Below are 141,996 nucleotides of genomic sequence, written 5' to 3'. Positions count from 1 at the left end.
TCTTCCTTTATGGCTTGGTATCAGCAGATTTTTTTAAAGATCCACATAAATCCTAATTTAATCCAGAGACAATTTAAGGAACAGAGGAGACTGAATAAAATGGACATCATGCCGTGCATCCCTTTGTTACTGCTGCATTGCTCAGGCTATGCCAGAAGAGGGCTAAACATGGTACATTTAGTGCCACTTCCACCCTCCACTTCATACAATGAATCCATGAAATGCTCTATCCCGGTGTAAGTGCCCAGACGCCAAGGCAAACCTCAAAAAGCGAGAATTTTATTTTGCACAGAGGCCGATGGGCAATGCAGGCAGCAAAAAGGCTGAGAGAACCCGTGTGGAAGCCTGGAGCCCACTGTGCAACCTCAGAAGGAGAAGAGGAGGACTGGGAGCTGGGACAGAAAATGAACATCCAAGAAGTGGTCTATGGAAGGAGGATGCACAGTTTCACGTGGAGCTTTTGCCAGCCACTGACCCCAAAGGTCTCTGCCGTGATGTAACTGAGCCTACTTGGCTGGTGTGAAAGGGAAGAGGCTTATGGGGATTGTTCAGGGTTTTAAGTCAGCGTTTTGCACAGTCCTTGCAGCCTGTGGCATTTCCATCCCCGCTCAGACCCAGGTACAGCCCCAAACACGGACCTCTGGGGCTCCCAAAGTTTAACCGTATTAAGAGTCTGCCCTTTTGTGCCCTCAGCTGTGGGAGGTTTGCAGAATTAGCAGCAGATGGTCCCAAAAGAAATACCAGTATCCCTGTCTGACTGCAGGAGAAGGCAGGTATGAAGAGGGGCAGCCATTCCCCTCCCGCTCCCCATCGGGTGGCCGTAAGGGATGTCACGTTGCAGGGCTGGCCAGCAAGGTCACCACTGATGCTCTCTTTTCCTACTGTGCCCGTCTTGTCATCATGAGAGCCTGCAATCGCTGTGAAGGTGGCAAAAAAGGGACAGAAAGCAAAGAGGCCAGAGGACTCTGACAGCTCATGCAGAAGGGAAACCTTTCAGGGCGACAACAACAAGGGCTTGGCAGCTGTGGAAGTGACTTCTGGGGAGAAGGTCTGGCACCTCCTCTTCTGATGGAGATGCTGGCAGGCAAGTCACAGCTGTCATTTGACCTGGGGAACAATGTGGTTTGATTGTCTTTTTAAAAATAAATTAGAAAATGGCTAATGCCAATTTTTAAGAAGTGTCAGAACAACAGAAGCTTCCTAGCACTTTCCAAAGTGCTGCCAGAAGGTTGTTCTCAAAGGAATTAATTTTGACTAATTAAATATCTCCACAGAGCTCTCCGAGTATCAAACCAAAACATCAACATGCAGCACTTTGCAGACTAATGGGAATCAAACAAGAGCTTGGCATCGTGTGCTGAAGTGTTAACAGATGGAGTGGATGGTCAGGATGGAGGAGTGGGAAGACAAACCTCCGTTTCCACCTCTGCCCCAAATGGTGCACTCCATCCTCTATCTCAGCTTACCTATGTGTTAAATGCGCGGAAAATGCCTCCTATAGCATGGATTTACCCAGAGGGCAAGCTAGCTGTGGTCACGGAGCGGTGCTGCCGAGGCTTTGAGGATGCTGAGAGCTTTGGGTTTTTGGATGAAGTTCAGATGAGCGAGGCTAGAAGCCCTGGTAGGATCTGGAGGATTACATCTCACTCTGCACTACAGCAACAAGACTCTCATTGCTGGAAAAGTGAGCATTCAGGCCTGCCAGAGGCTGACTCCCAGATCCCTCCGTTTAGTTGCAGCAGAGACGGACCGGAGGGTTCAGCTGCATCCTGGAGGCAGAAGGCTGCTGCCGAGTCCCACGCTGGAGGACCTTCTTCTTGGATTGCCAATTCACACAAAAAATCAGCTATTTTTGCTTTCAGCCTGATTCAGTTACAGTCACTGGCTCCTTTTTAAGTCCCTATGATGTGGAAACCTTGTGTTACAGCCAGCTCTGTTGCTGCCCTGAAGTTGTTCTCAACTCTTCTTTATCAAAGAGGAGCATGTTTACATCCACAGCCGTGTTTTGAGAAGCTGGAGAGATTTTTGACACTTGGAAAATAGAGCTTTTTAAAATATTTCTTACCTCAATATCTTCCGTTTTATAAAAAACTGGACTATTCACTACAAATCAGGTTAAACGGAAAGAAGTGGTAAACAGCAAAATCCTCAAAAAAGTGTAAATAACCAGTTGAAATTGCCGCTGCAGGTTGGTACATGGTATAACACAGCCATTCAGTGCAGGCTCAATTATTTCTCAAACTGTTCTGAAAAGCCCACTTGCTTTGCTACCTGTTATGAGCATTTACCATATTTATAGGAGACATTCCTACATAGAGCATACTCTGGATGAGATTCTTTGTGGTGGCCACCTGATGCTCCTGGAAAGTCCTCCCTGAGTCAGCTGCTGCAGTTCACAATGTGAATGTGGTGCCTTAGCACAGCACGGGATCATCTGCCTCCCAGCCAGCAGCATCTCACCCTCTTAAAAACTGTCAGATTATTGATGCCTTGCAGCAGACAATAAATATCCCAGGGAAGGGTGGGGGTTTTTTGGCTTTTTTAGAGGAGTGACAGACACTCAGATGGGTTGTTTGCATACTGGATGATTTCCATTGGCAGGGAAAATCTTGCTGCAGTAGGGAAAAAAAAAAAGAAAAAAAAATGACCTTTTGTTTTGTAAAACCACTGCAAATAATAAAGGAGATGAACATAAATTTTCAGTTCTGTGTATCTATATCCATTTAAACTTTCCTATTTATAGCACCTCACGTTGCCGTTGGCCTGATCCTTAGAAATCCTGGGTAAGAGCATCAAGTCTCCCAAGGTGGACAGGGGCTAAAGATGATTTTCAACAGGAGGGGGAGCTCTGTCTGCACCGACCGCTGGGGAACCACTGCTTGCTTCAGGCGGGAAAAAATGTCAGGGAAAAGCTATGCTCATCGTTTTGCTCCTTAGGTGTTTGCAAGAATTTCACAGGCTATTTAACTGCAGTGATTTGGTTTTATATCTATAGCAATGCTCAATAAATCCAATAGGAAAACAAGCTTCCATGCAAAGTGTGGTTTTGTTTGGTCCAAGAAGAAAAAAAAACATACCTGCTTAAATGCAACAGCTTAGGGTTTGGGAGAAGGGAGACTACTCTTGTCACATCCCGGAGAGGTCTGTAGGTGAGAACCCTTCCCTCATAATTTCAAGAAGTTTACAGAATGCTAAAAGTTGTGCAAGACACAGCCACACTTGATATCTGAATTTTGTATAAAAAAAAAAATAAAAGTTCCGATCAGATAAAAGTATTGCTGCCTTTTTGACCTAAATAATTATTTTTTTTTTAAAAAAAAAAAAAGGACTTACAATTTATTTGGAGAGAGAGAAGAGAGAAGAGAAGAGGAGAGAAGAGAAGAGAAGAGAAGAGAAGAGAAGAGAAGAGAAGAGAAGAGAAGAGAAGAGAAGAGAAGAGAAGAGAAGAGAAGAGAAGAGAAAAAAGAAAAGGGAAAAGAGAAGCTGAACGATTCATTTCTTTGACTCACTTTCGTGCATTTACAAATATATAAAATCCTTCTTTCCTGAACAGGAGGACTCAAAACAACTGGGGGCATTTTCCTTGTTCAGGAGCTCCTGGCTCAGATCTTGCTCAGCTTTTTCACTATCACACACCATTTTATCTTCAGGGTGTTCTGGAAACCCTGTTTTTTCTCATTTTCATAATATTACTTCTTACTTTTCAGTTTTTCTCACTCTTTTGTATGTCCTTTAACTGTCTGAAGCCAAAGCTAGACCTTACGGGTGCAGGTTTCAACCCAGTTCCACCCCACCAGCAGTGCTACATTGAGCTCAATTCCACATGCTCCAGAAAAGAAAAGTGCTTTTTCCTTTTTCTTTTTCTTTTTCTTTTTCTTTTCTTTTTCTTTTTCTTTTTCTTTTTCTTTTTCTTTTTCTTTTTCTTTTTCTTTTTTCTTTTTCTTTCTTTTCTTTCTATGTTATTTTTATTTTTTCCTTTTTCTTTTTCTTTTATTTTCCTTTTTCTTTTTCTTTTCTTTTTCTTTTTCTTTTTCTTTTTTTCTTTTTCTTTCTTTTTCTTTCTATGTTTATTTTTATTTTTTCCTTTTTCTTTTTCTTTTTATTTTTCCTTTTCTTTTTCTTTTTCTTTTTCTTTTTCTTTTTCTTTTTCTTTTTCTTTTTCTTTTTCTTTTTCTTTTCTTTTTTTCTTTTTTTTTTCTCTTTTTCTTTTTCTTTTTCTTTTTCTCTTTCTCTTTTTTTTTCTTCCCCTCTAGGAGTTCTCCCTGCATTTCTAGGCTGGGGATTTTTTTTCCAGCTTCACTGACCACCCCACCTCATCCCTGCAGCAGGACCCCCACGGTCGCGGGCCGCCGTGGGGGGGCACCGCGAGGCTCCCACGCCACGAGGTGGCAGCAGCCGGTTTCCAGCGGCTCCCGCTGCCCCGGCGCTCCCCGCCCGGCCATGGCAGCGGTTCCCCTGCCCTGGACAAAGATGATTTTTCATTTCTCCCCCGCAGAATCCACCATGAGGGTCCTTCGCTGCGAGTTAGAGCGGTGGGAATGGGCACGGGGTGGGGGATTCAGCTCCAGCGGCGCTGATAAGGACGATGTTCTATTAACATTATAATATAATAAATTATATTATGAATATATAAACAGAGGGGGTTAGGGTTTGTCTTAGCGGGCTCGGGGTTTAAGGACTCCTTGCTGCTCCTGCTGAGTGGTAAAATAGGTCTCTTCTTCCTCTGTCGTCTGGGATCCCTAAGCGGATCTGTGGGACTCTGAGTTGTATTTTCTCTCATATTTTGCACTTCATTTCATCCTGTCCATTTGAATATCAGATGTAGTTGAATTCTCCTGGCTGTTAATACACTGGGCAAGCATGCCAGATTAGCAACCCTTTCATTAGGCTTCCTAATTAATACCTTTTTTGTTTTCCTTCTTTGCAATAGGAATGTTTTAGCTCATAAGTGAGGATTAATTCCCAATGTACTGCTATGGACAAGGCACTACGTGGCAAAGATGTGTTTCCTTTTTGCACACCGTGCCAGTTTTGGCTGGATTTCAAGTGTGACCTCTCCCATCGTCAGACAAGCAGAGGTTCTTTTTTTTTTCTCTTTGCGAGGGCTTTATCTTCAGCTCGGAGCAGGAGGGATTTAAGTCTGCTGGTATCAATTTAATTAAGAACAGAGAACATTTTTCATTATTTCTTTTTTTTGCTTGTTTCTTCTCTGTTAGGATATTCTCAAGCAATAGGAAATTACGCAATCAAAATGACTGCTTAACTCATAACTGCAACAACTCATAATTGCAACAGCCTTTGGAGTCAGCTTATGCCTGACTGCTGAAATAGTTTTATTCACTGATAGAATATTTCTGTGTTTAAAGAAGAAAGCCTGTGGTACATACCCTTAAAGCCATGACTTACGCTTCAGTTGTATAAACAGATGGGGAAAACCATAGGGTTTGTTTTGTTTCTTAGCCTAGGAGAGCCATGTTCACCTCTCAGCTTTGGTCACAAAATTCCTGGCGGAGTTATGGCATTTCAGGACTGACTTAATCTCTCTGTATTTCATAGTTACTTCCATGAGGCACTCAGGGAATGTCAGCATTTCAAAGTGACAACAGGACTAAGATGTGGAACCTGCCTGTGCGAATGTCCCTCAGCCAGCAGCAGAAAAGAGTCTTGGGGTCAGAGCAGTCCCAGACTCACCTATAAGAAGGAAATGGGGCCAGTACACCACGTATTAATGGCTTCCTGGCAAATCTCTCTCAAGAGGGGTCCACTAGTTTCCAAAGGTGCATGCACAAGACCTCAATTTATGGACACAAGTGAGATAGTAAGGAGACACCATGCATCTTCTCATCGTACGCCAGGCTCCAAATGTGTGTCAGGCAGCACCATGCTGAGTGACAGCCTCTCTCTGTAATGGTGGCTTTAACAGAAGCTGGAACAGCAGGGATGAAAATTGATGCAACTCTCCCAGCAGGTCAGTGGACTCATTAGGTACATATTTAACAGGAATAAATTCCAGCGCTGAGCCAAACCACAGCATTAGAGGTGAAGTCAGAATCCCTTCCAAACCCAGTGGCCTCTGAGCTCTGCTTTAATCTCTCACCTACTTTTGGTGTTTGCGTTCATTTGTTCTTTGCAGGTTTTTTGTTTACCCAGGGTAACGTGTCATCCTTCCCAGGGGAGCTGAAATTGTAGCCAGGTGCAAGTCACAGCAGTGCTTTGCCAAATGACCCGCTGGACTTGATGACACACAGAGAACTGCAGTTCCTTGGTGGATGAGGAGAAGCCCTGGGGCCACCACTGCTGCCATTTACAGGCACAGCCACCCTACCAGCAGGACGCAGGGATACGACTGGGATGCCAATGTTTGACCCAGTCCATTGAGGGACCTCCTCATCTTCCAACGCTCTTGCGATGGAGGGCATCAACCAAAATACCAGTTACGCCTTACAAGTGCTATCAGGGGTGCTAGATTGATATTATGTGTGTCCTGCAAAGGAATATGCATCCTTTAGCATATTCTTCCACTATAAAGCAGACAATTGAGACATGATTCATCATGAGCAGGAAGTAAAGCCTCGTTTCTTGCAAATTTGAGTCTTGCACTACCAGTGCAAAAAAAAAAAATCCCCTCCCCTTGTCTCCCATCACACCCACACCAAGCAGAGGGCATGTGCTGTAATGATATGCTCACTAATTAGCAGGCTAAAACACACGTGCAGCTGCTGTGGAGCGGGATGGCAGATGGCCACGCTCGCAGCCTTCCCACCCCGAGCTCGAGCGTTTGGAGGTCAGGTGGGGGAAGGGGTTTTCGGGAAACACACAGAAACTTCTACTCGGTTCTTCTATGCGTCTTTCAAGCACGGTTGGATTCGGCAACAGAGCTCAAAGCGTTGTAGGAGGCACTGCCAGATCGTGCAGCGCGGTGTTTCCACAGGAAAGCAGGATAACAGGGCTGGGTTGAGCTGTGCTGGCGGCCGTCTCATGCGATCCCACAAAATCTCTCGCTTCTGCATCTCCTAAACACCCTCAGCGAGTCTGGAGTTGCAGATGTCATGACACCAGAACCAGCTCCTGTTGCCTGCAGTCTGGAGCAGTTTCCAAACTTTGCCTTTTCTGGGGTAACACAGAAATACATGCTGGGGTTAGAAAATGTATAAATATTGAAACCACAAGCAGGGGAATTTCTTTGTAAGAGTGAAAGAGTTGGTACGATCCCTCCTATAGTTCCTCTTCCTATAGTTCCTCTATACCTACCTGCCCCCTTAGACGGTCATTTACTCCAGCGTTAAGGCAATGCAGAGTAAGCTATAGGCTCTTTCTCCTCCCCTGCTGATTTTGCTCTGTGCTGGCTCAGGAGAGAGGAACCAGCCAAGCCGAGAGCTGTGGCACTACGGGGGTATTTGGGGATCAACGTGCACCAACCCAAGTCCCCGGTGTTGGAGGCATCTTGCACTTCTCTGTCCCAGTCCTCTATTCCAACTCCCCTCTGTGTGCTGGTACTTGTGCTCAGGGAACTGATCCGGCTGAAAAGTAGGTAAAAAAGGAAAAAGACTGAGTTTGAGTCTGGATTAATTCAACAGCCTGGCTGACAGCATGACCGCTGGATAGCAAGGATCTCCTCAAGAGTGGGGGATGCTTTCTCTTCGAGCAGTAGCCGGATATTAAAAAACCAGCCCGAAGCTGTAGCCAAACACCTTCCATAGGCACAAGCACCGGTGCCAAGAGCAGTCCTGCTTTCCCCCAGCCCAGCCGCTGTTTCCCAACCCCGCAGTGCCCCCACCTCAGGCTGACGGGTGGTTTCAAGCCAGATCTGAGCTGGCTGGAAGCTCCTGGTTAGTTGTCAGCTAAATTAGTTCCCTGACCCAGCACCCTGGGTGGCCGTGTGTGGCCGAGGGTGGTGAGGACACCCACCTCTCCCATTCCATGCTGCCATGGATTTGTGCCCAATTAAAATGACTATTAACTGTGGCCTTCGTTAGTAGGATTGACAATGGCAACTTTTAATCAAGCGTTTGGCTTGCGGCAGAGGCAGAGGAGGGAAGGGATCACTTCTCCGTTTACCACGGGTATATTTAAAAAAAAATAAACAACCTACAAAAAATCCCCTGTGAGTAATTTGAGTGTGATACAGCTGGATTTTAAAATTCAGGATTTAGGCGTGGAAGGGATAAAATATATTTCAAATCCCCACTTTCTCACCCTAGCTAGATGAATTTTAGCAAGGATCAGGTTAAGGTGGTGACTGTTTTCCGTGTTGGCTCTCGAACGCTTCTGCCAGAACTGGAGTTTTACGTCCCATTTATAACAGGGCTGGAGCAGGGGAAAGTTGCTGTAATGGAAGCGCTGACACCACTTCATCACAGGGCAGCCCTGCTAACGATGCCTGCGGAGCTGGAGGAGCTGACTCTGACTTGGCGGCTTATACGGGACCAAGCCTGACAGAAAGGCTCTTTGAAAATAACTTACTGCTCTAAAAATAAACACAGAAAGATTAAACTTCTCTGCACTGAATGGGTGGCAAAATTGCTCTTGGCTTTTATCAGAATCCCAGGACACCGTCCAGGGCTTCCCCAGCCAGCGCTGCCACAGGACGGGGTTAATCGCTTGAGGTGTGGTGGGAATTGTTGGGTGTGATTTATTAACACCCTTTATCTGATAGAAGACAGAGCTGAAGGAGAGAGGAAAAACGAGCTAAGCTGGAATAGCCCTGGCCTTGCTGCGGGTAGAGGTGAAGTAAGACTAAAGGTGGCTTATCTACACGTCTTTCTGTCCCTGTGGGACTGCAGGAGGAGAGCCACTGGCCTCCAAGTGTCCTCCCAGCCCCACAACCCAGCCCTCCGGGACTGTGCTGGGCTGATGTGGTCCCACTCTGTGCTTTCTCATCTGTTTTTTCATTACTGTGATCCCTTTTGCTCGTGTGGAGTGGAAACCTGCTCCCAGGGCAGAGGAACCAAAGCTGGGTGCTTTAAGCCACCATGCTGTGGTTTTCAGGGAGTTTCTGATTATGTTTGGGTGCTCTAAGCCACCATGCTGTGGTCTTCAGGGAGTTTCTGATGACATTCTCGGAGGAGCCACCTTTCTCTTTTGTCCCATTGAAACACACGTTGTGCCACAAACCACAGGGAGAACAGTTGGCAGAACAAACCAACGGCAGGTGTAGGCAGCAACCGCTCCGCTGGGCACAGGGTGCCCGGGGCACGCAGACCCAGGAGAAGCTGTACTGCAGCGAAGGAGCTGCCGTTTAACATCATGTGAAAGAGCTTCAGCTGGGGACACCACCACTAATCTCAATTTTTCAAGAAACCAAGTCCAAAGCTGAGTTTTGAGCAGAGCTGAACTCAGTTGTTTGCGGCGAGGAGAACTGTGCAAAAATGAGGAAGTTCTGAGACTCGCTGAAGCAGAAACGCTTGTTCAAACCGCAAAATCTAAAGGGAAATTTAAGGGAGCCTGCAGCTTTTTGCAAGAAATTGTTCTTTTGACATAATGAGAGCTTCTCTTAGCAGCGCATCAGTGTTTAAGCCGGGAGGTGACACCTAGCCAGCAGGACTCAGAGCACAGAAAACACAAGGGATGCTCAGGAGATGGGAGAGCAATGGGGGCACCACAAGAGCTGGGAAAATTAATTCAAAATAAGTATTTCAAATGGCCTTCTACAGTTTGGAAAAGCATAAGAGTCCCTTGAAAAGCAGGCTCCAAACAGATGTTTTAAATTCAAAACACGTTAAGGTGAAAAGCCCCAATGCAGCTGTGCTCAGTGAGGCCCCAGCATGGTGAGGCACATCCCTTACTGCAGTGTGCTGCTTCGCTTCAGAAAATGTATTTATTTAGTGGTGGCCAGTGGCTGTGTGTGCCCATTCCCCTGTGATGACAGTGTCCACTGTGTGGAAACCCAGTTGCTTTGAGGGGTTGGAACTAGATGATCTTTAAGGTCCCTTCCAACCCAAACCGTTCTATGATATTACTCTACGATATCATTCTATTAGTAAAGCTAGCAAGCTAACGAAGCTGGGGCATCTTTGCCTTCGCTCCCTTCTGTGTTTACTGAGCTCAAACCCTTTGACTCAGACCACAGCCTTGGAAATGCAATAGAAAATTCCAGCAATTCCCTCCAGCCGAGCAGAGGCTGCCACGTGGGCAGGTCCACGCATGGCCACAGGTCCTCTCCAGCATTTGACAGCTTGGTGTAACTCAGACCGAGATTAGCTTTCATCTGGAACGCGTTCTCCCAGGGAGCCTTTGTAGGAAGCCTTGTGTGCTGTTGAAGGGTTTAATTTCATTTCTCCGTACAGCTTGTAAAAGGTTTCTTGGAAACCAGATCTTTGCATTTTACTTGAGTTCGCTTATCTGCCAAAAGCTGTTTCAAGTTACTCTTTCCAAGCCATGTTAAATGAATCCTTAGGTAAGGAGGAGGTAGCAACAACCAGCACTGTATATCTTTGTTGAGAAGTCCCTGCTTCTAATTACGTTCCCTCCTCATAAGCTTTAATATCAAGGACTACAAAATGAGGTCAACCTCTATTAAATGTAATCACTTTCCCTGTGGAGCTTGCAATGAAAGCAGCTTCACAACAAAGGTTTCTATTTAAGGGAGGGGAGAGCTTCTGTTACAAAGAAGTCCCCTAACTCGGTGCGAGGGCTTCGCTTTCATTTGTTAGCTACCACACATTGAAAAAAAATTGGGTTGAGACTTTAACCAGTGCTTATCTGAGAAGAAACAGATGGGAGAAGATGAATTAAAACATGAAGATGGAGAAGAGCAAAAGCCATGTTGTTGCAGGAGCTGACTTAGAACTGGTCTGGCAAGCAACACCTTAAATTGCAGGCAGCTGCAGAGAGAGCAGAAAGCAGCTGCTTCCTTTAACCAAACCAGGGCCACCACGAGCCACAGCTGCATGCACTGAGCAAAAGAGGGTATAACAAGCGGAGCAGGTTTGCTCTTTTCTTTTTGCTGTAAGCTAGGGACATGGTTGGTTCCTTGTAGGTGCCCCAAGGAACAGGCAGTGTGGTTTGCTCCTTGAGGAGGTGAAATGAAAGTTGTGATGGATAAAGGAACTAATTCTGAACCCTACAAAGAGCACTGTTGGTGCAGTGGTGCTATGACCTCCTTGCTGGGCAGCTCTTATGGCTTTGTGCCTGTCAAGTGGGTGTTGCCCTGCCCAACCGGTAAGTCTGCAAATCTTTGATTTTCACAAGGCAAAAGTGTAGTAGCTTGAACGGGCTGTTTGGTGTTGCTGTAGCTATTTGTGAGGCTCTTCAGCTTGATCTTTTAAGCTAGACAGGCACAATGCTGTCCTTTTCTTTTACGCTAGGAACCGGAGGTAAACATGGCCATAATTTAAAAAAATTGTTGTTGCCCTGATAATAGTCTAACAACTGGCAAAGTAAGTTTGCTCTTTTTTTAAAGGCATTTTTTTCTACCTGCAGCCTTGCAGGCAGAGATTTGCCAGGCAGTTGTTAAAACCTCGCGCCTGCCAAGTGCAAGAGTATTATTTTGGCATCAGCTCTCGGCTAATGTTAACTGCGCCGCGCTAAGGTCGCCATGTTTGAGGCTGTGTTGAAAGCCGTTTTAGAAAGGCAGCTGCCAGCTCCTTCACCTCCTGCTTCTGGCTGCTCAGCTCTTCCCCCGCCCCCCAACTGCTGCTTAGCTCTCTGCTTTAATTTTTTTTTTAATCACTGCAGTCAGTTGAAATATCATGCAAATAGTATCTGCCTTTATTAATGCCCCAGCGTGCTAGTGACGCACTGCAGCCTTTCTCGCAGGAAACAAAAATTACCCTGGGGCGTGCTGGGAAGCGAGTTGCCGACCAACCTTTTCCGCCAATAGAGGTTCTCGCCCTTTAAGAAAAAGCCTGCAGTAATTTTCCATTACCCTGCACGGTCTTGCCTACGTGGCAAGAATTGTTTGTGGAGGCTGGAGCATCACGGGTGAGGCGCAAGCCCCGATCTGGCTGCCGTTGCTTGGCTACGCGCTCGGCATGCCGGCAGCACGCCAGGCTCCCGGGAAGCACCTTTGTTCCCAAGAAGGGATTTGAGTTGTGTTTTTATGCTGAAGGCAGGGGACAAACGCTGCCTTTCTCAAGCAGCCTGGCAGAACTGGGGGTTTCCAAATAGCGTGAGCCAGCCAAAATACTCAATAGCCGCGATGTGCTCGGGCTCCTGTCATGGTTTCTCTGCCTTTGCACGAGGAAATATCTTATAAGGAGCTCATGGTGTTTGTTTGCCGTTGCACTGATCATAATAGTCACTTAATCAAGGCAGCGTGTCGAATCGGGGAGAAATAATGTCAGCAAAATCTCCTGCTTTTGTTGTTTCCAGCTAATAAACTAGATGGATAGTTGTTGTTCTGCAACTTGATAAACAGGTTTGTGGGGTTTTTAGCGTAAACTCTGGACTCCCAATGGGTGAGTCGCTGCTTTAGTCTGTGGAGGCTTGTCTGAAATGCCTGAAATATTTCAAATGCCACCAGCAAGATCTGCAGCAGTGTGGAGGATCGGGTTTGCGTGCTTTCCCTGCTCGCTGGGGCTAGGCTGCTAGTACGGCAGCAGCGTTAGTGCAACAGGCGTTTTCATGACATTTTGGGCATGGCTTCAGCTCTGGGATGGCTTATTTTATTTGTGTGAGGCTTGATATTTCCATTAATAACACAGCTTTGCGTTCCTCTGCTAGCAGCCTGTGCTGGCGAGGACTCTCCCTCCACCAGCAGCCAAACCTACGCGGACGACTGTTAAGCAAACAAGTCCTCCCTGTTGGGTAACTCAGCTGTTTGCTCTCTGCAGCAGCTCCAGGTGCCCTTGGGAGCTGGCCCCCAGGAAGAATGAATGAATGTGTCATTTTGGGGTGTCCAGCTACCACTGGAAACCTGAGAATTCAAAAGCTTGCTACAGGGTGGAACACATTCAGCATCAGCCTTAATTTTTGCTTCATGGAGAATGAAGCCAGAGACGAATTTTATGCTCGTAATCTGGCATCCTTCATTGCACAGATGAATGAACCTCACTCAGCAGAGACTTGGCACAGCTACAGGGGGACCCACCTACCCATCCTGCTCCTTGGGGGGGCTCCAGATGAATCGTGGCTTTCTGAGACATCTCTCCCAGGGCACTGGTATAGCCCTCCCTGTAGCCCCATCACCCAGCAATGTTTGCCTCCTAACCACGATCTTGCTGAAGTTTATAAGTTTAAAATGTGGCTTCCTGGAGCTTCTCTAGAAAATTAGCAATGTTCTCTGCTTTCTGTGCTCCTTTCCTTTTTGGTTCTGTTTCCTCGCATCCAGCCTCTCTACCACCTCCTCCTCATCCCTGCTGCCGACAGCTCCGTTGCTGCCACCCTGCAGCCTCTGCCATCTGAGGACCTGCACAGCTCTCCCCACGTCCTGCAGAGCCACACAGGAAGGGTGGAGCTGGGCATGTTCAGCAGCTTGTGTGCTGTCTCTCACCTGGAATATGCTTGTCCTTCATCAGTGAAGTCTGTTTTGTGTATTGGGAAGGACTGAGCAGTTGTTTAGGATGGCGAGTTTCCATATCTCTAGGTCAAATTTTCCCATATGGATAATTCGATGGTTAGAAACAGCACCTTAACCACTGCACACACTGGCTGGCTCTCTGTTCAGTGAACTTTTTGACTTGCCTTATCTGTCCTTGGATTGTTTTTTTTTTTAAAAAAAGTCAACTGCTGCGTCTTAGTAATTTTAAAAACCCTTGGAATCTAAGAAAATGTGAGTTTGGCTCTCAAAAAGCAATTGTTAGCAGTAGCCCTTTTTCTTTTCATTGTGTTTTCAGATGTGAAAAGCAGAACTTCTGAATGCTTGAATTTTTTCAAGAAGGTGAACTAACACAGAGGCTTGCAAAGGCGAGTCCCTTGCACGTTTGGCCCCCTGCTTTCTGCTACTGTGTGCCACCACCACGGCTTGCCTTTGCTTGAGATTCGCTCAGCACAATAAAAGGCAGAGGATCCAGTCTGCCAGGAGGAGAGTTTGCCTCCCTTGTTTGAGCAGTTAGGAATGTGGGTGAGTCACTGCCTTGTTTGAGGAATGAAACCTTCGATCCAAGTTTCCTATGCTGGCTTTTAGAACAGCAGCGTTGTTAAAGGTAACTCGAATGTCTGTGGCTCAGTCTTAACATCTGGTTTCACATTTTGTATTTCCTTCTTAAAAGCACAGAGATGAGACTGCATCTTTCTACGTGTGCTCAGAAATCCGTAGGATCCAGCAGACCTTACAAGATCAGAGCAGGCAAAACCATTTCTGTCCCTGGTGAACAAGGCTCATTTTCAGTACAACCGGTGCAGCAGGGTGTAGTTCTACAGCAATGTTGCTAATTAAAATAGTGGCAATTTCCAAATACAAAATCAGAACAGTCTTTGAAGACAATTTGTTCTAAGAAGAAAAGCAGAGAAGGAGAGAATGTGAAGGAAACACACAAAAACCAGTGCAATTTTCTAACTTTTCTAGCTTTCAACTATTTGATTAAGCTTAGGGTTTGATTACTACCTTTGAAAATAAGGTGTTTACTTTATGTGGGTGCTTAAGTGTGAGTTTAGGTTCTTTCACGTTTTGCAGATTGAAAAAAAGGAGATACTAAAAGACTCTTCATACATACATTGTGCCGTTTTTCCTTTACTGCAATTTGACATCTAAAACTGATCTTTTTTCCTTATATAATAGCTTTCATTCTTGGTTGTTGTTTTTTTTGCATTTTGATTTAGGTCTGCCTGTTATTCCCAAAAGCTCAGTACTTATTCCGCAGCAAGCATGTGACTCGTGCGACTGCATAATTATATCAAAACGAATTTAGGTTCCTTTTGTTGCAAAATGTTCTAGGGCTACAGATATTATTTGAATGCACGATAAGCTCTGAGTATTGAGATTACAAGAAAAACTATCTATAAAATCCTATGGATTAAGGTCATGCATGAGATATTTAATTCTCCCTCCTGTGAGGTTTGATTGCAAGATACAGTCTGCTCCCACTGACTTCTTAAAATGAGAAAGCTTGCTTGAAAAATTGACCAGATTCTGTCAAATTTACTTTGCTGTTAGAGGAGTTGAAGGTGTTGAAGAAATAGGGAACTGTGAGAAAAGGAAGAAGCAGGGACCAGGAGGGTCAAAATCCAGTCCTCTGGCTGGCTCACGACTTAAAAGTGAGGAAAGCCACCCAGAAGAGGACTCTTTTTCTGCCAGAATTTGATCAACGACAAAATTAACTATATCAGAAGGGGAAGCTCTTCCTCTTCTTTGTAGCTGTGATTGCAGCAGTGTTTCAAGGCTGCAGTTGGGACCAGGGCTCCATTGTGCTGGACCAAAGAATCTGTGTCCTTTCAAGTGAGAGATGTGAGCTGAGGATAGGAGAAATGTGGAGAGCAGAATGGAGGTGATGGGGGAAGCACCTTGGCCCTACGGAAATTTAGTCCTAGGGTTTTTTCTGCAGAGAGACATCTGTGATCAGACAATATGCTGCAGAGCCTTGACTTGATGGAAGGTAAAATTGGGATTGCACTCTGTTGGCCAGCCAGTCTCTGAGGCGCTGAAGACCACTTCTTGCCTCTAAATCTGCCAGGAGCTGAAATTTTTTTTAATAGAAATGACTGTTCTTCTGCTTGAATTTGCTCTGAGATCACCAGTTCTTTTTTTCCACAAGCTATTGAAAATCATCCGATGTCTAGAACTGCAATAACTGATTCTGCTGTACGAATGGGGTGTATCCTTATGGAGAACAAACCACTCTGTTCTTCATAGTTAAATATCCATCAGCTGCATGCATTCCCTCTCAAAATAACCTGTGGACGTAACAATTTCACCCTGTTGCAGGCGTTATTAATCTCTTCTGTCCTTCGTGATGCCTGTAACTAGGGCATCGCTGCTGCCTGACTGCATCTCCCAAGGGAGCCCCGTGGTGTTTGTGCAAACCTGATTGGGCTGGGAATGGGGTGGAGAAATGCAGTTCTCTGCCCGAGATATATTTAGTGAATGCAGCTGTGGGAGGCAACAGGAACAAGAGAGCTCTTGTATTGCCAGAGCTCTGACAGCTCACATGCCTAAGTAATCTGCTGTTCTCTTAGCAATACATTTTTTCCCCCCCCCTCTCTACAGTGTTTTTAATTTGAATGTAAAGTTATACTTTAATGTAGACAGAATTCTTCCTGGAGCTTAAAAGTGAGGTGTGTTATGGTCCCAGCCCTTCAAGGGGAGCAACAGGCACCATCCACATGCAGTGGACCTTCTCCATGGCAAGGAGAGAGATTTGACTTAATTTTCCTCTATTAGAGAGGCTAGTGGTGTAGGAATATGCCTTTCATGTGCACTGCAGCGCTTGCTTGGACTGGGAGCAGCCCTGCAGCACTAGTACAGCCCCTCCCAAACAAATAAATTCTGCTTCTTGCTAGGGCTGACAGGGCGGAGAGGCTGCTTTTGGTATGCCAGGGCACTTCATTGTGCTGTGCAAACTCTGTTGGTCTTCCTGGCATTTCAGAGTCTGATCCAATATGCTCTGGTATGTCATGGAATGAAAAAAAAAAAGCACGAAAATAGGTTTACAGACCCACTGGGTCAAGTGGGAGCATGCTACTGTTACTCTGCATTAGGACTGATTTGTCTGTACTCCCTGGCCATGTTCAGACTTGCCCTTGGAGAAAAAGCAAGGATGGGCATTCCCTTTGCATCTTCTTCCCTGGCTTGTTCAGCAGCACACAAGCCACCAGCTAGTCTGCCTCAGGCATTAAAAGTTTATGACAAATTAAACTGCAGAATATAAAAAGAAATATTTTTTTGTCTTGTTCTAGTGCAGTTAAGGGGTTAGAAAAACAAGGCTGGTGCAGGGAGGTCCAAATTATGTCTTTGTGTCTGGGCACAGCCCAGGGATGATGGAGACATATAGCTGAGTGTCCTCTGCCAGGGCAGGACCCTGACCCTTCCCACCCCATGGTGAGTTTGCTGTTCCCATGGCTGGGACTTTGTAACCACCTGAAATCTGTATTGGAAATGCAGCTCCAATGGGTGGCATTCATGGTTCCACCGCATGTTATAGGTTGATTTCAATAGTTTGGCGAGAAAATGATTCTCAATAGCCAATAACTGTAGAATCAATAGTTAAAATTTATTTAGGGCAAGCAAGCAAACAGCGCCGGGAGTCTCGGCTCCACCAAGACGCACACCTGCCGTAGCAGTTTTTCTTGTATTTATACAAACATACTCATAGCCCCCCCAAATGTCAGTCTCTCTCAGGAAATCATTTCCATAATCTCCACCTCAGGCTCCTCCTTGAAATGTCTTCTGGTGGTCGTGGGTCGGGGTCTTCAGGATGAAGGCCGGAGGTCTTCCTCACTGTGCACTTTTCCCTAAAATTCCTGATTTTGCTGAGCTTGCAGAGCCAAACTGGTTCCAGACTGGTCTGTCCTTGAGTGGACTATCTGGTCGCCTTACCTGTCACTATCTGAAGACAAATGTTAGTTTTTTATTAGTCCTTATCTTTCCTACATGGGCTAGTTTTTGTGTATCCCTTCCTCCCTACAGATGTGTGAGACGTGAGTCACAGCCTTGCCAGCGTCCGTCTTATCTGTCTTATCTTTTCTCACCAGCCTCCTCCTGGGCAGCTAGTGTTTTACAGCAGGGACTAGCACTTTACAACTTCTAACATTTTACAGCAGTAATCCATACAACGGTTAATGTAACAGTTAGTATTTAAACGATAATTGGTTAGTACTTAATATTTAAACAATAACTAATATATATATACCCTCCTAAACATGTGCCAAACCCATATGTACAGCAGTGTTAGTACCAATATTAAAGTAGCTGTAGCTATTAACAGTATTATAGCGGGATATTTTAAATGACTGAAACATAGACCACTTTTTGAACAAATCCACTTTCTTCCTGGCGCCGGTATTGCCCATTTGTTTCCTGCTCGATCTATACTGCCTTCTTCACTATCACATAGTTCTTTCTTTGATTTGGGTATTTTACCTATACAGCGTCCTTTCCCTTTTACATATTGCATAGTAATCCCTTGTTTCCCTTCTTTCCATTTACATTGGGAAGGGTTGGATTGTTTGCTTAAACTATAATTGGCTGTCACACCTATGGCCTCATAATAGGGTGGTTTAATATCATAGCATAACCAACAGGCTTCAGTAACGTTGGGGTTTGACTCATTTAGCGTCTGATAAGTGGCTTGAATCACGTCCTATAACGGGCCTAATTGCTTTTCTTTTGGATAAGCCAGTTCAGTGAATTTCTCGGTTTCTTTGGGGGCCCTTGAGTTATTAATCTGTATCTCTTTGGGTCTCTTCATAATTATTGTTCGGGCCCACTGCCTGAGGAGTCACAATAGCTTCCTCTTTCTTTATCAGGATTAACCCTCCCCTGTCAGTCCCCGGTTCCCAGTATCTTAATCCCCATGTTCGTCCCATTGACCACCCAGTGTTCTCTGGTTGGAGAACTTCCAAAACTATGTGACTACAATTACTCCAGCCCAACGCCCCTCCAGACGAATCATGTCTGGGCGGTTGACATCCTTTAGGACCCCATTCTGTTTTGAGGAATCTGTCTTTGTTAGAGGGAGTCCATGAGGATGCAATGGTCTCACAACCCCAGTATGGACAATAGTAGTGATTGGGGTAATTACAGTAACTCCTCCCGGGGTTTGAGCTGGGACATAGATAATAACCTTTTTGATTAAGACACGGTGTTATTGGTACCAAGGAGCAGAGGGCTGCAGCAAACGTGGGAGCTCCTGCAGTAACGTTAGTCCCTATCACAGTGGAGTCCTCCCACCTGGCTAGAGTCCACTTAAATGGTTGGTGTAGATTCCCATCAGTTCTTTTTATCAGGCAGAACATTAACATTAGGAAGAGAGGTGGCTTTCCCTGAGTTCCCCAGATATTTTTCTTCTCATGATTATTATACTTTCTAACCCCAAGGTATCCTTTGTTATTCCCAATATCTTCAAAAGGGGATCTCGCATGAGGGGGAAGTACCACGATAGGGTTTTTGCATTGGCACCTGCTTCGAGGGCTCACAGGGTTACCCAGAGCTGTTTTCGCTTTCATTCTCCATTGTTGTACATCTTTGCCTCCTCTGTCTACTCGGTTGCTTTGAGCAACGGAGTGTATCATCTTCTCGACAGCAGGCGTACTCTTCAGGGGAAGCTCTAGTTCCTCCGGTCTGTCTTGTTTTATAGGCATTCCAATTTTTATCTTTTATTTTCCCCACATGGCAACTTATCCCCTTTATGGTCTTTCTACATTTTATTTTTGCTATTTCTGCAACTACTGAGCAAGGTTCATTCGAATGGTAGCAATACCTTTCTGGGTTTATTCCTTCAGCAAATATTTTCCACCGTTCACTTGAACCCTCCTTCAATTTTCCTGTTAAAACCCCTATTCTTAAGGCCTGATTGGTCAATTCCCTCTCCCGATTACAATACTCTCTGCACACTCCCAAAGGAGGATATCCGTACCAACAGTGGGTCCACCACGCCTCTTCACACACTCTACATTTATAACATACAAAGGGTAGCAATTACAGTCAGGGCTATTGCATTCAATAGCAACCTGTTTACTCATTAATTTTCTTCTTCAAGGTGATTTTCAGATCCTCAGGACTACTTCCCAGTGAGAGGTGCGAATTGGTCCTTTAACTCGACTAGCATGTGTCCATCCTCTTTCCGCAGTCCGGATTGCCGTATCTGTAGTGAGTAAAACAAGAAAAGGTCTTTCCCAACGGGGAGTCAGAGTGGTTTCTTTCCAAGTTTTAATTAGCACTTTGTGCCCTGGTTGCATCTTATGTATTGCCAAGTCTAAAGGAGGTCGTTGCATGACCATTCCTTTTTTCCTTAACTCCCTCCTCCGTTTCATCAACTCAATTACATACTCTTGTAAGAACTTTTCCTCTACTTTAGGATGTTCGCTTGGAAGTCCAAAGTCATACGGCATTCCATACAACATTTCAAAAGGAGAGATTCCTGTATCCACACGGGGTTGAGTTCGAATGTTCAATAAGGTTAGCGGCAAACGTTTTACCCAATTCATTTTAGTTTCTATCATTAATTTAGTCAAGTGCTTTTTAATCTCTCCATTCATCCTTTCCACTTTACCAGAACTCTGGAGATGCCAAGGGGTGTGATATTCCCATTTGGTCCCGAATGGGTCTAAAGCTTCTTTGATTGCCTTTGATGTGAAGTGAGGGTCCCTGTCTGAGTCAATCACCGCAATACTTCCATATCTGGGTATGATCTCTTCCAGTAAAACACGGACCACAGTTTTGGCAGTGGCCCTGGCTACTGGAAAAGCTTCCACAAAGTATGTCAAAGGGTCCACAAGCACCAAGAGATATTTATATCTCCCTACTTTGGACAATTCAGTGAAATCTATTTGCACTTTCTCAAATGGCCTTTTTGCCAGTTCCCTGACACCTTGGATTCTCTCCCTAAGCTGTTGCTTATTTACCTTTTGACAGGTTAAGCAATCTCCAATTACCTTTTTGGCTAAATTATAAGTACCTACACTTACATATTTTCTTTCAAATTGGTCTACTAATGCTTGTACTCTCCAATGTGTTTGTTTATGTAATCCATTCATTATTTTCTGAGCCAGGCCTTTTGGCAATATTTCCCTTTCGTCAGGTAGTTTCCATTGTCCATTACTCTTGGTTGCTCCTACCTGTTTTAACTTTTCTTTTTCCTGATTGGTGAAGCTCTTAACCATTGGTATACTCTTTTCTTTCTCTAATTCTCTGATTATCATCAATGCTGCTCATTTAGCTTCCTCATCAGCTAAATTATCTCCCCTTATTTGAGGAGATACTCCTTTTTGGTGCCCTTTTATATGGACAACCGCTATTTGTTCTGGCAGTCTCAAAGCCTGTAGGGTCTCTTTTATCAGTGTCTCATGGACCAGTCCTTTTCCTTGAGTATTCATAAGTCCTCTCTCTTCCCAGATTTTCCCAAAAGTATGAACTACTCCATAAGCATATTTTGAATCAGTAAAAACAGTCCTTTTTTTACCCTTTAATCTTTGTAAGGCTTTCATCAATGCATACAGTTCACAAGCCTGTGCAGACGAGGTCTTAACTAGAGGTCCCGCTTCCTTTACTGCAAAGGTTTTCCCATCTACTATTGCATACCTGGATTTCCGTTGTCCATTTACTACCCTCGAAGATCCATCTATGTATAGTTTCTCTCCCTCCATTAATTCTTCTTCTAAATCTTCCCTAATTTTAGTCTGTGCTTCTATTGCTCGGAGACAATCATGGACTAACTCCGTCTCCAGCTCCCCATACAAAAATTGTGCTGGGTTTTGTAAGCTTGTAACTTCAAGGTCTAATCTGGGGGTATGTATTAGAATACTTTCATATTTTAATAATCTGCTATTGGTCAACCATTTCTCAGCTTTTTGTTGTAGAATACCTCGAATATTATGAGGGTATAAACTTTTAGTTCACTGCCGAAAGTCACTTTTCCAGCTTCTTCGATTAAAAGAGCCGTGGCCACTATTGCCTGTAGACATGTAGGCCGCCCTCTACTAACGGGGTCCAATAATTTAGAATAATATCTTACCGGTTGCTTTTTCCCAGCCTAATCTTGGGTTAATGCTCCATACGCTGTACCTTCCTCTATATTCACAAATACGTAAAAAGGTCTTTTAATATTTGGCAAGCTTAAAACCCGGGGCATTTACCAAATCAGTTTTTAATTTTTCTAACTCCCCCTCATCTTCAGGACTCCATTTTAATAGAACCTCTTTAGTCAGTGTTTGATATAAAAATTTCACCTTTGAACTGTAGTTTTCAATCCACTGCCTGCAATAGCCAAACAATCCCAAAAGTTGTCTCACTTGTCGCTTAGTTCTGGGTGCTTGCAAAGACAGAATACCATTAATTCGTTCAGGATCTAATTTCTTATGTCCCTTGCTAAGCCAATGCCCGAGGTACTTAACTTCATCCTCAGTGAATTTTAATTTTGATCTTGACACTTTTAATCCTTTAAGACTTAAAAAGTTTAACAACTTAATGCTCTCTTGTTTAACTGCCTCTTGATTTTTCCCCTGCTAGCAGCAAATCATCCACATATTGAATTAGCATCACTTGGGGATTCTCCTCAAAAGATTCCAAGAGATGTTCCAAAGCTTGCCCGAATAGATTAGGAGATTCAGTGAATCCCTGGGGCAATACAGTCCACCTCAATTGCTGTTTTCTATATGTGTGAGGGTTTTCCCATTCAAATGCGAAGAAATTTCTGCACTCTTCCTTTAAGGGACAAGCCCAAAAAGCATCTTTTAAATCTATTACACTATACCACTTATGTTCAGGAGAGAGACAGCTTAAGATTGTGTAAGGGTTAGCTACCACCGGGAACCGGGTTAGAGTTCTTTTGTTTACTTCTCTTAAATCTTGAACTAACTGAGCCTTGTTAATATTTTGTCCTCTAGGGACCGATTCCCTAATGCCTTGAACGATAATATCTCTCAAATCGGCCATGTGTCCTCTATCCATGGCATTTTGATTATCCCAATTTGGTGTTTGTAATGGCCGTTTTACGTCAGCGGCCAGTCCCTGTTGGTGTTGTAAATCCCAATTTCTCATTCCTGCCCACCGAATCATTTCTTTTCCTTCCACTGTGAATAATATTCTCAAAATCGCTTGCATTTCATCCCAAGTATAAACATTTGGCTTTAAGAAGTTATCCAATTTTTCAGCAACCCCCAAGGGGTCATCTAGTAGATTGCCCATTTCTTTTTTGAATTCTCTCACATCTCCAGGGTTTAATGGCATAGATATAAACCCCACAGCGGGCTGGGCTCCCCCCATTGCTATTTCCCTTAAAGGACACAGATGTCCATCTGCTGTTTCCCTTTTAGCTTGACTCCTAGTGATCTTCCTCATCTCCTGAGGGGAATCAGGGGGTGAAGGAGTTGGAGAAGAATCTGGGTGTGGAGCAGTGGGTGCAGGGGCAGGAGGAGGGGGGACATAGGGAGGGGGGAGATAAAGGGACCTCCTCATTCCTCCTATCTCTTTTTCTATTATTCTTTTCCTTCAGAGTAAAAATAAGTGTACGGGTATCTGATCTAATCCATAAACTAGCATATTCACTCCCCTCCTGACTGAAAGGCTCTTTACTATGTACATAAAGATTCAGAGCCTGACATATCCAGTCTTCGAAGGATCCGAAAACAGGCCAATACAGATGGTCTCCTCTTATCTGTTGTCCACCCCAAACTTTCATACAATAATGTACCATTTTCTCTCTACTCTTCCCCTGCCTAGATGGCCAGTTGTCCGAATGAGCTATCATCAGGACCAGGGGGCTATCTGGGAGAATATCTGGTAATCCAGCGTTATGATTCCCTAAGGGGCTGGCAGCCTTAGTTTTTTTCTGTCCCATATTCCAAAGGTGCCTTCTTGCACACAATAACCTTTCGCTTCCCTCCGTTTGTGGCCCAGTCCCTCACGGGCGATGGGGACCGCACTACTAGGAGGTCCACACTCGCTTTGTCCGGTGCACTTCTAAGTCCGGTGAACATCTCAGACACACACACTCGTTCGCACCTTGGTTCCAAATAAATCCGAGCAGAAACGCATTTACTTACCTTATTCCATTTTCCGGTCCTATGATTCATTACCCGAAGTCGTCTTTCCTCACTTACTAGAGAACCTTCTTCTGGTTCTCCTCGCGATCGCCCCGTGGCCAATCGGTATCAGGCCCTCTTCCTGGAGCTTCGGAGTTTCTTCCTGAACTCCTAATACCAAATGGTACCCCTACCAAATATTTTACCCATATTCTCTTCCTGGAATACCCGCTGACTTGAAGCTATTCGGTCTTCGTGCACAAATATTACGGGGTATATTGCCGGCTTTTCTCCTTTGCTTGCTTACCCTATATCGAGTTCGAATGTACGGGATTTGGTATAGAGGGACCTCACTCGGGGCCGTCTAGAGACGGGGGCGCCCTCCCAGAGAGGGGATCTCAAACCAAATTAACCCGCATCCGAGTCACAGCACCGAATTGTTATAGGTTGATTTCAATAGTTTGGTGAGAAAATGATTCTCAACAGCCAATAACTGTAGAATCAATAGTTAAAATTTATTTAGGGCAAGCAAGCAAACAGCGCCGGCAGTCTCCACTCCACCAAGACGCACACCCGCCGTAGCAGTTTTTCTTGTATTTATACAAACATAGCCCCCCCAAATGTCAGTCTCTCTCAGGAAATCATTTCCATAATCCCCGCCTCAGGATCCGCCTCAGGCTCCTCCTTGAAACGCCTTCTGGTGGTCGTGGGTCGGGGTCTTCAGGATGAAGGCCGGAGGTCTTCCTCACTGTGCACTTTTCCCTAAAATTCCTGATTTTGCTGAGCTTGTAGAGCCAAACTGGTTCCAGACTGGTCTGTCCTTGAGTGGACATCTGGTCGTCTTACCTGTCACTATCTGAAGACAAATGTTAGTTTTTTAGTCCTTATCTTTCCTACATGGGCTAGTTTTTGTGTATCCCTTCCTCCCTACAGATGTGTGAGACATGAGTCACAGCCTTGCCGGCGTCCGTCTTATCTGTCTTATCTTTTCTCACCAGCCTCCTCCTGGGCAGCTAGTGTTTTACAGCAGGGACTAGCAGTTTACAACTTCTAACATTTTACAGCAGTAATCCATACAACAGTTAATGTAACAGTTAGTATTTAAACGATAATTGGTTAGTACTTAATATTTAAACAATAACTAATATATATATACCCTCCTAAACATGTGTCAAACCCATATGTACAGCAGTGTTAGTACCAATATTAAAGTAGCTGTAGCTATTAACAGTATTATAGCGGAATATTTTAAATGACTGAAAAATCCTGAAGTGTAAGGTGACCACCTAAAGAGTGTTTCCCAGCATTTATGCTCTCCTTCCTTTTCTCCTTTTTTTTTTTTACAATTTTCTTCTATTTCGTTTTGCATCATGATGAACTGCCACCAAAGCATTCTGTGTATCACTCTGGTGGTTAGCAGCATCATGAGACATTTTGCAGGTTTATGCTTTTACATTTCACAGAGATGACTTGAGCTGAGTTAACTTAAAAGTGGTTACACAAGATTAGTCATATGCAAGCTTCTCCCACTTAACACTATGCAACAAGAGGTTTAGACCATAGCTGTTGCCCCTTTTCCCTAACATTTAAGCACGCCTTGCACAAAGCATTTGCTCAGTAGCAGTATGTCCCTTATATGGTAACACATCAGTAAGCTCGTTTACCCTTCAAAAATATTGTGGGTTTCTATGCTTAGCTTATAACTTGCTTAGCTAGTTCCTGAGACGATGGCGGTTTCTATTTGATTGGCAAATTCTAATATATCACTTATTACACCACATGCTGGCACAGATCCTGAAACAAATCCAGCTTTTATTAAAATTGCGCTGTGTAGGAGTTCCGGATATAGCGGTGCCACCTGTGCACGTTGTGACCTGAGAGAGTTTTGGTGGTCAGCTGGTTTAGCGAAAATAGATACTGAAGGGTAGAAAAATGCATCTGTGAACAAATCTGCGCCGAGTTCCATGCCCTGGGTACCCACGCAGTGTTTTCTGTGCCTTGTCTCGCTGCATCTGTGCCTGAGACTTGAGCTTTTTTTCAGCAGTTAAATGGTTAACTTCAGCACTAATTGGCTCTGAGAGCTCCAGTTCTTTGCAACAGATTATTGGCACCGGTAAGAGCAGCTCCCTTCCTTCCCTTCCCTTCCCCCATCATTATAAAAACATGTACTGTAGCGAGAAACCAAATACCACATGGTGCCCGACGTGGAGCCCGTCAGTGCTCCAGCTCGGTATTTAGCACAAAAGTCCCTTTATATTTGGGAAGCGGAGGGAGAAAATTCTGGAAAAGCAAGATTGCGGTGATAGGGGCTGAATCAGCACATTTGTTTGCACCGTACAGGGGGCTGGAGCCCAGAGCCCCCGTACCAGCCCACTCGGCAGCGTGGGGAAAAATCCCGGGTGTTTTCCGAAGGCAGAGGAGAAAGGCTGGCGCCCCGCACAAGGAGAGCTCTGTGCGTTCCCCTGGCGCTTCTCTGTTTGTCAGGTTAGGGCTTTGCTGAGGGCTCTCGGGAGTCCCGGAGGGACTGGGTGTAAAGAGAGAAAAAATGACAGCTTAAAAAAAAACCCAAAAGGCAAAGCTGCGTTTCTGGTTTCCTGCAGGGATGTGTGTGTTGTCAGGCAGCTGTCTGCAGAGGCAGTCGCCATTTTGTGAAGCGGCATTAATGCAGCAGGAGGAGACATGTTGTGTTGGTGGGAGTTTGTGTTTTAAGGGTTTCTCCTCGGTTTTAATCAAGAGGCTGATTTGTTCCACCTTCGTCCTCTTTCAGTCCAAAGGCTTTCATTTTTAAACGCAGGGCAAAAAAGAAATGGCAACAAATAAGGGAAAGAAAAAAAAAAAAAAAGCAAAGTTCTGCTGAGGGGGATCAGAGCGTGCAACCAAAATCAGGTCTCTCACCAGGACACTTTGAAAAATTTGGTTCTAAAAATGTCGCCAACCCTGTAGCAAGGATAACCAGGATGGTAACACGCAGGAGTAGCTGAGGTGTTTGGCGAAAACGTGGCAGATCAGGTGTGTTTTAAACAGAGTGTTTGGTCCCAGTACACGAAGATGTCTGAGTGGTCTGTGTGTACGCAATACTGGCCCTGTTGGACTGGTGTGGTCTGACCTGGCTTCCAGGTGTTCAGAGATGAGTTTTGATCTAAAATCTCGGACTAGCGCTCGTGCTACACAACAGGTCGTTTGAGCAAAAGAGAAAAAACTGACTGTGGCAGGAGCGGGGTCAGACTGAATCCCCTTCAGTGCGAAACTCTGAGCAAGCAGCAGCCTTTTTGTTAAGGGTCTTCGGCATTGGAGTTTGCTTTCTCCAGTCCTGGATCTTTCCCTTGCAAAATACATTATAAGGCTCATTTGTTTAACAAGTCTCTGGGAGCTGGGAGAGGGAGCATTAATGCTGGCATTTGGGAATACAAGCGATATTGTTGCATTTGATTTTGGTTTCACATCATTATTTTCTGGTTTCAGAGTCAGGAGAAGCTGCTCATTTATTTTTCATGTAGCTGTATTTTTATCCTGGCTTCTTAAGGAGGCAGGGCTTACGAAATGGTGATGTTAGAGGCCTTGAGCTTTCGATCTGATGTTCAGTTTCAACAAACTTCAGTTCTAGAGTTTCTGCGCTTCCGGGGAGGCTGCGGGTTATAGAGACAAACTAGCGCTTCCACGAAAGAAAGAACTGCAAAATGGGTGCAAAGGCTCTCTTTTCCGCTTTCTTTGACTGAGCCATCAGCACCTACGTGCCAGTTGACCGGTCAGTAACGTATAGCTCAGGAATATCGCAGTGTGGATGCGGTGCAGGAGCGGGGACGGTGCAGCCATGCAGCGCTGCAGGGTGTGCAGGCTGACGGCTGTCAGTTCAGCTGCTCATGAAAAACTTAACTTCTACCTATGATAATCAAATCCAAACTCGCATTTTTAAAAAAATTAGTCATATTTAAAATCAAGAGTAAGTCAGATTCCTTTGTAAGCTGCAGCTGAATTTTGCAAGGCCTTTGATCTGCTCACTCAGGTCTAAAAGGGTATCTCCTTTTCAAGCCTGTCACCTGCAAAGATTTCCTTCCTTACAGAAAAGCAATGTAAAGAAACCTTTTTTCTATTGCAAGATCATTATTTTCTTAATTGCACTTTTGCACTCTGCTAAGGTGACATTAAACCCACAGGTCAAATGTAACTTGGATGCAGTGTGCACTGATGACAAGCCATGCATAACGTACAGAGCTCTAGTATGAAGTTCATGCACATCTTTAATTTGTTCATATAAAACTGTGCATTATAATGATAATATAAAGCATAAAATAATTCTCATATATACAAATTACTTTCCCAGCATATACTAATGTGCCTTTCTGAACCTCTTAATTAAGTTATATTTTTTCATCAATTTAATTCCATTTTATTAACATCACTTGAGTAGACTTCATTTTTGGTTGCAATTTTTATTATTTTTAGTGTGTGTATATATATATAAAAAATAATCCTTTATTAATCTTTTGAACAGAACAGTTTTTGTGCATGCAGCAAAAGTACTGTCCCTGAATATTCATTATCAGCACCTGATATGCTAGCCAGGAGCACAATATCTTAGTAATTGGAGTTTAAGAAAAAAAAGCCAGTTATTAAACTCCCAATGTTTCATTTTTGTTCATGTTATGATTCTAAGTTATTCAAGCATTTGATGTTTATCTCCTATACATACAAACTCATGATACCCACACTTTCTTCCTGCAAAGTGTTCTGTGGTCTCATTTATCTTGTACACTAGGTCAGAGTGTTCAAATGTACTGTTTGGTATCAGTAACATGTGTGGTTCATTACAAGAAAATTTTAGATAGCTTCCCGATTAAATGCTTTTTATTTTGACCTATTTGCCTCTACTTAAGTCTAACATTTGTTCTCTTGATAGACAATATTCTGTTTTAAGGAAAGGTTTCAAAGGATTACTGAAGGAGGTGAATAAGAGGTGTGACGTACCTACCACAATTTAATTTGTGTTATTCTTTTTGCCATTATTAATAAAAATAGGCAAGAAAAATAAATCTTGGGGAAAATACAAAGAGTAGTGATGCAATTATACCTGCATGTGCAAAACTACGTGCTTGCTCTTACTCTTGAAATTTTGACCTCTGCTTTATATTGTTTCCCTTCTATGGACTGAGTTAGTTCATGGTAGTTACATTTTCCATGTACTGACATATATGTTCATTCCTAAATTCACTTCATATGTTTCTAAATCCTTAGGACAGCATTCCGTTTAGACACACCAAGAAAGACCTGGAGTGATTCCACTGACCTGAATGTAATTACTCAGTGCTGAATTAAAGGCACAGGCACATAACTTAAGGCCTGTCTGTTTGGAGTAACGAGATCAAAATCTCAGCTTTTTTTATTAATCTAAATGTTTCTAGATCTGAAAACAAAAGATATCTGTAGAGAGAGGTAATAATTTGTTAAATCTACTGTTAAATCTTGAAGAAAATAAGTCATGTGATTCCATGATCTTTTAGGCACATAGAACCTTGTTTGTGTGTTCTGCTGGGTGAAATTGAAATGAAACTTGCAGATTTTTCAGACAGTGACGATGTCTCACCCAAGATGTCTTGTGTTCCCTCTGCCGTTTTAATTGTAGAAAAAGCCATCGACCTCATTTTGAGACGGGACTGTACAGACAGCATTTTCTTGGGCTGCTTGCATTTTCTTGCCAGCTCGCCTTCTAATACTCATCTTGGACTAAATATAAAAAATACACTGTGAATGATTTCAACCTGAGAGAAGTTTATTGCTGTTGACGACTTGGTTAGAGAGAAAAAGTATTTGTTTTGGCATGCAAATCTGTTGCCTGCAACAGTTAAAGCTGCTAATTCTCAAGTTTAGATGCAGGACATGCCTGACATGCATAAAACTGCTCTAGTCCCTGGGCTGATCAGGGCTCCAAGCTGGATAAAGCTCTGGCAGGAGCCAGTTAATAGTGAATCGACTGTAGGAAGAAAATATAAAAGCTCATGGGAAACATCAGTCTGGCACAGAAACTATTTCTGTTCAGGTGACATTCTAATTCAAGTGTGTCCCTGATATAGTATCACTACATCAAAAATGGATTGGACTCTACAAGTGTTGAAAAATATTAGGAAGCTTTTGAGCTACAAATGTAAGGGGTCTTCTGTTTTATGTGTATGGTGTGTTACAACAGTGTGATTCAGTGCTTTGTCAGACTCTCTATAAAATAAAAAAATATACGCTTGTAAGATTTCAGAAAAAATCATGGTTTCTTTTCACTGCGTGTGGCAATTTGCTGAATAATGCATCATTTTGTCAACTATTATATACCAATCAATAAAATGCCCTACAGTGCTACCTGCACACAAGAGATGAGAATGAAGATCTTGATGGAAACAGGCTTGAAATTTACTTGAAATAAATATCCCAGTTCTATACTTGTGTTTCTGGAGGCCTGGGTTGTTTTTCTTTTCATTATAGAGTAGCTGTAATCCATCTTGTTCAATCTGAGTGAAATTCATTATGTTTGCAAGGTTAGTATGAAGCCCCTGTGCCTCCAAACCTCCAAGGAGATTTACTGAGAAAGTATACGTGTTGTCCTCGTCATCTAAACTTTCCAAAGTCTCCACTAGAACTCAAATGGAGAGCTAGTAGAAAATAAAAATCAGAGCTTATAGCTGGAGGTCTTTTTGGTCCTTGATTTTGATGTGTAAACACAGATTTGTTCTGTTTTCTCTTTTCTGATAATATTCCTCAAACACTTAAGCAATCAAGCTTTATTGGCTCATGTTTGCAGCAAATAAATTTCAAGGATGGATAGATGAATGCCTTTGGAAAATTAACTTTAAATCTGCCCAATGAAGTAATCATGCTAGAATTTAAATCTGTCTTAATTTCATTGTCTAGATCTTCTAAAAATGTATTTTTTCCCAGCTATGTTTAACATCCAAATATCCTGAAGATTTTGCTGAAAAGTTATAAAACATTTTCTTTGACTCTTTACATATCAACTGAGTGATATATTGGAAGATGAAAGAACAGCATCTTTATTTAGAAACATAAAATTGGGTATGGCTCTCTTAATCTTGCCAATGCTTTTTTTTTTTTACAGACTCTTGAAAATGATGACCAACTCCCAGCTCAGCAGAATGCTCCTATGACTCTGCAGACTGTATTTACAGCCACAATGGTAAGCTAAAGAACGCTATTGGCAGTTTCTACTTTCTAAGGAGATTTAAAACCCTACCAATACGTCTAAGTCTTGCATGTTTCCAGTCCTGCAAGTTTTCAAGCAGCAAACTTCATCAATACAGAGAAGTTAAAGCGTGTAACTCAAGTCACAGAAGCTGCCTTCGTGTGCTGTAGCTATAGGTATTAAAGTTCCTGGGAAGGTGAATATTAGTTTCTTATTTGCTTTCAAAGATGATTTCACTAATAAGCAAAGTTACATCATTCTTTTTCATGTAAGGAGACATGCAATACCTTGTTAGCATTTTTATAAATTCTAGTATCTAAGTAGGTACAGGCAAATGATCAATGAGTATTTTTCTTCTACCATGTCCCAGTCATCTTATAAAAGTTTGCCAAGCCAAGCAGACTAGTTTGTTAACTCAAAACTGACCTTAAAAAACCAGATCATTTCATACAAGTAGCAGGGGTTAAAAAAAGGAGTAAAGAAACAGATCTGTTGTTCCAAGCTCCCCTGGCTTCCTTTAAGAAGCAGTGAAACATACTGTTAAACAATCACCCAAATTCTTTACCTTTGAAAGAGTCTAGAGTTTAAAACTGTCATAAGATTTCATCAAAATAAGGGCTACTGTATCTTTCCCACTTTTCTTATACCTCCAAGACTGCCATTTAAGGCAATTGCTGTATGTTAAATGCTGACCAAATATGGCATAGGTACCTTGACTGAGATGGTTGCTATTTCTTACAGCTAAGGTGGCAACAAGGGATAATTTGAAGATGATCTGTAATAATAACAGAGAACTTCAAATTTCAAAGCTCCTTAAGAAAAGTAGACTTGATTTCTCAAGCAAAAGTATGTATATTTGTCAGTCGAGTTAATATAAAGCAAAATAATTAATCCTCTCTCTAGACAATAGTTACAGGTCTTTTAATTGCCATATTGTATACAAGAACTCAAGCAAAACTGAAATAGTGAGGTGGGCAGGTTGTTCAAGAGCTCTCAGATCTAAAATTTGAGCTCAGGCCACAAGATCACATGTGCAGAAACAATATTGACTCTTCGATGCGTTGTGACAAACAAGTTAAAAATTTGCTTAGGAAAGACAGTTAAATTCCACAAAAGATATCAGTTCCATTTCTCACTTCCATTACGTCTTTATACTTTTACTGATAACTTATCTTTCTTCAAAAGCAGGAATAAAAAGAGCTGAATCTTGGTTAAAATGGCTTCATTTTGAATAAACTGAAAAAGCACTGGAGTTTGGCGTAGCAGATGGAAAGATTTTTTTTCTTTACCATATGTTTATGACTCTGATAAGAATTTGTTTCTAATTATTCTGCGTAATAAATCTTGCTGCTCACAAGGTTTGTCGCTCTAAACAAGAGCACCATGAAAGTGCCAGCAAAACCACCATATTATCATAATCTTAGTTTTCAGTGTTAAATCCTAGAAACAAAAAGGGCATAAGTAAAAGTTCTTTCTGTGTGTGTAGATGTGTTTGCAATTATTCATTACAGGCTGGAACAAAAGTCTGGATTTGAATTCCAGTTCCAGACCCCGAACTTAGAATGAATAGCACAAGCTGATTGCTAGACTTGGTTTTTACCCTTGCTGCAGCTGTTGTTGCTGCTTGTCTTGTGACATTAGCAAAAAGCTTTAGCCAGGATCAATATACCATAATAATTTTCACCAATCACACACGGAAGTTGCTTCCATGCTAAGAACTTTGTCTTTATTTGCATTTCTGTGTGTTGATGTTGCTCTGTCACTGCTATGAAAAGCTCACAGATGACAGCAGCACAGGCATAGCCGTACTCTTAAGGAGTCTTTGTGCATGCTGCTCCAAAATCCCAGGTTTTCAGAAGTGTGATAGAAGGTAGGTTGTATCTGCCTGTACAATTACTGTGATTTTAATAGTGAATTACTGAGGAAGGAAACCGAAGGAAAAAAAAAAAGTGAATTGTTTGCTTTAGCAACATACTACAGGTTACATACAAAAATAGAAAATAGAGCTATGCTTTATTGAGGACAAAGCGACAATTTCTGTGAACACTCAGTTTGCAGGAAGTTAAATGCCTCCCACAAAACAGCTTGCTGTGTTCAAAGGGCATTTGATTGCATATTCTCTATCGAAATAGTCCAAACTATTACGTTCAGCTTAGGGCCTAGTAAATCATTATTGATTTCTCCTGAGAAGTGATTGAGTTTTGGTCGAAGAAAAGTTTGGTGACATTGCACATCTCTGTCTTATTTAGACTCCTGTTTTCCACTTCAAAAGGCAGATACAATACTTAACAATTTTGTCAAATATTGCTGTGGGATCTCTGGCCTTTCCTTTATGATTGTGTCTCTGTGGAGCTGTATGCTTCGTTTGCACCTTGTGCATTACAAAGAACAAGCTACTTCACTGATCTTTTGGTATCCTCTGGTACAGAGGGCATGTTGGGGCAGGTAGGGAAGGGACACTGCCCTGGCAAATTACAGTGAGCTTTTGCATGTTGTCCCTAAAAGAAGTGACAATCTTCATGGGAGCTGGGGAGAAGGAAAAAAGGTGGTAGAAGAGAATAGTTTGGGTGCGTACCAGAAAGTGAGGTTGTGTGCCTCTGAAATTCTAGCCGCAGAGGCAGTCTCAGAAAATAGTTACCAAATTAGTAATGGAAACATTAAGTTGTTTCATTATTATCAGACCTGTGGTTCATAAAACACATGGCTGAAGTATTTGGTCTAATGATACACAAAGCAAAAAGCATGTCATCTAAAAGAGAAGAAATAAACTGTATGGAAGAATTTGCAGTTTTGTAAAAATGCTGAAGTTAGAAGGAAAAAAAAAAAAGGGGGGGTAACCACAGAGGCAGTAGGAATGAGAATTTTGTGTTTATACAGAGCTGACCATAGGAGAGAGAAATGTGAAAAAGGAAACTAGCAGTGTTCTACTGACTACTTAGGAAAGAAGAAAGCAAACAGACTGTTACCAGTACACGAACAGCAAAGTTTTCTGATGAGTGCTGTGGCTCTGGAGGGTGACTGTACTTAATGTTCACATACATACAATTCACTCGAAGCCAAGAAACAGAAGAGGTAATGGATACTCGTGTAAGCTTTTTTGGAGCTCCTTTAGGCCGTGGTGGCCAGGAAGCAAACGAGCTGCACTGGATATATTTAATGAGGATATTAGACTTCCAGTAATTTTTTTGTTACAGGTAGCAGGCAATTCAGTAATTGACTTTCAAAAATATTTCTGTCTGTAAATGTACATTAATGATTTTATTTTTTAGAGGAATAGTCTATTATACTAGACAGCCTGGTATAGCTAGAGAAAATCAGATAACAGTTTGAGCTTACAGGTTAGGTCTTGTTCAGTGACAACCTTAAACTCTTCTGGCTGGAATTACACTATTCTTGTGAAGTGCAATTACGTCTTGAATGCCTGATCTCTTTTCTCCCTTTCCTGGTTATTGCAAGTGATCACACTACATATTTTTCTAGAAATGTACTAGTATTCTGGGAAGAAACAATAGAAAGGCTGGAAACTGTATGCCGAACTTGTCATCTCAGTCTGAGCTGCGGAGTCATACTTTGCAGAGTCGGCTGAAAACGCCGGCATAAGTAGAAGTGCTTTTGCTGTGCCCTACTTTTATCTAGTTCCTGCCTTCTTCTTGGTTGCCTTTCCCCTTTCTTCACTAGAAGTTGGTAGTTTTCCAAGGAGAACAGCATCTGGGTTCTGTCCATGCAAATACCTTTACATACACATGAGTAGTTCCACTGAGAGCAAGAGGATTAGCCTTTGCAAGAATCTGAATGGCAATGAAGTTGTAGAACAGGCTTCCTGCTCTCCATAGTCTCCATAGATCAGAACTTCAGTTCTTGTGGAGGTGGGAAAAAAGGCTTTTTGCCCTCTTCCAGTGAGATGCAGTATCTGCTGTTTTGCTCCACCATTGATTCCTTAGCTGGAGGCTCCCATGGTGTGGTACCTTTATGCAGGCCACAATCATCCTTTCTTTGAAGACTGCAACCACCTTATCACCATTGTCTATAAGCCAGTAGATGTGTGCATCCCTCCCTTGCTGTCCTCTACAGGGAGGTCTGCTTTTCTGTGTATTTTTAAAGGAAACGCATCTCTTGGCTCAGAATCACTTCTCCTCAGGGATATCAGTGAGTGATTCTGTTCAGCTGACCAGCTACTTCTGGCTTTTCCAGGACCCAGCTCAAGAGATTGCTGCTAAAGTTCAACTGCATGATTTCAAATGCCAGACTAGCTCCTGAAACCTTCCATAATCATTTTAAGCATTGTTGGTTTAATTGCTGCAGTAACTACCCACATTATTAGTATAAAAAAAGGAAGAATGGGACACCTTTCTTTCGGCTTTTAATGGAGCAAGCTGTGCAAATAAAAGGAAGAGAAAGGCGTGCATATCATTCAAAGTGACTGCTGAGGTATGTAAATATCAATTATGCCGTTCTGTCATGTTTGCTGGGTGTGCCTCTTGCAGAGGAACATCATAACTGACTGGCTGGGCGTTAATGACAGTGACCAAGAATGTGAGGGATGCCCCTCTGTTGTGCTGATCTGAAGTGGTTTCCATGGCAGTAGTCAAAATAGGAGACAGTGTCCTGGTGAGATTGGCATATGAGACAGTTTCTATGGTGTTGGCTAAAAAAGCATGATACCTAGTTTTATTTAGGCATGTTTTTGAGGAGTATTGATGAGGACTGGGGCTGATGCTGCAGACAGGCAGGTGACATGGTTGCTCTGGTGCTTGCCACCATGGGAGTTTAGGAGCAAGCTGAGGGTGTGCAATGCAGAGGAAGCCCGGGGCAGCTGGCTGCACTCGGCTCAAGAGAAACGGGTTTTTGTGGCACCGCTTTCCATGTGGGCTGTGCCAGGGCCCGGGCTGGGCTGCAGTGTATCGAGGGCTAATGGGAACAGAGGTGGGTTTTGTAGGAATGGCAGAACAGGGCGCGATGGCAGACTGGGGCCGTTCGGTGAGGGGTTCTTACGAGCCAGTTTGGGGGGGTTTAACCTCACTGCAGACCGGCGCAGGTTGGCGAGGGGCGCCTTGGGCAAGCCGAGGCATTAAAGAGACTTAGAAGAACAAGGGCTAGGAGAAAAGGCGGCGCTCAGTCCGCGCGGGGTCACGGTTGAGACGAGGCGGAGCGGAGCCGGGGACGCCCTGGCCAGGCGGGGCTGCGGAGGGGCGGCAGCGCGGCCCGGGCCCGCCGGCGGGGCGGGCGCCCGGAGCTGTCACCCCGCCGCCCGCCTCTCGCCGAGCCGCAGCTGCTGCGGACGGGGCGCGAGCGGGCGGGCAGCAGCCAATAGGGAGTGGCCGGCGGCGGGCGCGGAGGCGGGGGAGTGGCGGAGAGCGCGGCCAATGCGAGGCTGCGGCCGCCATGAGCGCGGGCCTGGGGTGGGGAGGTCGAAGAAGGGAGCGGCGCAGCCAATGGGAGCGGTGCGCGCGCTCGGGGGCTGGCGGGGAGGGCGCGGCGCGGCCAATGGGGAGCGGCGCGCGGCGCGCGCGCAGCGAGGGCGGGGCGCGGGGAGGAGGGGGCCGCTTGGCGCCCTAGGTAGGGGGCAGGGGCGCGGGCCCGCCCCTTCCTCGCCGCAGTGAGTAGCGAGCGGGCGGCCATGTTGTGCGGGGGGGAGGGGAGGAAGGAGTTGAGAGGAGACGGGAGAGACTCTCTCACACATACGGCACAAGATGGCCGGGGAAGCAGCCGCAGCTGCAGCCGCGCTCCCGAGCGCTTTCCCCGCCGCTCGGAGCGGGGAGGCCTGGCGAGCGCCCTGGGTGCCGGTCTCGGGGGCTAAGTCGGGCCCGGCACTCTGGGGGTTCCGGGGCGACGGAGGGCGGCGAGCCGGGCTGCCGTGCGGGGCTGCCGACGGGCGGAGGGCAATGGCGCCGGGCTGCGGAGCTCTGCCCTCGCCTCTGCCTCGCCGGGCGGGCGCGAGGCCGTGCTCCGCCGCGGGCAGGGCGAGGAGGGGAGCAGCGCCCCGTTCCCGGGGCCCCTGTTGCCTGCCAGCGGGTAGCTCTTCGCCGGGTAAGTGCTTGAGTCTCCTCGCTTCTCATTGTCCTTTGTCCTTGAGAGGAAAAACAAAATGTCCTTGGAGCCGGGAGGGGGAGGGGGCGCCTGCATCTCCTTGCCCCCCCCCCCCCCCCCGCCGCTCCCTGAGGGCAGCCGGGGGGACCCCCGTTCGTGACCCTTTTTGGGTGAGTGGGGAGCCGCGCGGTTCGGGGAGGGAGCGGCGGGAGAAGGGGTGCCGCAGAGGGAGCCCTGCTCGGCGGCCGCCCCGCTGACACCCGTCGGCTCCCGGGCTGCATGAGCGCTCCCCCTCCCCTGGCTCATGCAGCACTGAGGGGGCTCCGCGCCCCCGTCCCCCGATGCAGCACGGAGAATGGGGGCAGCTGCAGACGGGTTCCCCGATGCAGCAGGGAGGAGAGGGGGGGCTGCAGACCGGTTCCCCTCCAGTGCAGCATGGAAGGGGGGCATCTGCAAACCAGCTTCTAACTCCAATGCAGCAGTAAAGGGGGGTGGGGGGGGGAAGAGGTGAAGATTGTACTACATCGTCAGTTAAATGTTTAGCCCCGAGCCTGTGTCTCTTTAAAGAGCGTTCGTTGCCCATTGCTGCTCAGCTGGTGATATGTTTTCGTAGTTTGTAAGAACAAAGACGCCATGTCCTTTTCTCTTAAAAATAAAACTTGGTGTTTTTTTTGTGGGGTGTTGGCTTTTAACTCTTTCTAAACCAGTAAGAAAAAAAAAAACTGGCTGCGGATGAGACAGCTTAGTACTTTACTGAAACAATAGATAGAAATTTACTTCACTTGAGAAACAGCAGTTCAGGTGCAGAACTTTAAAGAAAACTCTTAAGAATTGCGTGCAGTATGATTTTGCTATTAAAACGGCGATACAAAAACTTACAAGGTTAAAAAAACCAAAGCTCGGTCATGCCAAGTCTACAGTTTAAAGTTGACAAAATACTACAGTTGTGATTTAGAAGACGCTATGAGAAGAAAAGGTAGTTACTTAAATATGAATTACATGATAAGGAAACGAATGGCTTTGATGTGACATTAAAAGCTTTTTAAAAAGCATTTATTGGATGTCAGTTTTGTTTTTAGTATTCAGCTTATGCGTTTTTCAGGGAGCTTGCAGTCATTTCTGTTTACGTAGCGTTTTTATCGTTGTTTCGATTGTTAATAATTTAGAAGTTGTACAACACCTATCGCAAGACTTTCTAAAAATGCAAGTTTAAATGGAATGCCTGATGTTTGTTTTGCATTGACTCGCAATCAGCATTTACCAATTCAAGGGTAAAAATGTAATTCCAAATGTATAAAAAGTCACTGTAGTAGAGCAAGAGGTAAATATTTAAGAACTTTAGTTTTAATTGGTGATAGTGCATAGCTGTATTTGTTGGATTTATGTGATGTACACTTGCACAGGATTATAAAACTCCGTGCAGGTTTTAAATGTTGCAATTGGGGCTAAATCTACGTTTTTCGGTACTTCCTTTGCAAAAACGAATCCGTCATTATGACAATGAAAGTTGGCCTTTTTTTTTTTTAATATAAATACAAGTTTCAGCAGACATTGGACTTCTGTCACCTTTATGCAAAGTGTTCGGTATCTTTATTTGAGATTTGGATTATGGTGATTTTGTAACACCAGCAACAGTTCTGCAGTGTAGAACAGGTTCTGACATACACACTTCGCTGAAAAGAAAGTTCTAGCTTTAGGTGGGTGTCTGCTCTGTTTTTCTTTTTTTGTTTTTAATATATTAGGGGATAGTTTTTTTAATAGCTTTGACATGTTTCTTTCAGCTGCTGAAAATGAAATAGCAGCTAAGTATCTCTAAAAATAAATTGCTCTTAATGTGTTTTATTTAATGGTTCTGCATTTTTGTTCATAGAAGATACACGAATTTTTATTTATATTTACATATATTTTAAGGTAACGTTATTTTTTTTTAAATTACCCACATACTTACAGAATTATTCCAGATTTCTTCCAGAGTGTGAAATAGTGGTGATAAATACAACTGCTGCAAAATAGAATGTTCAGCCTTTTCACAAGAGGCGAGAAAAGTTGACTAGTGGTAGTGCAAATATGGTGTTCCTTGTGTTCCAGAGCATAGTTTGGGATCTGATTAAAGGTTACAGAAGCTGAAGGTTTTAAAACTGTATTCTGAAGGGCAAAAAAAAGTCTTTTTTTTGGGCGTTCAAGTAACTTATGACTTAAAATTTAGAGAAGCTGATGACAGAAGCCATTTTAAAATTACTGTCAGTAGAGGTTTAATTTTGCATAGGCTTCTTCTAAAGACTTTAATGTGGCAGAAAAAGTACAAAGACTGAGAGGTATTGCGTGATAAATTACTCTTAAAACAAAATCTTTAACTGACTAAACGTTTGATCTTTAAGTCATTAAAAATTAAAGTAATAGGGGATAGAAGAGCAGATTGCAGTTATTTGTGCAAAAATATAGATCATACATGTTGTATGTCAGTCACTTTTCATCTCCAGTGTTTTCCCTCAGCCAAGTATGTACAGACACCCGTACTTTTATTTTTAGAGTTGAGTTCTAAAGATAGTTACTGCTATCATAAGTTTTTCCTAACTTAATAATTACCTAAAGATCAATAAATATAAAGCATCTGAGTTGTTCTGCTTTTCTAAAGCAAAATGCTGAAAATTTCCATACTTTCTTTTTTTTTAGGTAGAATTCCATGAACAATACCTTATTTCCTGACTGGCTTCCAGAAGAATCGTTCATACGTTATTTTCTTAGGTAAGAGTGGTTATAACTTGTGGGAGTATGTTCATATCCTAGTTATTTTTTGATCTTGGAATTTGCCTTTTTGCTGCTGTGCAGATGAGAAAAAAAAATCTTATTTTAAATGGCAGAGGACACATTTTATAAATTATTTGGACTTCTTATCTGCATGTAAAAAAAGGCTTTTATGGGTAGACTGTCTTAATGTGGTGTTTACACTGCTACTCCTGTATAAATTTTAGTTTATTAAGGCTATTAAGTGGATTGTTATTTTTTTGTATATGTACACACATATACAAAATGCATTGTATTGGGTGGGAAATGACAGTATTTTCATATAAGCCCAGAAGGTCTGTGTGCCATTTCACCAGTGAAAACATGCATTGAACTTTTTAATTGTTTGGTTTTTTGTACCTAATGAGTTTGTAGCAGTAACGCTTGGGAATATTGTAGAATTTGCATATGACAGTAGTAACTCTAGACTTCAGGTATTTATATAGAAGGAGATTTTTGGGGCCTGTTTCTCGATTTTTGGAGACCTGAATGCTAATGCTTAGCAAGGGATAGATTTTTTAAGTTTTTGTACTGTAGGTAAAATTTTTACTAATTGTAAGATCCCTGATGTGTTTGGAAAAGTTCATATTGGTTGAGAACATCAGAACTGTAGGTAGAATCTGTATGTACCTTTATTTCAGACAAACCTGGGTTTGTGTGTTGTTTTTTTTTTTCTTTAAAGGCTATTACTGGATATTGTTCTTCCAAAGATTCAGATGGCTGGTTGGGTAAAAGACCTTGAGTAAAATTCTGTGCTGTGCATACCAGGTATGTTACTTACACTGTTAGTTTAGTTTTGTTTTTTCTAATTATTCTGGAAGTAATTTTTTTTTTTTTCAAAATAAAGCTACAATGTTTTACCTTGTTGAATTTTCTTTCAAGTTTTAGTGCATTTGAAAACTGTTAGTATGTTCTAAATACAGTAATGTTAATGATTCCTTACACATCTTGTAAGATTTTTATAGTCACTTATAAATAAGACTTTTTTTAAGAATCTGACACATCCATGTCAACATGTAAAATAAAGCTGTGATTACAAGGGTTGCCTTCTCTACTGAGGACATTCAGTTTAATCAAACTTTGGATATGCTTCTTCAGTTCAAGGTATTGGTTTATTAGCAAGTGACATGCATAAGCTTTTCCTTTCCAATAAATTGTTTTTATACAGTAAACTTAGAAATTCTGTTTTCAGTGTAAATTTTGCTCTTAAGAGCCAAAACCTGCACCCAGTCATTATGAAGTATCTTCCTGTCCTTGCAGTATAAACAAATAAGTTTTCTAATGCTTTAGTTTTTTAATTTTTTTTTTATGCTTTAAGGTCCTGCCTTTAGAGACAGAGTAACATGTTACATTTGAGTCATTCTTTTACCACTGTGTAATTAAAAGTGGGGGATCTTGTTTGCCTGTCTTAACTGGTTCCTTTTTGCAGCTTACCGTGCTAATGTGCTTCAACACGTATTCAGGACCTCACAGTGTAAGACAGCTTCATGAAGACGTGTATGAGGATTCTCAGAAATACTCTTGATAATTTGCTTTTAAAAATTATGTAGTTTATCCTATTGAGTTAAGAATACAGATCTTGTGAAACCCCTACCTGAGTGCAGCCGTTGTCTTTGGCTTGGACGAAGGCTTCAGCCCGTTCATATACGGGAAGTCATATACCAGTTTTGAATAAGCTTTTAAAAAAGCCTATTTAGGTTTCAATAAACCTTTAGCTGCAGTAAGTCACTGCTAGTATGCAAGGCAGAATTCAAATAATATTTATGGATAATAGACATTTACCATACATGCCATGGATGTCCTGCAACAAAACACGGCTAACGAACAAGGTCGTTAGGTATGTTCTAGAACTTCATTCTGTAACTATCTGATGTGAAGTTTGAGAATTAGAAATTGGTGTTAGAAATTGTTGTACCTTGAGAAGAACAGCAGAACATATTTGAAATCCCATGTGAATTTTCAGTTTAGAGGATCAAAATCACCAGATGTTCACAGTCTATTATGATAAAGGCAAGAGTAGCCCGATTCACAGGAAAGTCTGCTAGTAACAATGGGACTGAACTTGTCAAACACAAGACTTGTATTTCTGATGTTAAATCCTTAAATGTCTAAAGCTGCAACTTTTAATTGACCTGCTCTTCAAAAAAAAAAAGGGCTCAAGAGCCCAGTCATCATTTTGTGATACGGAATTGAGCACTGCGATCTCAATGGTCTTATATATTTCCTCTATTTTCGTGATGCTGTTTGTGCTGAATAGATACTGTAATTAAAACAATTTTAGATGTCCCTTGTTACTTTTGTGAGCTCTTTGGAGTTGCCTTTTTTTGTAAGAACAGTATGTTTTTGTCTAATAAATGGCAGCTTGATCTTTAGGCTGGGTAGACCTCAGCTGGCTAGATGCACGCTACTGGGGACTTGAGGAAAGTTTTAAGTTCATGAGCACTCTACAGCGTGCTAATGAGGTCAGAAGAATGCTCTCTGGTCAAGTCTTAACTTTTTTGGCAGAGGAAGCTGTTCCTCTGATACAAAGCCATCTTAAGTATTCTTATAGAATTAATTTTCAGCATTGACAGCTGATGTGGAAAAATACTGATGATGTGATATATATATCATCTTTGCCAAAATACTTTCTTAATTTATCCTAAGAAAGAGTCTGATGGCAGGTAAATAGCTTTAGAGCATCTGACCTTGCCTTGTGTTGTAAAACGAGATACGCTTGCTTGATTCTTAGCTGTGCCAGTCTTCTGGTGAAGGAGTCAAGGACCTATGATGTAAGGCATGTTTTATGTGGCATAGGCCGTACTGTACTTACGATGTCTCATTTAATAATTTAAAAATAAATATAAGCCACAACTGTAAGACTACCTAAATACAGATTTTCGTATTTTTGAATAGGAGGATGAATTTTTTTAATCATGTGAGGCTACAGCAGTTACTGCAAGTAGTTTGATTAAAAGATTTTTAGTTTGACATTTATTGAATAAGTTGAATATTAAATAGGAAATACAGGTGTTAATCTGAAAGGCTAATTTTTTTTCGGCTGAAACTTGCATTTAGTAGCTCTGTGGTTTGTTGCTCTTGGCATGAACCTTCAGCTTCTGTGATGGATTCTATAGTTTGAGTTTTAATATCCGAAACACATAACTCAAACTCAAAACACAGTGGTATATTTTATAATGGTAGAAAAATGGTCACTTATGTGATCATATGAATGAAACAGCTCTTGGTGCTGTTTTTACAAAATTCATTGTTTGGTTTATTTGTTCACTTCAGACGAGAGCAGTCTTACTACTACTAAGTGATACCACCCTGACAAATATTAGATTCCTTTAGCAAAATTTTGCTGAGGTCAGAAGAACGTGGCACTCTGGTCATGTCTTAGTAACTCTTTCAGCAAAGGAAGCTGTTCCTCTGTGGTGGTATAAAGCCATATTAAGCATCCTCATTGAAGTTTCTGTGAAATTACCATGATTGGATGCTAACTCTAGAATTAAAGAAAACGGGAATCAACTTGAATGCAGAGGATGTATGTTTAGCTGTGTGGTAAATTATTAAAAATGGCTGAGAGGTGTGAGTTGAAAAATCTTTCAATCATTAACTTTACCTAGTTTTTATATATTAAGTCGTAGTTTTTAAGTGGCTTTTTTTTTTTGAGTGAAATGGTGTATATATAGGACAGAAGGAGAAGGAGATTGAAAGAGCACAAATAAACCTGTTTATCTAGTTCATGTTTTTGCTGTGCATGACTGATAGATGCCTCTTGGACGATCAAAGTCCAGCAACCATGTTCTGTTTCTTCTACAAAGTGCCCGTCCACCATTTTACAAGTATTGCAGTTTTGTGCTTCCATTTAATAGCAGCTGGTGGATCACATTTTTAAACACGTTTTATACCTCTATATTACATATTCATTTGTATGTTCTGCATGTTTATGCCAGTTTATTACTGTAATTTTTTATCGTTTCCCCTTTTTAAAGGGATCTTTTTCCATATTAATCATTTCAAGTAAATTACATCAACAAAGAAATTACGATTCTCTTCATCCCAGCTGGCTTGCTTTCTACACATCTGAGTAGCTATCAACTTGAAGAGATTCTTTAGAAGATTGTAGAAAATTATGCATGGTGTGATATCACTGAACGGGTTCATTAATTTTTACATATTTGAGGCTATATTCAAATATAAGTAGATTGAGAGCATGAGTAAGTTATTTGCCATTTGCTTGTACATGCTTGGTGGATAACTTGCATGGCTCATGATAGTGGATGACTTCATGCAGTTGAAATTTACAGTAAAAAAGGGGGATTCATGTGTAGTTGCAGAGTTTTAGGTGTTATTTAAATCTTACTACCTCTGCTTAAGGTGATTTTGATTAAATGTTTATTGATGTGAATTGCCAATAAGCATTTTTGAAGTTGGGTTTTCAAATTTGGGCCTTACCCATTTACGGATAACTTTGAGATAGTGTAGATAACTGTTCCGTATCAGTGTGTTAAATAATTCCACTGCATCTAGCTGATACCACCTCTTAGTAAAATGAGTAATTTCAAAGTTATTTTTGTGTGAAGGGCAGGTCAGTTAGTTTCAGCATACTTCCACTTGATGCTCGATTGATTTTTTTTTTTTTTCAAAAATTTCAAAACTTTTTTTTTTGTTGCTTTGTTTCTCAAGTTTCTGAATCTCTTGTTTCTCACAGAACTCTGGGTCTGAATTTCTTAGTTTGCACAGGTTCTTTGATAACAGGTTGCCCAGTGATACTTCAAATATTTTATAAAAACGTCTTTTGTACTGTATGCTGTGGTCTGCTGGGAATGTCTTGCTTTGTTGGTGGTATTTTTGTGTGTTTTGGTTTTTTTTTCATTTGAGGGTGAGGCTTTTATAATAGTCATAGGCTAGCACTCTGGTCTTCTAGACCCTTAAATTTTTTTTATTTTAAATTTTCTTTTAATTCAAGTGTTTAATATATCATTTTCCCTACAGATGTGTTGAGGAATTGATATACTCACTGTAAGCAAAATAACTGCTCTTGGTTGAAGCACTGGTAAGTTGTTATTCCTAATAATGTTTACTTTTTAGCTTTAAAAACCAACACACACATGGCTATGATGTTTAATTTGCTGAAGTTTTTGGCTTAGGGTATCCTGAAGTTCCTTCAAATGTGTCTGTGTTGCACATGTGTGTTTCTAGAAGGCTCAGTTAGAGGGACCGCAGGAGCATTCTTGATGGGCTTTTAGGAAGCGAAGCTAGTACTGTCAACCTGTCTTGCTGGAGAACAGCTTTCGTATCTATTTGTGGTTCTTTGGTTTTCTGTTTCTGTGATTTGACTCCATATTTTGATGAGAACAGTTAAATTATAGACTTGCTTGTTCAGAAGGGTTTGGTACATAAGCATCTGTCTCTACAGAGAAGTACTACACACTATTTGCATAACAAATGGTGTGGAAATTATCATAGCAGGAAGAACTTGTCTTACAAGCCTCCTGTGATGTCCTTTTATACTTCCGTGAGGATCAGGGAGGGTCTTTGAGCAGAGAGTAACTGTCTTCTGTTCTGTGATTGTTCTGTTTCTGTTCTTCATTCGTAAAGCTTCAGCTTTGCAGAAAATGGTATGTAATGCTGATAGTTTCCTGTACTGCTAGCTGATAGCCTTCATTTAGGAATCGTTCTCCATGTAGTCAAATGGCAGAATTGGCAGGCATGAGTAGAAAAATTAATTCCGTTCTAAACTGGATGAATATGGGGATAGAATTTTCTCCAGTTTCCTTTACTAAAGGAATTTGGTCTTGATGACCTTTTGCTGTCTCTAGTACATTCTGTGACTCTCTTGGGAGTTGTCTCTGGAAAGACCAAAGTCCTTTTGTCTTCCTGTCTGCTTAAAATTCAAACTCCTTGATTCTACGTTTTTAATTAGGGCATCCATTGCATTTTGTGTACATGAATTCACTTTTTTTTAGTGGAAGCTCTATGCCTGTAGAACTATGCTTGAGAATATATGCTTTTCTCTAAGAGATGATTTCTTGGAAGCAGTTCTTTCAGTATGACGTGCTACCTGATTGAGTAATGCCTGCCTTAGACTGCAGACAGCTTGAGACAATGTTGTTCCAAGATGCAAATGTTCCCTCATTTCAGTGGATAGATGATAGTGATTTTGAACTGTCCAGTGGCTATGTATGTTAGCAGAGACCTTCAGCAACCATGCTTACCTTGTACAAACTGCCATCTATCTGCCTCAGGTGCTAGAAAAGCAGTTGCTCCCTGTTTGTACTCCACAGTCTCATACTTTATTCTGATCTACTCATGTGATGTGGAGACTAAAGCTCTTTTGAAAGGTGTACGTGGAGCTAAGGTGCAAACTCCGTTAGGCCGCGTTATCATGGCCTAGTGCTGCTTTTCAGTACATTTCATTTTGAACCAATTTAATCACTTGAATTTATATTCCTGAAGCAAAACAGTAGAATTCATGAACTTTGAGGAATTCAGTTCTTATTTTGAGTACATTGCTCAGTTTTGATGATCTTTGATTAGTGTTTCATCTCTTCCACTGCTGTGTTCTGTAAGTTTTATTACTTTGTTCTTTCAGAAGTCTTAAGCTATTTTTCACACTGCAGGTATGTGTAGAACAGTGTATTTTTCTTGCTATGTTAGAAGTAGATGTTGCTCCTTCCAGCTGTTACTCAAAACTCTTCCTATGTTGTCCACTGTTGCCTTCTTTCCTGAATCATCTCCTATAATGTCTAACCATGTGACTCATCTTCCATTTTTTTATATTAATCTTTATCTGTTTCCTGTGTCTATGTGCATTTTCTTCTGTTCTCTTTTGTTGGATTGTAAATTAGCTGTTGTCAGATCTGGTTTCTTGAGTGGGAATTTGGCTTTTCAGCTACGTGCTGAGTAATATTTCCATCCTTTTCTGGTTTATAATCATTACCTAAAGGAAGGGGTAAATGTGAAGCTCTTAATTGGCTTAAAGAAACAGTTGTCTTCAACAGAACATGCTTCAAAATGTATTTGTAAAAATATCCACATGTATGGATCTTGAGAGATCTAGTATTACCCTCTCTGGTTAACATAGATAAATTACAAATCAGTGCTTCAACTAAACATTTTTTTTTAATAGAAAGGGGAAAATACTTGAAAACACCAGGAGCTTTATTGAAATCGGTGTACTTTGCTTAATGCAATAAAATTTATTATTTAAAAATAATACCCACAAAAGAGTGCTTTTGTGAATAAAGTCACATTTTACGTGAAATTAATCTCTCAATCGGAGAAACCTGACAAACAGTCTTTATTTTCTTAGCTAAAAATACCTGATCCTTCAGGAGTTGTGCTTTTACTTCTGTCCTTACTGAACATCTAATAGTGGTAAAGCAGACTTGAGACTGTCCAGAGTACTTAATTACTTTTAAATATTGGACAGCACATCATTATGGACTTTAGATGTCAATGAAGGACACGTCTGCTTTTTCTCCTCTACTGTAAAAGTTAGCAGAGATGTGCGTTTGAGAATAAAATCTTGCTTTAATGAACTTTGAAGTGTGGAACTTCAAGTTTGGTTTGCTCAGAACCTCACTATGTCCATTCAGCTCCCTCTGTTGGAGTGGAGTGAATTCCTTTTACTAGCAGTATGTCGCCTTGGCTTTTGAGTTTAAACCTCAGAGTGTGAGAGATTTCACTCTGGGAAATTTTGCACTTGCAGTGATGCATGGGTGTGTTACATGTCATTGGCCTTCAATCTCATACTTAAGAAACACAAGGTTTCAGTAGACATGAAATGTGTGAGGCCATGGTTTTGGCCATAAGAGATGTCTTCTCTTGCTGTGGTCTATTAATTGATAGAGCAACAAAACAGTTATGAAAAACTTGACACAAACTGTGTAAATTCAGATATTTCAAAACTGTTGCCTTAAATCTTTAGGTATTTTTGAGTGGCTTCTGTTTGATATGGAGTGTCAATATGTTACCAGTGATTTGAAGGAAACTTTGAAACTATTACATGATTACCCCTGTGCCTTATATGTGATGACCACATAGAATCATAGAATGGTGTGGGCTGGAAGGGACCTTAAAGGTCATCTAGTTCCAACCCCCCTGGTGTGGGCAGGGACATCCTCCACTAGATCAGGTTGCTCAGAACCTCATCCAGCCTGGCCATGAACACTTCCAGGGATGAGGCATCCACAGCTTCTCTGGGCAGCCTGTTCCAATGTTTCACCGCCCTCAGAGGGAAGAATTTCTTCCTTAGATCTAATCTAAATCTTCCCTCTTTCAGTTTAAATCCATTGCCCCTTGTCCTGTCACTACACAGAGCTTGCAAAATGGTATGATGCCAACTGATGTTACAGAAGGAATGGAACATTTATGTCATCTAGCAAAAAAATTGGTCTATTCAATGGCTACCTTAAGTGTGGGATCACTGGGTATGTGTTAGAGGAGGAGTATATTTTTGCAACATTATTATTGAAACTTAGTAAAATGTGGCTTAATTCACAAGTAAACAAATGCTGTGAAATCTTTCAAAGCAAATGTAGATTTCACATTAAAAAACATAGATTGCTGTTAATATTTTGGCCATTACTGTGGCATCTTTTTGATGTATGAATAACTTTTAGAATAAGAGCTGTTGTAGCATGTTCTTAATTATAACATATCATCAGTTTTGTTTACTGCTAATTATTTTACAAGGTCAAGAGAGGAGTTTAGGATGAACGTGACGGGGTTACTCACAAAGTTTTTGGTACAACCAAGTGTAGATGAACCCAGTAGGGAAAACGTGCCCTTAAGTTGCTTTTGGCTGATGTCATTAATGTCTAAGGCAGGAGGCTAACCCAACTGAAAAGGACCTTTCAAGGTTGACTAATATGTAACTAAATTACATTTTTGAGAGGTGGGGAAAGCTGATGTCAGTAATTAAATTTACTTATGTTAAGTTTCTTAAAATAACTACAAGAATTATTTTAAAGGTCTTATTTATGGAGTTTCCACTGCACTCATGTTAGTACTTCTGAATATTTGATTGTGACAATACTGGACAATTTTGTGGTGGGTTATTTTTCATGTTTTGGTACCTCAGTCAAGGCATTAGCATTAAGAAATATTCAAGGTTTTAATTTATCTTCAGATACCTAAATAGATTTGAAATTAGGCTAGTATGCCAATAAAACTAAAAAAAAAAAGCCAAACACAAAAACAACCTCAAAACAAAACAGCCCCCAAAAAATGCTTCTTCAGTTTACTGGGGGAAGTGGGGAAATCTTGCAAAATATTTAATTCCTGTCTTAAATGAGGATGAGTTGAATACTTGAAACGAAGAATTTCTGCAAACTTACATTTTCGATTTCTTCTTCTGAAAATGTGAAGACCCTGTGATTGAGTACTATTACAACTATGCATGTTGCACAATGCAAAGCAAGGCCAATTACCAGATCCTGCATTCCTCTTCCATGTGCTGTGCTGCTTTTCCATTGTATTTAGACCAAGGAAGCCTATAGAGGAATATAAAGCAGGACATATGGGCAGTTAGGAAAGTCAGACTGAGGCTTGTTGCACTGGTTCCATTGCTATTTGCTCTTCTATAACTGATTATTTTGAAATGAGAATGGGGAAACTGGGATGCTGGGGCAGAGACCACTAGATGGCTCCACTGATTGTCACTGTGCTGCGGGTAATTTCTGCATCACTTGTGAGAATCTGCCCAGGATTGTCACGGAACAACAGGGGAACAACCAAGTGGTGGGTTGGCTTTCAGACTAAAATGAGGCTAAAGCTAGACTTATTCAAAAGAAAAAATTGACATTGGAGTGCAGATACTCAAAATGATGAAGATATTTTAAAACCTTTTTTGTACATCAATCTCTTCTGCAGTTAGCATTGGTTTAAAATGATGTTCTTAACACTTAGTAACTTCCTGTACTTGACTTTTGCACGTTAAGAGTAGTATTTTTTTAGTACATGAGCTTATTTTTCTTGGAAGAAAATGTAAAAGTGGGGATATTTGGGTTATATTTATCCACATGGAAGTCATTTGTTCAGTTTGGTTTGTTACTCACCTATGGGCTTGGTTACTGTTACATGAAGAGTAAAGTTGGAAAATGGATCAAGAGTGGTGTGGTGGCCTTGCTAAAGGCAACTAGTGTAACTTATTACCATTTTCATCTGACTTCTGATGTGTCCTTTCCCACCAGTAACTAAACCAGTCATCATTGTGTTTGTTTTTAAGTGTGTGCTTGCTGTTGCACTGTATGTCTTTCATGAGCTGGAAAACTGGTTTAAGATGGTGGAATGTCTTGTCTCTAGTCACTATCTGTATACAGGAAACCAGTTTTCATGCCTGTTACATTGGTTTTGATGGATCTATGTCTTTGGAGAAAGGATTTTAAAAATTTGGCTTATTACAATAAACTTTGTTTTCCACCAAGCGATGTTGGCTTTAGTAGGTGGGTCAGTCCAATAAAGATGGTTACCAGAGCAAATATCTCAGATTTCTCACTACTGATTTCTTTAGTGTTTTAACACTGTGGAGGAATTTCAAATGGAGTTTACGGAGCCTGAAAGGGTTCTTGAACTTCCAATCATTCCTCCCTTACTTCTTTATAGTTTTGGTTAAAGCTTATATTTATGACTCTTGAACTGGTGATTTGACATTGTTTGTTCATGATAAAAGTAGATGTTGTGGAATGCGTAATAAGGAATGAAGCACCAGTTTTATGTTTAAACTTTCAAGGTACAGTAGTTGAATGTCTTAGTTTAAAGATATGATCTGTATTCCAACAGCATTTTTCCTTTAAGTTTCCATAAAGAATCCAGTCAGAGGAGGAGTGTCAAAAGGAGTCTACGAATGAGACACCAAGATGGCAGTTCCACTGTTGATTGAGAGGTTGAGGAAAATGGACTAATGCATGAGTGCTGTGATATGTCTGTCCAAGACAAGGACGTTAAAACGTGGACTCTCGTGTTGTTAAACCAGAGAAGATCTGGGTTGTGATCATCCTATCAAAATGGACTTTGCACTTGAATTAATCAGGGGACTGTATCAGTGACTATCCAATGATGGATCTATTTGAGGACTGGGGTGGCAAAATTTTGCTTTTGGGTGGTGGATGCATAACAGGCAAATTCATTTGCTACCCCTTTGGAGAAAATGTAATGCTTTTTTTAAGTGACTTAATAAAAGGTTTTGGTTTCTTTCACGCTTTGTGTTTGTCCTTTCTGGCTGAATATTTTTTATTGTGTTGCTATTGAAGTGGGTTACGGTTTTGGTTGCTATTAAAGTGAGAAGTACTTTAGCTGCTAAGCGCTAAAAGCAAGGTAAAATTTTGTGCTATACTTGATTTAAAATGTGGTTTTCATTTGCAAATTATCTTCACTTTGCCATGACTTTCAATGAATTTTTATTGGCTGATTTGTTCGTTCAGGTGCTTAATGCTAGGAGTTTTTCAGCACTTGGCCTATCGTCAGGGTACTTCTGCTGAAATTTTTGGAGTTATTTTAAGATGAAATTGATGCTAGTTGAAGGCTGGGCATATATGACAATAAAGGAATACTTGAATATTTTGTGTAACTTTCTTAGGTATGCTTCTTTGGTTGTGTATGGGTACAGAAACTTTTCAGCAGATTTCTTGAATAACATACTTCCTAAACCGTCTATTCTGTCTTAGAATTGCTTTATACAAGTGTCCACTCTGCTTCACTGCTGTCTAATGTAGGCTTAGCTGTGTGAAACTGTACCATATATTTGACGAGAAAAAAATTGAGTTACTTCTGATATTGCTAGAGATGACATGTTTTAACATTTACAAATTAATTTTAAGATGGTTCTAATGTTCAAAAAACAATTTCCTTTCAAGTTTCTTGTGGATTGAGTAGTTAAACTGTAGCCACCTTCCTATGTATGTTTCAGCTGAAGTTCATGGTTGTCTTTGGTTTATGCTGGAGGGCCAAGATGACAAAAATGGTGCTGAGGTAACCTAGGCGCTTTCTTTTAAAAACAAACAAAACCAAACAAAACCCCTTTGTGTGTTTAACCATTTGGCTTGCTCAGAGTTCTTTGTAAATATCCATTTTTACCATGACGAGTTGTTCATACGTGTTTTATCCAGCTATTTTGATGTTACACGCTTGCTTGCTCAAGTTCGGTTTTTCCTTGTGTTATGGTGGAGTTGGATACTGGGACCAACCTGAAGGGATCTCCATTCAGATGAGTGGATTTCCTTGGTGTTACCCATAACTGCTTGGAATTGTCTTGCAGTGTTTTTCAGTTCTTGTAGTTCAAGTGCAAGGGGTCTTCTGTAAATAATTGGTAAAGTGAAATTCCTTAAAATGGACTGTGGCAACAGAGAGTACCTACTCATACCTCTTGGTGTGGAGAGGTGATGGGTTGTCGGTGGATGTGAATGGCAAGCGTTTGGAGGAGTTGATGGAGACTGTCTTGGTTCTACTGGTAGAAGCCAGTGTTTTGAGGCTGTTGGGATGCTGTGCCATGGATGTCCCCATAGAAGCCCATACTAGTTCTTTACCCCTTCCGCCCCCAGCCAGTCCCCCAGTGTCTGATTTCACTGTCCTCTTGTGATGCTTACGAATATGGCAGGATGTCCTTGCACTTTAAGGAGTTTGTTGCTTGTGGGAAGACAACTGGCAGTCAGAATACAAGAGGTTAGGGGATGCTTGGATCTCCTCCATGATATGTCCTCTAAATACTAGGATGTTGTATTTGAGATGTTGCTTGATTTCCAGTTCTGCAGCTCGGCTGTTACACGGCTTTCAAATTCATTTGTTGTGTTAAAATCCATTAATGAACGTTAATGGGTTAAGAATGGGAATTAGAAATAACCCATTTGATGGTGTCAGACTTATTTCACAGTAGCGCCTTCGCCTAACTGATGAAAATTGTGTGGCTGTTGGATTTGTCTTGTTAGGGAAAACCACTAGGGAGGCGCTGTCGAGCCGGAGGGGCTCATTGCTGATGTGGGGCTCAGTCAGGAGCGCGTGATGCCCTTGTCCCAAGCTGGAAGTGTGAGCGTTGGATGATGGATGGAGGAGCTGTTGTTTGGGGGTACAGCCACTATACTGGAAAAAAGCTACCCCTCGGGTGGGGTGAGCCCCAAGGTGGGTGGTTGCTGGCTGCATGGCTGTGAGCTCCACTTCCATTCTTTCAAAATGGCTTGTAACAGCACCACTTCCTGTCCAGGGAGGAAGTAATTTTAGCCCAGGCACTGAAATATTTAGCAAATCTTTAAAACAAAAGGCACAAATTCCATTTCTTTCTGGCTTCAAAAGGGTGCCTGAGCCACATGGGGTTAAGGTGCCCCTCCAGCTGGGGTAGTTGGAGGCAGGCAGGGCTGTGGGGGTAGCAGGCACCCTTTAGGTGGAGGCTATCTCTTTTTTTGGTAGAAATGAAGGGGTGGGTCTATGGTACATCACCTGAGTTGTGGGGTAAATGTAGAGAGTGTCAATCAAAGGCAGAGCTCAGAGCTGGGAAGGAGCTCTAGATGGCGGCTGTGCCTTAGAGAGAGCGCGCTCAGCTCCGTGCCTTCCCCAACACTTTACGCAACTTTCCCTAACTTTCGGGCAGCCTCAGGGGGCCCCCACAGCCCCTCGCCTCTCCTAGGCACTAACCGGGGGCCGAGCGGACCTTTTTCGGGCAGAAAAGCAGCTTTTGAGGGCTCCTTTTTCGTGCCTTGCTGGAAAGAAGAAGCCGTGGAGAGAGCCCAGGTCGTTGTTTTTCCAGCTTAGAAGCCATGGCGTACCTCCATTTTTGTGCGCTCTCCTAATGAGCTTTTTCCCCCGGACATTTTTCTACTAATTATCGCTTCTTTTGCTTTATCGGCAGCATATTTTTGGGATTAGAATATATATTTTTTCTCATTTTCTGAAATTCGTATTTTATCATTATAACTTTAAATATTTTGGATCTAATGTTTTTCCACTACGCGAAACTAATATCGACTTGGTCCTGGCGGCGGTGCATGGATCAGGTAGGTGAGCAATTAATAATAATAATTTTTAGATTTCTGCCGTTTTGAGGACTTTGATTTTCGACCGATTTGAGCTGTATTGAGATGACGCAATAAGATACAGAGATTATTTGCATCCAGTGTTACTTTGGGAAAGTTTGCAGGATGCTCCTCTACTGTGTTTATTCTTGGATTTTTCTTCTGAAAACGGGTTATTTGTTTTAAATCTCCGTTTTGCCGTGTTGATCAGTGTTGTGTATTGTTATAACAATATCATTGCAGCGTCAGGACTTTGTTCCTGATAATGAAAGCCAGTGAAACGAACTGGGACCTTACCTTTCTTTCAACTTTTGACAGTAAATACCTGGGCACAGGACTTCAAAGCAAACAGACAGCCCTGACCCCCTCTTAATATTTAAGAATAAAAAGATGATGAGAAATAAGGACAAAAGCCAAGGAGAGGAGGGTTCAGTCCACAGCAATGCATCGAGGTATGATCTATCAACTTTCTTTTTTTTTTTTGTAAAACCTGTGAATACCCTGTTTACTTTGACAGCCTTGGGTTACTGTCAGTGCTTAATACAAAACATTTTACTGATTTTGCTGCCTTTTTGAGGAATGACCTTGAGATTGTTAGCATGCCACACCCTAATTTTTTTTGGTAGCAATTTCTGAAAGTTGTGTTGTGACTTAAGGGCCCATGTCATAGTCAAAAGGTACTGTACCTTTATTCAGGGGAGCCCTTTCCTCTGTATTATGTTTTTCCAGCTTTTGAATTTCGGTTTTTAGGTTTTTTGTGCTGTGAAAAATGACCTTGTCGGTTTAGCCATTGCTGCATTGCACCATTTTACATACAAGGCAAATTTTTCTTTGAAGAATCTCAGAAGTCTAAACTTTAACTGAGGGCCATACAGAAGCCTGGTGTAGTAGTAAATTATAGTAAATAGACACAGGAAAAAGTTACATGAATGAAAAAAAGCTCATTTTAAAATATAAACTGGAAAGTGCCTGTTTGTCTGATACCCCTTACTTCAAATTTTATTTGAGCTTGTAGAACTTTGATACTGTTTAGGTATTTTAGAATATTTTTATACAATTTAACCAGACTTTCCTCTGCTGGTGATAGCATTTTGTATAATAAAATACACACTCAGACTGTTAACAAGAGGCTCCAAATGCTTCCCTTGTTTTGTTTAACGTATTTTTGCTCAGAGTGTTTTTATTTACTTTTGTCCAGTGATGAGGTTCTTTACAGATTTTTTTTTTATAAACTTAACGTTGATGTGGGAAAAGTATGAAATACTGGAAATGTTTGTTTGTTAGGAATGCAGAAGTATAATTACCGAATTGCTCATTTTGTATTTAAAGGGTCGGCTTTTTTGAAAATTGGAAATGAAGCTATATGCGTTTTTGTTTTCTAGTTTGTAAATACACTTGAGTTTTGCGTTTTGTTAATTTTAATTGAATTGTGGCCTGTTTATTTTTCTCTGGTGTTGTCTTCGGTAATTTTTAACCAACATTAATAAAAAAGAATTCTGAACTGTCTGTTGTATCACATGTGCTCTATGTGATGTTTGCAGGTGTTCGAATAGTATTATTGATGTCCAGTATTTATCTTCTTTAAACACACAAACTTGAAATACTGTGGGAATATATATGTTATTGAATTACTATAACCTTCTAGCATAAACTTGGATGGTATTCTGGATGTATTAAAATTGCAGTCAAATTTTAAATCCTTAAATGGATATGGGTAAGTTTGTTTAAATTGAAATTATTAACTAAATTAGCCTCAGGGACTGTTGAGGCATTACATATAGTACCTATACAGAGCTTTTATAATAATGCAATTAAAAAACATATCAGCCTTTCAAACCATCCTGTGTTCATATTACTGTAAATTCTGCACACAAAATATTGCTTAAAGTAATAAAAAAAAAATTACTTATAATTCAGCTTATTTAAGTCTGTATGGTTTTTTGAAGTGCAGATTAACAGCAAGAGCAATAATAGGTATAATTTGTTCAGGAAATCTAAATTAATGTGTTTTATTGGTGTCAGAAATATTATGCTAAATAGGAGATGAAATTGGAGACATCTAGCAATAGTTCCACAGAAAGACTACCTCTGGGTTTTTTGTCCTTAGGGGTATTATATTTGCATAGTGTCTCCGGTGTGCTTCCGGTGTTTTCATTGACAGGTTATTTATCATAATTGATCAATTTGTATGTAACACCTGTTGTGTGAGGTTACCCTTTTCCCTCTTTGCAGTTTTTTCTCGAAATAAACTTGCTGTGGCTAACATGCACTCACCTGAAGTGTGGGAATGATTGAGCACAGGATATTTGTAAGTGAGCCCTGTCGAGCTTATTTCTGAGCTGTGAGTCAGCTGAATGTCGTAAAATGGGCTTTACTTCCTGAGGTTGACTTGAAGTTGTAGGGGAAATGATTTCTAGGAAGTAAAGCCACCACTTTGCTTTACTGTAGTGCAGAAACGTGCTCATGTCTGCACTTCACGTGCTGCTGACCAGCTTTCACCCCAATTGTGAGGCCAGCTCAGCATCTGTGGAAATATGTGAAGTCCTGTTACATAAACCTTGGTGGGAGGCCTGGGTGATGGAGACGGGTGGAAAAGGTAGATATGGGCTGGTGCTGTTCACCTGGGCTGGAGAAGCAAGAATGCAGGAGTAGAGAGGTGTTAAAGCAGAAGAAAATCCAATTCTTGTGCACCACCTTAATGTCCTGACTGGGGGAGTATGTTTGGAATTGACTCCCTACTTTTCCAGTCCTAAGGAAAGGCAAAGGCGTATGCTGAATAAACAGAAATATCTGAGAATTGTCCCAAAGCAGTGATTATTCTTGGGAAGGGAAATGGTGCAAACTCCATACAGTTTGTAATCTGAGGGATGTAGATGAGCAGCAACACCTGCCCTTTGTATATTGACAGTAAATCTTTCCAAACTTGAAGTTGATTAATTTCATGCAACTTTCTCCACCTAGGATAAAAGTTGGGATGCTGCAGTTACTAATAACCACCACCTGTGTATCTGGGACTTGCATTAAATAACTGAACAAAACCCTGGTGTGTTTTCTAGCATCTTCTGCGCTGCGTTTCTGAAAGGCAGGTGATGTGAGAGGGTACCTCCGTGGTGTAACCCTACTGTGAACTTCAGCGGTGAGAGGCAGGCTGGGGTCCCCCTGAGGTCCCGGAGGGATTTCTGTAGGGGATAGCAGGTAACACACGGTGGATACATTGTTCCTCTCGTGTCCCCCAGCCTGCATCTGTTGCAGTTGCTCTTGCACCTCTGAAATGCCCTGGTGTGAGAATGGCTTCTGCTCCAGAAGCTGCAGGGCTGAACAAACCCTTGCATGCGTATCCAGCTCTGGACTTCTCTAGCACTAAAACATCCTTTCTGGGGAGAAAGCGGGGTTGTGGTGGGTTAGAGCTCAGCCTGTTTTCTCTGCAGAGCGCTGGAAGTCTGAGGTCTGAAATGGTGGTTCCACCTTGCCGAGGCAGAGTGCTCCGCAGCGGGTGCTGCAGCCTTGCCAGAGCAGAACACCCTCGTTGTATGTGGCAGCCATTTTATGAAGATGTGCTTACATACGAAAGAGGATTTGGGGCGGGGGGGGAGAGGAGGGAAAGGAAGACGTTAAACAAAAAATCGCCCTCCCCGGCTGCCGATGAAAGCAGAGGGCATCCCCTTCCCCTTTCGTTGGCGCTCGGGAAGCCCCGATTCCCCGCGGAAAGCGCAGGGAAGGGCTGCAGCGCCGGGCGCGCTGGTGCGGGTGCAGTTGAGTCACAAAATGGCTGTTCCTTTGTGCCGCATAGCTGACAGACATACTGCATTGCACTGTGCGCACTCCGCGAGCAGCAGGAAGTTGCCGGCGGGGAGGGGTGGGGGGGGGTGGGTTCAAAGGCCATCTGGCGCGCGCCGCGGACGGCCATTGGCTGCGCGCGCCTGGTAACAGGCGGGTGCGGAGGCGGAGCCCCGCCCGCGCGCCGGGGCTGCGCGCGCCGCTCCCGCGCTCTGCCGGCAGCGCCGCCGCCCCTCGCGCCCCTGCGGCGGCGGCGCGGGATCCTCGGGCTTCGTCCTGGGCTCTTGATAGCGCGGGATATTTTGGGAAGCAAGGTGGGGGGGGAAGGGGCTTGGAAAGGAGCAGGGATATTTTTAGTGTGGCTTTTTTCTTTACTTTTTTTTTTTTGTAGAAAAAAGCCTTTGAAAGGAATTGCGGAGCATCGTAGTATTTTTGTGACACCTGGCCTCTTTTTTTATAATGTTATGGTTTTCAGCGTCCTTAAATCACTAAAACTCGCCTTTTTTTTTTTTTTTTTGCTTTCAACGTGTGTTTTGCACCTGCTTTTCTTTGAGCCGAGTGGAAACGTTAAACACGTTTATTAAAATGCCTCTACCCACGAGTTTCAGCTTTTCAGCCCGGATGGCAGGTTATTTTTTAGCTGTTGCGGCCATCGTGCACGTACCGAGGCTTTCAGTTTCATTTGCACTGCTGGATCCTTTAACGAGGATTTTTTTTTTTTTTCCTTTTTAAGCTTTAACCCTTTATGAACCTCTCCGGAGGCTTTTTTGAAAAGGGAAAATACTTGATCAGTGCAAGACACAAAAGGAATAATGTGCGAGGAATTCACATGAATAATGATGCAATCTGTGTGCAGCACAAAGGAGATTGTTCTTCTTGTTTTGCTTTGTTGCTTCTGTTTCACATTACCCTCTCGAAGGAAATGTCTCATCTAATTACGAACGCACAATTCTGAGACTTTCAACTTCTCCGTTTCCTGTTTTGTGATTGCTGCCAGCAGTGGATACAATGTATACAGTGCTATAAAAAGGGGTCACCAGCTGCAAGAAGCTACATTTAGCTGAAATTTAAGCTCCTCTGTATTGTTCTTTTCAGTTAAACATCTTAAGCTAATTAAATTTTATGTATTCTCTAAATGCATGATTATTGCTGAATAAAAATGGAAAAATAGGAATGAAAAGCTCACATGAGTAATTCTTTAACTCTCCAAGAATGCTTCTGTGGCACAGTGTGTGCTGCTGCCGGGGCCTCACTATGCTCATGCGCACATGCGTGCACGCATGCTCCCGCCCTGCTAATTGCTAAATTTATTAGTACCTTCAGCCAAGAGAAGTTGACGTGGCTGAGATGGTAGATTAGAGCCTCTTCCGCTTTCTCTTGGGTTGATGTTTCACCTGCTGTACTTCGAGGGCAACAGTTGCCCTTATCTGCACCTTCCCCCATTTCCTATATGAGCTGAAGCCAAACTCTCCCACGGCTTGGGGAGAAATAATGTCGTGCTGCAGTGCCACAGGGTCATACCCGACTGCTCGTAGGGGATGGCGCTTCTGAGAACACAGGATCTCACGTGTGTGTCTTGGGAGCAGCGTGGCTGTCCGCCTTTGGGCTACAGTAACCACACTCATATTTGCCTTAAAACAAAAATTTCCACTGTTAACTTTGTGTTAGAGCTTTGAGAGGGCTCCGAGGGAGGGCCAGGAAGGCAGTGATGTTTAATTTTAATCTCTCCAACTCGGTGTAGGGAGAAACCAGTTCCCATCTTTGTTTTCATGTTTCACCCCTTGTCTCAGAAAGCCATTCCTACAGTTAGCAGGTTACTGAGTTGCCAAGTGTGTCTCTAAGGAATTTTACATTGGCATGTCTGTTTATTCAGGCTCGTTTTGAGAAGCAGATGAGGGTACTGGTAGCAGATGCAGTGAGACTAGTGACATGGTTAGGTACCTGGGACTGTGAGCAGGCATGTAGGGACTGAACTGAAGCTTCCGATGCTGTGGCCTTGCTTCTTTTGAACTCGAGACAGCTAAAGTAAACCTACTTTGGGTGGGTTTGGCAACTTACACTGAAATGGCATTTGCTGATGCATAACCTGGAGGTGTGTATATCCACTGTGTTGTGTTTCATGGTGCAGACAACAGCTCCAGCAGGAATTACAAAGTTAAATTAAGCTGTTAAATTCCTAAGATGGAGAAGCACTTCTAAATCTCTCATGGGCCCTAGCTGAATCCAGCTGAGGAAGGTGGTGATAATAGATAGAGAAAGATTCTGTTCTGCATTCTCTCTCCTCTCCTTCAAGGAAAATGAATGTAAACAGAATGGTGCTGGGGGAGAGGATGGCCTGGGTTACCATAATTAGATATAAGCAGCCTTCTAGCAAAGAATGTGCTGTTCTGCTGACACGGTGTCTTACATAAATTTTTCTGATGTGTTTTTATTAAAAGATGTGTGCTGAAATGCCATTTGAAGATGTTCTTTCAACAGGTGGTGGTGTGCTTGTAAAGTCTGCCTTTATATCCTGTAAAGGATCCTTGAAATAAAAGCAAAAAAGACTAGATGAAAAACTCACGTCTAGTGACTTGTAGTGAAGCTTTTGTAAGTCTGTTGCTCTGTTGATGCCTCTTTCTTGGAGCAGGGAGTGTCTTTTGGATATAATAAGCGGCAAAATGTTGATGAGTCTTTCCAAATGCGAAGTAGCTCTTGTTACATTGCTGCTTGATAATTTTCAATATACACTTTGCTTTATATTTACCTGTGGGCTGAGATAACGTATGCTGTAGTATGTGTTTTTTCTGGCCTTGACTTCTAGGGTTTAAAAAAAAAAAAAAAGAAGAAAAGTCTTAAACGGTGATCTTGGATTCCTTCCTAGCATTGCATGGTGCTTATATTGCGTTTGGTCTTGGCAGGGGTGTGTTGGCCAAGCACCGGGTGCATTTACAGGCGGGAGGCTGAGCGCTTCATTGCTTATGAACCTTTACCCCGGCCATGAACAAGTGTGTTGCAATGTCAAGAATCCACTGACTCCAGAACACCTGGCTCCTTAGCAAAAAATTGTGTTGTAACTATTTATCTTTCTTACCAGTTTTATTGCTAGCTATAGATGACTTAATAGACTTGCTAATGTATTAATTATAGGAGCCATTTGCATCTCTTTCATGGGGAGGAACCTCTGCTACAGACAACTACAGTTGCCACCAGTTGGGAGCTTTGAATGCCGTGTGCTGCCTGTTAAACGGAGGCCTCATGATGAGCCTTAAATCTCCCGGTTAAAAACAGCGTTTAACAGTCACTTGGAATAAAACCCTCGGGCCAGGTCAGGCTCCCTCTCTTCTGAACTGCGGTGGTCTGGAACCAGAAAGGAACTTGTGCACCTTTATGTTCTTGTTAATGATTTTGGATCCTAAATGTCCATATTACTGCATCTCTTTAATCTGATAGGTCTTAAAGGAAGCTTGCAACTGTTAAGGGAGAAAAACCGACCACCCTTTCTGTACTAATTTAAACCAAAATTGTGTGTGCGCGCTCCAGTGGCCCCATCCATGCATCTATGTGTCCTTTACAAAAGTGGGATGCTGCCGGTGTGCAGAGCTCCTTCTGTGCTGCCCTTCAGCCCTGGCCTGGCTGTCCCCTGCGGGGACGGGCACAGGCAGTGGCTGGAGTGGCAGAGGGACGGGGTGGGCGGACCCTTGCCCACCGGCTCGGCCTTGCAGGGAGGTGGGCACCCCGGGGACCCTTCGTTGCTTGGGTGTGAGGGGCTTCTCAGCGGTGGGTGCTGCCAGGAGCCAGCCTGGGTCCTCCGTGGGTGGTGCATGTGGAGAGCAGAACTGCTCCGCTGCCTTCCCGGGGAGGGAGAGGGACCCTTTTCGAAGCCCTGAGAACTGCAGTTGTCCTTCCCTTTCTGTGCAGGGACGGGGAAGGATGCAGCCTTCGGAGATTCTCAATGGTGCTCTTTAATCAAGCAGACAGATTTTTGACTCCTTTTGTACCTGTGCTGGGTGGATTGGTTTTGGTTTTTTTTTCCCCCTTCTTTTCCCACTAAACATCCCAAGCATTTTCAGCCTCTGGCTCGAAGATCAGAGAGTGAGAGCCCAGCTCTCCCAATCATGAATGAATCGCTCCTTTTACTTGCTTATGTGAGCATAATGTGGTGTCTTTGTAGTGGAGGGGGAAAAAAAAAACCACCACTGTTTTTTGTCATTCAAGATAGCCCAGTGTGCTTTACAGGGAGCTGCAGCAGAGCAGCGAGGGATATATTTAGCTCACTGTGCGCTCGGGATTGCTTTGCCTTTGGCGTTTCGGAGTCCTGCGCAAGGAGCGGTGGCCAGAACGTGTGTGAAGATTTCCCTCTGCCTCCTCCCCTTCCCCTCCTTTGAGCCAGGCTGGAAACCCACAGAAGCCAATTGAGATGGTTATTTGGATAGGATACCTGCGGAGCGCCTAATCCCTCAGTTGTTACAGTAGCACTGTGGCTCTGTTGTGCCTTCTGCTGTGTAAATGTAATTAACACCCAAGCTCTGCAAGCAAGGTTTGCAGTCACAGGCAGAAAATGGGAATATTCTCCATGGTAAACTCTTCTCACTTGCCTATTTAAGAAAAAAAATTGCCAATCACAAAATGAGGTTGGGGAAATATTTTTCTGTTATTTTTTTTTTGAAGGACGCATACATTGGTTATCTGGCAGGAGCAACCCAGTAACCTTGGGAATGTTTGTTTTGCCCCTTGAAAGCCTGTCCAGAGTTGGCCAAATTATATTGTGAATATTCAAAGCTGTTTGAGACTCACTTCTGAATAGTATGAAGAGCCTGACTGCGTTTAGTATATTCTAGGGTGAGTTCTTGCTTTGGGGCCGATCATTGTTAGAAATACGTACCATGCATGGGTATGGATAACAGAGTAGCAGGAATATTTTTCTTCCCTCCCTTTCCCCCGTTTCCACTTTAGCCTGCAGGAAATAAATCGGGAAGAGCTTTTTCACCAGCTGACCCTTCTCAACACTTATCACTCAGACAATCTTAGCCTTGGGAGACAGGCGAGCACCAATCACTCTTTTTAATAGACTTTCAGGAAAAAAAAAAGTCAAAAAGCTAGGAGTGAATTTATCTTCAATATCACAATCTGAGTGTCATTCACTTTGCCCTCCTGCGAGCTCTGTGTCTGTATGGCCTTGGCTATGCTTACCAGCATTTGCTCGTTTTTTTCCGAAGGCAAGGGATAGATCCCATGTAGTTCTTCTCAGTCCTCTGTGGTCCACGTTATCCCCTCCTCATCAGATAATCTACAGCCAGAATCAGTCTTGTGTTTCTCTCTGTGGCTTGTTTAGCCTACAGGTGAAATTTCATGTGGTTTGGTGCTTTTTGACTGCTGCTGTGTGACTTGAGTGTGTGCACCAACATTAAATGATGGTGCTTGTTTTTATTTGCAATATATGATGTTTATATACAATAATAGGGAACATCACACTTATAGATTAAATATTTGAAGGATATGTTTAACAGCAACACTGTATCCAGCTGAGTCGGAGCGTTAGCATTTTCTGTGGTTTGTCACTGTCCCTTTGTGTGTATGTCGAGCTGGATCTGACAGATACACCTGATCTGGAGAAGACATCCTGCTCTCTTCAGAGAGTCACAACTGGGCTGCCTACTGCTGTGCCAGGGGTTGGGAGTGCTGTAGAGCAGCAGGTCCAATGCGCTGGCCAGTGGTTCTGACCCCACCTGTGTGCAGCTGGCTTGCTGCTGCCCCAAAATTGGGGTCTTGCTCCTTTCCTCCTCTGCAACTCACCTGTGCTACAAAATGTAGCATACTTCCACCGTTCCTGGTTCCTGTAGAGGCTTGGTCCTGATTTTACTCACTAAGATGGCAGAGTGCTATTATGCTGTTCCTCTGGGCCACTGTTCTATCAAATTCGTGCGGCTCATGGAGGGGTCCAGTAGTCCAGCCAGTGCTTGCGTAAGGACAAGGTGAGTACCGGGAACGTGGGCCAAAGAGTGAGGATGGGTGGGAGAGGGGAGGGGGTGTCTCCCAGGTACCTGCCTTTGGCCTTTCGGTGGCAGCGAGACGAGATGTGGATGGACACCTGGCTGTCAGTTATTCACAGGACATGCGAAGCTGCGTCCAACAACGCGTAAGAGTTAAGCATGCGTTTGCCAGAGGGGAACAATAAACTCGGTTTCTGATGTTATCCAGCCCTGGGAGTTTCTGCCAAGGACCTTCTCGAGCCTGCACGGGGTGGTTTTGCTGGTGTTGAGTCCCTGCTGAGCTTGCCAAGTCCAGTGGGATGTTGCTGTTTGGATTCAAACTTGTTTAGATTCAAAATGTTCACAACAGTTCTTAAAGCTAGGAGGAGCTTAGCTTGTGGGAGGGTCTTGGGTCATTCATCCTCCTTTATCCCCCTGGCTGAATTCAAGTTCTGTCCATCAAAAGCCAGATTTTGAAGTGCGGGGCAGAATGGTCCCAGTTAGAGCCATTCCCTTGTCAGCTCTTGGTTCCAGAAAAGCGTATTGGGTTATTTTTTTCAGCTTGTCATGAACCTTCTGGAAACATATCTACTGTTTGTACTTGTTAAGAGCTTATAAAATGTTTTGTTTCTGTTAGCAAAAATGATCCCCTGTAAAATGAAGTCATATGCGAAATATTAAACGCTAAGGCAGGAGGCTTCAGGCACGCTGTACTTGCCTTGTAAACTTAGATGCCTGATTGTAAAGGGTCTTATCGCTGCTGTTCAGCTATTTATTTCTTGGAAGGAACATGTCCTTCTTGGAAAGGGATGATTTGGTTTTCTTCCCCCTCAAGTCAGGGAGCAGGCTCTTAATTAAAACAGAATTATAGCCTGAAGTATTTCTTAGAAACTAGGGGGACATATTTGGTTGAGTCTTAGCAGATCTCAGTTTTTACAGGAGTTTCTCACTTCAAGGGAGTCACCAACGGTCCAACTGTAGCTTTCTTGATGTTCACAGGTGTTTCTCTGCTGAGTTTGGAGGGGGTTGGACTGATGGAATCGTGATTTTTGCGACAATTAATTGCAGCTTATCCCCCATGTATAGTTTAATTGAGAGTAGGTCTTGTTTGGATGTTAATTTAGGGGCATTAAAGCAGGGTATATTCCAGAAATAGCTTCTGAAAAGAGGACTTAAATCTCCAGTTATGTACAGCGTAAGGCCTGACTTGACACAGAATGTCGCTAATCCTTTATACTCTGTTGGCAGGTAGAATTGTTTCCTGATTACCTTGGTGATGGTTAGAAAGGATTATTTTACGGAATTAGCCTTTTCAGTTCTCTTTTTTTTTTATTCTGTCAATGTAGAAATAAAGATACACACATATCCTTTCGCCCTGATAACAGGTTGTTTATTAAAAAAGAATTCTTTGCAACAGCCGTCAAAAGGACATACTGTTTCTCATCCACGTTTCTTTCCTTAGTAGGGCAAGTGTGTGCACACCTCTACATGCAGATGTGTCATCTGTCCCTGTCACTAGAGAAGTCACCCTCTTTCCAGATTACACAGTTCACATCTCGAAATAAAAGAATTATAGTGTCCAGATGATGTTGTGGATAAAGCACATGAATTATGGCTATTGATGTGCAGAAAGGCTGTGTGTGTATGTCCTTGAAAGAAAGCTTAGGGCCTTGAGAAACAAAGAGCTCCAGAGTGGGAGGAGGCCAGTAATTACTGGTTTGCCTTTAAACAAACACTGCCAAAGCTGTCTGGCCTCAGTCTAGCCCGAGCTGTTACATTTTTTTTCCAGCTATTGCTAATAAATCTGGTTGAAGAAAAGTGTTTTCCTCTTTGGTGCATCCCTGTGGAATAGGGGATGCCAACACGGCTCAACCAGAGCCTGATGGTGCCACTTCTGCGTCGTGACAGTAGAGGTTTGGATGCCTTCAGATCCCATTCTTTCGTGGAGGTCAAGTCCCCATTCCTTGCGGGAGGCTCTGTGGGATGGTGTCCTGCTGAGCCCTGCCCGTGGAAACCAGCTGTCCCCAGAGCTGCTGGAGCGTTGTTTCCTAGAGTGGTGTGGCAATGTTTCCTAATAAATTCCCTTGAAAAAACCTGAAACCGTGAAAATTCTCCAATGGGGAAATTTCATCGCTTGTTCTAAGTAAGACTCTGTTGCGAAGCGATGTGCTTGAGTGGGACGTTGAGAGCAGATGGCAGCGGATCCGCGGAGGGTGCTCAGTGGGAAACCGTGCGGAGAGCCGCGGAGGTGGTGGGGCCGGGGAGGGGGCGTGGTGGGGAAGAGGGACTGGAACGGAGAGGAGCGGACCGGCGGTGGCGGGGGACGCGCTCCACACCCGGAGCCGCGGCCGCCAGCGCCGCGCCATCGCAAGATGGTGGCAGAGCGCCGACTGTGAAATGGCGGCTGGAGCCGGCCGCGCTCCCGGCGCCGCGCGCGCTTCGGGAGCGCGTGGCAGCGGCGTCGCTCGGCTGCGCCCTCTGCCCGCGCCCCGGCACGCGGCAGCCCGAGCGCAGCGCAGCGGCCGTGCGAGCTGCGGGGGCGGCGCCGCTTTGCTTCCCGGGTGTGTCAGGAGGTTTTATCGCAGAGTGGGAAACTTCTTTCCGTGGTGTAAATGAGCCCAGTTTGCATGTGGGTATAGCTGGGAATGGTAGCGGAGTCCGGTGATCCCGGCTCCGTACCGTACACTGATTTCTGTAGAACTGTATGTAACTGCACACCCGCTTTTGCTTTTTCATCTTTGTATTTTGTCCTTTCTTGAACTGCGAAACTGAGGAGAGCTTTCGATGTACCTGGTTGCTTTTGCAGTTTGGTACAAAAGGAGAAAAATTAAAAACCTAGTTTTCCTGGCTCTTCTTTTCCTGATATTCTTTCTGCAATACAGCCCTTAAATATTATGAAAGCATCTAATTGCTGATCAGGAGCTGACTTGGAAAGAGATGCTCCTTGCTCAAAAAGTTCGCAGTCCCGCTGTTGCCACGCTGTATTTTGGTTTGTGATGGCGGGATTCGTAATGCTGCCTTATTAATGTGTGTGGTATGTTGTAATGAGTGTTCTGTTTTCCTTAATTGGATTTCAAATGAAAAATAGATGTTGGGAGTGATTAGGCAAAGGTATTTGAATATTTTGGCCACCTAAAATAGTTTGCCCTGTCATTGTTTTGTTCTGTTGAGGAGCCTGCATTTAAATGAATATTCTATGTATTAACCTGTTTTAATGTAAGGGGGGGGGAAGAAATATAGCTATTTGATGTTCTGCTCTCCCAGCTACTTGAGAAATGCAGTCTTCACAGCATTGGCGTGATCCTTTAAACAGGAACTGCCCCAGCCACATGCCTGCATAAGCTCCTTTCTGCTGCTCTGTTGCTGAATTTATTCTTTTTGCAAGAAACATGGTATTTACTATATATTATTATGCATACAGTATTTGGTGCTGTGGTGCTGGCCTCTTTCAGAAATCGATGTTGGATTTTTGAACCACCGCCTGTACTAGGGTGTAGTGGAGAGCCATGCTGGAGCAACTTCCTGTCTTTAATTTAGCAGGATGGTCTCTGGACGCTCCAACTCCCAATATACCTTATTCTTGCTCTGAGGGGGCCAGATCCTCCTTGGAGGACCTATGCTGGTGGCATTGTTAATGCTTCTCTTCATGTTACCACCAATCTTTTTGTTTTGGCTGATGAGCAGGAGATACTGGACAGTAGTCCAGTGCTTTGGAGCCCAGACTCTTGCCCATGTGGTCAGTGCCTGTCCTGGGAAGGAATTGCCTCTGCTTCCATATGCCCGTTTGGGACCCCACGGTTCAAACTTGCATTTAGGCTGTTTCAAACCTACCGTTGTAGCTTAGACATGGCTCAGGTTTGCTCGCTGGCTGCGTGGTTCCAGGGCGTGATATCACAGTTAAAATGTAACCTCTTCTTTCTCTACCATCAGTCACTCGGCATCCGAAGAAGCCTCTGGCTCTGACTCTGCAAGCCAGTCTGAGAGCGAGCAGGGCAGTGAGCAGGGCAGCGAGTCAAACAGCAGCTCGGAGTCCTCTGAAAGTCAGTCTGAATCCGAAAGTGAATCAACGGGTTCGAAATCCCAGCAGACCCCTCCTGAAACCAAAGAAAAACCGGCCTCTAAGAAGGAAAGGATAGCAGATGTTAAAAAGGTATTGCCCTCGCTGCTCTGCATAGCCACGTTACCCCTGTACCCACCACGAAAGGGCGACAGCAGGAGCTTAACGAAGCTTCCTCAACTGCCGAAGCTGTCCCCAACTGCCACTTGGCACGTTGGCCAAACAGCCTCTGACCTCGGGTGGCCCCAGGTTGCTCATTGGCTGTTTGCTCTGTGTGTGTGCCCCCTGTTGAGGCATCCATGTGAGCAGGGGCTTGTGTGTTTGATGGAACAACTCTTCAGGCACCAGACAGATAGCGATGGGCTGACTGGTGTGAATGAGGGGCAGGTGCCTGTCATCAATACATGATGCTGTCATTTCATCCTCTCCCTCCATCTTTCCTCTCGCCTCTCCTGTCTTTCCTCTCCCTCAGAAGTAGTAAAGCTTCCCCATGTGATATATAATCAGCAGAATGCTTGTCTAGTATTTGGACCACTTTGTTTTGTTTCTGTTACAGTCTTCCTCTTTGAAAAGCATAAAGAAAAAAAGAGAAAAAAGCTATTTCACTTTTATTATTTATTATGTCCAGAACAGTGGTTCTTTGTTGTGTTTTTTCTGCATGTTCCCAGCTAACCCCTGGCAATTCCCCCTCAAATAGCCAGGTTTGCCCTCTGCCTGTTCCTGCACGGGAGGAAAAGGGATTGCAGGGGTCCAGTGTATGGCTGGTGTTGCGCCTGCATGGTGCAGCAGCTGTGCCTCAGTTACCTGCTGTACCCAAGGGATGGAGGCACCTATGTAACACAGCATAGTGTGGCGTGAAAAAGAAGAGCCCAAATACCCGTTTGGAGATGGGAACTCAGCAAACTGAGTTTACTTGGAGGAAAATCAGGTTAGGTCAGTTTGGGGATTTTTTTTTTTGTTTGTTGGTTGTGACGCGTAACTGTCCTGTTCTTCCTAGCTGTGATTTGCACTTTGCACAGCTTGCTCAGGAGAGTGAGTTTTATGGAGAAAGTTGCTGTGTGTGTGAAGACCGAGAAGGACAGTGCTTTCAGCCTGCGCTCCCCACCTGCCTGCAAGGGGGAAGTGAAGGATTTTGTTACCAGCTTCATCCTCTCACAAGTCTCTGGGCTGTTGGCTCAGGTCATGGCTAAATCTCCTGTGTTCAGACTGGCAAGGAAGTATGGGTTTATAAGGCAGTGGTGGTAACACGATACTCAAATTTAAGTTTTATTGTTCATAAGTGGGGACTGAAGGAAGTTTTCTCATCCTCTGTGGGCTTCTAAGAGTATGTCCTTAACAATAAACATTAAATTGTCGTATGAGGGAGCGCATCCATACACAGAGTGATAATTAGCATGATGAAACACGAAAGGGTCAGGACACCCTCTAATAAGAAAGCCTCTCCCTTCTTTAATTTCTCTGTTAATGGGTGTTTTCCTTAGCTAGGTCTAACCTAGGCATGTTGATACCTGTTCCCTTGAATAACCAATGCAATTAATTATTATATTATTGTTTATTTTGTATTTCTGTCTAGATACACCCATGAAGGTGAGGTTAATTTGCGTTAGGTGCTATTCAAATTTGTCATGGGAGTCGATCCCTCATCCAAAACCTGTGCCATTTAAAAGATGAAAAGACAAGTCCTTCAAACGGTTCGGGGAGTATTTTGAGTTTTTCTTTCACGTGAATTTATCTCTCTGTACTCGTGTGCCCAACAGAGATACACTTTCACAGTCTGTCCATTGCAGTGTTATGCCATTACTCCTTTAACGGTAGCAGAAAAATTGCTGGACTGCAGCCTGGTATTCATCACGCTCTGTCCCAGGTCACTGCTGCATCTGGCTGTGTGCTTCGATTTCCCTTTCCTGCCAGTGGCTTGTGGAAACATTTGAGGACTGGAGGAAGAGAAAAGGAAAATTAATAGGTTTAGAAAACTGTAAGAGGATAAGCTCTGCTGAGGGAGAGAGGGATTGTTGGTGTAGGTGTTTGGGAGGCATGTTGGTGGTTTGTAGCTGCCCTGTAAATCTCCTGGTATGCTGTGTCACCAACACAGCTCTGTATTCATATCCCTCAAGGCATCACTTCTTGTCTCCCCCTTCTCCACCTGTCCATTCAGCAAGAACAAATGCATGCTGTCATACACAGTGTATTACACCATTTAGGGCCTGGGTACAGCAAACAGAGCACAACCGTTCCTGGTAGACAGCTCTGCACATCCACATGTCCCGCGCTGCCAAACCGCATTCGCATCAGTGCATTCAGGAGAAGAAGTGGCAGTGCTGCCACCTCGCCTCACCAAGGGACCAGGTGCTCTGGTCTGTTTGCCGTCCAGGCTGGGCCACAGAATTCACTTTTGAAGTTGCTGCTGGAGATGTCTCGTCACTGGGCTCATCAGGCAGCTGGTGGGGTTTTCCCTATGGAAAGGAATTGTGGAATTAGCGACAGTGAATTGTCCCTTTGTGTTGGTACATCCATTCATTCCATGTACAAGGTGTTGCCTCCTTACCTTCAGCACCATTGCTTGCAGAGGGCTGGCTTATCTCAACAGTCTGTCCTTCAGCCTGAACGAGCTGGAGAGTAATTTATAACCTGGTGGAAAGACGAACCACTATAAAGATAATGCTGAGATAAAACATGCTGCTTTAGAGTGTTACCAAATACCCCAAAATAATCATAATGTTTTCAGCCAGTTTGTTTTAAAGTGTCCATCTACTGGTTGCCAATTCTTTAATGGTTTTATGCGGATTTTAAAACAAACAAACAAACGTTCACCATCAAGCTTCTCTGAAATGTCAGGTATAATTGGGGTGAAGCAGGCCTTCTGATGGTCTGTTTATTTTTCAGATGTGGGAAGAATATCCTGATGTTTATGGGGTTAGGAGGTCAAACCGAAGCAGACAAGAACCGTCGCGATTTAATATAAAAGATGAGGTAAGGAAAAAAAAAAAGGATGAGGGATTACTTGAACATATAAAACCGACGAAATCCAAAGAGCAAAGGCTGGTCTCATCTGCGTTGCCTTGTAAACACTGAGTTGTAGCCTGATGTGTGAATGTTGGAGCTCACAGTTAAGGTCTCAGTCCTGCAGTTGGATCCACTTGGTGTGAGAGCCCTGGCGTCAGCGGGACACCGAGTGGGCTGGGATCCACATGCACTGATTCAATTGCTGGAACGGGGCGTAATGCAAGTCATGCTCTGCTGTAGAAACGTCCTGGAGAGAATGAGTCTGTGTCAAAAAACAACACCAAGACAAAACACAACATGAGTCCTACCAGGAATAAAGGAAACTTCCCAGAAAGACCTCGCAACAATAAAATGGTCATTGTTGCCTATCCTGGAATGAATCACACTGATAAATGCATTTGTTTGGGGTCAGCGTTATGAACCATCACTTTTCTTTGGTTGAATATTGGGGATTCATTTTTATACTTCAGTTGGATGTGACAGTGGTCAGAGCCTGGCAGACAGACCTTCCAGTTGTACGGAACGTTGTTTTTTTTCTGAAGGTGTAGGAATTAGCTCCTGCGTTTGTTTACGTCTAATGGGCGTTCTGTGTAGAGCTGTTCATCTGCAGGTCTTCAGGAGGGTTGAGTAGTTCTAGAGGAGCAGAAAGAAAACCAGGGAGCGGCTTCGACTGAAAGTGAAGCTTGGGGCTTAGAGCTAGACACAAAACCATGCAGTTGCGAACAGAGCTAAGTAGCTGGTTTTTCATTAGAGTGGGAGCTCAGCAGTGCTCTCTAACAGTCAGGTATTTGTGCTTCGTCGCTGAAACACACGTCTGGATGCTGGAGATGTCCAAGTCGCGTGGCAGGTGCAGGTCTCCGGCTCTTTGCTTTGGTGCGTTGTTGTTGAGGCTTGTGGCACCTCCAGTGCCACAGCCCACCACCCCCCCGACTCCTGTGCTGGATGTCCCGCATAGCAGCAGGTTAGGAAGGGGCTCGGGGCACGTCATTGACTTAGCTTTTGTTTTCCTTTTCAAGTTCGGCAAAGCCCAGGCTCTCTGGCCGCCTCTCTGTGCGATGCCGCGGCATGCACTGTGCTGGCGATGTCACACCCACCACAGACCTCCGCTGCAGACCCGAGCGCCCTGTTAGGGGCTCAGGTAAGTCCCGTCTTTTTTTGTTTTACAATATTACGTGGTTTTGCAAATGTTGTTTTCTTTTTCAATATCTTTATTTCCTACTATTTAAGGTACGATAAAGTTTTAAAAAAAAAAAAAATTAAAAAAATCCAAGATGTAAAAACTTTGCTATACCACAAAATATTGTAAAAAACAAAAAAAAAAGTCCTCCAAATGACCCCACTGCCACCTTTGTGAAAGAGAAAGCTAAAATTAACAAAATTGGACCCCTGCCTTCCCCCGTCTCTCCCCAAAACAACACTGACTGGTCCCCATAGGGCAACTCCCATCTGCAGCAGAGTCCAGTGGAGGGTGTGACGTGTCAGGAGCACAGTGCTGAGGCCTCGCAAAGAGCAGGAGGAGACGGAAAGTCTTGCTTTTGGAAGACCTAAACGCCAAGAGAGAGGAAATAGCATAGCTCGAGCCTGCATGGTGCTGAGTGCTCCCTGCTGCTGCTGGAGCTGGCAGAAACCCAAGGCTTGACACCTCTTAAGATTGCTTTTTACCTTTACAGGGCTAAGCCTGTCGCCAGTGACCTGCTCTTGTCGCTTGCTGCTTGGGACTTCGAGCACAGTGTCTAGGAGGTTTTAGTTGCCTTCTTCCCTAACACTTCTCTGCAGTGTTAGCAAACAGCATCGCCCAGGCGGCGTGGCAGGCTCAGAGTGCAGAACCAGCACCAGCCGTCACACCGCCCCGCGTGCTGCCCCGTGACTCAGCCTGCTCTGGGGAGATGGCGCGTAGGTGGAGGTGGTTCAGGTTTTGGGGCGCTGCTCAATCATTAGTCTGTCTCTCTGAGACTAGCAGTTTGGGCAGGGTTATTTCTTGTGTTAGAAATGGTTGCCTTCTGGGAACTGCCCGGCGGCCACCAGGTGCATCGTGTAGATCTTGGAGCTGCAGTCGGAGAAGGTGATAACTTGTGATCAATACTGAAGCGTGGGCTGAAAGATCAGGAAACGAAAGTGCGGTTTTGCATAGGGGTACAGAGCTGCTTGGAGGACTGGAGCTGCCTCCAGGAATAAGCACATGTGAGCTTTTTAGTAAAAACAGTACTCGCCCATGCGTTTTCTTTGCAGTTAATAAATCAGCTTCGGGTTTCAGCCAGGGGAAGTGAGACGTGCAGAGCCAGGTGCCTTTCAGAGTATTCTGGGGCAGTCGAGAAATAAATGTGCCCAAAACAGACACAATCTTTCTTCTAGAAAAAGCACCGTTTGAGATTGGAGTTAGTAAGAAACGGCATGGTGTGGCTTCTCTGTGAGAGAGAAGCCACAAGTCACGCACCAGAGGTGTTCCCAAAATACAGTTGGTTTTATTATAAAAAAAAAAAAAATTCTGCTCATTTACATTTTGGTTAATGCTTTGCCTCATGTCTTTGCTGAAAGTTCAAATGCTGCCAGTATCACTGAGAGAGAGTTCAGCAGACATAAGAAAACTAACCTGGCAATTTGAGATTATCGGGCTTTTCTGGAGCACTAGACCTTGGCCTCTGTTAAGCCTGGAATGAGCAAATCCTCACTTTGACTTCAGTCTGAAATATTTCCTTCCCTCTCTTTAAGCAAGTCTTCATCTCTCCTGGTAGACAGCGTGAGCTCCAGAGGCTTGCCTGGACCATGCCAATGGCCTTGAGTCTGCACTTCTCCCCTGGGCTAAGTGAGGACACTCAAGGACAATCTGTAGGACCAAAACTTTAAAGCTGGTGCTGCGTTGTCCTGCTTGGTGTTATGTACGCAGCATCATTACGTTTTGCACATTACTGTTCCATGGCAAAATACAGCATAATTTAGTAAAAGTGTGTGCATTTTGAAGTGCCAGGAGAGAGGAAGAAAAAATTAGATGGGAGGCATCAGTGAGGCATGGAGAAGGAAGGCTGATCCCTTCAGCTGGAGGTAGGGAAAGCAAATTGTAAGAGGCCAGTTCGTAGTCGAGTTGGAAATAGTGATGCAGGAATAAGTCGGGCATGTTTATAGTGTTTGGTAGGGCAAGGGAGAACGAGGGAAGGCAGGTCCTCTTTCTCCTTGGCCACAGCGGCAGTACCCCAGAGGGGCAGCCTGAGCCCAGCCAAGCTTTGCTGGTACGCAGGCTCTGAGAGCGAGCAGCGTGCTGCGGCACCTCTTGCTGGGCTCAGAAAAACCCTGGTGGGGACTGAAGATGGATTTTGTCAGTTTAGCTTGTGTCATTCAGGGAGGTGATGTTATCAAAATTCAAGTTGCGTGCGATTTTCCAACTGGTCTGCTTCCTGATGAGGGTGGGTGGCAGGCTGGAGTGCAGATGGGACCTTAGGTGCACGCCCTGGACCAGCTCCCAGCTCTCTGGTTGTTGTCTGTGCTTCCTTAACCGAGGAATTTACCACCAGCTCGTGGGTTGGTGGTGATAGCGGGGTGTTAACAAGCACGAGCTCTGTTTGTGCTGCAGAGGCCAATCAACCCTTGGGCTGATTTTGAGCAATTCAGCCTAGAGTTTTGCAGCTGGGTCCCGAAATGTGGATTTAAGTGGAATTAAGACATTGCTAAAATGTGTTTATGCTTTTTTCTTAAAAAAAAAATTATTATTATTTCTGTAGAAAATGGTAGAAAGATGCTTTCAGCCAGGGGCTGGAGCCTGGCAGCTCGGGGTCAGGATGCCAGGAGGAGTTGGTGGGAAGGAGACAAGGGTTGTTGGTAAGTGAGAGCATGGGGCCGAGAGGCTGAGTCGCAGATGGCAGCGCGTGGGGCTGCAGGCACAGCGCTTCCCAGCACTCGGGCAGGGAGGATGTGGGAGCACAAGGCAGGCGGATGACTCAGGCTGGGGACTGGCTGTGTCAGAGGAGATAGAGCTGGGCTTGACACACATCCAAAAAAAGACAATGGTGTCTTTGAAAAACGTAACTGAAGGCGGCTGAATTGCAGTCACAAGTCGAATTTTTCAAGGTAGAAAGAGGTGAGGAAAAGACAAGTCATTAAGAGACGAGCATTGGCTTTGCAGAGACAGTGACAGAGCAGGGGAAGAGTAGCGGCGTTAGGAAAGTGGACACTAGAAACTTGAAAAATGGGATTTTGGCAAAGAAGCAGAGTTAGTTTCAAAGAGCCGAAGATTGTATTTGGTTTTCTCCAAATCTGATCTTCTCTGAAGCAGAGCAGAATTAAAATTCACCTCTCTTCACTTGTGGTTTGCCAAAAGACAGCAAAAAGTAAACGTGCATTGAGGGACAGGTCTTGAAAAACACGCCGAAGTTGGAATGGCAAAGCAGCATGCTTCAGAAAGTGGCTAAGAAATCAAAAGAGAAAGAGGAAATTGAGGACTTTTAAACTTTGCTATGTCGAAACTGAAATCTGTGTAAGGCTTGGCTTATGTTGCAAGGGTAGGGAGGGCTCTCCAGTCACTTGCTCCTGGATGCTTGGTCTATGAGACAGGGATCTCATGCAGGTCTGTGAAACAGATGGACAAACACACATTTGTAGTAAGATATGGTGCTAAAGGTCTTACTGTGTCACGTGTAAATCTGATAGCAAACAACAGTGAAATTCAGCAAAGTCTACCATGGCATACAATATTTCAGTATATTTTAATGGAAACACTGATGTAAGCAAGAAGGAAATTTCTCTTGGTGAAAGGGAAGCTGGAGAATTGAAATAAAGGATGTAGAGGGAAAGCAGAGGAGTGGGCCATGGCTCTCCAGAGCCTTGGCTTTTTCAGTGTTGCAGCTCACACCGTTTCACAAAATTCTTGTGTGAACAGCTCTTGGTTGTACGCTTTGCTAGCAGTATCCAGGAGAGTGGTGTGTGTGCCAGGAGATGCAAACTGACGTACCCGTGGTGGTGAACAGGCTTTACCTACAGCTAAAGCTGAACACTGCAGCAAAAAGCAGTATGAAGTGGAAGATTTCCAGGAAATGCGTAGAGCAGGCAATCTTGGAGGCTACTTCTGTCATTTTAATACATCTTTAGAAATCTCACATTGGTTTCTTCAGTTTTCTCCTTGCCAATTTGTGTTTACTGGGGCAAGTTGATAAGGTGAAGTCATCTGTTGGTTGAGGGGTGTTATTCGTGTGGCAACTGTTTTTACGGGTGACTAGTTTTTACAAAAATGGAGTTGCGTACAACCAGCCTGAAGATTTTTTTTTTTGAGCTATCTTGGTCTGTAGGAGTTAATGACGCCCACATTTAAAACAGTACAGCAAGTAGTTAGAATATCTCTAGATATATTTAGCCAGAGAGACTTCACTGGTGGAGACTGGAGGATTAGAAGGAAGGAAAGCGGCAGGACACGGCTCTGACCCAGTCAGATCTTCAGCGACTTTTGCTGTGGGAGAAAAAAAAAAAAACAAACAGGAAAGCAAGGATGCTCTTGTAATGAGAATGTTGTCTTTTTATAAGGATTTCCTTCCTTATGGGAAGTTTCTCTAATGAAGGCAGAGATCATAGTGCATTTGTCTGGCTGCGAAAGTTTCTGCAGTTACAGAAACTAAGCCTGAACGCCCCCGAATATTGCAGGATTCCTGCTGAAATGGCAAGTGTGGGTGCTCATGGAAGTGCGTTCAGCCACTGCACTTTCAGGTAAAAGCCTTGTAAAATAGCTGAGCCTAAAGTGCTGTCCAGAAGGCACAAAGTCACGCCGCTCCCTGATTCTCGAGCGTCACGCAGGAGCGATGCTCACCTTGCACCACAGGCAGATGTAGCAGCGGCTGAGCTGTCTGCGGCAGCTTTTGCCCAAGGCAGTGTCAGTTAAATTCACCCCGTGGTTTTGTAATCTGTGGGATATTGCACGCACTGACCTGCCTGGCCGTTGCCACGCTGAGATGGCACCTGCCAGGTATTGGAGGTTGATGCTGAGGGGTAGGTGGATGACAGCCTCGTGCATCCCGAGCTCAGGACAGATGTTGTAGTAGATCTTTCCAGCCTTTCTGCAGAGTTACCTTCTTCATGCTGAGAGCACAGCGGCGTTAACCCTGCAGCCGAGGGGATGGTGCCGGGGAACTGTCTGCTCTTTTGCAGCCCCGTTGCACCAAAGGGTCCTTCCAGCGCTGCAGTGGAAGAGCAGTCGGGCTGTGTCTGAGCTTGTGCATGCGTTTCAGTTGCATCCTTGAGGAGACAGTCCAGAGCGAAGTCTACAACCTGATTTTCTTTCTTTTCAATTAAAGGCAAGTAGCGAATCTGAAAATGAGAGCCCAAAAAGAAGAGGCCAGAAGCAAATGAAAAAAACGTAAGTTTCTAGGGAAAGGGTTTTGAATGGTGGTACTTGGTCTTGGTTTATTTTTCAGAATAGCAGTATAGGATTGTTTGGTAGGCGTTGCCAACATGGAGAGATTGTAAAAGAAATTATTTAATATTTCTAGTATTAATACTTCAGATGACTGAAATTGAAGTATCAATGTGGATCTACAGATGGATGCAATTTTCCAACTTTTGTTTATTTTCCCACTTTGCCTGTGACAGAATCTGAACAAGTCAAGTTCACTTTCTGCTGTCAAGTTTTTCACTCCTCCATCAGGTTACTTACTGTCCTTCAGAGATACTTAAAATAGCTTAGTCCCTGCCCCTCCCACCTATTTGATTAATAGAGAATAAAATGCCAAAATATCATCCTCTTTTATAAACCTCTGCTAAAACAAAGGAACTTCCAAAAAGGGTATTTTGGATGTCCGATCGCCATAACTGAGTTCACTTACAGTCATATTTTACTGCCCTTTTCCATCTAATAAGTACCTCCTAATTTTTCCAGACACTAAAGTGAAGGACACTACAAGTTGCCTGATGGAGAAAACTTAAACCACATGATCCAGCTCCCTTTCTCCTGTTTCTCCTCTTTTATTTTTTCATTCAGTTGTACACATCAGTGCAGGAGGGAAAGTGATAAAGCACAGGGAGGGCTGTGGTAGTATGAATCTCCCCTGGGCAAGGGGAATAATCCCCATGGACTCCCCACGTCCCCTTGGAGAGAGGAGGAGCTCCTTCACAGGGCTTTTCAGGGCTGCAGCTTTTTTCTGAATTGCCCACAGAGAACCTGCTTCCTTCCACTAATGATATGGTGTGATTTAGCGTCACACTCGGAAGCTTTAATTGCCTGAATTTAGATGGCAAGAGGCTTCTTGCTCCATTTTCCAGGCTACAGGGAGATCATGTAACTGTGCATGCTGTGGCTTGTACTCTGTGAGTGAGTACGTAAGTACACTCCAGCTCATTTCAGAAACGCAGAAGTGGAAATGAAAAATAAATAAATTGAAGCACCTGCCCACCCAGTTGTGAGAAGTACAGCTGTGTCACAAGCACTGTTGTAGTATGTGTTAAGAGCCACTCTCACTCAAGATACATTGCCACTACGTGAACTAAGACCTGGGTGACTGAGGCCTCTTATAAAAGCAGAGAATCACACCATAAAATCCCCCGTCCAGTTTTTGAACCTCGTCTCCTAATTATGGGCTACTAGTATTAACCTAGATGGCTTGGATGTCTGCTTAGACAAGTATTTGTGTTGAAATATGATTGCCCTTCATGACCTACGTTTCTGACTGTAGAAATAAATGGAAAAGAGAGGTCTCTGGTGAAGAAGAGGATGAAGCTGGAGGGGAGCAAGGCACCAGTGGAGAGAGTGAGCCTGAACCGAAGAAAGTTAAAGCAAGAAGACCTGCCCAAAGGAGGTAAGGAGTGGTTGGTTCAGTCTGTCTCTTTTTCTGGATATGTCCTTTCTGCCTGTGCTGGGGTGGAGAAGTAATGTCTATTTGTGGCTAAAGAATTGTGGTGGGTTTTTTTCCCTGCAATATTACCCCTTGTTTATGACCTAGTAAACCTAGAACCTAGTTACTCTCTCATCTACCCATTTCACACTCCAGTGAGTGATGCAGTGGTTTCCATGGTAGTTAGAGCAGACTAAATCCCTAGGAGTCTAATACTTGAGATTCATGCTTTCTTAAAGACTTATTAAAATGGATGTTTACGTAAAACACACTGTATTATAGCTTTTTATTAATTCTTATTTAGGACAGTGGCTAAAACCAGTGTTAAAAAGCCTCACAAACTCCAGCGTGGGAAGAAGAGAAAGAAACTGGACTCATCTGAAGATGACGATGACGACGAAGATGATGAGACCCCTAAGAGACAAACTCGACGAAGAGCAGCCAAAAATGTCAGGTATCAAGAAGTGTGGGATTGCTTGATGATGAGAGCTGTCCAGCTGGGAAAGAAGGGGCACCTCAAATTCCCTGCTCTGGGCACTGACTCCCTTCATGATCCTGCAGGAGACCCTCCTCTGCCCTGCAGATACCTGTTGGCTGAGATGTGGTTCCTTTGACAGGCTCATGCTGTGACTATCTGACTTCTCTTTACCTTGTCTTGCTGTCTGTCAAGGAGGGAGTATTTACAAGTCCTTCTTAGAGAAATGTGAGGAGGCTTGCATCATGTTTCTAAAGCACTCTCAGATGAGATTAAGAATTACAAATAGTAGATTAAAATTAGAAAAATGAGCTGTGCTAGATTGGACCAATTGTCTGAGAGTGGCTGATAGGTAACGCCTTGGGACAGAGCGTTGAGACATGGTGGAGGTAAAGCATTATCCATTCCCCAATATACCTTCTCACCTTTTGGCAGCCCTAATAAGGGACTTGCAAAGAGGCACCTGAAGAATATTTTTTGGTGGTTAAATGTTCATCAAAGATGAGAAATTTAGTTCCTAGAGCAGTGTAAGGCACCCATGCAGCCTTTCAGTGCTTTGCAACCTCCAATGTTAAACATAAAATAATCTTTCACTGGATAGAGGAGACTTTCTCTGTTGATGGCCTTGCTTCTGCTGCAGGGATTGTTCAGCCTCCTTATGAAGCATTCGGTGTTGGCCGTGGTCAGAAAAACTATATGGACAAGACAAAAATATTAGTCTGATAAAGTGTAGCTATCTGCGTGTCTCGGGGGAAAAACACTGAATGGCTAACTTAAGAAATGCATGTGCTGAACATGCACTGAACCACAGGATAAATGCTGGAGAAGACTTGCTCCAGCCTATGCCATTCTGTGTGTTTCTGGACTGGGAAGGGTCAAGGGCCTTTTATCAGTTTGGTTTTGATCTTGTTCAGTTACAAAGAAGATGATGATTTTGAGACGGATTCTGATGACCTGATAGAGATGACTGGGGAAGGAGCTGATGAACAACAAGACAACAGTGAAACTATTGAGAAAGTCTTGGACATCAGGCTTGGAAAAAAAGGAGGTGCGTAGTTCTGGAAAAAGCCTTTATTTCTGATGTCAATCATATGCACTCACAGTTTCTCTTGAGCTGGTGCAATGCTTTTGCAACTTCAAAGTGGGGTCAAGGGTTGTTTCAGTGCTCTTCACTCTTTCCTCTATGCTTCTTATTTATGTCTTCTAGCAGCTTTTGTAAAATCTAGCATTGAAAAACCTAAAATGTCAAGTTTGTGTGCTTGGCAGCTTTCATTTAGCATGCACACGTTTTAAAGACACAGTCATTGTTCTGCGATTCTTGCTTTTCTCTTCTTTGAAATATAAAATAGATCTTCCAGTAGAGTCAGTTTTCATAGCTCCATTGACAAAGCTGTAATGAAAATAAAGCCGATGTTTTGTTCTCGTAGCCTTACAAAAGTGTTTTTGTAAAACTGAATGGTCGTGAACATTTTCAAGAGACCTTTGAATTCTACTTAAAGAAAAGGCATTTATGACAGAGAGATTTGAAAAGATTCTGTCGTATGGAAAACTTTTGTGTGCCTGTCTTATTGGGTTGCAGAATCTGTAGGATATTCTTTGTGCTGCCACAAAAGGCGTATTAGAAAAATAACTTTCTGCTCTAATGCAGTTCATGTCCAGTGCTTGATAACAAAGGTGCCGACTGCAGCCTCATTTCTTTTGCAGCCACTGGTGCTTCCACCACAGTGTATGCAACTGAAGCCAATGGCAACCCAAGCGCTGACTTTGATCCTGAAAAGGATGAGGGAGAAGTTCAGTACCTGATCAAATGGAAAGGCTGGTCGTACATCCATAGCACATGGGAGAGTGAAGAGTCCCTGCAGCAGCAGAAAGTGAAGGGCTTGAAAAAGTTAGAAAACTTCAAGAAAAAAGAGGAGGAGATCAAGCAATGGTATGCTTCACTTCAACCGGTGATTTGGCCTTGGGCAAATTTTTTCTTTTAGACGGAGGTTTGCAGAGTCATGACTGAAAACGTTTGATTTCTTCTTGCAAAGCATGTTTCGTCCAAAGCAACTGTTTTCAGTGCACAACACTCACATCTCTCTTTGCCTGCTGATGAACATCAGCCTCATAGAGATGATGTCTGTGGTCGCGGTGTTGAAAGAGAGCGGAAGAGTCATGAAAACCACAATGTTGCCGCTTCCCAGGCTTAAGAATAGGGGTAGCTGACAACAAATAAATGGTGCACAGATTCACCTGGCCCAGGAGGTGACATGAGGGCTTATTAACCAGCAGCCTTATTAACCCTTGTTAATTACGGGCTTGTCTGTGTGCAAGTTTTCACATCGGTTTATGTCCTGCTTCTCCAAGAACTATAAGGGGATCTACGGAGTGTGTTTCCAAAGTGATGAAGCTGGAACAGCAGCTTCCATCTCTGTTTGATTCTGGTTTTGAGACTGATTCTTGCAGCAGAATAAGATGCCGTTTAACAGGGAGACAGTATGAACATCTATGGCGTTTGCTTCTCAGTAACGATGTATAATTATAGGAAGCTTTAAGAAACATGTCGTATAAGCAGTAGTCTGCTTCAGTGACTTGTCTGAATGACAGAACTATATAGGAAGGTAGAATTTCTGTATGTGGCCTCCATGAGCATTATGACAGAAGAATTATAGTGTTTTTTTTCATTTTGGATTTTTTTGCATCTAGGCTGGGCAAGGTATCACCTGAAGATGTGGAATATTTCAACTGCCAACAAGAGCTAGCTTCAGAGTTGAACAAACAGTATCAAATAGTGGAGAGAGTAATTGGTGAGTGAACCCCACGCTTTTATAAAGGGGTGAAGTAAGATGTGGGAACTTCAGTCTAGTGACAGCAGAATGAGCGCACGGCTCTCTCTTCTCCCTGTCCTCCAGTATCTCTGGAGGAAAAAAAAAATGGTGTTAAGTGTATTTCTATGTGGAATTCAGGGATTTGAACAATAGGAATCCAGCTTACAGATTTGTATCACAAGCAATACAAACCAGTCACTCTCCTTCCCTGGAGTGTGGGCTGATACAGTAGTTTCCAAGGGGATGTTGAAGTTGCTGCCACTGAAGTTCTTTGACTTCAGGCCTTTGGGTGAAAGGTGTTTGCATCCCAAGCAGCAGTACAGGCCTGGCTTTTGTGAGGCCCACTTCCCACGATGTGGTCGAGGATGTGGTTAGGCTGCAAGGCAGCTCAGGGGTTAGATTTTCATGATTACTTATTGAAAATAAAAACAGGACTTAATGAGCACTTGAGTAACATCACAGTCGTGTCAGTCAGAGGTGCTGGCACCCAGTCTCTTTGGGAATTGGCTTGGAGAACTGTTGAACCTATTTCCATTACAATTCCTATAAAAATGCCTGGGGTGTGTGGCAGTGGCTGCCTGCCTGCCCTGCTCTTCCTGCAGGCTGCCAGCATTCCAAACCCTTCCTTCCCTTCTGTCTCCAAACACAGCTGTGAAGACCAGCAAGTCTGCGACAGGACATTCAGATTTCCCAGGTAATTTTTTTGGTCCTTTAAACTTTTCTTACTAGCCAAGACCTGTTTTTGTGGTTGTGCGGGTGGTTCAGACTGCCTCTGTGAACATGCTTGTGGTTCAGCCACAGAACCACAATTGCTGAGTTTTGGGGTTTTTTTGCATATTTTGCAGCGAACAGTCGCAAAACATCCTCGAATGACCCCGAATACCTGTGTAAGTGGATGGGACTGCCCTATGCCGAGTGCAGCTGGGAAGACGAGGCCCTGATAAGCAAGAAATTTCAGCACTGCATTGACAGCTTCAACAATCGTAACAACTCCAAAACGATTCCTACCCGGGACTGCAAGGTTTGCTTGCTTCTCTTCTCTCCTGTTGCTGGGTTTTTCCAGGCTGGGCGATGATGCAAGCAGTGGGAATGTGAAGTTTCGCAGGATAAATGTCAGAGAACGCTTTCCCATCCTCCCACCAGCGTTTGAGTGGTTGTTTGCTGTCCTTGTATTGTACTTTAGGCAGAGATGTGAACCCCCTTTTGGTTTCATTTACTCGGTGCACAGTGAGAACGTTATGTGCCCCTGGGGAGTGGGAGGCTTAATTAAATCCTTGCAAAGTGCTTCCTCTTCAGAAGGAGCTTTTGCAGAAATGCAAAGTTTTAATATCAGTTAGATGAAAAAACAGCACACCTGGGAAAAGAGAAAACCTGCAAGATGCTGATATAGTGGAGGAGAGGGACAGAGATAATGGGAGAAAAAACAGGAGGACAAAAAAGAAAGTGCAGCTTGTTCCATGTAGTGTGCGTTACGTACAGCTTACGGCACTCTTGAGAGGGCTCACAGCCCTGGTCATTGGAAGCAGAGGACAGCAAGCAAAACATAACGCTGTGGAGTGGTTTTCTGAACTGCAGACATAAGCACTGGCTAGGAGAGAATGCGGACAGACTTTAACCAATGAACAGATACACGTTCATTGCTAAACTTTCGACCTTACTTTGTCTTCTTCTTCAGTAGGCTTACAGCATCTTCTTTTCCAGGTGTTGAAGCAGAGACCGAGGTTCGTCGCCTTGAAGAAACAGCCTTCCTACATCGGCGGTGAGAACCTGGAGCTGCGAGATTACCAGCTGGAGGGCCTCAACTGGCTCGCTCACTCGTGGTGCAAGTACGTACAGATGCTGCGTGACATTCGTTTTGTCTCCTGAGTTTTGTCCCAGTAGGATCCGACCCTCTCGTTTTCAAGTGAGGTCTTTACCCGTCCTGCTTCTGCAGCTTGAAAGATTTCAGATGTTACCACGCCCAGCTGCATTGCAGACACCACAAGCAGAAACTATCTAGAGCATGAACTTAAGAAACCTTGTGCAAAAACAAAAAGCATTTTCCCTGTCTGGGCCTGTTCACACGCCGGACTTGGCTGCTGAGTGAGCCCAGCGCATATCAGCCCTAATTTTCCATTGCCCTAACTGAAAACAGGGTTTCTAGCTCAGCATGCTTGCACACTTGTTGAAGTCTTTGAGAAATATCCTTCTAAAATTAGGCCACTGACTCCCCTCTCCCTTTGCCTATGTCCTCACTTGCCAGTTTGGAGAGACCATAGTCTGTTCTTTTTTGCAAGTTATTGTGCCATGTACAGTCTGCCTGTCCCTGGGATCCACTTGGAAGTGTTCAGATAAATGTTTTTGCACTGCCCCCTTTCTGTCCATGTTGTGGATTGCTCTTCATGCTGGTGCACAGTAAATTAGTGGTGGTGGAAATGCACTCAGGCATGATTTATGTTTGTTCTCTTCCTTTTCAGGAACAACAGCGTGATCCTGGCTGATGAAATGGGCCTGGGCAAGACGATTCAGACAATATCATTCCTGTCGTACCTCTTCCATCAGCATCAGCTGTATGGCCCTTTTCTGGTGGTGGTGCCCTTGTCCACTCTGACCTCATGGCAGAGAGAGTTTGAGGTGTGGGCACCCGAGATAAACGTGGTGGTTTACATCGGAGACCTCATGAGCAGGAACATGGTGCGTAATCAGGAAGCAAAGGGTACAGGGTTGGGCAGAAATGCTGGGGGCGAAGCAGCAGTTTCTGCATAATGTCTGGGACACATGTTCTGCTGGAGAGGCTGCCGGATAGTACTGGCAGTACTGCAGGCAGTTGGAGCTGGTGTAGCTGGGCTCTTGGGTATAATTCACTGTTGCAGGGACTTTTCTACCTTATTCCCCTCTTAGAGTGCGCATAGGAGAACCGGCTTCTCTTAGAGGGTCTGGAAACCACCTGCACTGGGCTGAAACACACTGCAGTAAGGAGTATAGCCCTGTAAAAGTGCTTGCCTCCTATGTTCTGAATTGTTCAGACAATGAAGCACACAAATGTTGTGATTCTTGCAGTGTCGACAGTGAGATGATGCATTCATTTGGCAGATGAGGGTAATGTCACAACAGCAAGTTGTTTGACCTCATTTTGTTAGCTGTGCAAGGGCGGTTGAACCGTGTGTGCACTGAAATAAGCTGCTCCTTGAGCTCATCACAATAGCACCTTGAGCAACAGGGGTTTGGACTTGGTTGGAGTCTCTGGCTATAGCTACACTAAAATAATGGTTGTTAACTCTTTTCTTTTGATAGCATTGGTTGAAGTTAACTTTTGTCTCCTCTCACAGATACGTGAATATGAGTGGATCCACTCTCAGTCTAAAAGACTGAAATTCAATGCACTTATCACAACATACGAGATCCTCCTCAAGGATAAGGTGAGTAATGGTCCAAGGATGTTTTTATTTAGACTTTCTCTTGATTGCAAAGGGGGAAGCCAGCCCCCAGCTAGTGGGTTTCATCTTTTTCCTCTGCGGTGATGGAGAACATATAGCTACTACTTGCTTTTGCTTGCCAGTAATGCAGAGGTAATCCGAGACACCCATTATACTATCTTCACTCTTGCACTGCACAGTTGTGTTATTCTTTTTACTTGTAAAGGCACTAGGCAGGGCAGTAGCTGGATTTTACTTGGTTTAATTTAGGCTAGTCAAGAGGACAAAACACTACACTGAACTGCTGGCCACAGTGTTAACAATATCTGGATTTTTACACTTAGGAGAAATCCGTCCGTTTAGGAAAAGCTCATTAGCCCTGTCAGTACATCACTGAGTCCTAAGCAGAAAACAAAAAGCTTAATACTAATATAAAAATTTTTTTTCAAAATTCTCAGGTTACCTTAACTTTATAGGCTTGTTCATCTGCTGTCCTGCTGCTGCTCCAGTATGGCTAGTGCTACAGCAGGGCCCCAGGGGCATGGGTAAGGGAGGAGTAGGGGGCTGGGGGAGAGCTGTGCTTTCTGGGTAAAGCAAAAGTCGATTAAAATGGGTATACTTGCTGAAAGACTATTCAGATATGGCAGGAGTGCTATATAGAATGGCTAATTTTCACCTTTCCTTTCCAGGAAGGCAAAATTAGTGTAAGCATCTTGGTCCCAAGATTTTGTTAACAAGAAACTCTTGTGAGCCCAGCTCCTTTGGTGGCGGGTGCAGCACTGGGGCTGGGGCAGGACATCCTGGAGAGCACATACTGCTGTGCTTTCTGGGCATGGAGATGGAGGCATGTGGAAGGTGGTGGGGCTCATCTGACCCAGCATCTCTTTGGGAGCCTGATTTTTTTATTTCTTTTCCTCCAGGCTGTTTTGGGAAGTATTAACTGGGCCTTTCTAGGCGTGGATGAAGCCCATCGGTTGAAAAATGATGACTCTTTGCTGTACAAAACGTTGATTGATTTCAAGTCCAACCACAGGCTGCTGATCACCGGCACCCCGCTTCAAAACTCACTCAAAGAGCTCTGGTCCCTGCTACATTTCATCATGCCGGAGAAGTAAGTCTTCGTTTGGTCCTTCAAAAAATACCTCTGTGTCCTTTCTGGTCTATTAAATAGACTCGAGGGAGTGCAGAATGGCAGAAATCCCTGAATTAATCTCAGTGGAGTTAGAGCAATGAAAGGGAGACAAGCATTGGTGGGGAAAATCACAGGTTAACTGACTAACACAAGGAGTGTTTCTGGCAGCCAGTTGAATGGGGAAACCTAATACATGTCTTTCAAATCTGTCTGCTGTCTCAGAGCCATCTCTAAAAAGCTAAACTTGTTTTAAGGAATCATCTCAACCATTTCTGAGGTTTCTAGTACACTGCGGTTCAGCTACCCTGGCCAACTATTTTATGGCAGTCTCTAGGAGTATTGCTCAAGGACGGTGCTGTCTCGCTGATTGTTTGTGTGTCTGCATTATAACAAATGTTTTGTTTTCTTTAAAACAAAATGGACTAAGAGAAGCAAACCCCAAAACTCACTGGAATTATGTTTGACTGCAAAAAGAGCTGTCCCCCAAATTCTTTTTGTTGGATCACAGAAAGAGTGAAGGAAAGATTCAGGGTGTCCCAAGTGGAGGAGAAGAGCAGATCTCTGCATTTCAAAGGAGCTGTTGGAGGAAGCAGCAATCCAAAAAAGCCTTCAGAGCAGTGTAAAACATAGTTCAACTGTCAAAGCCCTGCCTAGGGGAGGGCACTGTGGGAAGTTCAGAAACAGCTGCCAGATAAATGCCAGCAGGAGACAGCAGAGTTGATGATCTCCTGTCTTACTCTGGAGCAGGAGCATATCCGATAGATGCTATTTGGTGCGATAAGACAAGAGATATTCTGACCCCCCTCTGCTCCTTGTTTCTGTTGCTAGGTTTGAGTTCTGGGAGGACTTTGAAGAGGATCACGGGAAAGGTAGAGAGAATGGCTACCAGAGCCTTCACAAAGTCCTGGAGCCATTTCTCCTACGCAGAGTGAAGAAGGATGTGGAGAAATCTTTGCCAGCCAAAGTGGAGCAGATCCTCCGGGTGGAAATGTCTGCTTTGCAGAAGCAATATTACAAGTGAGTCTTTTATTCAGTTACTGGGAGTTCCAGTAGAAACGGGCACATCTTTCTACGTGGGAATAGGTTTCAATATGCTGTGTCCTTCAGAGTGCAATGTGACAGCCATCACCTGTAGTACCAGCAGCTTCACGGTAGGAATCTGAGGTAGGGTGTGTGGTATCTTTTCCTCTAAAAAAGCATCTCCAGACTACTGGAGATGCCTTTTTAGAATGATGCAATTCAACTGGCCTGCTTTACAGACAATGTCTTTCTTGGAGGAGTAAAGCTCCCTGTAAAATTGTGGTGCTGTTTAATGTTCAACTGTAATAATATCAAGAGGAAATTAAGATCAGGGTTTCTAGTGAGGAAACAGCAGTAGAAGTGGGGAGAGATGGAGGGAGGAGAGTAGACTGTTGCCTGAACAAGATGTGCGTGAAGGTTTTGTTCCTCCAGGCTCCCATGTTCCCAGTCTGCCCTGTGAAATGATCTGGACTTTTTATTTTCCTGCCTGCAGGTGGATTTTGACAAGAAACTACAAAGCTCTTTCGAAAGGAACGAGAGGAAGCACATCTGGTTTCCTGAACATTGTGATGGAGTTGAAAAAGTGCTGCAACCACTGCTACCTTATCAAACCTCCCGAGGAAAACGAGAGAGAGAATGGCCTTGAGACCCTGCAGGTGGGCAGTGCCTTTGGTTACCACTATTTTTCCTTAACTTTCCCATTTCTCCTGTGCTCCCACCGAGAAAAGATCTGGTGAAGCTTTAACATCTGCTGCTTCTCCAATAGAAATAGTCCTCACACTGAGCCACTGAATCTCCTGCCCTCTGCTTCACTGTAGGCAACGTTTTGTGGCCATCTAGAGTGGGAGGTACACACAATATAAGATCTGTCTTGGGTGATGCATTGTGTGTGTGGCCTGTGCTGTGTAAATCCAGATGATTTGATTAGAGATGTACAGGAGAAGCATGGCCCTGGAAGAACCAGATCTCTGCATGTCGGTGTAGTGTACATGAGGGTAAGGTTGGAAAGCATCAGCTGAAATGACGGTTACTTCTTCAGTCTCTGATCAGGAGCAGTGGAAAGCTAATTCTTTTGGACAAGCTGCTGACCAGGCTGCGGGAGAGGGGCAACAGAGTGCTGATCTTCTCCCAGATGGTGAGGATGCTGGACATCTTGGCAGAGTACCTGACTATCAAACACTACCCTTTTCAGGTGAGAAACATCAGCATGGAAAAGAGTGGGGTTCATTGAAAATTCAAGAAAATGCAGAGGGAGCCTGGACAATTGGAATCATTGTGTTTCCCAGAAGTTGGTACCGGGATTACAGATTGCACTTACTGAAATAACACTGGAGGGAACTGGGAAGTCCCTTCATTTCGGTATGGCCCCATCTCTGCAAAACACCTCCTCTGACAGGCCCCTGCTGTGACTTTTGTCCTGTGATAAACCCCGAGGAGAGGATGGCAAACGCAGAGACCCTGGCTGGGAGCCTGTAACAGGAGCTGCAGTGTCACCCGCTGTGTGCCCGTTGACTGGGCATACCCACCCTCCTGCCCTCGCAACACAGCGGGCTAGGACAGTGCAGCTATTTTTAATTGGCGGTTATTTTTAATGATTAAATGCTGCAGGCAGGGAAGGGGGCTGTAGGGCTCCCAGAACTTGGGTGCAGCAGTTCCTCACGGCTCCTTTCCCTTCTTTCTTTCATCATTATTGTTTATTTTTCCAGCGCTTGGACGGCTCGATCAAGGGGGAGATCCGAAAGCAGGCGCTGGACCACTTCAACGCTGACGGCTCAGAGGTACCACAGCTGGGGCTGTCCTGCCTCAGGAGGGTCTGGGTGGGCTGCCTGAGCAGTGGGTGTTTATGGCTGAGCCACAGGTTTTGAGTGCCAAGAGAGGATTAGTTCAGTTCATTTCTTTTTACAGCACCCCAGATACTTTTAAAGACACAGATACAGCAGGTTTTGCAACTAGCCATATTGCTTATTTCAAATCTCCCACATCCAAAGAACAGGGCTGCAAGTCACATCTCCAGAAAGTCCCAAAGAGGCTGGGAAGAGCCAGAATTTATCAATTATCTCTCCATGGTCTGGGGAATAAGACGATTGCTAAATGATTCCTCCAGTCTGAAGCTGGTCTTACATATGAAATGGCAGAGGCAAAAGGAGGATTTTGAGTGTTGGCAGGCAGCAGAGACTGGTGGTGGAGGTGAAAGTCTCCAGTGTAACAGGAGAGGGCATCTCGAGCCTCCTGTCTCGGCGTGCTGACTCACAGGGACTGGGGCAAGGCACTTGTTTTGTGCCACAGTCAGCCCAGCCGTGAGAAATACCTTTCCTCACTCCAGAAGCCTGGACTGGAGGAGGAGGCATTCTTGGCTGACACAGGAGATACTGTTAGGTGCTTCATGATTGTGGGAAAGTTAACAAACAAAAGTGAGGAGGAGACAGCAGTGCAGGTGGGAAAGGAGCAAGAATGTCCATAGAAGCTGCCCTTTCCCCTCTCCTGGGGCATCCGTGGGGGTTCAGGCATCTTGGCTCTAACTTGGCACCCTGTGCCCTTGGCAGTGACTCCAACAGTCTGTTAGTTGCTGATCTCACCCCTGGCAGGCTTCAGGCAACAAAAAGCACGTGTTTGCGTGCTGCTTTTGTATGAGTCTGGTGGGCAGCATGGTCTGACCTTCAAAAGCGCCTCCGAGGTGCCCTTGCCCTGAGCTGTTTGCGTTGCTCTCCCGTAACAATGCATACTGGGTCCTTCCTGGAACAGCACACCTTTCACCCCTGCCAGCACCACCTCACCTCACGCCTTGGCTTAAAGATGAGTGGTATTTAGTGTGCCTGAGCAGGGTGTGCGAGAAGGATATCCTTTTTCTGCTTTCTTAAGAAGCATGAGTGCAACAGAGCCCTCCCTCCATTTCCTCGCGTAGCTTTGAAGTCACCATCGCTATATATCCACGGTTATAGGCTGGCTAACTCATGGATGCCTTTTTTTTCCCCTCCCAGGACTTCTGTTTCTTGTTGTCAACACGAGCTGGAGGGCTGGGAATTAATTTGGCCTCTGCTGATACTGTTGTTATCTTTGACTCGGACTGGAACCCCCAAAATGATCTTCAGGCTCAGGCTCGGGCTCACCGGATTGGACAAAAGAAGCAGGTTGGAAGAGTTACCTGGTTCGTTTTCTCTGTGGCTTTAGTCTGTGCATCTAAATGGGCTCCCACCTCACCAGAGCGTCTGAAAACATGGTCTTTTCTTCTGATGGCTTTGGATCCTGGCGTGATTCAAAACCAAGAACCCAACCCATGGCGTCGCACTTCTCAGCCTAGTGGACTCTCTTCTTTCTTGCTCTGAAAAACTTGAAAAGTAGAACATCCACCTTTACTAGGGTTTTATTAGATATGTGAAAAGTTTGATGCTAGTTTGGATTCGGAGTGATTGTTTCAGAAGATTTTTACTCTGTGCTTAGTCACACTGCAGGATCCGTGTTAACCAGTCTGATTTTAGCTGATCCCCACTTTTTATTCTAAAAAGGCACATCTGTGAATGAAGACGCCGTGTCAGCAGACTAGTCTCCTGCAAAACCACTGAGGGATGCATTGCTGTGTCAGCAGAGCATGTTCAGGTCCAGGAAATAGCTCTGTTCTTTTCTTGCTTTTCAGGTGAATATTTACCGCCTGGTCACAAAGGGTACAGTAGAGGAGGAGATCATTGAAAGGGCCAAGAAGAAAATGGTGCTGGATCATTTGGTGATCCAGCGTATGGACACCACTGGCCGAACTGTTCTGGACAACAACTCTGGGCGATCCAAGTAAGTGGTTATGTCAGGAGGCAGAAATGTCTGGTCCAGCATGTGACATAACCAGCTTCACCTGCTGGTGTTACCTAATATTTATTTGATGGTGTACAGGGCAGAAGGCTAATAAATAATGGCAACTTCCACTGATTTGGCTTATGCAGCCGTTCATTTGGACACATAGGATAAAGATGACCAGAAATAAAAGGCTAGTTTTAATGCATTACTTGTTTTTCCCTCTGTCTTCCTCTCAGAGCTTGTCCTGGTCTGAGGGAACCTGGTGGTGGAACAGCTGCAGTTTGGCAGTGACCTCAGGCTCTCCCTATTTCCACCTAGTAGACAGAGGTTGTTCCCTTTACAGTAGTTGTCTGTGGTAGGGCAGGAAAGAGATGAATAAAAAGTTTTTTATAGTGCCAGGTAGAAAACTTACTCCTTGCTTTAATTAGGAAAACTTTGGTATGGTTTTGTGCTGTGGCAGTTCTGACTTAACAGCTCACAATATATTTTCCTTCGTGTTTCTTCTTGCAGCTCAAATCCTTTCAACAAAGAGGAGCTCACAGCTATTCTGAAGTTTGGAGCTGAGGATCTCTTCAAGGAGCTTGAAGGGGAAGAGTCAGAGCCTCAGGTAGTTTGAAATTGAAATCATACAGCTGTCTGTAGTCCTCTGCAGGTCTGGATGGGGGATTGTGTGTGTTTGCTCCCTCTTTGTACTTGCCTTGTGCGTGAGAACAGGTTGGTGAAGAGAGCACATGTGAGTCTGGAGAAGCTGAAGGAAGAGAGCTCTGGGGTTGGGGGATCAGGGCTTGAGAAAGAGCCTTGTTGTTTGGGGTTAACTAGTAATGGTCACCAAGAGAGTCCCTTGGCTCCTGAGGATTCATTAGCTAGTTATAGCACAGCCTGTGGAAAGCTCCTCTCCCTGCTGCCTCTGAGCACTTCTTCAGCATCCTTTTTCGGTTGTTCTCACAGAGGCAGGAGTCAGCACAGGGAAGTCGCACAGGTTGCTCTCTCCTGCCTCAGCGCAGCAATGCTTGACAATTTAATATCGAGTGCTTTGACCAGTTCCCTTAATGGCCTGAGTAGCAGAGCCTCCCCTGAGGGAAAAAACAGTCCACAGTTAATAGATCTCACTGTCTGGAAATTTTCCCTGCGGCTCAACCTCGATGTTCCTTTTCTTCTGTCTTATCACACTTATTTGTACTCTTTTGTACCCTCTGAGATAATTGATCCCTGCCCTCGGTGATGACACCCTGAAGATACTTGCACTTTATTTAGCTAACATCAGCACAGTGCCTGTTTAGCTATTGTACCCCGCGAGTCTGATCTTATTGTCTTGTTTCCTGCTGTGCTTGGCACCCTCCAGCTTTTTCAGTCTTTCTTTCTGACTGGTAGGAGATGGACATTGATGAGATTTTGCGTCTGGCTGAAACACGAGAGAATGAAGTGTCCACCAGTGCCACCGACGAGCTCCTCTCCCAGTTCAAGGTACGGACCCCCAGGCTCTGTAATGGGGTGCGGGAATGTGGCTCACCACATCTTGCCACGGTGGTAAGGTCAGTAACAGGACAAATCTGTCCTGGTGAGAGGGTGACCTGTGCAAAGTGGTTTGCTGAGGGGTTGCCTGGGCTTGGTAGCTGGGGAGATAGGTAGGTATTAATTTCATTTTGCGTAAGTGATTTTGAAGGCGGTGAATAAAACGCAGAATTTACCAAATTTGGAAACAAAACCAATAACTTAGGCTCAGCAGTACTTCTTAAACTGCACGTACTTCCTCAAAAGCTGTTAGCCCAAAGATGTGGCAAGGACCCAGGAACGTAGTGACATAGGGATCAATTATAAAGTAGCTATGGAAACGTTGGCAAAATTCCTGTGGGGAAGGAGTTGAGGCTTAGCAGACAGCTCTGGGGTATTCTTGCCAGGAGAGGGAATTTCTAAAAGTGTTCCTTTGCTTATAAAAGGTGGCCAACTTTGCAACCATGGAGGAGGAAGAGACAGAGCTGGATGAGCGGTCCCAGAAGGACTGGGACGATATCATTCCAGAGGAGCAGAGGAAAAAGGTGGAGGAGGAAGAAAGGCAGAAAGAATTGGAGGAAATCTACATGCTGCCTCGAATCCGGAGCTCAACTAAAAAGGTACAGCCCATCTCGAGTAGCTGAGAGGCAGGAGATGAGAGCTGGCAGACGCAATGCTTGAGGGAAGCCTTCTTGCCATCTGAGTGCTTTCTCCCTTCCAAAGTTGATCAGGAGGAAAGCACAGAGGTAGCACATTGACCTCTTGTTGTCATCATGCATTGAGCCCATGGTTTGTAGTGCAGCGTGAGGGTCCACGTTGGATTTGGTGTGACTCGTCTTAGCAGAGAAAACAAAGAGAACCTGTAGCGAGCACAGGGCAAAGTATCCAGCTGTGTAATGCAGATTTTGCTGCAGTTTATGCCGTTTTCTGGCAGTTTCTTTTCCTTGGGCTCTCTAGCTCCTTGGTTTGCTCTTGTAGACAAGAGAGATGATGTCTTCTCAAGTTCTTTTTTAGGTGATGAGATCTACCCCAATCCAACAGAAAGCAGACTGTGCAAGGAAGCTGTTCTGGGATATGGGACTTTTAAGGGGTTATGAACTGTTCTCTGGGATGAGCTGGGGAAAAACATTAAAGTGAAAACTAGAGAGAAGGATAATTCATATCAGACGATTCCAGATTAATTTCTGAGCTGTCCTGGTTTTCAAAACAGCCTGAGGGACTGTGGCACAAAATGACGGTAATCAATATCTTCGAATGTATCTTATACCTTAGTAAATCAAAATGCAATTGTGAAACTGCTGGCTAGAAGGCTCTAAAGGGAAGATGACCCCACCAGAGCCTTAGCTAGCTGGAAGTTGGAAGGGTGTGCCACCTCTCTGGGTTGATTACATGGGCTTCTGCATCTTCAGGAGGAGATGCTGAGGTGTTTTACAGTCTGAACGTGAAGTAGTGCCAGTGCATGGGAGGGACAGAAAAGCTTGGCAGGTGAGCAGTTTTTAACTGTACTGCTGTTTTTCTGGTACATACAGGCTCAGACAAATGACAGTGAATCAGATGCAGAAACTAAGAGAAGGCTTCAGAGATCATCTGGATCTGAAAGCGAGACTGACGATACCGATGATGAGAAGAGACCAAAGCGCAGGGGGCGTCCTCGGAGTGTTAGAAAAGATACTGTGGAAGGATTTACTGATGCTGAAATCAGGAGGTCAGTGCTGAGCACAAGAGACAGTTCAGAAAACAAATACAGAAATCCCATATAGGTGGAGAAAACCCCAGATTGAGCCAGGAGATGTTCAGTTGTGAGGCATGTCAGTGGTTTAGGTGGAGCCAACTCACTGAACCAGCTTCTGCACCTTTTTGTAATTCAGTTTACTCTCAGACCTTAACATTCAGGTCTGTGCAAAATGGACTGGATTGTCTTTAGACAGGCTGCAGTGAAGCTGGTATCTTCCTAAAATTAATCCTATTTGTAACTGCTGGAAAAGCCAAGGACTTTGGCCTTCCTGACATTTTTCTGTCAGTAGTCCTGCTGATATAAGCTTAAGTGAAAAGCAGGCTCTGTAGCAAAATAACCCCATGAGAAGCACTGGTCCAGTTCATCCCAGCAGTTGTGTATCCTCTTCTGCACTGTGTCCCTGAAATCAGCTGGGGGCTGAATTCCAGAGCATTATTTTCTTCTCATATCTTCTCATATCTTGAGCCTTTCCCAAAGATCTTTGTTTTATGGCTCTGCCCAGATGTTCAGCCAAAGATGGAAAAGACGAGGTCGTGAGTTTTCCTTGACTCTCTCTCTGTCTCTGAGCTGTTATGTATTTTTAAACAGCAGATGGTCAGACTTTTCGAATTGTGGTAGCTGCCCCATATCCAGCCTGAAACCATAGAGAAGAAAGGAGGTGTTGTGATGTGAACTATAGCAGCTGTTTAGATTATTGTGATGTAGCCGAAAGAGGCTGAAAGAGCAAAAGGTGAAAATAATAAGGGAAAAATTTAACTCATTTAAAAAAATAATCTGTAGTTGAAGCCATTGGTTCTACTCCCAGCACAAGGCACTGTTTGGGAATGGTGAATTCTTGCCCTAAAGTTGTGTGTTAGCCATTGCAGTGATTTTCACAATAAAAATAAGACATAAAAATAAATAGCAATCCTTGTCTGCAAATCTCTGTGATGGATTGCACCACGTTTGGCTCTTCTGTGATGAGTTGTCACACTTAACAGCCTGAGCATTAATATTACTAGTGACACTGATTTAATGCCTCTTTTCTCCTTGGAAAATGAAGTTAATAATTACCAACATGGTGTGAGCCAATGCTTTCTTTCAATTATTTTTTTTTTTTTTTACACTACAGTTACGACTCTCCTCTCTTTTTTTCCTTTTTCCAACATGCATAATAATGTTGTGTTCTTCTCCAGCCGAGGTCACAAAACTCTTTGTGGGGACTAATGGATTAGACTTCTCAGTGCTGAGTGATGCTTAGCTAATCAGTGTGGAATGCAAGAGGTTGATAATATGGCAGGCTGTAATTAATGCATTGAAGTGTATTTGTGATATTGGACCCACTTTTTATGGCAGTTGGTTTAGTTTCTGTGTTCTTTTTTATTTTTTTTCCTTAGGTTTATCAAGGCTTACAAGAAGTTTGGACTTCCTCTTGAACGGTAAGTCGCAACGTGACCCTGCTCCAGAGGGGGACGTCGTGTTTCTAAGCACAGCCATACACACATTGCGATGGGTGTTTGACACAACCTCCACGGACAGCACAAGTCCTTGCTGTCATGTGATCAGTAACCCAAGCACTGCCACACAGTCCCTCATGTCTCAGTCGATGGGCACTGGTGAGAGCTGGCCAAAAAGCAGCTAGAGAAGCAGTGGCACTGGGCTGTACACAGCATCGTCCTGCTGGCAGGATCTGGCTTCCTCTCTGCATGGAAAGCAGAGGGAGCAGCTATCTGAACAGCAAATGCTACCTGAAACGCTTGCCAAGCTTCTCTATGCATGTTAGTTTCAAGACTGAATTAGGAGCATCTTTTCTCTTGTGGAGCCCTGCACAACTACTGTGCCCCAGCATAAATAAGGGAGGAAGGGAGATGGGCACCTGTGCTGTGTCTGGAATGCTGTAGCCCTTGCTGAGGTCTCAGAGCTGAGGTGGGGAACACTGCATGTATTGTATGAGAAACAACAGTGTTTTTTCAGCTGGTTGTGCTCTTCTCTTGTGAAACACAAGGCTTGTGTATGGGCCTTGACATTACTAACTTCAGCCAGGCAAAAGGGACAGCAGATGGCAGCTTTTGACCATCAGATGGAGTTAATATGGCACTGGAACACTGGACGGTCACAGAGTGCCTGTCGTGCCCAAGATACACGGTTCTCACCTTTGCTTTAATGCTAAAAAATCCGAAGAATTGGATCAGTTATACCGCATCTGCACTATACTGCAGCTATTAGACCTAAAAAAAGACTAAAACCATGTTGTTTTGTGCATGAACTTGACTTGGGCAGGTTTCGTACTTTCATACGTATACAGCATTGACTACTGAAAGCTATAAAACAATTGCTCTGGTAGTGAATAGCAGGAGATATGCTGTATCAAATACAAGACTTCCAATTCTTTTTTCCTTTTCCCAGGCTGGAGTGTATTGCCCGGGATGCTGAGCTGGTGGATAAGTCTGTGGCTGATCTGAAACGGTTAGGGGAACTCATCCACAATAGCTGTGTCTCAGCAATGCAAGAATATGAGGAGCAGATGAAAGAAAATCCAGGTGAAGGTAAGCAAGAGAGTTTTGTGCAGCTGTTACAACGTTTTGGGGAGTGTTCCGAGGAGCTGGTGAGAAAACCATTGCTTTGCTGGGTGGGAAGGCATGCCATATTGCAACTTAAGAGCAAAGAACAAGCACACACTTAAATTGTCCCATCTCTGCCAGGGAGCTCTCACCAACAGAGAGAAACCCCTGAGTCTTCTGCTCAGACTGGAAAGTGCCGTTTGGGTCTGTTGGCTTCTGCCAAGCATGAGTTTTCCTGGGGAGAGGCTGAAGTCAGCTTATTTAATGCTGGGCCATAAGGCAAAGCAGATCATATTTTAACTGCTCCTGGGACTGGGAATCAAGCTGATGCTCTGTACTCCGTGGTAAAGCAGGATCGACAATTAGCACTTCCTGGAGCTGGCATCATCAACCGCTCTCCGTATGGCTGTTCTGTGCTGTTGGTTTGGAGATACAGGGGGCTGGGCTGGATTTCCCACTTGATCTCTGCCTGTTGTAGCTGAAGGAAACTACTGAAGCAACAGCTTCAGCGTACTTAAGATACATTTTTCAGAAAATGATACTGGGAGGTGTTCGGAGTGCAGATCTGAGTTAGTGAAAGAAAACTTATATTTTGGGCCTGCCTTAGCAGACAGCCTTATGTTTAAAGAAGAGCTTGCAGGCAAGGTCTTGATCTCTGTGTGTCTAGACATTTTTACAGAGGCACTTCTTTCTGTAAGAGTTCTCTTAGGTTGAGAGTTCTCTTATTGTTGAGCAGGGAAAGGACCTGGAAAAAGAAGAGGTCCTACTATCAAGATTTCTGGTGTCCAAGTCAACGTGAAATCCATCATCCAGCATGAAGAGGAGTTTGAAATGCTGCATAAATCCATTCCCACAGACCCAGAGGAAAGGAAGAAGTGAGTTTGCTAAGTAGGCAAAGAAAGAGGCTCAGGGAATTTGGATTTTGAAAGAGAATAGCCTAGATATGTGGATGTGCTTAATCCTCTGCAGCACTAGAAGTAGCTCATGTTTGAAATGCCTTCAGGTACCGCCTGACGTGCCGCGTCAAAGCTGCCCATTTTGATGTAGACTGGGGAGTGGAGGAAGATTCTCGCTTGTTGGTGGGAATTTACGAGCATGGTTATGGAAATTGGGAGCTGATTAAAACAGATCCAGAATTGAAGTTATCCGATAAGGTAGGTCACTTTGCTTGTGGCTTGCATTTGGGTCCATTGCAGTGTTCATAGGGGACTTGTTTGATTTACTCCAGAAACAGGCGTTCATGTTTGTAACTGCTCCAAAAATAATAATAATAAATAATAATGAGGAAAACAGTGACCTCCATGGAATGTTGCATGCTTGATGGAAAGCAGAGTTCTGTCATTTGATTGGCAGTAAATTTTCTCTGAACGGTACCATATGAACCACGCTAAAATGATGCAGGAAGAAAATGGTAATGCCGACGTGTGCGGTTACATACACAGTTTGGAGGGTGCATTGCATAATCGTGACTTGATATTTCCTTGAGCATCTCACAAGGAGCTGAGTCTGAATTTCTGTGTGGAAATAATTTTTCACAGATTTGACACTGCTTATGTCAAGACTGGTCTGTGTCAGCTTTGAGGGTATAGTTACATGACTGGCTATGGCAGCAAAGCCAGCTGGAGAGCCTCCTTCTAGTTCCTCTGTTCCTCAGTCATTCCCATAATGGAGGCCACGTTGAAATGATCCGTTGTGTCAGCACAATGGAAGGAGAATGAACTGGAACAGAGGGATGAGGAATATCGAGAATCTCCACACCAGCTTTGCTGCCAATATGCTGCATTCCCATGACATCGCTGCTAGTGTTTTTAGGAAAGATCAGACTGTGGCTGAAAGCCCTCCTAAATGAAGTTCATAAAGACATTTTACAATAGAAACAATTGCCTGAGACACGCCACCTAATTTCCAATGAAGTATGAAGGTAACCTCTTTGGCAAGCTGAGATACTTCCTCCACAAAGCAGCACCTTGCCAACCTTGTTTCTGCTAAAAATTCTGCATCTCTGTCATTGCTGTCGCAATGTCTCAGGTTATCAAAGAGCACCAGCCTGCTGAGACAAGGCTATCACAAACAAACCTGATGTGTCAAGGAGAGCGGACTCGGTTTTGCAGCTCAAGATCCCAAATATGGTTTGCAAAGGTTTTTTTTTCTTTTTGCACACTTACAGGAAAGATTGTAGAGAATTTAGAGAGCTGCCTCGGGGTCCTTTCACTTTTGCAAAAGGCCAAGGGGAGGGGTGCTTGCTAGGAGCTTCGCTTTTGGCTAGACAGGGAGAGTCCGTGTGGGAGCTGGAAGAAATGCTTGAACCTTTTTGCTCCCCAAGAAGGTGCAGCATCTCCAACCCTTTGCTGGGCCTGGAAGGACTGCTGCTAGAGTGTATCTCGTATAGGTTCATGTGGATGTTTGTTTTTGTTTTTTTTTCTTCTTTATCAAAGATCCTACCTGTTGAGACAGATAAGAAACCTCAGGGAAAACAGCTCCAGACCCGAGTTGATTATCTACTGAAACTGCTGAAGAAAGATCTGGACAAGAAAGAAAACATGAAAGATGGGGAAGAGGTGAGATGCGGCTGCTTGATTCTGGGGATTTCAGAATGAGTGGTTGGAGAAGGCAGGAGACAGCCTGTGTTCCCAGGTCACTGAACATCATCTGTGTTAAAGAATATGGACTTGTCTGTTGTCCGATTGCATTGTGATACTGACATGATAATTAGTAAGAGGTAGGTAATTATTACACTTACTGAAGGATTTGGGCTCATTTGGCTTCCTGCCACCCTGCAGGACCTGCAACTGTTTGCAAGATGTTCAGGAGAGGGACTATGTCCCCAGGAAGTAGCTGTAGCCATTTGCTTGCCCTGACTTGTTCTGTGTTTTCACCAGGGCAAGCTAAAGAAGAGGAAGCCACGAGTAAAGAAAGAGAACAAGGCTCCCAAAGTCAAAGATGAGCATGGGAATGAACTCTCCTCTCCTCGGCACTCGGACAACCAGTCAGAAGAAGGTGAAGTCAAGGTAAGTCAACTTGGTGGACAGTGGCTTTTCCAGGTTTCCGTGAGCTATGTTGTTACTTCAGAAACTCACTTTGAGAAGTACCCCTAGCAAATGCCCTGTGGAGTTGGGGAAAGCTACAGGGTGCATTCCCATAAGAGACTGGCAAACTCACAAAGACATATGTACAGCTGTCAGGGTGACAGAAGGACCTTTCCCACCCACTCTTTTTGGTTAGTGCTTTAAGTGTTTCGGGGATCCTAGAATGGCCACGCATACCTACATATTGACTTGGAGGAAAGGTTGTCTCAGGACAAAGACTGTTGCCCTTATAAAGGAGAGAAAGAAGAATTGTTTCCCTCTCCATTTCGGTACGTCAGCCAGTGCTGAAGCTGGAGTTTACCAAGGTCGTGCTGTTGCTTAGAAAACCTTCTGTCTTTGAGTGGTTTGGCTTGTCGTCTGAGGCTTTTTGTTCATGTGCTGATCAGTATCTACCTTAGCGGCTGAGCGTTTTTGAGCGCAGCTGGCATAAGAAAGCGGTGCTTATCTACGCTTTGCCAGCTGGTTACAGATTGGGGTTCATCTATTTTTTATACCCTTTTGTCAAGGGTTGGGTGGGTTGCAGCTGGTTAAGCAAGGGCTTGCTGTCTGGTTAAAGAGGTGTGAGGGCAAATTTGGATGGACCTCAAAAACTGTCTGCGTTTCAAGGATGTAAGTTTTATGGAAGAAAGTGTACGTGAGGTGAAGGACTCCAGCTTTGACTGTGCTGTGACTTGATTTTCTAGGAGGATGGCTTGGAAAAGAGCCCTGTGAAAAAGAAACAGAAGAAGAAAGAGAACAAAGAGAACAAGGAAAAACAGACGAGCACTAAGAAAGAAAAGGAAAGCGATAAAGAGAAAAAGAAGACAAAAGACAAGAAAGAGAAGGTATGTGTTACTCTAAGGAGCAGTTTAAGAGATAGGAAAGTCTCTGAGCAGAAGTGCAAGCTATGAGACTTACGATTTGTTAAAAGCCCTGCGTGAAGAGACATCAAGAAGCACTGTAGGGTGAGGTGGTATCCCTTTTTCAGCCCTCTTGAATTCTTTTTGTAAAGAATTGCAACAAAAAGTGGAAAAGGCAGCATATCCTAAAGTTTGATGGAATGTGAGCAAAAAGGAGGATGTTTTTGTGAGACTGCCTTCAAAGTACAGCTATATCCTTATTACAGTGATGTGGCCAAATAGCTGATGTTAAGGAAGAAAGGGGGAAGAGCCTGGAGCACTCAAATCAAAGTTCTTTTCAGCTGTGATTTATCACAGGGTTGGAAGCTCCTTGTCTTTATTCCCCTCTAATATAAATTCACCCTAAATAACCCAACTGTCCACACCATCAAGACTGTGGGTTGTCCTTGTGACTGTTCAGGACTCACCAGAATGAGTGTTTCAACATCAATGGTATGTTGTGGACTAAAATGTCCCTTGAATTTTGGGTACAACTGCCCTGAGGCTAGGTCCGAATTGGAAGGGGAGTAAAAAGCTTCTATAATAATGAGCTGAAGTGCCTGTCCACAGAACAGGTATGTACTGCATGCCCAATGTGTTTTGACTCTGAGGTCATACGTGCAAACCGAGTTTTGTTGCATATGTGGGGGAAAGTTTGCTCTCCAGTGATTTTTGGTATGACTTTGACTCTAAAGGGCTTTGACTGTGGAGAAGTCATACAAGTCAAAATTTACACTAACAGGCCGTGGTTTGAGGTTTCTTTCGAGACGGTCTGAGGACTAGTGACATCACATGAAGTTGCAGATCCTTGTAGACACGAGACTACTCTGAGCTCTGTCCTTTTCAAGGCATATATATTCTTTAGCTTAACCTCTTTTCCGAGTCTTCAACACTGGTTTTCTCTCCATGAGTATGAATATCATATTCATGTCCAAAATGTTGGCTCTGATTTCTCTCTCCTCCCTCAGGGATGATGTAAAGCTAAATAGAGGCATTGCAGCTAAACAGTTTGAGATCTTGGGAGGAAAGTTGTAGGAGCGGTGCCCGGGGTTTAACAACTTCCAGTAACAATAGTGCAGAGGTTGTTAGTTGGCTCACTTGGGATCCTGCAGTGTGGCTTATCGTGTGATGTGTGTGATTTGTCCTTGTAAAGCCTAAAAGTGGTGAAGCCAAACCTGGAAGTAAAAGGAAGAGATCACAAGGTCCTGTCCACATCACAGCAGGGAGTGAACCGATCCCCATTGGAGAAGATGAGGATGATGATCTGGACCAAGAAACATTCAGCATAGTGAGTATTTTCCTCAGGAGATGGGAGGGCAGCAGCAGAGCCCAGCAAGGCAGCCAGGGTTTCTTACATGTCATCCAAGGACGTGTTTTAGGTGTCAGGGTGTGAGCCCCCTCCTAGTTCATGCCCCACGGTGATTTCCTCCAGCCGATTTGAGAGCATGGCAGAACAGCCCTGTACAAGAGTTGTCCACCAGCTGTCTCGGTGCCTACTAGCTGTAAATGGCACTTCAACAGGAAGAAACTTCAGAGCTCTTTCAGCTCCCGAGTCTCACCAAGCAATTGCACTGTTAAAGGGTTCAGATAACTCTGTTCAAAATGCAGCTTTGCATGAGTGCACATGTTCATCCCCTCCCTCTGCCAGGGATGCCAGCCAGGGCAGAGGAGGGCAGCGTGTCAACAGAGCTTGCAGAAGGGTGGTGTTCTTCAGCTGATAAGTTCCGACTGCTCATTTGACAACCCTGGTTTACAGAAAACCCTGCAGCTTATGTGGCAGTCTCTCCGCTGGAAAAGCCAAAGAGCCACTGGGCTCTTCCAGGAGGAGAGTTTTGAGGGTGACCTTGTATGGCTGTAGGAGGTATGAAGTTGTCTGAGCTGTAAGCATTTCCCCAGTTGTGTAAATGCTCTTGCAGCAAACATGCCTGCAAGGCTCGTTGTAAAAATAGCCTTTTAGTAAAAGTTGTCACGACAGACTCGCCTTGGCCTGACTTGCACAGGGAAATGCTGAAATACCACTTTTTAAAAACAGTTCTCTAAATTAAAATCTGTGTGTTTGCTTCAGGTCGTCTGTTATTTTTATCTGTTTGTTTTTTCTTTGAACTTTCCCTCTGTGGTGCATGAAAAGTCCAGTCAGGCAGTAGAAACCTGTCTGATCTACTGTCTGTGCACAGTGTTGATGCGCACAGCTGAAAAAGATGGTGCTTTCATGTCATGTCTTCCAGTTTTGGGAAAAGCAATAGATAAAAGCGACCGCAGATGGGGATGGACAGGGAGGCTATTGAGTGAGCACTCATTGAGCTGGAGCTGTTGGTTCAGCACGTCGACGCTTGGTTACGCTTCCCTGCCTGCCGTGGGGTCTGTGCAAGAGTGCGGTTATGGTTTGCAAAGCAGATTGTTCCCCTCTAAAAGGGGGGGCAGTGGAGATGAGGAGACTCTTGTCTTTTCCTGACTATTTTCTACAGCGTGTCTAACAAACTGCTATTTTCATAGCTGATTTCTCCTTGCCTAATGGTCAGATAGAGCTAATATCTCATGCTAATGAACTTCTTCCAGCTCTGTCTGATTAACAAGGGAACAGGGTAGAGCCCTGTGCCATATGAATCACTTTCTGCTCTCTATTGCTTTTTCAAGTGCAAGGAAAGGATGAGACCAGTGAAAAAAGCACTGAAGCAACTTGATAAGCCTGATAAGGGACTAACAGTTCAAGACCAGCTGGAGCACACACGCAACTGCCTCCTAAAAATTGGGGACCGCATCTCTGAGTGCCTTAAAGCCTACAGTGACCAGGATCATATCAAGCTATGGAGAAGGTGAGGGATCATTTTGTTTTCTTTGGCTGGTCTGTGGTATTTAAAAATGGTAGTCAGAGGCTGCAGGGTTTATGTGAATGAGTGTGCCGTTTGCCTCTTCCTTGACATGCTTTTGAAAAAGAAATCTTTCATTCTCTAGCTTACTCAGTCCATGACCAGTCTCAGAGGGTTTTGACTGCAAGTTGTGCTGGTTTCATTGAAATCGGTTTCAGAGCTACTTTAGATAAACCAGTGTAAAACTCTTTATTTTACTTTGAAGACTTTCATTCCAACTCTCTTGATCATCCTGTCCTGAGCTGGTTTGGGACAGTTTTCCAGAGACAGTAGAACTGATTTGATGTTGGTTTGAAAGCAGATGGCAGTTAAACTGCTGATGTAGCAATTAACAGAAAACGTTTGTGTCCTTCTAGGAACCTATGGATATTTGTGTCAAAATTCACCGAATTTGATGCCAGAAAACTGCACAAACTCTACAAGATGGCTCATAAGAAAAGATCGCAGGAAGAAGAGGTGAGATCTGAAGTGCCTTCCCTCTGGTTGCTGTCTTTAAAACTTGCTGCACTTGAAGTGTCAATACTTTCTGCCTCTTATGGGCTTCCTTTATTGTTGCTGGTAGTCTGTGATTTTCTTAACTTCTAAACAGTCCTGGTTGCATTTGCCTCCTCTTTCACATGGCATTTCTCCCCTTACTTGACAACACTGGTCACTTTGTCCTGGCTGTTCTGACCAAGAAGAAGCATCACTTGGTGCGGCGCGTTGTGTTGAGTTGACCTTTAGAGTGAAAAGCCTGGGAGTGCTGCCCTGTAGAGACAGGGCGTAGAGGCAGAGACGCGTGGGGCAGAACTGTGCCTGTTCTCCACCACACCTGTACTGTTGCCATTCATACCACGCTTGGGCACGGTTTATTCACAAAGCCCTCACAAGGGGTGGGTAGCCCACAGCGTGGGGAGTCTCCAGACAAATCCGGAGCCTGACAGACAAGGCCATTGCTCACATAGTCTGAATCTTTTAGTGGAAGAGCAGTTGAGCTGTAATCCTCTCTCGCATCTTGCAGGAGCAGAAGAAGAAGGAGGACATGTCCAGCATGAAGAAGCCGTTCCGCCCAGAGCCTTCAGGCTCCAGTCGCGATTCTGTGATGTCCCAGTCTCACGTGCCTCACAATCCTCATTCCCAGAAACTCCACCTGCCCCCTTCTCACACCCAGCAGCAGATGCATGGGCACCCGCGTGACAACTACGGCCATCCAAACAAGAGACATTTCAGCAACACAGGTGAGCACTGGCAAGTTGGGAGAAACCATCCCTTCTAACCTAATGTCTGTTTGCTCTTGGACACAAATCCTCCTGGGACTTGTGATGGGTCAGGTTTAAAAGTGATGGGACGGGACATATATTATCACTGTACTTATTGCTGAACACATAATGATACAGTGATGCAAAGAGTATAAAAACAGGGCAGAATATGATTTGCTGGAATGATGGTAAAGATATTCAAAGAATAAAATTGGGCCCACATAGTTTAGAGAGTAGCAAGTTAAAGAGGCACAGCAATAGTTACCATTTCTTTGAGAAGTGATGGGCTTGAAGTATGAAAGACACTTACTGGTGCTTTCCTTGTTGCAGACCGAGGAGAATGGCAGAGGGATCGAAAGTTCAACTACGGTGGCAACAGCAACCAGATGTGGGGTGGAGAGCGGCATCACCAGTATGAGCAGCACTGGTACAAGGACCACCACTACGGGGATCGGCGATCTCGTGGAGACCCCCACCGGAGCTCTGGGAACTACAGACCAAACAACCTCTCCCGCAAGAGGCCATACGAACAGTACAACAGTGACCGAGACCACAGAGGCCACCGAGATTATTACGACAGGTAATTAATTCCCTTTCAACTCAGAAAGGCTGGAAAGAGTTTGCAATGATGCACCAGGCTGTGGTGGCCAGGCTTTGCTTGGGGAACTGATCTCCATCTGTTTGTTTTCCCTCTGCAGGCACCACCACGATTCCAAGCGTCGACGATCCGATGAGTTCAGGCCACAGAACTACCACCAGCAGGATTTTCGACGGATGTCTGATCATAGGCCACCCATGGGATACCATGGCCAAGGACCTTCGGACCACTACCGGTCCTTCCACGCAGACAAATCGGGAGATTACAAACAGCCTCTCCCACCACCTCACCCTGCAGTGTCGGACCCTCGTTCACCTCCCTCTCAGAAATCCCCCCACGATTCCAAGTCACCTCTCGATCACAGGTCACCTCTGGATAGGTCGTTAGAACAGAAAACCAATCCAGATTATAACTGGAACATTTGGAAAACATAAAGAGATGGGGGCGGGGGGGGGCGGGCGGGATGGAGGGAAGGAAGGAAGCGCACGTCTGAAATACTTGGTTTGATGCAACAGTGGCTGGTTTCTCCAAGCCAGCAACTAGAAACTCTGAACATGCTGCTATCGTCTTGCCGGGTCAAGGGGGATTTTTGAGGGGGTAGAGTAGAGGAAGATTTTTCCCTAGTTCTTGGTTTTACTTCCCGTTTCTTTTTCCCACTTCTACCAATGAACGCTGGAACCAGCCTTGCTGCCTCATTCGTTGTTTTGGTTTTGTTTTCCCCAGTCCAATGGACCGAAGGGAATTTTCCCCAGTCAGTGTTTCCCCAAACCAAGAAGGCAGATGGATGCTGCTTAGGATTGTGCAGAAGGCTGTGTGCCTGCTCTGACTTGATGTTACATGACAGATGCTGCTTTGAGACTGAGGATCAGCTGGTTGGGCTGGGCTTTGTGTGTAACCGGCGTAGGGCAATGGGAGGATGTATTCAAGGAGGGAGAGGAGAGTCCCTCAGCAGCCAAGTTTGGTTGAAAGAGGGACTCGATGTCCCTGCAGAGTGACTCCAAAGGAATTGGAGCCATGCTGGTGACAATCCATCACTTTTTTGGCCACATTATCATTTCCATGTCTTTATCCATTTCAAGAAACTAGCTCTGTTTTGATTGCTGTGGCGTTCCCCACAACAGAAGAGGTGTGGAGGATCTTCCTCCCATCTCCAGGGCTGGAACTGGCAAATCTTGACTCCAGGAGGCTTTGGGATATGTGGAAAAAAAAAAAGACAGACTTCCCTAGCAAAGGCTTAGTTCACTTCTAACCAGTAGGAAGGTAATTGAGGTGAGAACGTGTCGTGGTTTAGTGCAGGAGCAGGGCGCTTCAGAGCTCTCCAAGCCACGCTGCTGCAGCCATCTCCAGTTGGAGAGCCCCCCGCTTTCCCTCTCTCTTCAGTGTAGGTGCAGCCTCGATTTGGGCTCCTTTGTCCCCGTCTTAAATAGGGCATTCGCAGAGGCGCCGATTGCCTTGGCCCTGGCCTGAGAGGATGGGAAGGGTCTCACCTGGCCAGAGGCTGGTCAGACCAGTTTTGGAGCAGGGGAAGCTTTTCACAGCTACTTATAGGGGCCGTTTCCGCAGCCCCTCCCGTAAACCCAGCACGTTCTACCCCTCGCCTCTGCGAATTCCATATTTAGGCACAAACTTCAGCCACATCAGCATCGCAACGGCATCTTCACACTATTAAATGAGAATAGACAATTTACAAACAATCCACCCCCTTGTCCCTTCACTGCAATTACAGTTACAACAATCAGAGTTCCCCAGGATCATTCTGCTCTCCAGCACTGTAGAGTCCATATTTTGCGCATTGCCTCTCCCAGTCACTATCTTTATCTCAAATTCCTCAGCCCCATGTTGGGCACCATAAAAGACTGTCATGGTTTAGCCCAGCGGCATCTCAGCCACCACTATGTCGCTTGCTCACTCCTTCCCCTCAGGGAGGTGGAGAGGAGAAAAATGTAACAGGAGGCCTGAGGGTCAAGACAAGAACAGGGAGGAATCACCCACTGAACATGGCCCTGGGAAAAACAGACTCAGTTTGGGGAAAAATCAATGGCTCATTCAGAGAGGATAACAAGAAAGAAGCCAGATCTCAAAAACACTTTCCCCCCACCCCTCCCTTCTTCCCGGCTCTACCTCCTGCCCCAGTGGTGCAGGGGGACAGAGAATGGGGGTGTTGCAGGTCAGTTCATCGCACGTTGTTTCTGCTGCTCCTTTCTTAAAAGGAGGAGGACTCCTGACACTTTTTTCCCCTGCCCAGTGGATCCCCTCCTCATGGGACAGTCCTCAGACTTCTCCAACGTGAGTCTTTCCCACAGGATGCAATCCTTACCCATCAGGTTGCTCCAGCACGGGCTTCTTCCCCGCAGAGTCACGGCTTCTTAGGGATCTGCCACCTGCTCCAGCATGGGGTTCTCCATGGGCTTCAGATGCCTCTCCGCCTCATCGTCAGCCTCCAGCAGCTCACGGAGACCATTCTCTACAACTTCCTTCAGGCACAGACATCTCTGCTCCAGCGTGGGGTTCTCCAGGAGCTGCGAGTGGATCTCTGCTCCACCATTAATCTCCACAGGCAACAGCGGGGCCGCCTGCTGTCTCACCACAGGCTGCAGGGGAATCTCAGCTCCAGCACACCTCTTCCTGTTCCATCTTCACTGTCCTTGGTGTTTGTGTGGCCGTTTCTCTCAGGTCTCAGTCCTCTCGATGAACTCAGCAGTCCCAGCAAGATGAACTCCTCCCAGCTGGTGCCCTGGGAGCAGGGTGCTTCGGAGCTCTCCCAGCCACGCCGCTGCAGTCATCTCCAGTTGGAGAGCGGTGGCTCAGCATGGGCAGCCGCCCGCCTGGAAGGCCGGGGGCCAGTCCCCCACTTCTCCTCTCTCTTCAGTGTAGGTCCAGCCTCGGTTCGGGTTCCTTTGTCCCCGTCTTAAATAGGGTATTCGCAGAGGTGCCGATTGCCTTGGACCTGGCCTGAGAGGATGGGAAGGGTCTCACCTGGCCAGAGGCTGGTCAGACCAGTTTTGGAGCAGGGGAAGCTTTTCACAGCTACTTACAGGGACCGTTTCTGCAGCCCCTCCCGTAAACCCAACACAGAACAGTATTTCCCAGTGGACATGGCTCAGGAATTCATAACAAAACTCCTCTTCTGACGTGGGCAGCTTGTATGGTCCAGGAAGGTACAGATGCTGGCTGGGAGCTGCAGGATCAAAAGATGGCTCTGGCATCTGGGGACCCTGAAGCTCCTAATCTCCCTGCCACTGAAGTGCTCCAGTCTTTGGGCAAGTCATTTCTCTCTGTGTTTTGTGAAACAGAGATCACAAACCTTTACTGCAACTAAAGGATAAGGGATGGTAGAGCAGAGTTAAACAGGAATCCACTGGACTGATGACTGTTCAGTGAATGGTCACCTTTGTGCCACTGTTCCAGCAGTAACTCTGAGTTGTTAAAAGTACCTGCACTGAAAGACCTTCTGTCTGTCTAAATTGAAAGCGTACCCTGGGGCTTAGCACCTAAATGAGCAGGGAGAGAAGGAGGAATTCAGAAGTGGGTCCTGAGAAATCCTTGGAGCAAATGTCTTAGGAGCCCAGCATGGAGAGAGACGAGAGGAGTCTGCAGCTCAGCACAGTGGACTTGAGAGCAAACATTCCTCCAAGTATCTGAGCCATGGCGTATGATGCAGAACGCTGTCCAGCCTGGAGACTGGTGTGGTCAGAGGGGCTGCACACAGATTACTGGCCAGAAGTAGCTTGGGTGATTATTTTTCAGGTCTTAGGTCTTTGTTCATAGAGTCACGTCCCTGGAGACCACAAAGCTGTCCCAACAGCCAGGCTGCCCAGACTGTGGTGTCTGGGCATGCATCGTCTTTGTATAGGACAAGGGGTAATGGTTTTAAAATAGAGGGAGGTAGATTCAGGTTGGATATTAGGAAAAAATTTTTTACCATGAGAGTTGTAGAACACTGGAACAGGTTGCCCAGAGAGGTGGTGTATGCTCCATCCCTGGAGATGTTCAAGGCCAGGTTGGACGAGGCCCTGAGCAACCTGATCTAGTTGGAGATATCCCTGTTCCTTGCAGGGGGGTTGGACTAGATGACCCTTGAGGGTCCCTTCCAGCCCTAACCATTCTATGATTCTATGATCTCCCGGAGCTCAGTATTCAAGACCAGGCTGTTCCAGACTCCTCCTTTTGCTGGGGAACAGAAGCTGGGCCTCGTATTAAGATGCCAGTATCTGATCCTAATAAGCTGTGATGTCCTTTACCTGAAAGACTGAGGGAAGATGGGTGTTCAGGGCTGGCTCCCTGACTCCAGCCAGTGCCTTGGAAGGTGCACACAAACCGACACTAATACCCCCATCCCCCCTCCATGCAGTGCATCCTTTGAAATCTGCTGCCATCGCTCCCTGCTTTCTGAGCCTGCTGCTTGAACGGGATGCACAGGAAGTGTTTTGCTCTCCTTTTGTTTTGATTTTGCAAGATTTCCACCAAACGCAGGGCAGTTTCGCTTCCTTAGGGGCACCATACTGCCCTGAGAAAGTGTTACGCTTGTGTTTACCTGTGCAGGAGGAGGTGAAGGCAAGTCTTCCACAGTCCCCCTCGCAGCTGCCGAGTGATGGGAGGTGTTGAGATAGCGTGTTTCCGCCAGGTTTCTCACTAAGCTGTGATTGCAGGCAGGCTTGTGGTATTCAGCAGAGGTCCTTTCTTTTCAGAGGTATTAGCTTTTAATGTGAAAAGGGAAGAAGCCTCGGAGGGGTAAAGAGAATTGCCCTTTCTGTACACCGAGCGGTGCTATCGTGATGGAACGTTTGTGCCATACACTTGTAGCAAAAGGCAGTACTGGCCAGACCAGTGTTAACGGTTGGTGCAAGAAAACTTTGAACCCAGCAAGAGGCATTTTCTGTGTCCAGATGTGGGCGTTCCTGCTCATCCCAAGTCCCATGTATGAGGTTGATTGGGATTTCCTTCTTGTGCAACAGCAAGAGCTTTACGCACATCCACTGGAGAGCTGTCCCCACTGTTTTGTTAGCCAGATACTGTAGTCACATAGTTTTGTTCACTCGTGGTGGGTGGATCTTCACTGGGTTTGGCTTTCATGAAGCTGGAGAGCTAGATTTGGGAGAGAGTCCTCCCTGAGCGCGCACACACACATGCATTTTATGTCCTCTCAACATAGGGACCATAACCAGACATAGTCACTTGGATGTGAGTGGGATCGGAGGGGACAGGTCCACAGCCATAAAATAAAATGTGGTGTTTGTGTCAACATCTGGTACAGCTCTTCCAAACCAGCTGCAGGATTCCCTCTAGCCTCTTTGCAGGAAAAAGTAGCAACTTGCTGGGGTTTTATTTGTTAAAAAAAAAAGAGTTTTTCAGCCTGACCGCTTTGGGAATGGTGTGAAGTTGTGAATTCACACGATGGAAGTCCTGCAGACCCAAACCTGCTGCAGGGACAGGCGATATGGTGCCCAACCGAAATGGATACTTAACAGCGTTCTGAAGACCTTACGTGAACAGTTTAAGTGATCCACACAAAAATACTATTCTGCTTTCACCCATTTCCTCCTGACCTCCGCCTCCCCTCTGGGGAGAGAAGGACTCTTACTGTAAAAACATGGACTTTTAAACCTGTTGACTAAAAACAGTAATTAATATTAATTTATATTTGTGAAAAAATGCCACTGTCCTAGTGATTTCTGATGTAAATATGTTGTTTATATAGTATGTATTAAATTTTCCTACATTGTAAAACTGCTGTACTTTTGATTCTTGTATATTAAAAAGTGTTACTGAGATTTTCAGAACCGCGCCAGCGTGGTGTGTCTTGGGGAGGTCCTGCAGTCCTGCGGTACCGCGGCAGGTCTGGTGGAAGCACAGGGGGAGCACCTTAAACTGGGGCTGTTGATGGGATCACAGGCCCCTTTCCTGCAAGCCGTAGCCATGCCGGGATGGGTATGTTCACTGTGCAGGAATAAGCATGTTCTTCTTGGCTGTTCTACATAGTTTTGCAGTCTGTGGTGATAGAGACTTGGAAATCCCTTTGGATGGGAATTTTCACCCGATCAGGAGAAGCCATGCATTTCCTCACCCGTTTCCATCAGGATTTCACCGGGATGATGCTGATGTTTATGTGTTTAGCCAACCTCCCGTCTTTTCTGCATCTCTGGGAGTGTGTCAACATCTTTTTGACCCTTTCTGGGGAAAATTGCCCTTTCTCTAGGAGAAGTGCTGCATCAGTGGAGTTCTCCGCTCCGTCCCCAGCCCCTCCTGGGTAGGACATGCCTCTCTCCTCTCCCCAGGTGAGACACGATGGCATCCTGCAGGCTGTTTTGGTTTGGTCGGCGCAGGGATTGAAGCTGTTTGTCCCTGGTTACAAGAGCTCATTGTGAAAACGGACTCTTCACACCTGCAGCCACTGGGCGCAGCCGCTCTGCTGCGGAGCCAAGTTCCAGCCGAGAGTGACATGTCACAGCTGAGTTATGTGCCCCCAGAAAAATGGGTTTCCTAATGGAAAGAGTGACTGGCTGTGAGCCAGGGGGCTGTGGCAGGGAGAGGGGGCTCCGCTGGAGGAAGGCACAGGGGCTATGGGGAGCTGGTGCGGGTGTTCCTGCCTGGAGCACAGTGGGGTGAATCTACCTGAGGCAGGTGCTCTGTTTAATTCAGCAGACTCATCTCTTACCCAAGAAAGGAAAGCTGGAGAAGCAGGGGCCTGAGGAGCTGGCGCAGTGGGGCAGGTAAGGATATGAGCACCCTGATGCCGGGGGACATCGGCTCCGCAGCCGGGCTCAGCCTGGCACCCCCCTGCTGACCCCCCATCTGCAGCACCACCCTGCAAAAACCTTTAAATCCTGCGGCCCCGTCAAAGCCGATGGGGAAACAATCCCTCGGCATGAGGCGGTTTATCTCCACACCAGGTGAGTCCGGTCGGTCCCACAGGAGCCGGGAGGACAAGGGGACCCGTTGCCCAAAGCAGAGACAGGACCCATGCCCGGCCCAGACGCTGCAGAGGGCAGCCGGTTCCCAGCAAAAAGCCGTTTTTTGGTGAACGATGTTCAGTTGTGGTTGTTCCCGGACAGCTGGGTGCGAAGTGTGGTCGAAAGCAAAGCTCGGAGAAGCCGAGGCTGTGGCCCGAGGCCGGAGGATGGACAGGCACAGCCAAAACGGGATTGAAACCCGACCCGAGGCACAGGGCTGTGGCACCAGAGCGGTGGTCTGCTGCCAGACGGTGTGCTCCAGAGGGTGAGGGCAGAATCAGGGAATCATGGAATGGTTTGGGTTGGAAAGGAGCTTAAAGATCATCTAGTTCCAACCCCCCTGCCGTGGGCAGGGACACACTCCACTACACCAGGTTGCTCAAAGCCTCATCCAACCTGGCCTGGAACACCTCCAGGGATGGGGCAGCCACAGCTTCTCTGGGCAACCTATGCCAGTGCCTCACCACCCTCAGAGTGAAGAATTTCTTCCTTAGATCTAATCTAAATCGGCCCTTTTTCAGTTTAAAGCCATTACCCCTTGTCCTGTCACTACACGCCCTTGTAAAAAGCCCCTCTCCAGCTTTCTTGTAGCCCCTTTAGGTACTGGAAGGCTGCTAGAAGGTCTCCCTGGAGCCTTCTCCAGGCTGAATGGCCCCAACTCTCTCAGCCTATCTTCATAGGAGAGGTGCTCCAGCCTTTGGATCATCTTCATGATGATGGATGGGACCTTGGGGTCCCCAGGGCCTGCCCACGGAGGCTGGGGCTGCACCCTTACCATGGGGCACAACCCGCAGAGCAATTTGAACTTCTCAGAGATGCCACAGGGTTGATGCTGCCACCGCTGCCACCATGCCCTGGTGTACCTGCATGGCCTGTGCCTTCCCAGCTCACCTCCTGAGGAAGCTTCAGTATCACACATGGTTCACAAGGACAGGGACATCCTGGTCACTCAGGGATCACCTTGCATCAGCACTTTGTCCCCCCAGGAGATGCCAGTGTGCTTTTTTTGCCTGCTTGCTGCCCAAGGCTGGGGAACAGATGACCATCAGTGACATACTGGCAGGGCAGCAAGCGAGGGAGACCCCTGGCCCCCCATGCTCTGGGAGGTTTTTATATGACTCTGTAGATTCGGCTAAAGCTGAGCTCTTGTGAGCTGGTGCAAGTGGTGGCAGAGGGAGCAGGTTTGGCTCTTTCCAAAAGCTGTCAGTTCTTCAGAGCTTTGAAGGAGGAGGAGATTGGCTCTCAAATCTTTGCTGCTGAGTGTCTTTGCATGGATTTGCCCAAATAACGTGGTTTTTTCATTTGGTGCTGGCATCCTACCCGGCCTCAGCACCTCCCTGGCCCCAACTGCAGGGGCGAGGAGTCCTTCAGCTTTTCAAAAAAGGAAAATGAACAAAAAAATATTGCAGTTTTGTTTTCCCTCATTAGAGGGCAGTAACAGACCCGACTGGGGCCAAGAGCAATGCCCAAGAAAGGGGAGCCCATGGTGCATACATCCTGCTGCTGGGACGAGCACAGGAAGGGTGACCATACCTGCTTGGACTCCATTGCTGCATGTCTCCCTTCTCAGTGAGGCTCAGCTCCCGTAGTTTATTACCTATATTTTCTTCCCCCACCTCCTTTTATTTTTCTCATTTGGCTGTAGATAACTAAACCCCAGAGTGAAATTCTCAGGAGAATTTAGGACAGCTCTCAAAAGGTCCTTGGGCTACCGATGGAAGAAAGATGTTTTAGTGAAAGCAGAAATGGGGCAGCATTCGCATCTGGAGTGGTGAACAGCACCATCCAACACACCGGGAACAAAACGCTCACTCATTTGTTGTCAAAAAACCTCAAACTTTACTTACGTTTCTCTCAATAAATAATTTACAGTATATACACGCGGTGACACTCCCGTGGGTCTCAATGCAGGGAGGAGGTAGGGGGAGGCTTCTCCTAATGCCCCCCCCTTTGCCTACTTATTTCTTTTGTTTCCAAGTATAGGGTCTTTCTTGGCCACACTTCACCTTTAACCAGAACCGGGTCAAACACAACTAAAATAAAGTGCTTCACTGTTTGCTTCTAAAATAGGGACACCCCAACCACTGTGTCACAGCCAGCCACCGCTGGAGTGCCCACCTGGACAGTGGGACTGAGCCACGCCGTAAGCAAAGAGACTTTCCTTGGCTGGAAATTACCCCTAAACCACAGCACATTGTGCCGTAGGGTGATCGCTATCTAAGAAAGGGAGGTCTTAAGGGAGGTATGGACTTGTTGGCACACTGTGGCTTGGCCAGCTAAGACTGCTTGCAAGAAGCTCTGCGTCTTCAGACAGATGTTAATCTATGGGGTAACAGCAAGAAAAAAAAAGTTTCCTCTTACCCAGTGGCAAATTTTGACTTTGAAAACTTGCATTTTGAATTTCTAGGGAAGACAAAAAACTTGGTTCTTTCTTTTACAAAGGAAACAAAAAGTCCAAATCAGCCTGGCTGAGCGATTAGTGCATTGGGAACGTAAACTGTCCTGTGTCAGGGTCCAGTGGTTGCTCTCCTCAGCGCCTCCAAACTGTGATATCCTTATTTCAAAATATCCCTAAACAGAACACCTGGGGCACCAGCAAACAAAGCAAGGAGCAAAGTAGTAAACACATCTTTTTGTTTCTTTTCTTTCCTTAAACATTTAAAAACCAATTACATCTCTTCATCTGTACAGTCACACGAGATCAATGCCAGGGCTCTATATATTAAAGAGACAATATAAATTACATCCATTGACACAAATTTTGCATTTCTCTGCTGCTTTACAAATGGAGCTCTAGAGCTGTTAGGACACAATGAATAGTCACGTTGAGTATTTACACCAGGCTGCCTCTTGGCACCAGTTCAGACTGCCGAAGGTAGCCGGTCCCCACCTCTTTTGGTGCTAGCTTGCCTCATCACGCCCAGAGACTTCCCTTGAGAGCAGGAGGTGCCCCCAGGAGTGACACGTGTTTTGGGGCTGGTTTCTGGGAGCTTCCCCCTGAGGAAAGGAGGGGAAACCCATCGAGAGGTTTCTAAGACGCAGACCAAAGGTGGTCTTGCTGTTTGTTCAGTGAGTGATGAGGTGAACCACAGAGGAACATGGGAGAGGAGGAGATGGGCAGCACTACGTGGTGGGGAAAAGAGATTATCGATGGTTTCAAGGCAGGGAACAGACAGTCAGGGGGTCCTCTGCTGCATCCCGTCTCCTGGATGAATTTCTAACATTGCCCCGTTTCCAATTCAAGCCCAGAAGGGCTTAAGGTGCAACTGGTCTGCAACACGATTGCAAGTCGTGGCCTGGGGACCAGGAGTGGAGCAGAGACCTAGCAGCAAACAAACAGAGCGCGATGCTCCCGCTCCATCCCAGGCCTGGCCGAGCCGTGGGCAGGCGAGTGGGTGCAGAGCTGGAGGGAGGTGCCGATCGGGTCTCCCACTGAGCAGCCTCTCCACTGCCAGTTTTAGGGGACCGGGCAGCAAACGGCGTGAGGAACTCGTCCAGCGCCGGGCAGAAGTTACAGAAACCACTTGAATACTGGCCAGGTTTCTCCCGTTGCCATCAAGAGTCCTCGGTGGGTCCAGGCAGAGACAAGAGAGCCAGGAATAAAACCACCGAGTGAATCAGCTGAATGAACTGGTTAAAATAGGAGGTGCCCTTTGAACCACAGCAAATGTAAGCCAAGGCTTGAAGAACATGTCCCCCTTCCACCCAGAAGATGCCTGGCACTGGTGGCTGGGCAAGTGCAGGACCGTTCCTCACCATTTTGGCCTCTTGAACCACTTTCTGCAACGATGGGGCTGCAGGGAGAACAGAACATGCCCAACAAGTGGAGCACGGCCCCGGCGAGCAGAAAGCCTGTCCCCATTGTGCTGGTCAGGCTTGGCCCCATCTTGCTGCTTTGCACCCTCCTCATGGGTGCCGCTCCACGAAAACAAAGCCACGTTCATGCACGCCAATGTCTCAGTCACCACGTGCGTTTTCGGGACCTGGGTGAGCGCTACACGGAGATGGGGGCTCCTCAGCACCTACAGTACTGGGAGGAGGAGGAGTGGGGAGTGGAGCGGAGGAAGATCCAGACAAGGTACAGTCCAGCAAAAACTTCTGGCTGGTCCCATCGGCAGCACGTTCCTCCTAGGCAAGATCTGGGAAGGCGGAGGGCTTGGTGCCAAAGAGAGGGGCTGAGGTTTGAGGACAACCCATGCAGCTCTGACATCCAACCTCTCGTTGTTCAGCGCCACCGTCTCATCCCTGGTCCCCTCCTGCTCAACTTTCCCCGCTCTCCATGGTGCGAAGGAGCAAACTTCTACAACAAGCCCAACCAACACTGACTCAAGCACAGCAGTGCTACCCAGAGGGCAGGGGTGGTCCCTGAGGGAGCCATGTTGCCCGGGGCCAGGTCCCGTGTCCTTTCATAGAGGTGCAGCTTGTCTTTGTTGGAGTGAAGCATCTTCACATCTTCAAAGGCATAGTAAGCAGCCAGCATGAAGTTGACGTCCCCTGTGGTGAGGAGGTCAAAGACGCAGGACTGAAAGTAGAGGTCCTCCACGGGCAGCTTTTCCCTGCACTTGGCTGTGGCCGTTTCGTACGTGAAGGCCTCTGGGGGGGCCGGCAGGCTGGGCCCCTTCCTACGAGCACGACCCTCTGTGGCCTGAGCCGAGTGGATGGTCTGGAAGTCAATCTGTTGGTTGAGTGGACAACCGCGGAGGCATAGGTAAAGGCCCTGACTGTCCCGGTCCTCCACGGCATTGACCACTTCCTCCGGCATGCGCACGGCGAAGGTGAGGTACCGGCCCACCTGCCTCACCACGATGGTGGTGCCAATGTACTTTGCCTGGATCTCGATGTGTTGACCTGACACCTTCTCTGTGATCTTCAGGCTGTTGGCTCCATGCTTGTCCCCACCATTCTTGGAGCCATCAGCAAAGGCAGCAGGAAGCTCATCCATCTCTGCCTGGTACACTTTCTGGTCCACACACTCCTGGAAGCTCTTGAAGATGATGGTGAGCTATGGGGGAGGGAAAAGAGGAACAGGGTTACAATCAGTGATTATCACCTGAGAGCACATGGCCGACACCAGGAGCGGCGTGGGAGGTGGAGGAGCCATCTACTCAGCCCGGCCAGGAGCATGACCTTCAGCTTATGGGCAGATGATTCCTCCTAAGAAGCTGCTCCAACTTTTAGGCACCCAGACAAGGTTGTCTGGGTGCATCTGCTCCTTTAGGCACCTAGATGCAGACATCCTGCTTCAGCACAGGGATGAGGAATGGAGTCAAGACCCAGAATCTGGAATGGATGTACTGCCTGGATCTGCGCTGTTATTTCCAGGCCTGGCAACACAGGAGTTCCCATGTAGCTGGAGCTGGTTGGACTATCACTACTCCCAGGCTTGTGGTGGCATGCCCATGCACGCAGCACTGTCTCTCCTCCAGGGCCTGGCAGATGGCAGAGGGGGATGAGCCCTGACTCTCCTGGAGGTGGTGGAGCTCCTCCTCACAGACCGACAGTCTTCTCCTCTGGGCCCCAGGACACGTCATGCTCCATCACATGCGTGTTCAGCACGCTCGAGTGGCCAGGCCCTCCTGGGGGGATACAGGCATAGACCAAGCCCAGCACAGCTCCCCATCCTCAAATGGGCTCAACCACGAGTCCCTTGCTGGAGGAAGGACCTCGCAGTGCTTGCTCTGCCCTTGCTGACCCAGCTTTGGGGGGGAAGGCTTGAGGAGGAGGAGGAAGAGCAGAGTTTGCATGGGAGAAAGAGCAACCTGCTCTTCCTGCCATGCAAACTCTATGCTTCCTCTTTCACCTCTTGCAAACTTCCTCTTGCACCTTTTTCCATGAAGGAGGAGCAGTAAGGGGGACCTCCCCCGACATGGCCCCATGAAGGGGCAGACTGAGACCCAGCCAGAGTGCGGCAGGGCTGGAGGAGAGAGAGCTCCAACGGCCACAGGGCAGATACACCCGAGGGCTGAGTATCAAGGAAAAAACTGATGCTCCCCAAGGACTGGGCTAAGCACGGTGGTGGTTCCCAGCACCTCTGCTCCCAGTGATGCTGGAGAGGAGCCCAGAGCTGCCCAGAGCCCTGGCAATGTCCCTCTCTCCCATTCACTGCTCCGCTGAGCACTCATGTCCTCCCAGCCCCGTGGCAGCCCTGCTATACCCTCCTCAACCACGTTGTGAGGCACCACCGTGCCCTGGGTTTCAGGCTGCACTACCCCTCACATGGACCTCCTGCCACCTCTTCTGGGTCCAGCCCTGCCTCTGGCTGGAAGAAGAAGGGCAGACCAGAGAATATCATGCAAAAACACAAAAAAAAACATGGACCAAGAGGCTCCCATCATTTCCAACAGCACATGGTCCTCTCACAACGACCCAGTAATGTTTTCCACAGCTCATGCTGCAGATCTCATGACTAATCCCTCCTCACCGCAAGCCCATGAGGCAGATAACGGGTGAAAAGGCTCAATTAAGATGGTGATCCTGGGATACAGCCTAGAAATTGCAGGTCCCTGGTGTCCTTAGGGACCACTTTCCTCATGCCAGACTTCCTTGCAAGCTTCAGCAGGTTTTGACATCTTTTGGTAGGTAAGGAGTCAAGAACATCCTTAAGTAGCTTTAAAGAGGTTTATTAGGGACAGGTCAAAACCAAAATGCCAGCTCCAGGTAAAAGATCACATCCAGAGCTAAGAAGCAGTCCCTGTCCTACATGGGCTTCTCTCCTCTCCCCGAACCCAAGGAGAACCAGATCTCCCAGACATGGCGGAACAGGACATCTTCCAAAAGCAAGAAGATGCCTCCTGCTTAGCTTCTGTTTTTTGGCCCAGAAAGTGGCCTGTTAGCTTCACAGGTTGTGCACCATGGAGCAACACGACAGTTCATCAGCTCCAGGTCTCTCCTGAAGTTGAGGCCATGTCACACAAGTCCTGCTGTATCACGGCCGCACGTTTCATTTTGGTTTTCTATGCGTTTGCCCTGTACCTTCAGGATGTTTATTTAGGCTGTCAAAGCATCACCAGAACAGTCTACGCCCCACAAAATGCCTCGACTCGGCTGCAAACCAGAGAGACAATTACGAGCCTGGGCAGAGGAGAAGGCAGTGCGAGGAGCTCAGCTCCCTCCAGGCTTTTCCCTGCAAGGTGGAGCCTCTCTGGAGGGAAATCCTGGGTTTGCTTGGACCTTGGGTGGCCCCAGAAGGTGCCACCATCATGCCTGGTCTGGCTGTTCACAGCAACCTGCAGTCCTCCAGGTGGGAGCTCTCTTAATTTGCCATCCCCAACTTTGGCCATGATTGCCCTCTGAGCTGCAGCATCTCAGCCTGCTAACCATGGTGGGGCTGGATGTGCTCAGGAAGAAACCACAGGCCATTTAAGTGACAGTGGGGACGGAAGAAGGACGGGCGTCTGATATTTAGGGAGAAACACTCAAATTCAGAGGCGCTCCCACCCAGTCTTACTCTCTCCAAGGAGATGTGCAAATGGTGGAGGAGAGAGGCGGTGGAAAGAAAGGCAGTTCAGAAGCACCTCTGCCCTTGCCCACCTCTGCTCACAGGGACATGCCCAAGGCTCACCTTGCTGGTGGCGGTGGCCGTGGAGCCAGGCAGCACCGGCGTGTTGGTGACCTGGACGTTCAGGTAGTTATTGTCTATGAGCGGCCAAGCCCCTTGCACCTTGCAGGTTTGGAAAGTGTCTGTGAAAGTCCTGAGGTGGGGGTCCCCGAAGAGCCCACAGTGGGTATAGTTGGGGGCAGCCGAGTGTTTGTGAAAGCTCTTCTCGTAGTGGCAGATTTCGGGGCTGTCGGAGCGCTCCTGGCTGTCCCCGGGGGGCAATGTCCGGAGGCGGGGCTGGGACGTGGGGCCATCCTTGGAGCAGTTGTGTTGCACCATGAGATCTTCTATGCCATGCACGGCAGAGTGGTAGGCCAGGTCGCCCCTGCAGGTGCGGGCGGTGCGGCGGGTGCAGTGGGCGTAGGCACGCAGTGCCGTGCAGAATTCGGGTGCCTCCTCCGTGCCCAGGTGGTGGGAGCCTGACGTGGCCGCCAAGAACTCAGAGTTGCACTTGAGGATCTTGCATGGAGATGTCACTGCGGGAGGGGAGGAAAACACAAAGCGGTCAATGCTTGCATGCCTGTGTGGGGGACATCCAACTCTACCCCCAGCAAGAGGCTGGTGTCCTCCTCCCACAGCCCAAACTCATGACATTGACTGTACCGCGTGACGGGGCCTTGCTCACCAGACATGACCCTCTCACATGACCCAACTCTCATGCATCAAAGCCAAAGAAACCAACAGGATCTGCCCCAATTTAAGCCAAGAAGGGAAAGAGCGTCCAGGCTTTGGATAAATGCTCCTGGGGGGAAAAACAGGGTGCGGAAGAATGGGACGTATTCACTAGCAGGGATAAGGGAGGATCATTAATGTGGGGGGGAGATGCAATGGGGTTTCTAATGCCTTTTTAGGGTTTGACATTCAAAGCTCTGTGCTACACAAATTACTGTGCCTTGAGTCCAGTCCGAGCTCTACCAGCACAAAAATCTGCCTTCCTCTTCCTCCTTCATGGGCATGGGGAAACCCAGCCCCGGCATGACAGCTGTGCCCCAGACACACATGGATGTGCACAGGTTAGAGCAGGACTGTGCCGTGACCAACCCTGCAGCAGAGCCAGCAGCCACCCCACCATCCTCACGGCTGTAGTGGTGCTGGCAGCAGCGCTTGCCCGCGTCCCCGGCAAAAAGCAGGAGCCAAAAAATCTCTTTCTTGCCTTGCTGTGTGCCTCTGCCCAGCCCTGGGAGCCCGTTCCCTGCCACGGCTCGCTGAGAGAGAACAAGAGGTGGAGGAGAAAAACCGGCACAGCAGGGTGTGGGGATGCCAGCCGAGCCCCTGCCGCCCCTTCTCGCCAGCCTTGCGTTGCCCGTGCGGAGGCGAAGCCAAAGGCAGCAGCGCTTTTGCCGGGCTCAGCCCGAGCCCCGGTGCTTGCTGGCAAGGCGGAGGAAGGCAAAGAAAATTCAGATCCTGTTTTTTATGCCTGCAATGTCTGCTTCCCAGGGCAGAGTGGCTTCCCTGGAGCAGACTTGAAAGCAGCTGTGCAAAACGCACATGGCCATCGCTGAACATCGCACAGACACCGCTCTGCCTGTGCCAATCTGGAGCCGTGCTGGGTGAACCCAGGCTCACACCGCTTAAAATTCATGGTGTTTCCTTTCCTCTCCTCTTAATCGACCCCCTCAGAGGGCTTGGAGACAGGATGGGCTCAGGCACAAAAGGCAGCAGAAGGCCAGGAAGAAAAGCCCCACCATTTCCAGATGCTTTCGTGGTGCCTCTCGCAGCCGCACACATATATTCCTGTCCCGAGGTTTGTTTAGAAGGAGGCTGGCAAGGCATCTGTGCCAAAAACATTTCAGATTTGTTTAAAAAAGAAAGTTACAAAACCCAGTATTGTTTCAGGGAAAACAGTATGTTTTAGTTTTAAACATTGCAGTGCTGGAAACCTAAACACAGTCAGTGCTGGAAAATCAGAAAGGGAGACCAAGGCTATAAAACACTAAGCAGTCTGGCTTTAAGAAACAAGCCTGTCTCCTCTCCCTTTCCAAGAAGAGTGAAGTGCAAATAGGAAATGGTGACAGGTTCCTCACAGTTTTAAAATCCATGTTTAATAAACTCAGATGCTAGCAACAGCACCGAGAACCCAGGAGCTGTTTTGTCTTGGCAGCACCTCGCTTAAACCTGCAAGAAGCACTGTGGAAAGCCTTTAACTCATCATTGACCAGAGGTGACTTGATAACAAGCATTTGATCTGGGACATGAGCTCACATTTCTGCTAAGCCATCTGCATTTATGGGTCAAATTTAAAAATATTTATTATCTTGTGTCCCTTTCTTTTCAGCCCCAAGAGTGTGGTTTTCCACTAAAGACATTTTGCTTATCAGTGGGCTTCCCATCACAGCTACTGGCTTGCAATGGAGTGTATTGCTCAGCATTTCTCCTACATGAAAGACATGATGCAGATGATGTCTTGTTACCAGCAGGCAGAAAAGCCCGGCTCCCCGACACTGCCCGCCTTGGCTCGGGAGGCTGTACGTTCAAACACGGCTGTTGCAATGCTGTAACTAGCACAGTGCCCAAACTCAGAAGGAAAGGAAGGGATGGCATTTAATGCAGGCAATCGCACCCCACAGCACAGTCGGAGTGACAGGGGCGAGCGGGTTTGGTGGCACGGGGAATGCAAGCAGCAGCATTTCAGGGTTAGATGCTCACGGTGCAGGTGTGGGTTTATCAGGGTGGAAAATAAGGAAAATGCATCTCATCCCTTCGGACGAGACCGTGAGCATGGCTTTGCAGATCCCCCAGGAGCCTTCCAGTGGAAGGCAGGAGTCAAAAAAGCATGCAGGAGTGTGACCAGTGCCACCATTGCGGGTTATCCCAAACAGCTGTGGCATCGGCAATTAAAATCATTGCTCTCCTCGTAGTTATGCTAATGTACAGCTTGAGGATGCCTGGAGGTTGCAGGCGGCAGAAGGTGCTGTCACTGCAGACAGACTTGCCAGCACAGCCCCGGGATGAGCTGGAGGACACGTCCCTGGCCGTGCAGCACCCACACTCCCCACTGCACCCAACAGCTTGGTAAAGGCACGGGGACCCACCGTGCAAAGCAGCCCCTCCAGCCAGCAGCTTGCAGAGCCCAGGCTGCAGTACTCTCTGGCTGCTCCAGCCCTTCAGCTCCTTAGTAGAGGGGATTTTTTTTTTTTCCAGAAGGAATAAAGCCATAGGCTGTTGCTCTTTGAGCACATGCTTCGTTTGCTTGCATCAGGAGACACAGGCGTGAGCTGTGGCAGCCTACGGACAGAGCAGGCGGCTGCAAAACAGCCCCCAGACACTCAGCACCAAACACATCCCCGTGCCGAGCATCCCTCGGCACCACCCCACCCCAGGGACACACATGACTTTATAAGGTACTGAATTTAAAAAAAAAACGCAAAACAATAAACCAAGGGCAGGGAATCCCATCTCCTTCCTCCCTGGGCCTGAAGAGGGAGCGTTCTTCTGTACGATGTTATCGCTCCAGTTTTGGCACCCGTCCTCTCTCCGCTGTTTCGCTCAGGGCCCCATATAAGGCCACATTTCCAAAGCCAGGTGCCGCGGGAGCGGCGGTGCGGAGTGGGGCCGCGTGCCCTCCCCAGCCGCTCACGCCTGGGCTTTCCCAGATGCTTCTACCAACCACACCAGTGGCCATTGGGTTTGGCAAACCCCTCGCGCCACTGGGAAGGGACCACGGCCGGGAAGGGCCGTGGAGGAGAGCGGACACAACCCTCTCCCCCTCCTGACACGCACGCCTTGCCTCGTCCCCTCTGGCAGCAGCTTTGGCACAGCGGTGCAGGCTCATTTGTACCGGGGCCAAGAAATGATGTTTATTCAATTTCGCATAATCTATTTTCCATCGACTCACAATGGATCTGTTTTTCAACCACAGATGACTTAGCACGGAAACCAACCCCTTTCAAGCAGGAACCCAGCAAGGCTCGCCCAGGATCTGTGTGACACTCCCAGGTCTGGGTGATGCCACCACCCTGGTCCATCACAAAGGGTCCTTCATCCCGGGGACTGGTGATTTCAAGTCCAGCCACCTTCCAACCTCCCATCATCTTCTCCTTTCAACAGCTTGATGCCATTCAAACCAGGGACAAAATTTCCTTCGGTATCTTGAAAACAACAGCTTCGGAAAGTTTAAAGCCAGAAGAAATAATTAAATCACCTGGACTAAGACCCTGCACCTAGCCTGCTGCCCCATGTTTGTTCAGGTATATCTCCCATGAGGACTTCTGCAGCCTGCACAATCTGAAAAGCCACCCCTTTCCTCGGCGGGCTATTTCAGGAGTTTATCACCTTTACAAAACGTGGGTCTTGGTTCTAAGTGGATTTTATCTGACTTCATTGTAAGGACATAAAAAGAACCAGCGATTTTCTCCGAAGCAGTAAAAGCTCCCTTAATAACCAGTATGCTTCCCACAAAGATATTTACACACTGCAATCAAATCACTTGTCAATCCTCTAGATAAGCTAAACGGTTTGCACTTTTAAGTTCTCACTGGAAGGTGTTTGCCCAGCCCCACCATCAGACCTCCCTCTGGCAGGCTTGTTTCCTGCAAAACCTATCACCCCGACGGTGATAGCCCGACGGTCACCCCTTTCGCCAGGGCACTGCACCGCAGCGGGCACCAGGATGGGCTCTCTGGCCGTGACCTTTTCCAGAGCTCCTAGTTTGCAAAGAACCAGTCCTCCATCCTGCAAGCATCTCGTGGTCCACCTGCCCCAGCGAGCTCCCACGTGCTCGGGAGCCTGGGGTATTGCACGGCCCGAGTCCCACTGCTCTGCCCTCGTCATCGGCACCTTATAGTACGTGCTGTTAAATTAAGCGTTCAAACAGATCACATCCACGCATCTAACTTTACCAGCCTTTCAATTATCAGTGCCCCCTATTCTCCCTTCAGCTGCTGTCAGGTTACCTGGATTTCTTTTACCCAAATCATGCTTTTTCAGAAAAGTAGCACAAAATCAGCAATTCATCTGTTCTCCTGTAATTTCTCTAGCAAAGAGAATTACTGGAAATTAATTTCAGTAAGTGAAAGCCAATTCTTTTAAGACTCTTGGGTGCATGTTAACCAGACCTGTTAATTTTAAAGCGTTCACTGCTAAGAGATGTTGTTTAATATCCTCTTGGTTACTAACGGGCTGGAAAGTATTCCATCACCCACATGTGATGCAAATACATCATCCCGCCTCTTTCCAAATGTATGGATTGAAGTGTCGATGTGCAAGCCTCACACATGCAGTAAAAGGCTTATTCGGAGAACACAGTAAAATGTAATTACCTTTGGCCTCAGATCTGAGCACACAGACTTAGGCTCCTAAACACATATTTATTTAAGTAATCTAAATAAACATATTTATGCTGACACCTCAATAGGAAAGGCACGATTCTCAGAGGTGCTAAATACCAGTAACATCTACCAGCTTCAAGGAGATGTAGGCTGCTCAGCTCCTGGGCGGAGGGCAGCCTCCACCAGCACCAAAATGACCCCAAGAGATAAAAAAAATCACATTGCTTCTCAAAAAACCTGGCTGTCAGGATCCGTTGAGCAAGATATCCGGAGTCCAAAGCAAAACCAGAGGGGATGAACAACATCAGCCCTTTGCATCCAGCTCCTCACGCTGTCCCTGTCCCAGCGGGGAAGTCTACACAAGCCACCCCACATGCTGCCCATGCTGGACCCCACATGCCGCCATGCTGGACCCACGTCTCGGTGCCCGCGTGGGCTGCAAGGCCGACAGGCATCGGCCAGCACCTTGTCACGCCAGGGAGAGAACTGGGCACATCGGTGCCATCCGCAGCCCTGACAGATGGGGTGTCATGGGCAGGGGCAGCTCTCCTGCAGCCCCAAAGGGCACCGTGGGGCGAGGAAGACCCAAGGGCCACCCGACCCAAGCTTGGTGAAAGGATTTGTGCGCGACGGCAGTGCCGGGCTCTTCCAGCGACCTCCTTTGAACTGTTAATCAAGCACAATCTTGCAGAATAATAGCCTGGTTATTATTGCCTTGTTTGCATAACAAAGAGGCCAAATAAAACTGATTTGACTGTGCTCAGAGGGGGTGTGAAAGATCAGCCCTGAGAAAAGAGCTGCAGGAATGCAGCAAACTGCTCCAAAGCCTCAACCCAGGAAGAAAGACAATGCAATTTGCCATCAAGAAAAGCCCAATAGACCAATAAATTACCCATGTGCAAAGGGATTAGATCAGGTTTCAGTTGCACTGAAGTGGGGGGAGGAGGACCAGGAGGAGGGAACTGAAGGAGAAAAATAAACCTGCCTCTCTTAAAGCGCTGGAGCTCGTATTTTGCAAGGGCGGCCGTGGGGAGGTTGGCTCAGAGGGGCCACCTTCCACCCTGGGGCCTGGGCTTTGTGCTCCCTTCCACTGGCAAAAGCAGCAGATGCATTAAATCCAGGCAAAGGAGGACTGACAGAGCGACTCTAGATGTATCCAAGAGCACACCTCAATCCACGCAGCTTCTTTGAACCCAGTCTTTGTCTTGCTCAAGAGGATGGTGGGGAAGGGCTTTCTCCCATTCCTTCGCGTCAAAAGAGGGACACGGAAGGAGTTTTCTCCTTTCAACCTGTGTCAATCACTATAGCATCAGGAGGCCCTGCCACGGCCAACTCCCTTTTGTCCTCAGCGGTGAGTTCATGGCCCCCCATCTCTCCTCTCCAGGCGTCATGGAGACACGGGGCAAGCACAGGCAGGAAAAAAGCAGAGTCAGTGTCTTCACCAGCTACGGCACTAACCGTCGGATGCTGCTGAAGGAGCCCTTGATTGTTCCTGTCACTTAGTCAGCTCTTTCAGCTCGGAGAGTCAGCTTACAGCTGACCCGGCATGCTCAGCGGGACGGACGTGTCTCTCCCCAGCCCCCCCTGGCCATCATCATTCCTCCATGCTCACCTCAACATCCCCATGAAGGGAGAAAGGCAAGCAGACACTATCAGAGAGGGCATCAACCATGGAGCTTGTAGTCAGGGCCACGAGCGGCTGACCACGCTGCTCTAAGAGTTGTCAGCAAATCTTGGGAAGTTTGGGAGGTGCAACGGGCTGAAAGGAAGAACCAGCATTTACAGCCAAAGCAGCAACAGAGTCGCAGACTTTGCTGTTAAAACTTCATCCTGGAATTCTGGCTTCTGCGTTGCCTTTGCCACAACCGTTGAGCTTTCACCAGCTCAGAGGGAGCAGCACTGGTGGATGGTTCAGAGGATGTGGGTTTTGCTCCACAGACACGTACTGTGAGCTGGTGGATGGAGAACGAGGAGGGAGAGAGGGAAGCGATCTCTGATTCTCCATCTGCAGAAGGGCGCTAACGAAGCTGGCTCCCCGCCACGGCGTGCCGCGGGCTGGAAAGCGGTGCTGGAGCTGCACACCTGGGCTCTCCCAGCTGGGGAGCACCCAGCCGCTTTCACCAATAGATCTCAAGAGCCGGTAAATCTCCTCGAGGAGAGTGGTCCATTTTACAGACAAGGACACTGAGGATGTGAAGGGTTTCACCCAAGACAAGCCCGATGGGAAGAGAGGTGGATTCTCTCTCTCATCCCCTGCGTGAAGCATCACCCTCAGCTTCCTCCCCCAGCTAACACCACCCATGTCCCCATGCCTCTGAAGTAGCGGTACCTGAACAAGGCCAACCCTGCCAGCCAACCCCATTGCCAAGTGTTTCAGGTTTCCAGCAGACATCACTCTCCCCACGCTGAAGCTGTTTTCCCAGGGTGCCTTTGAAGGCACGGCTGCCACCCACCAGCGCCCGGGGGCCCCCCAGGTGTGGCAGCAGGTCCCTCGCCCTCCTCCCCCTCGCCCTGGCCGTGGCGGGGCTGGCAGGGAAACGCTTTCTGCTCACAGGTGTGGATTCCCTCTAGGAATAATCATCCCTGCCGCGCTCTTGTGAAATTTCAACCCTTCAAATGCAGAGGTAAATGAGACACGAAACGAGGAGATGGAGAAAAGCCCGGAGCACATAAATCTGGATGAAGCAAATTTATACAATTAAACGCCTGCCAAAAAAATTGCGGCATCTCAATCGGAGGCGTTGGTTTGAGCAGGGCGTCAGGTGCCAGTTGCCCGGCTGGCAGGCAGCAGGAGCACGAGCCCACCGAAAACCCACGCGCGCACTCGACTGATGCTGGAGCCGCACCCGGGGACACAGGGGATCTAGTGGATCCCCTCCTGTGGGCTGGACTCCCATGCGGCACCAGACTCACTTCCCATTGCTCGTGCCCCATGGAAGCCACAATATCTGTTCCTTCCTTCACAGCCACAGACTTTCAGAGGTTAATTTAGTTTTAAATGCATCCGATTGCTGGCCCCCCTGGGCTCAGGTTTTAATTTTAAGAGAAAAAGTAACTTTCTAACAAGAACACCCCCCTCCAGTCCCGCTCCTCCACACTCTCCCACCCCCAGCATGGTGATGCTCTCACATCATTGTGGGCTGGCAAAACGCAGAGCCAGGACCCATCCCTAAAAACTCCTGCCACATGTCCTTGTCATCTCAGAAAGGGCCGGCTGGAGTGTGTCACACGGCAAGAAAAAAAGGTAGCTTGTCCAAAACCCAAAACACTGTAGATCATTACTAGGGCTTTGGGGACCAAAGTCAACAGCTGTCCAGGAAGGAGAGGAAACCAAGGGAGGAGAAAATATTTTGGGCTCAAGTGAAGCTTGCTCTCTGCCTGACCCATAAAAACCCCATATATGCAGGGACAGCTCTGCTTGCTGGGAATTAAATGGCCAAACTCCCCTTGATGCTTATGCAGCAGAAAGTGGGACTTGACATCCTTCTGGTGCTCCACCCTGAAGGACTTGCCATTCTCCCATCTGCAGGGTCACCAGCCTCCGGCGGCCCCACACACCACGGCCGGGCCATCAGACAGAGCGGCTCAGTCTGTGCCTACGAGGGCTGTGTGTGTGTGTAGGAGCCAGCTTGTTCTCCGCAGTAAGAGCCCGATGACTTCATCAAGGGGATGGCATCTGGTTTTGCAGTTGGCCATAATTCAATTCTCCCCCTTGCTGCAGGAATTTCAGCTGGTGAAGCAGTGATTTACTCAGCCGGGCTGCACTTGAGTGCAGAGCAATCTTGAGGCTACAATCGAACGCCCTGTTATTTTGAGAGCTCACGGACAAGGGAATAAATATCCTCTTCTTTTCATCCCAGTAGTTGCCAAGTGCAGGGTACAAAGCTTTTTAAAGGCATTTAGGGGCTCTCCTTTCAGAAGCGCGTTCCGGGTGCCGTGCACGGCCAGGCAGGGCCCTGCCTGCACAGATCGCTCCTCATCTGTGGCATCAAGACAGGATTTGCCAGGACAGCCAGAAAACGGCCAGGCACCCCCTCACCTGCCCCACCACAGCTGCATCTCTGAGCATTCCCCATCCTCCTTGAAACTCCTTCTCCAGCACACATCACTGCTGCCTCACAGCAGCCCCAGGTACACCCCAGCCCCCTTCAAACCACCTGGGACTCTAATGCTCTTTTGGCCCTGGGTTCCCACACTCACCCTTATTCCAGGTTTGGTGCCTGCTCCAACAAGCAAAGCAAATCGAATCCAATGGAACCCATCCAGATGGACCAAACCCCCTCGTCTTTGACCTTCTTTGCTGTCCTGCTAATGCTCATCCCTTGGGAGCTGTCAGAGTCGGCAGGGGGTCTCTCAAAGGACTGACGGGCTGAGGAGAGGCTCGCTCAGGCTGTGTACCGCCCTGCCAGAGCCTACGGTTCCTTTATGGGATGTGCCCATCAGGAAGCCAGAAGAGAAACCACAAAACTCATTGTTGCTGGGGCCTCATCCAGGGCCGCAGCCCAGCTCTCCAGGGACAGCAGGTTGGTGCAGAGACCGAGCAGAGCCCCCAGGTTAGGAAGTTTTTATGGCTGCCCAGCCCTGTGAGCACTTTCATGTGCACATCTGACTCAGAACAGCTGTTTGGGCCACAAAGAAGGAAACCTCAGCTGCTGCCATGATAAACCCAAAGTCACTCTTAGTATCTCCCCGTTCCCAGCAACCAAGGGCTGGGAATTTCAGGATTTTCTGTGGAAACAAGCAACATATCCACCCCATCTGCATTAAAAACAAGGCGCCTCCTTCCAGCCCCACAACGAGCCTTGCTGGCAATCGCAGAGAACTCCCTGTTCCAAGTATGAGACCGGCTCCGAGCGAGCAACAAAACAGGGAAGCCAAAATATTTCCAGGTTTACGTTTGAATCCCTCCCTTCTTCTCTGCCCTGACAACATCCCGCACAGGCGCGCTCCTCCCCTGCCGCCACCTTCCGCGGCCCCCGGCCCGGCTCCCCGTTCGCGGCGCTGGGGGGGTGTTGTTTTAACAGCCTCTAAGCCCCCTTCTCGATTTCGGCTTAATGCTGCGATCACGTCCCTCCCTGCCGCTGAGACAAAAGCCATTTATCAACCGATGCGATACACCTCCAGTAGGGACGGATCCTTATCTGGAATCAACCACATCGGTCGGATGGACCGAGGGCAGAAAATTCCCATGTTTTTTTGAGGCAGGAGTGTATTACAGCCGAAATGCCAAAGCTGAAGACAAACTGGGAAAGCCAAAGCAAATGAGAGTACGAGGGAGAGAGCAAAGCCTGACACCTTGGACAAAACACCCAGGGCCAGATTTTGAAAGTACAAGAAGGTACAAAACGGTTTGCACAAAAGATGTGCAAGAAAACCCAGTGCAGCCCATACTGGGAGGCACAAGTGGGGGTCAGCCAAGCACCCCGGGAAAGCAGGGTCCCAGCCAGGAGGGTACAACACTCATGAGCATCTGACGCTGGGACTTGGCACAAGCCAGGGAACCTGTCAGCAGTGGCCTGCTCTGCCCAAACCTCCTTCACCAGCTGCCCCACGCTCAGCGGTCACCCTGACCCACGCAGGGGAACTCACACTGGTCCCTCCAGCCCAAGGGTGCTTGGTGGCGGGGGCTGCCCAGGAGGCAGCAGGGTGAAGCCGTCAGTGTGAGAGCAGCACAAGCGGGAATCCAGCCTGGGGTGTGTGCAGCAACAGGGGGGTTAAGCAAATAAATAAATAGGGCAGGACTCGGCGAGGCACTGATCTGACACGCCGAGCACCCACTTGGGCAGCCTCCAGTGGCCCTGCTCACCCAGGGCTCTCAGGAGGGGTGTGAAGCTTCCTCGGGGCTGGGAACCTGCTGAGAATCCACAAATTCCCAGGAAGCACAGGGAAAAAGGGGCAAAGGATATCCCAGGGAATAAATCCCCCCCTTTTTCCTACTTTCCCACCCCAAAAAGCCTTCAACGAAAGCCCCCGGCGTGCTCCCAGCCCTGCGCACGGGGAGCACCGTCTCCGCCTGCGCCCCGCTCCCGCGGGCTCCGGATCGCCTCGTTCTGCCAGTTCTTTGCACCTTATTTGACTGCTGAAGGGAGAATCAAACAAAGCAGCCAGCCAGATCTCCTATCAAGTTCTTTCTTGCACCGTAAATCTCACAGCCTCAACGCTTTGCAACTCAAAACGCTCCGAAAAGGGCGTTAAGCAACACATAGGGGAGCAGCTCCAGAGTTACCTCCCCCCAAAAAAAGGGGGGGTTTTTCAGCTTCCAGCCTGCTGGGAAGTCTCCTCGGAGAAGCGGGGTGCGGAGGGAGACCTCGGTGCTAAAGGCAGCGTTGGAAAGGCTCGCTTTCCTGCAATGGGGCTAAGAGGGCAAAGGGGGGAGGAAGGGCGTAAAGCAGTTATTTATTTATTTACTGCATGTGTGTGCAAGACTGCTTCACCTACGGTTATGCAAAAGAAAGGCAGAGGCGATTTCAAAATTAATAGATTAAAAAAAAAAAAGAAAAAGGAAAGTTTTACTAAACTAAAAAGATAAACGGGGAGATTTAAGCGTTAGGGCTTTTCTTTCTCCCTCCTGCTTTCTCTCCCCCCTTCCCCCCCGCCCCTCCTTGCAAATGAAAAAAAAAAAAAGAGGTAAAGAAACTGGAGAGTTTTGGAAGGAACAAATCCGCCTCTGTGGACTGGGTTTCCCCTCCCCCAACAAAAACAAGCACTCAGGGCTTGAAGGAATTTGCAGGCAGAGATCTGCCAAAAACATTGTGAAAAACTATGGGGGATTCATTGGAAACAGATGGCGTTTTCAGCTGTAATTCTGAAATTCTCTCCTTTTCTGACACAATACAAACAAACCGGGGACGGGGAGGGGGAGGCAGAGCCTGGCAATAGGTGTGAGCGGCCGGGGGTGCGCGGGGAAGGCTCGGCCGGGGGAGCCGATGCCCGCGGGACCATTTGGTTGCCATCCCGCCCTCGGACAGCACAACAGCTCCCGGCTCGGCCGGGGCAAGTTTTCCAACGAACTAATGGTGTTGAGTGTGTCTCCCCCCCAAAAAAAAAAGCAACAAAAAAAAACACCAAAAATAAACAAACGCGGGGAAGGGGGGCGGCGGGGAGAAGGGGAGCCCGCTCCGGGCCGCCCGCGCATCCTCCGCCGCCCGCCGCGCTGCCCAGCCCAGGTGAGCCCCGGGGCCGCGCTCCCCCCTCCCCGCGGACCCCCGACCTTCCCGAAATCACAAAGCAACGACCCTCTTTACCCAACCCTGCAATCGCTCTCAGGCTCTTCCCATCCCAGGGGGGGGCTCGGAGCGGGGGACACCCACCCCACCCCCCCCCCCCGCACTCAAGGGCAAAAATTTGGCATTTGGGATGTTAATTCGTGGGTCCCCCCCCACCTTCCTTTCAGTGCACGGAGCACACCCGGGAACGGGAGAACAACGTAACCTGCCCGCCGCTGTCACAACCAACCTCCGGCTGCCTTCGCCGGGAATTGCTTTGATTTCGCCCATCTCCTTCCTTGTGGGATGAGGCGGCGGGGAGACAAAGAAGATGAGGTCAAGGCAAAACACCCACCGCAACTGCTTGGGGAAAAGGGAACGGTGTGTGTGTAGGGGGGGGATACACACCAAAACTGAGCCCCACTTGCTTATTTTAAACATGTGGCAAACTGCTGCAGAGAGGGAGAGAGAAAGAGGCCCAGAGACAGGGGGAACCGAGGCGGTTATCCAAGGGCTGCGAGAAATACAGGGGAAAAAAAAATCTTCAAATAAAGAGGCTGTTCCTTACCTGAAGGGAAGATGCAGAGAAAGACAGGGAGGATTTGGAAAAGTCCCAGGGCTGTGGATCCTGCCCCTCTCCCCATACCCATCCATCCAGCTCGAGCTTTAACCACTATCCTCTCCCTGGAAGAAGAGTTTAAAAAGAAAAAAAAAAAAAAGGAGAAGGGAAGAGAGGAAGAGGAAAACAACAAAAGAGAAAAATAAATCAATCGAAAGAAAGGCTTGAAAAAAAAAATGAAATAAAATCAAAAGCCCCACATGGCTCCGCGGAGCGATGCAGGGACGGGCGGCCCCAGCTCCGGGCTCCGGTGGCCTCCGCACTGAAAGATTACACAGACTTTTTCTCCTTCTCCTCCTCCTTCTCTCCTTCCCCTCCCATTACAAAACAGCCCAAACCATCAATCATCCCGGCTGCCTTCCAATGCCTGCATCCTCTCCCAGCGCCTCCTCCACTCCGGAGCGCGGCCGCCCGCCTCCCCGGCCATGCTCCGCCGGCGGCGTGGAAGGGGCGGGGAACGAGCGCCGTGCGCCGCGGCCATGGAGGGAGAGGGGAGGGAAAAGCCTTGGAGAGCCGGACAAGGGGGTTTTTGCTATCGATCGAGCCACCAGACTCTGCCGTACCCTTTGGGGAAGGGGGTCGGGGTCGAGGGGGGGCGTGAAGGGGGGGGGCGGTGGTCCCACGCCGGGTGGGCTGCAGGAAGGGCTCTTGGGATTTTTCCTCGTCTCCCTGCCGTCATGCATGGCAGCTCGCTTGCAATTTGGGAGAGGGGCGTCCTCCCACCCCATCAGTCTCAACACCCAGCGTGCCTTCCCCCCAGCTCTCTCCCATGAGCCTAACAAGAGTGCTTTCGATTTCCCCCAAATTAAGGCATTTGGGGTAAAGGGGCCGTTGTACAGAAGAGGGGGGAAACTGAGGCAGGGAGCTGCTAAGCAGCTTGTGCGGGGCAGGGATTGTGAGAGCGATGCTGAGGCCCCTGGGCCGCACAAGATGCTCCTCCACACCGCCCCAGCCATGGCTGCGCAGGAGGTGTGAGCGTTTCACAACCTCTCCAGGTCATTCACCCACACCGGCACTGGCAGCAGTGAAGTAAGCCCAGATGACTCAGAAACAGCAAGTCTCATAGATCCTTATCATTAGATGACACTCCTCAGAGAGGGGGACAACAGTCGGGGGTCCCCAAACCTAGCTCTGAGGACTGATGGAGAGGGCTCACGGCGTACCTACGCTCTCAGGACCTCCACCACATCCTAGTTTGCACCACCAGCCCATGTATAGATACGGATGTTCAACTTTCTCTGGGGGACAGTCTCACCAGTTGTGTTGGTACAGTTGTCCTGGGGGGTCTCACTTTAGAGACCCTTTGGACAGCCCCCGGGCAGATGGCAATTCCAGGAGCTCCCTAACGGCTCACGGATCACGTAGATGGAGCAGCAGCTTGAAGCACACAGGGATTTGCCTGCTGGGCTTCAAAATCCTGCTGTTTTCCACCTCCTGGGATCCCACAGCATGCGGAGGTGAGCAGGTTGGACCTGCAGCTCCACCATCCCAGGGGTCTGCTCCACTCAGCAAAGGGCTAAGCCAGGAGGGAAGCATCCCCTTAACAGCTCACTTGGATCTATTTAAGTTCCCCTTGAAGGATGTTTTAGCCATGGTGAACTAAGACGACTTCACTTCTGAATGCGAGTGCCCACTGGTGTAAGACACTTTAATTAATATGCTTTAACTTAACTTTAGATCATTAGCCCTCCTTTGATTGAGGTCCCCCTTGCCATCCTAATGTTTCAACTCCTTTCTCTTGGGGATCTTATGAAAAAAATAAAAGGATGCTGCTTGTTTTACACAACCCTTCTCCCAACTCTGTAAATTTAACAATAGGTCTTTCCTCCTGCAGCACAGTATAGGCCTGTGATGCTCCTTGACTCTGCTTCTAGTTGTCCTTGGAAATCCCCTCCTCTTCTGCCTCACAATCACCCTTGAGGATGCTTTTTGGAATGCTGATAGCTTAAAGTCTCCAAGAAAGAGTTTGTGATTTCCTCCTGTTGTGGATTGAATCTGTGATTCAGCTACAACAAACATCTCATGGAAGGTGAGCTGAGGAAGAGGAGGTGGGAGTGAGTATCCCCAAAGCAAAGGGATCTAACAACACCTCTCTAGTTCTCCATGGGGAATTTGAGCCCCTTGTCTCCAAATGAAGGAGGAGCTTCACTGGGGCTTTATCCAGGCTGCAACTGGAATTAAAATGCTGAAGCTTTTCCATCTGGGACCCAGATGGGATCCAAAAATCCTGAGGCCTTGCCTGCCTGACTGGGGATGTGTCTTGGTCCTGATCCTCCTACAGCTGCACTTAGATGATGTCCACTAAGTCAGAAGGAGCTCTGTGTGCAGAAGAGCTGCCAGACTGGGCTGAGCTGGGCAGGAGATGAAAGCTGGCATGCAGGATCCAGACCTGTAGCAGAGGCAGTGTGGGAGGGACGCCTACTCGAAGCACCTCTTTGTGGGGGATGTCAAACAGGGGCAAATATGTCCAAACCCTGCCAGCTGCTGCTACCACCCAAGAAGAAATGCCTGCTGATGGGATGTGTAGGCAGCTGGAGCTGGAAGGGGCCTGGGGAGGCTGGAAGGAGCCTGGGAGGAGGAGGGAGAGGGTCTATGAGCTGGGGAGAGATCCAGGGGATGCGGTTTCAGACCCGAAGCCCTTCCTCTTGCTCTCACCCTGTCCTCTTGCAACGCAACTTTTGCTTTTATTTCAAACTGAAAAACATCACTTCTGCTATTATTCCGGCTGATGACATATATAGCATGATCTATTTCACTCAAAACCCCATCTGAATTATGAACTTTTAAAATCCAGCTGCTAAATAGCTGCTGTGAGGCTGGTTTGATTGTTTGACCTAACACTTTGGTGTGGCCGTTTTGTGGCAAGCTGACACATTGCAGTGATAGACTGGAATCCAGTTTGAAGCATTATTTTAAAAATAAGACTCTTGTTGGAGCTTCTGCCTTTGGTGTAAGGAAAACTGCACTGCCATAAAGCAACGGTCTGATGCCCCTGGCTCCAGTTTGTAAAAATTTCTCCTTGATTTTGCTCAGTTGCATCATGCATTGCAAATGGGATTGCTGTTTTTGGCACCGATCAAAGCAGCGGATTTCGCTGGAGAAAACAACAGATGTGTCCAAACCGTAACTGCAGAGCAGGAAAAGGCCCCAAATAAGGTGTGTTTCTGAAATCCTGCTCCCCCTTCTACGTTTCTTAAATAACCTTCACCTTTCTCCTTAGCTGAATCAAAGATCTGGACTTTAATAAATCACCTACTGAAATGCAAGTTATGTGGAATTCGGATCTGTCTTCCTTAATGGGGCTATCTAGGCTTGGAAACGTGGAGTGACTGTGTTTTCCCCTGCTTCTTTATTTCATGAAGCCCAGTTGGGGCTCCCCGTTTAGGCAGCGCCGAGCCCAATGCTCTTTGCAAACAGTTTGTGGAAAACCACCCACCGCCAAAACACCAACACCTCCGGGGCACAGTGGAGTTACGCTGTGCAGCAGCTCAACTCTGGGGGCAAAGGCACCTCCGTGGTCACAGACCACATGTGATTCTCGTGTTTGGTGTCATGACGGAGGGATGAGATTCTCCGAGGTATTTGCTGGATGAGCAGGAAGATCCCCATTCCCAGGGGAAACTCAGCTGAGATTATTCCTCTGAACTTTACTTTTCTCTGCCCTGCATCACACCGTGCATGGCTGTGGGCTTCAACGGGGCTGAAAGAATGTGTCTAATTTGAATCCTAAGGTTTACAGATGATACCTCCCCTTACACCCTTCCTAATGGAATTATTCACTACCTGTAATTATATGGCTAAAATAGTAAACATGGGTATTTCTGAGGACTGTAACTAGTAGTTAGAGGAATGGATGTCAGGGCTCCTGATCTGCTCCTGACTCTCCCGTGAACTTTCTGTGTGGCCACTCTTCACACAACTACCTCCACACAGCTTCAGCATGTGCCTTTCTCTGCTCTGCCTCGGGACAAGGCGTTCAACCAACGCTGCTCATGGCCTGGCTGGGATAAGCCGCGATCAGGCTTCCGTGCAGGAAGCTAATCCTGAAATGTTCGGCAATGATACGTGTTTGGGGTGAGCCGCAAAAATCAAATCACTCTCTAAAGGAGGAAAAAGGGAAGTTTGGAGTGGAAACCCCCAAATTGTTATCTGGTGAGGTTTAACAAATGATCCCGAAATGTTCATGGAAGTAAAGCCAAACACCTGTGCTCTGAATGCTTCCCTTACTAAAGGAAAAACCTCTAAAGAAGAAGAAAAAAAACCCAAACACCTTCATCTTTCTGCAGTAACAGCCACATCTCTCATGTTTGCAATACTGGGAAAGATCTTCCTTTTACTCATCGCTCCATTTTTTTATCATTTTACAGTTTTCCTGGCTGACAGCACAAGCAGACGCTCAGTGTACCTCAAAGCTGCCGAATGCGCATCTAACCCCGCTTCCCTCCTAACCTGTGGCCTTGCAGTATGGTGCCTGGTATGGAAAGTGTCCCTGCTGACAGGGAAAGTGTCCCCCCAAGGTCACACCAGTGCCCTGCGCTGAATGTTTGCAGTAGGGCACACTGGGGCAGGCGGAGGTGATGGCACAGAGCTGGGCTTTGGGGGATGACCCGCTCCTGCGCAGCAAAGTGCAGAGGAGAGTTTGCTGGTTTAGCTAATCCACCTCCCCACAGCTGCCCCTGTGACCATCAGACTCGTCAATTTGGCGATGTAAAGAGAGGCCAGTGGGTTGAAAGTGGAATAAAATATAGCTTTGTAACACCAATACATAGAAGAGTAAGAATGCTTTGTTGGCCTGCATCTTTGCATCCACAGATTAACTGATTAACAGCAGTCCTGACTGAAGTTGCTGTGGGTATCCCTGTTGGGGACTCTTCAAAATGCCATCTCTGAGCTCACAGCCACAAGTGTCACCCCTAAACACTCGCAAGGCTGGACAAGGGGAAGGGATGATGGGCTGGTGGAAAACTTCCAGTCTCACCCATGACAGAAAGCAAAACAAGAAGTGATATTTTCAGTCAAAGAGAGTTCATCACGTCAACTTTTTTGACTGGTGGCATTCATTCGTGTCTCTCCCTTTCCCTTGCTTGCAAAGCCTGGTGGGGTGAGGCGTGACTCCGACACACGGGAGCATGTAACCATCCCTTGTTCGGCACTGTTTGGAGGGCTGGCAGGAATTCACCATCTGTATATTTAGTTCTCTGCAGGGAGCTGGTCTTCCTGGCCCAGTCTCCTCTTTGGGGTAAATATCAAGCAATATCTCTTTAGTGTATCTTCTTCACATCTGGGCTCTCCTCTAAAAAACAACCCAGAAGGTGGGCTGGGAGGTTCCAAAGAGCAAGTTTGAATGGCCAGATGTCAGCTCAGCAGAAAAGATGGATAAATCTGAACTGCTGAAAAATAAACAGCACAGAAGAATTGCAGAGACTGGATGTTTATCAGCAGAGACAGAAACCAGTCTGTGTAATGGGACAGGCTTTCTCTGCTGCTTTTAAAAGCTACTGGTATCTTGAGAAAGTGCAAACATAGCTCCTTAATTGCCCCCTCCCAACTGACAGGTCAGCTAAGGACATCTCCTGGGTCTCATTTAAAGGTGGGAGATGACATGGAGTGTTCACAAATCTACATCCTCAGCCTGTTGAGAAAAGGGTGTTCGAAAGCTCCTATGGAAAAAGCTCTGTGAAACCCAACCACCTTGCCCAGGTCTCCTTGTGTCAATTCCTGACAGCAGCAGCCACCCACCACGGGATGCCTTTCCTGCACTCTCTGTCATGAATTGCCAAGTGACAGTGACAGTGTCATCAGCTGATGTAAAGCTTTTTCTCTGAATATCTGGGAAAGAGACATTCCTTCTTATGGGACAAGGCAAAAATACCACACAAAACAAAACAAAACAAAACAAAACAAAACAAAACAAAACAAAACAAAACAAAACAAAACAAACCCACCTTTAATCCAGCACCTCTATAAGTATTTTGACAAATGAAATTGGGAGTTTTTGTGGAGGAGGAGCAACTTGGAGGCGGTATCAGGAGTCCTCCTGGGTGTACCTGGCTTGGGGCTGGGCTGAGGCTGAGGCTGGGCTGGGAATGGGACTGGGACTGGGACTGGAGCTGGGGCTGAGGCTGAGACTGTGACTGTGACTGGAGCTGAGGCTGAGACTGGAGCTGGGCTGAGGCTGGACTGGGCCGGGACTGGGCCTGGGCTGGGGCCCCACTGGGTGGTGCTGTTATCCCTGCGCCGTCTGCAAAAGTATCCAGTTTATAAAATAAATGCAACCCAACGCCGCCTTAAACCACATGACATAACAGCAGCTTGCGAGCTCCCATTAAAATCTCAATTTGGGGAAATTGATTCTACCTCTGAGCAATTGCGATGCAATTACTCCAACAGGCAGCAATCAAGAATCACATCAAAACAACACCAAACTTTCATCTCCTGCCTCGCAACCACCACCACAACTAAAAGCACCTGTCTTGCAAACATAGCCCGGCTTCCTTACACGTATGGAGTGTTTAGGAAGGGCAACGTTCAGGTCCCAATCTGGAAGCAAGTCCCGGCAGGGGCTGTCCTGACTGGGGGCTGCGTTCTGCCCCCCTGCCTCCTGATTGAGGTTATGGGCTATTTACAGACTCGGTTCACCAGGAGCAAGGTCTCCCCCCCATCCAGAGACGCTCCAGCTGCCCATCCTCTCCCTGTGCACAGATGTGGCCATCCCTGCCCACGTCCCACATCTGTCCAGCTGTCACACCCTCCCACCTTTCCCTTGCGAACACCCCAGCCCTTTGCAACCACAGGAGTTAGGGGGAAGCTTTGTGTCCTCGCAAATGAAGCGCTCCGGTCTCGATAATCGCGATCAGCGTCGGGATGAGCTATCCAACGGAAACGGGGAAAATATTGAGGATGGTATTTTCAGTTTTCATCAGTGGTCTGCCAGGAATGATTCGACTGACTTAGCCCAGCAGGATGCATTTTTAGTGGCAACCATCAGAAGGGAGGATCAATGAATAACCGCATGCACGCCAGGCTCGTATCAAGCCGGACAGAGGGAGCGAGCCGGGCAGAGAAAATGGGAAGAATCGAGGTTTTTCATAAAAACGGCTCGGGAGGGAGGAGGCAGCCGGGGAGCGGGAGCGACACCTCAACAGGTCCCGCGGAGGAAGGGCCATGCAGGGAGCCGGGGGCAGCATGCGGCTGGGGGGGGGGACACCCTGCGCAGACCCCCACCCCCGCTTACCTTAGCGGCCGCATCGGCCTCTCCAGCCCACCGCGGGGGTCGGTGCGGGGAGCGGCAGCTTTTTTTTTTTTTCCAGGAAGGGGAGATAAACCAAAACCAAAACCCAATAAAATAAACTCCAATAAAATAAAATAAAATAAAAGCAAATAAAATAAAATAGTTAAAAAAAAAACCAAAAAACAAAAAACAAAGCAGAAGAAGCGGCGGCGGGGAGGGGGGGAAAGGCCAACCGCAGGGCGCAGGCAGCCCCCCCTGCCCTGCGCAGGGCAGCCCCGGCGGGGTGCAGCGCGGCCGGGCTCAGCGGGACGCGGGGAGCCGCATCGCCCTCCCGGAGCATGTGAGAGGCAGCGGAGGAGATAGAGCCAGATAGGGAGGTCCCCTCCCTCCCTCCTTCCTCCCTCCCTCCTTCCCTCCGCACACGCTGAGCAGCGTCGTTAACATGCGGCGGCGGAGGGGAGGGCAGGCGCAGCCCCCGGCCAGGCGGAGGGGGAGCTGGGGGGGGGGGGGAGGGGGTGTCCCCACTGCAAACACCCCCGCACATCCCCGGCACCCCGTCTCCCTGTGCAGGGTACACCCCCTCCCGCAGGGGTGGGGATGCTCCACCTGCAGCGGGAGGGTATGAAGGGGGATTTGGGGGGGCCCTGGGGCGTGTATAGGCACTGAGAGCATCTTTGCGTTGATGAGGGATTGTGGCAAGGAGTAGGGCTGGGAGAGGGGAGAAGATCCTCTGCAGGACTGTGTTCATGCAGTGGGGAAGGGACGGAGACCCTAGGCTGCCCTAACAGCCCCTCAGTGTAGCCCCCCAGCACTCAGCATTGCCTGGAGCTGGGCAGTGTGGCAGCACCCCCCGTTCCCCTCTGGCCTTCCCCACCATCGGGATGAGCCTGAGGTGAGCACCCATCTCTCCTAGAGGCCGCGGGGGGGGGCTGATTTTGGCGTGCATGGGTACCAGGGTGCCTGCTTTGCTGCCAGTGTGATGAGAAGGCTCTGGGTGCAAGGCTGTGCCAGCCAGAGTGTCAGACACACAATTAATTACTGCAGCCCCAGAGCCACAAACACGCTAAATATGCTGTCGCCGTAGTGCGTGGATAATAGCAGCCCTTTGCAAAGTGTTTCTTTATCCCCTTTCTTTCCTTTTTTTCTTTTTTTTTTTTTTTTTTTACCAGTGCAAGAGACAACAATTGCAGAGCGCACACAGCAGTTCTCTGCTGCTTGATTAAGTCAGCAGTGAAGACGAAATGTGCCTGTACAGCTCGGGCTTAAGGAGGGATTTGAGTGTGTGTTAGGTACAAATTAGAAAATGGATGTGATTTAATCACAACAAATCTAAACAGCCCTGCTACAGAAACCCTGCCATCAAAGAAGTCTTTTTTTTTTAACTGTGGATATACGAGTATATAGTCTTGACAAAGGAAAAACGTGTTTCAGGATGAGTTGTTAAAGCAAGAACAGAGAAAAGACTGGGGCAAGCCTGATGTATACCAGATAAGTTATCAGCTCTAGAAGGAATGGCTTCCTTCCGTAATAATTATTTGCAAATCAGTTCACAGTTCTGGATACTGTGGTGTCTGGATACTATAGTACAGACAGAGCTGCTTCTGTCAGGCCTGGGACACTGCACAGACAGGAAACCAGGCACAAACCCTGCCCCAGAGAAGGTGAACTGCTCCTTCTGAGAAGCCCAAGTAAGTGCAGCAGACAAAGAGGAGGGGGAGAAGCGATGGCAAGCCCAGGCCTTCCTGCAGGTGTGCACAGTGGGTCGGGCTCGAGTCCCGGGCTGTAAAATACTGTACGCTGGAGCGTTACTAATCTGAGCGCTTGAGGACTGTGGCACCACTGTTTTGGAGGGGGTGGGGATTGCCACCACAAACGCATCAGCTCTGATTGTGCTGTGGAAGAGCTTCCCTGAGAAGACAAAGCACAAGACAGAAGAAATGCTAATGCA

General features: G+C 46.2%; 2 protein-coding genes across 9 annotated transcripts; one reads left to right on the top strand and one right to left on the bottom strand.

Moving 5' to 3' along the window:
* The first annotated feature begins 30,665 nt into the window (after positions 1-30,665).
* CHD2 (chromodomain helicase DNA binding protein 2) lies at positions 30,666-105,618 on the top strand. Of its 8 annotated transcripts, none has more exons than XM_086620027.1 (42): positions 30,666-30,733; positions 39,440-39,511; positions 40,233-40,318; positions 44,531-44,591; positions 53,860-53,993; positions 67,200-67,419; positions 70,210-70,296; positions 76,599-76,660; positions 77,973-78,095; positions 78,436-78,585; positions 79,521-79,654; positions 80,311-80,536; positions 81,295-81,395; positions 82,066-82,110; positions 82,262-82,437; positions 83,118-83,242; positions 83,873-84,089; positions 84,725-84,814; positions 85,732-85,922; positions 86,772-86,960; positions 87,457-87,619; positions 88,003-88,155; positions 88,670-88,741; positions 89,942-90,091; positions 90,595-90,743; positions 91,257-91,353; positions 92,118-92,210; positions 92,684-92,857; positions 93,767-93,942; positions 95,349-95,390; positions 96,358-96,497; positions 97,249-97,387; positions 97,516-97,666; positions 98,948-99,070; positions 99,392-99,520; positions 100,282-100,422; positions 101,630-101,764; positions 103,111-103,289; positions 103,700-103,799; positions 104,344-104,560; positions 104,912-105,161; positions 105,280-105,618. In XM_086620027.1, the coding sequence occupies exons 5-42, from the start codon at positions 53,932-53,934 to the stop codon at positions 105,611-105,613; spliced, it is 5,505 nt and encodes a 1,834-aa protein (XP_086476153.1). In that variant the 5' UTR covers positions 30,666-30,733; positions 39,440-39,511; positions 40,233-40,318; positions 44,531-44,591; positions 53,860-53,931; the 3' UTR covers positions 105,614-105,618. The 8 variants fall into 8 exon arrangements, with proteins under 8 accessions (XP_086476153.1, XP_086476154.1, XP_086476151.1 ...); XM_086620028.1 differs by lacking the exon at positions 30,666-30,733 and adding an exon at positions 35,149-35,167; XM_086620025.1 differs by lacking the exon at positions 30,666-30,733 and adding an exon at positions 36,707-36,766.
* Positions 105,619-116,429: 10,811 nt separating this feature from the next.
* Positions 116,430-140,065, bottom strand: RGMA (repulsive guidance molecule BMP co-receptor a). Its single transcript, XM_086620433.1, has 4 exons — positions 140,052-140,065; positions 132,767-132,882; positions 119,691-120,202; positions 116,430-117,131 (listed from the first exon to the last, which is right to left on the bottom strand). The coding sequence occupies exons 1-4, from the start codon at positions 140,063-140,065 to the stop codon at positions 116,430-116,432; spliced, it is 1,344 nt and encodes a 447-aa protein (XP_086476559.1).
* Positions 140,066-141,996: the final 1,931 nt, after the last annotated feature.

Source organism: Tauraco erythrolophus, chromosome 14, assembly GCF_009769465.1.
Source record: "Tauraco erythrolophus isolate bTauEry1 chromosome 14, bTauEry1.pri, whole genome shotgun sequence".
NCBI classification, from domain to species: Eukaryota; Metazoa; Chordata; class Aves; order Musophagiformes; family Musophagidae; genus Tauraco; species Tauraco erythrolophus.
This window is presented reverse-complemented; position numbering and strand designations above follow the sequence as displayed.

Bases quoted from the DNA above. Each gene is read 5' to 3' on its own strand.
- RGMA (XM_086620433.1), bottom strand. The intron at 120,203-132,766 runs GTAAGGAACAGC...CCCCTCCCGCAG, and splicing joins TCTCTGCATCTTCCCTTCAG to TGACATCTCCATGCAAGATC. The intron at 117,132-119,690 runs GTGAGCCTTGGG...CCTCCCCCATAG, and splicing joins CGGCCACCGCCACCAGCAAG to CTCACCATCATCTTCAAGAG.
- CHD2 (XM_086620024.1), top strand. From the start codon at position 63,169: ATGGCAGAGTGCTATTATGCTGTTCCTCTGGGCCACTGTTCTATCAAA. The intron at 76,661-77,972 runs GTAAGTTTCTAG...TTCTGACTGTAG, and splicing joins CAGAAGCAAATGAAAAAAAC to AAATAAATGGAAAAGAGAGG. The intron at 103,290-103,699 runs GTGAGGGATCAT...GTGTCCTTCTAG, and splicing joins CATATCAAGCTATGGAGAAG to GAACCTATGGATATTTGTGT.